The sequence below is a fragment of the Labeo rohita genome, chromosome 14 (genome assembly GCF_022985175.1).
Source record: "Labeo rohita strain BAU-BD-2019 chromosome 14, IGBB_LRoh.1.0, whole genome shotgun sequence".
NCBI lineage: Eukaryota > Metazoa > Chordata > Actinopteri > Cypriniformes > Cyprinidae > Labeo > Labeo rohita.
In genome coordinates, this window is record NC_066882.1 from 31,303,607 (window position 1) to 31,447,785 (window position 144,179).

At 38.3% G+C, this 144,179-nt stretch overlaps 4 protein-coding genes and 1 long non-coding RNA gene across 13 annotated transcripts in view; 3 read left to right on the top strand and 2 right to left on the bottom strand.

Moving 5' to 3' along the window:
• Positions 1-892: 892 nt before the first annotated feature.
• On the bottom strand, positions 893-22,753 carry LOC127176474 (E3 ubiquitin-protein ligase TRIM35). 5 transcript variants are annotated; one of them, XM_051128177.1, is made up of 6 exons: positions 22,134-22,753; positions 2,632-2,727; positions 2,314-2,517; positions 2,140-2,162; positions 1,938-2,056; positions 893-1,657 (listed from the first exon to the last, which is right to left on the bottom strand). In XM_051128177.1, the coding sequence occupies exons 1-6, from the start codon at positions 22,527-22,529 to the stop codon at positions 1,107-1,109; spliced, it is 1,389 nt and encodes a 462-aa protein (XP_050984134.1). In that variant the 5' UTR covers positions 22,530-22,753; the 3' UTR covers positions 893-1,106. The 5 variants fall into 5 exon arrangements, with proteins under 5 accessions (XP_050984134.1, XP_050984130.1, XP_050984132.1 ...); XM_051128173.1 differs by lacking the exons at positions 2,314-2,517; positions 2,632-2,727 and adding exons at positions 15,602-15,832; positions 15,925-16,020; XM_051128175.1 differs by lacking the exons at positions 2,140-2,162; positions 2,314-2,517; positions 2,632-2,727 and adding exons at positions 15,428-15,450; positions 15,602-15,832; positions 15,925-16,020.
• Positions 22,754-23,791: 1,038 nt separating this feature from the next.
• On the top strand, positions 23,792-34,689 carry nup62l (nucleoporin 62 like). 3 transcript variants are annotated; one of them, XM_051128168.1, is made up of 13 exons: positions 23,792-23,902; positions 24,774-25,061; positions 25,482-25,714; positions 26,537-26,611; positions 26,705-26,809; positions 29,351-29,455; positions 29,579-29,687; positions 29,776-29,920; positions 31,913-31,962; positions 32,982-33,116; positions 33,206-33,317; positions 33,414-33,480; positions 34,512-34,689. In XM_051128168.1, the coding sequence occupies exons 2-13, from the start codon at positions 24,778-24,780 to the stop codon at positions 34,601-34,603; spliced, it is 1,512 nt and encodes a 503-aa protein (XP_050984125.1). In that variant the 5' UTR covers positions 23,792-23,902; positions 24,774-24,777; the 3' UTR covers positions 34,604-34,689. The 3 variants fall into 3 exon arrangements, with proteins under 3 accessions (XP_050984125.1, XP_050984126.1, XP_050984127.1); XM_051128169.1 differs by lacking the exon at positions 23,792-23,902 and adding an exon at positions 23,927-23,978; XM_051128170.1 differs by lacking the exon at positions 23,792-23,902 and adding an exon at positions 24,048-24,066.
• An 859-nt stretch (positions 34,690-35,548) lies between these two features.
• atrx (ATRX chromatin remodeler) lies at positions 35,549-98,914 on the top strand. Of its 3 annotated transcripts, none has more exons than XM_051128153.1 (35): positions 35,550-35,756; positions 36,790-36,884; positions 37,947-37,993; positions 38,881-38,930; positions 39,614-39,738; positions 39,825-39,941; positions 41,017-41,126; positions 41,205-41,272; positions 43,546-45,428; positions 51,800-51,866; positions 52,026-52,162; positions 52,240-52,410; positions 52,500-52,626; positions 55,552-55,651; positions 55,744-55,929; positions 56,040-56,181; positions 57,985-58,094; positions 58,179-58,325; positions 59,390-59,567; positions 59,871-60,008; positions 68,275-68,450; positions 68,597-68,714; positions 72,019-72,149; positions 72,694-72,788; positions 72,877-73,016; positions 76,587-76,737; positions 76,847-76,947; positions 77,856-77,964; positions 78,050-78,227; positions 78,605-78,796; positions 90,288-90,437; positions 93,841-93,960; positions 94,165-94,260; positions 95,978-96,106; positions 98,491-98,914. In XM_051128153.1, exons 3-35 carry the CDS (start codon positions 37,952-37,954, stop codon positions 98,713-98,715), a joined length of 6,009 nt encoding a protein of 2,002 aa, XP_050984110.1. In that variant the 5' UTR covers positions 35,550-35,756; positions 36,790-36,884; positions 37,947-37,951; the 3' UTR covers positions 98,716-98,914. The 3 variants fall into 3 exon arrangements, with proteins under 3 accessions (XP_050984112.1, XP_050984110.1, XP_050984111.1); XM_051128154.1 differs by lacking the exon at positions 35,550-35,756 and adding an exon at positions 36,253-36,513; XM_051128155.1 differs by lacking the exon at positions 36,790-36,884 and having other exon boundaries at positions 35,549-35,756.
• Positions 98,915-102,344: 3,430 nt separating this feature from the next.
• Positions 102,345-109,588, bottom strand: fgf16 (fibroblast growth factor 16). Its single transcript, XM_051128186.1, has 3 exons — positions 109,037-109,588; positions 106,294-106,397; positions 102,345-103,892 (listed from the first exon to the last, which is right to left on the bottom strand). The coding sequence occupies exons 1-3, from the start codon at positions 109,296-109,298 to the stop codon at positions 103,647-103,649; spliced, it is 612 nt and encodes a 203-aa protein (XP_050984143.1). The 5' UTR covers positions 109,299-109,588; the 3' UTR covers positions 102,345-103,646.
• Positions 106,357-144,179, top strand: part of LOC127176486 (uncharacterized) — a 44,095-nt gene continuing 6,272 nt past the window's right edge. The window contains exons 1-2 of the long non-coding RNA XR_007829105.1: positions 106,357-106,483; positions 112,822-112,904. This is a non-coding gene — a long non-coding RNA (uncharacterized LOC127176486). The remainder of the gene's footprint in view (positions 106,484-112,821; positions 112,905-144,179) is intronic.

Here is a 144,179-nt window from a genome sequence, read left to right on the forward strand (position 1 = left end):
GGCGCGGCCGCCATTACACGGGCGGGTTGCGCGGCCGGCGCTGCCGTGATATCGCGTTGCTTCTCTGCAACATCCACAGTAAGTGAAGAACCGCTAATATGTAGTGCAATGTTTAGATATTGGCTTATAGTCCAATGGAGCTGATGCGTTGGCATTAAGGAGGCGAAAGGTTCAGAGAGCCCTCCACGGAAAAATATCATTAAACACAGATCACTCATAGAAGTCTGGTGTGTTAATGTATGAAAGTCCATAACGTACTCCTCAACTGATCGCTCACCTTGCTTGAGGAGCATGATCTGTATCGCAGGGTCCTGAGCTGCTGGATCCTTGTTGATGGATTGTTCTGTCACAGGGTGAACGAGACGAGAGGCGAGCGGATCCATTTGCAAGCTTTTATTACATTGGCGAGACAAAGACATGGTCATACAGGCAGGGTCGAGACGATAGCAAGCAGGTATATATGGGAGATGCACAATAGAAGTCTGTGAGTCAGGCGTGGGTCGAACAGGAGCGAACGGGAGCAATACAGAAAATCCAGAGAGGGTAAACTATAGTCCAGGCGAGAAGTCCAAAACACAGAAACACTGGGAACTAGGAACTCGGAGCAAGAACTAGGAAAACGCTAAGAATACAACAATACAACAACAATCCATGAAGTCCACTGGGAAGGACCGGCGCTTATATAGAACGCCTGATTGGTCACGGGGGAAGTGCAATGGCTGAAGGAGAATGTAGTCCGGGGTGTAGTACAACAGTCAGAGTGTGTAGGTGAGGTAAGAGTGACATCTGGTGGTGAGCGGACAACGGGACACCGACCAGATTCGTGACAACTGTATTTATTGTATAGTATTGAATTTACTATCTTTTTTAAATGACTCACACTATACTGTACTATACTGCTTTTACTTGTATATAATTCAAGTGTGATTGATAAATGAGACCCATTTCCTTTGATTTCAGTGTTGCTATTGGACCATCATTTGTAAAACAATAAACACAGTAAATTATTGTACCTTTACTGAATTTATCTAATAGCATAATGAGATTTAACTAAGATTTTCTGCTGTTACAAACATTTTTATTTATTTATTTATTTATTTATTTATTTATTGCCATAACAACCTTGTTTGGAATTTGCTTGCTTTAACTCTTAAGATCCTCAGAGGTGAAGTTGTGCAGTCATTATACAAGAATGGAAAGACAGTTTCTGTGAAGGTTGTTGTGAATGTACACAGACAGATGTTAGTTAGAGGATCAGAGAACGACACCTTTCCTCTGTCATAGTCCAGATGAACTCTCACACGCTGCAGCTTCACTTTAACAGTCAAGCGAGTCAAGGGTTGATCTGGAGATTGTGAGCAGTATTTAGTGTCCATGTACCGCACATGCCAGACATTAGACTTAAAGAAAACCTCTCCTTTCCTTTGGTTTGATGCTGTGGTTATTCCAACACTCCAGCACGTATTGTCTCCAACCTCCACATCCCAGCAGTGTGTTCCTGAGTTAAAGCCCTCAGAACCCAGAACACATGGATACATGTCAATCCTCTCTGGATTATCAGGAACATCTTGATATACATCACTGAACGACACACTGGTCAGATCAGTAGAGAGTGTGAGCCAACAAGCTGCTGTGTTTGGATCTAGAGTCAATGGAGCTGCAAAGAGAATAAAATCAGATTAGAGGATAAAATATGATGGAATTAGAAATGTAAACCTAAATACATAAAAATCTGCAATAGACTGTGTTCTATTCATTATATACAGTTTGATATTTGATCTGATGGTCTTATTAAATATAGTTCAAATTCGCTTAAACTCCATAGAACATTAAGTGATTATTACATGTATTTTTATCATGTATGGTAATCTGTCTCTCTTTGTTTGTATCTGAACTATTTAATCTTTGTACTGGTGTCAAATCTGCTGGAGACTCACTGTGTTGGACAGTTTCCTGCATCTTCTTCCAGACTCTGAACGGCAGGTTACTCAAGTAATGTGACACATGAATCAAAGCTCCAGAACTAATCTGTGGATCCGGCTGTGAGATCTGGACTCTGGAAGAACATTCAGGAGTCAGAACTGCAGTGGATTTGAGTTCAGATTCACTGAGAGAAAAAACACAAGCAGATCAACTTACCTTCCCATCATGAAGTTAATGTTCTGAAAAATAGAGTTTGAAAGACATTTGAATATTTTAGCAAATGCTTATAACTGTTCATTTCCTCTCTATTCAAATTAAGAGTTTGATCACTGGTTGAGTGATTGGTAAATTGTTTTATGCACAAACAATGAAGCCAAATTCAGTTGTCACCTTCAGAAAGCAGACGTCATTGGCTTTCATCATCTCCTCAGTGTCTTTGATTGTGTGTGAAAGAGCTGAGATGTGTCTGTTCATCTCCTCCAGCTTCTCCTTCATCATCCGGTTCTTCTGCTCCTCTTCCTCTCTCAGTGCAGTGATTGTAGCTTCTTCTTCATCTCTAAGAAACTGATGGAGCTTCTCAAACTCCTCTTTAATCTGATCACAGATTGTCACATCACATTCACTTCAGTCAGATCTGCATTATCACTCACTCCACTAATGTCCATCATAAACTCTGTGAATGTTTGACTCTTTACTCGATATCCTCACCTTGATGTGTTGAACTGTTTTATTACACTCTGCTTTCATTTCGTCTGCATGTTTGAGCTTGTTTTGTAGGGATGTCAGTGCTGTATTCAGTTCCTCCTGCAAGTTAGTTAAGAGCTTTAGTACATTTGAAAGTTTGTATTGTTAATTACAGTTATTGTTTATAGGTAATGTTAATTGTATGTTGTTTGATCATTCTAAGGAAACTACTATTTGTGACTGAAATTTGCAGGTTATGTATTTTTATTTTATTTATATTAATTATTTAACATAGAAAGGATGAACATTCTGTTATACGCACACATATTACTAGCAAAGCACCGTGATTATCATAATGAAATAAGAAATTTGTCTTACCTTGTGAGATGAAAGTACTTCACTGATGGGTCTGAATGTGTGATTGACGTGTTTCTCTGAGTCTCTGCACACTAAACACACAGACTGTTTGTCCTCCAGACAGAAGAGTTTGAGTTTCTCACTGTGTAAACTGCAGATCTCCTCAGATCCTGATGAACTTCCTGATCTTCCTGATCCTGATCTTCTCCTGCAGACAGGACACTCCTGAGTTTTCTTGATCTTCCAGAACTGTTGAAGACACTTTTTACAAATACTGTGACTACAGGACAGAAGAACAGGATCCTTGAAGATTTCACAGCACACGGGACAAGAAAGATCTTCCACAGATTTTGATTCAATTTCCTCTTCTTTTATTAGCTGCAGCAATCTAATTTTGGTTTGAAAAGTAAATAAGTCCAATCAAAATCTATTTTGTTCAATATATTTCACAAAAATACACATTTATAGTGTCCTCCTGTAATCTCCACAACACTGATTTTTTGTTTTTTAGCTTTCAGTATGATATGTAAGGGAGAAATAATAAGATTAGTCACTTCCTGGTAGGGTAAAGGTTGTGAGAGGGTGGAGTTTCTGATGATCTTTTGGATTTTCTGAACACAAACTGATAGTGTGGTTTATTTTAACTGTATCTGTGCTTATTTGGACTCAAACTGAAAATCAAATGATAGAAACTATGGATAAAAATTAAACATGTTAGTCATTAAATATTTCAATTTAAATGAAATATAAATGTTAAATAATTCTAAATATATATATATATTGATTATTTTGAGTGAGACTATGAATGTACGCATTTTTAATGCTGGGAAAGGGAAATATTCTGTCAGTGTAGTATTTAAACAACAACAAATATCAATTTTTATGTTTCCAGTATTCTTCTAGAATATTCAGTGAAACTCTAGGGGACCCCCAGATTCAAATGGGGGCAGTCCGGAACCCTCCTTCTGTGCAAATAGCCAGACAGCCAATCACATGCCTCGCAACAGAGCAGGTGTGATTTACTTCTCGCCAAAGAGCCAGTCAGAACCAGTGTTGGGGCTAGTTACTCAAAAAAGTAATATATTACATATTACATATTACTCTCAAAAATAGTAATGCCTTACTTTACTTTATTACTCCCTGGAGAAAGTAACTAGTTATATTACTAGTTATATTACTAGTTACATTTTTTTTCTTAATTACTCTATAATTGCCTGAGATGCATCAGATGGAGGGAGAACATACAAAGGAGGAGTGTTCTTTAGGGTCTTTATTACGCCAACAGACTGGCACTGTCTAGCACAAATAACTACAAACAACTGTACTTGTGCAATCAAGTACAAACAAGTATTAACTTCCTCAGTGTTTAACAAACACCGTCTGGTGCAAACAATCAATCAATTTGATTGTCAATTTATAACAAGTCCAAACATATATTAACTTCCTCAATGTTTAACAAACACTGTCTAGTGCAAACAATCAATTTGATTGTCAATTTATAACAAGTACAAGAACATATTAACTTCCTCAATGTTTAACAAAAACCATCTAGTGCAAAAAATCAATTTGATTTAAATCTGTAGAGAGTCTACTTTTATTTGTGTACACTTACAATATCAACAAAATATTATGCTTTTGCAAAACAAGGAAAATAAACAGGGTTTTTACTCCGTCTCCACACGTAAGTTTTTGAAATGCGTCAGTAAAATGAACTAAAACTCATCGAATATGTGACACACACGAGAGAGATACCTATAGAAAGCTTGATATTTTTACTTTTAGATGAAGCGCGTCTTGCCGAAAACAAATATTCTCTGATGAAGTAATCCGTATGAAACCAACACCATGTTCAGTCTCTCCCGTCTGCTTCATTATTTTTAATTAGATCACGCCCACGAGACGCTTTCGCTTTTCATAGTGTAATCGCCACGTGAGGGCGCGCGCCAAACGGAACCGCCCACATCACCGTAAACAAAGCGCCGAGACTTTTTCTTTTCCAAGTTCATCAGGGCTACTTGTCCTTTCTGAAAAAGATGCTCTGTGAGGAATAAGAATTCAGAGGAAGGACACGATGTGACACACGGCGCGATCCATCAGAGGAGATATTTACATGAGTAAGTCTTTCTTTTATTAGCCTGCTTGCATTAGTTGTTACTGTGTTACTGTGACAGAACTTGTACACATTTTACTAGTTAAGATTTTTTTTCAAACTATAATTCATGGCTACAGCAAGTGAAACATCATGAAGTATGTTTCATTTCATTGCATCAAAATGTCTCACGACGCCAGGATGTTTTTAACGTTCTATACAATAGAAAACGATGCGATATAAAGGTAATAGTGTTTACACTTACGTTTAACAATAATAATATAGTTTCCCAAATATAAAACAATTTGTGCCTTGTGTGTGATGAAGGTGCTACTGGCAAATGTAACGCAAGTAACTAGGTCGGGAAAACTGTAATAATATTACCATTTTCAGACGAGTAATGCCTTACACTACTAGTTACTGAAAAAAGTAATATTATTACAGTAACGCATTACACCCAACACTGGTCAGAACCAAAACTATTTTGCTATTTTACACTGAAGAAAATACTTGTCCATGAAAGATGGGAAATGTATTCACAAATTGTATTTAAAAAATATTAAACAAGAAATATTAAAAAAAGATTTGAAAAAGAATAATAATACATTTACATATAATTCCATTGGCCCAGGCAAATGTCTGTGCGGCCCACATGACTCAAAATTATTAAAGGGGCATATAATGGCATGAAAAATCAAAAATGCCTTGATCTTTTGACATATAAGAGGTCTTTGTACCAGTGGCGTAGCAAGTCAGCCCCGGGCCCATATACAAAAAACGTGTATGGGCCCCCCAATCATTATGGAGTTAACTTTTTTCTTGTACATAACACTACGTGAGTATTCACAAGGTGTTTTATTTACAGTATAAATTAATTCTTGGAAATAATATTTAACGTTTTCTAGTCCATTCATTATTGGTGGCACGTAAGTCTCAGCCTATAAATTCTGTCAATTTTATGATAAAATACAAACAATAAATGTGTTTTTACGCTGTTTAATTTATATTGAGATAACTATATTTGCCTCAGATCAAGTGGCATGTGAATCAATGATCTTTTCCTCTGCAGCACCAAATAAACATGAAAAAAAATATTTGAATGCATGTTAAAAAAAAATGCATAAAAACAATGTATCATGGAATCGATCAATCAGATTTTCAAAAAAAAAAAAAAAAAAAAAAAAAAAAGCGTCAGTAAAACATCTTGTGAATAGTCATAATAGTAGTAACAACATTAAGCCTACCTCAGAAAAGCCAACAAGCGGAGTTTAGAATCATTTTTGTGAAGCGTTTCTCCTCAAGAGATGACAGAAAGCACGTTTGTTTTCTTTTATTTACGAAAGTACAACGTTTTGTTGATATTTTGAGTGCACACATATAAAATAAGACCTTCTGCAGCTCCGAATGATGTATCACTCTTAGCTTTTTGAGCAAAAACGATGGCGGATTTTAGGTTTTCACTGTTCTTAACAAAAAAAAATGCAAGTGATCACGCTTTAGCTTTCACTCTCCACACAAACGACTGGATATGCCTCTCACAGCACACATTTATCTATAGGTTAAATGTTTAAATGAATATTGTGAAAAGTATTTTATGTCTATAGATTTTAGGCAAGTCGTGTTGATTTGAGGAGGCTAAATTGATCAAACATATGCTCAACTCATTGCTGCTGGCTGCTTGGTCGTTACTTTATAAAACATAAGCTTGAATTTAACAAATATAAAATGTTCCAAATGCATTTGTAAATTAACTTAATAAAGAAACAAAATGAAATCTTACCACTTTGCCATTAAAAACCAAAACTGAATTATTTTAATGGTTGCAACAGCAGGTGTGCAATAAACACGGGCTCTGTTCTGATAAGTTGTCGGACAAGGACATTTCCGGTTTGTTGCGGTTGCACGCCTAGAGTTTGAGCTCTGTCGAGTTAATTTCTTATTGTCTGTTTTTCAATTCAAAATCAATTTTATACACCATCATTCTCGTTTCTTATAACGTGTGAATATACCCCCTATTGTATTCTACAACTAAAACATCCGGATTGCTTTGTTATTACTAGTTTTGTTTTGATTTCCCGAGTTGCTAGCTTATAGCCCGTTAGCAGCACCAGCGTGGTTGCCGCTAATCCTGCTTGCATTGTTTACACACTGCTTACACACATTTCCATTGTTTACTCACTGTTACTTGCTTTAATGGCGAATTTGTGTCCACCTTTGAGTGCAGGTGAGGACACGTTCGAGCTGCACTCGTTGCAGCTCGAGCTGGAGGCCGTGGAGAAGCAGATCCAGGAGCTGTTGGTGAGGCAGACGGAGGTTCTGAAGAGGGACTTCAGCAGCCTGATCGAGACGGTTCGCAGCACGTCGCCCACAACGAGGATCATCGTGTCAGGACCGCTTCCCACGTATCGACGTGGGCACGAAAGGTTCAGTAGACTCTTTGCTCTAAATGAATGGTTATTGACATGGTGTAAAGAACAGAAACTGCTCTTTGTTAATAATTGGAATCTTTTCTGGGAGCGTCCTAGGCTTTTCCGTGCGGATGGCCTGCACCCCAGCAGAGTCGGAGCGGAGCTGCTGTCGGACAACATCTCCAGGACACTACGCTCCATTTGACTAGTAAGTACATTCTCAAATGATTGCTACGATGGCTTTTGTTCTGAACGCTTAAATGATAGTAGTTGCACTGTCCAATCTATAAAGACTATGTCTGTTCCTCGAATAGTGAGGTCAAAACATAAATTTAATGCAGGATCTAGAAAAAATCTGATCGTAATTAAACCAGAAAAAAGCAAAATACACAAACAGAAACCATTTTTAAAGCTTGGGCTCCTAAACATTAGATCACTTGCACCCAAAGCAGTTATTGTGAATGAAATGATCACAGATAATAGTTTTGATGTACTCTGCTTAACCGAAACCTGGCTAAAACCTAATGATTATATTGGTCTAAATGGGTCTACTCCACCAAACTACTACTATAAGCATGAGCCCCGTCAGAGTGGTCGTGGTGGTGGTGTTGCAACAATATATAGTGATATTTTCAGTGTTACTCAGAAAACAGGATACAGGTTTACTTCATTTGAAATACTTTTGCTTAATGTTACTCTGCCAGATATGCAAAAGAAATCTCTCCTATCTCTTGTTTTAGCTACTGTGTATAGACCGCCAGGACCATATACAGATTTCCTAAAAGAATTTGCAGAATTCTTTTCAGAACTATTGGTTAATTTTGATAAAGTGCTAATTGTCGGAGATTTTAACATTCACGTTGATAATACAAATGATGCGTTAGGACTTGTGTTTACTGACCTAATAAACTCTTTTGGAGTCAAGCAAAATGTCACCGGGCCCACTCATCGTTTTAATCATACGCTAGATTTAATTATATCGCATGGAGTTGATCTTACTGATATAGATATCGTACCTCAAAGTGATGATGTTTCTGACCATTTCCTTGTATCGTGCATGCTGCGTATCACTGATATTAACTGTATGGCTCCGCATTATCGTCTTGGCAGAACTATTGTTCCAGCCACCAAAAATAGATTTACAAATAACCTGCCTGATTTATCTCAACTGCTCTGTGTACCCCTTAATACACAGGATCTAGACAAAATGACTAGCAATATGGGCACCATCTTCTCCGATACGTTAGAAGCTGTTGCCCCCATCAAATTGAAAAAAAGTTAGAGAAAAACGTATTGCGCCATGGTACAACAGTAATACCCATTCCCTCAAAAAAAGAAACTCGCAATCTTGAGCGCAAATGGAGAAAAACTAACTTGGAAGTTTTTAGAATTGCATGGAAAAACTGTATGTCCAGATATAGACAGGCTTTAAAAGCTGCTAGGGCTGAGCATTTCCGCGAACTCATAGAAAATAACCAAAACAATCCAAGGTTTTTATTTAGCACAGTGGCTAGATTAACAAATAACCAGACGCCACCTGATCTAAATATTCCTTTACAGTTTAATAGCAATGACTTTATGAATTTCTTCACTGATAAAATAGATAACATCAGAAATGCAATAACCAATGTAGATTATACTGCATCTAATATGTCAACTTCTTTCGTCACACCCAAAGAAAAACTGCAGTACTTTACCGCTATAGGACAGGAAGAGTTAAATAAACTCATCACTGTGTCTAAACCAACAACATGCCTATTAGATCCCGTACCCACTAAATTACTAAAAGAATTGTTACCTGTGGCAGAAGAACCGCTTCTCAATATTATCAACTCATCGTTATCTTTAGGTCACGTCCCTAAACCATTCAAGCTGGCGGTTATTAAGCCTCTTATTAAGAAACCACAACTAGACCCTAGTGAACTGGCAAATTACAGACCCATTTCTAATCTTCCATTTATGTCTAAAATTTTAGAGAAAGTTATATCAGTTCAACTGTGCTCATTCTTGCAAAAAAATGATATCTGTGAAGAATTTCAGTCAGGATTCAGGCCCCATCACAGCACAGAAACTGCACTTGTTAAAATCACTAATGACTTGCTTCTTGCGTCAGACCAAGGCTGCATCTCACTGCTAGTTTTACTTGATCATAGTGCTGCGTTCGACACTATAGATCATGACATACTAATAGATCGACTACAAAATTATGCAGGTATCCAAGGGCAGGCTTTAAAATGGTTTAGATCCTACCTGTCTGATCGCTACCACTTTGTTTATTTAAATGGGGAGTCATCTCAGTTATCACCAGTAAAGTATGGAGTGCCACAAGGATCTGTTCTAGGTCCTCTACTATTTTCAATATACATGCTGCCCCTTGGTAATATTATTAGAAAACACGGGATTAGTTTCCATTGTTATGCTGATGATACTCAACTATATATCTCAACAAGACCAGATGAAACTTCTGAATTATCAAAGTTAACAGAGTGCGTTAAAAATGTAAAAGATTGGATGACCAACAATTTTCTGCTATTAAATTCAGATAAGACAGAGATATTACTTATTGGACCTAAAAACAATACACAGAATCTTTTGACTTACAATCTACAACTAGACGGATGTACTGTTACTTCCACCACAGTCAAAAGCCTGGGTGTTATATTAGACAGCAACTTGTCTTTTGAAAATCATATTTCTCATGTTACAAAAACAGCATTCTTCCATCTTAGAAACATTGCCAAGCTGCAAAACATGTTACCTGTTTCTGATGCAGAAAAGCTAGTTCACGCATTCATGACCTCTAGACTGGACTATTGTAATGCACTACTAGGTGGTTGTTCTGCATCTTCAATAAACAAGCTACAGATAGTCCAAAATGCAGCTGCTAGAGTCCTTACCAGGTCAAGAAAATATGATCATATTACCCCAATTTTAAAGTCTCTGCACTGGCTGCCTATTAGGTTCCGCATCAGCTACAAAATAGCACTTCTTACCTATAAGGCACTTAACGGTTTAGCTCCTGCGTACCTAACTAGTCTTCTACCACGCTACAATCCATCACGCTCCCTAAGGTCACAAAACTCTGGACTGTTGGTAGTACCTAGGATAGCAAAGTCCACTAAAGGAGGTAGAGCTTTTTCACATTTGGCACCCAAATTCTGGAACAGCCTTCCTGATAACGTTCGGGGTTCGGACACACTCTCTCTGTTTAAATCTAGATTAAAGACTCATCTTTTTAGCCAAGCATTCAAATAATGCATCTCATAAACTTTTTCTGCAGCTATATCTGATCAAATGTTCATTATCAATCTTTTAGCTTTGGTTAACAAACCTTCCTTTTCTTAGTTTGAACAGCAGCTACGCTAATTATGTTCCTATTTGTTCTCTGTTTTTGCCATGGGATTGACATCCCATGGTAACTAGGAATTCACAAGCTCCAGTCTGGATCCAGAACACTTAAGAAAAGATGATGCCAACCCCACAGAGGACTTCAGATGATGCCAACCCTGAAAACATACAGCACTACCGTATTCTGCTACTAATTTATAGTGTTCTTTGTCTGTTTGATTACGTCATTAATTGATCTTTACCACACATCTCTACCATATGTACATCAAGCTACTACTACATATATTGTAAAAATGTCAGTTTGGTGTAAAGCTGCTTTGCAACGATATGTATCGTGAAAAGCGCTATACAAATAAATTTGAATTGAATTGAATTGAACAAGGGCAGGGCTTGGCCCTGAGAGTCTCGGGTCAGGGCTGGCCCGTGTAGGGCTCTATCATTTCAATTAAAAGTTCCTCATCGGCTTGGCGGGCCACCAATCTGCCCGGGCCCATATGCAGCTGCGTACCCTACATACCCAGATGCTACGCCCCTGCTTTGTACCATTTAAACATCCTGCAAGGCTCATAGCTTAAAATGTCCTCCTCATTATAAACAAAGCATTTAATAAAGCTCCAAAAATTATTTGTTTCGATATTGTGGGACCTGTGACATCTCAAATACATCTGCCTATAACCACCTCCAGAGCAAGATACTGACAAATAGTTATGAGGCGACACGAGAGAAGTTGCGAATGGTGGGAAAGTTGTACAGTAGGTCACACGATAATGCAGATTGCACATACATAGGCTATTAAAAAGTACCTTTTAACAGTCACAAGTTCCCCAAAGAAACTTTCAGTCAACAGTTGTTAACTTTATGTGAAAAACCTTTTCTTCATTCTTCGGTCAACCATCAATGGCTATAAAGAAATCTTTATTTTCAAGAGTGCACATCATGAGCCTGTCCACTAGAGGGAGTTTGTGACACACAGAGTGCCTTTGTCTGAGAAAATTGGGCATCTAATGCAAAGTGTGACTCAACTATTTAAACAATAATAATAATCTAACCTAGATGTTTATATTTACTTAAAAATTACAGGCAGGTGTTGGAACAAGGTTTTTTTCCTGAACTCTGCAGAAAGGTATAGCTCTTCAGGAGCAGCCTGGTGAATACTCATTTTACTGTACATCAGACATTAGACTATACACTGTTCATACCTTGAACATATGCTAATGTATATTACAAGCATATGTTCAAGGTTGGTGCTCTGGAGTTGGTTAATGTATAAGCAACTAGATAACAGTGAAAATTGTTCCTTAAAAATAATGAATATTGTGGCCATTTATAAGTGAAAATAAAAAATGAAAAGGAAAAATTTCAAGCAGTCAAGTGACGTCTTTTGTTATAGTTGGCATTAATCCATGTGTATGTTTCATTTTTTGAACAGACATGTCACAGTATACTCTGGGCCTTTGCCAACGATCTAAATACTGCTTTTAATGAAGAGTTCAAAAAGCACCAGCACAGGTGCTATAAAAACAGATGACAGCAAAACCCACACACATACACAGTGCAGTACAGCACCCAATAATAAGTCAACAGAGTATAAATAGGGGAACTAACAAGGCTAATGACACACAGCTGAAACAATGAGACCTGATAGAGTGAGCAAGGGGTGATGGGAAATGAAGCAAAAGGCAATGATCCAGGAGGAGTGACCTCTGGTGGCTGCTATGGGCACTTCAGCAGAAAGCTGTGACAAAATGTTGGACATCTCTCTGGTTGTGTATGCAGGCCTTCTCCAGTCATTTAGTCCACTTAAATCCCATCCGTCCACAATCAGTTGCAAGATCACATTTATATTTGAATGTATCCACCTTATTTTTCAACGCGGAAGTAAGCTGTTTTCTGGTAATGTGTTAGACGTCCGGTTCATAATCCGCCATAAAGAAATAACGAGAAGAATATCAAAGTGTAGTAAACAGTAAAACAGTTTGCACTACAAACCAGTGTGTTCATAATTAAGATAATGCATTAAAATAATATGGTAAGACACACCAGTTTGCAATATCAAGCAGCAAAATGAGCTTTTGTGCAGCTAAAAATAGCTAGAAGTGGATGAGACTGGAAGCCAGACACAAAAAAATTGAAGATGAATAAAACCAAGACCTTTGATCATTTAATATGGAACAATACAGAAGAAAATATCTGTTGCTACTTCTGTTTCATTGTAACTTTAACTACACATTTGATCACATAAATAACAATATTTCATTTTTATCTGAATTAAATTAAATTTGACACAATCTGTATTGTTAAAAGCACTACATAAATAAAGGTGACTTGACTTAAACCCAGCATATGCTGCAGTGGTGCTGAAGACGGGTCCTGTTATATAATCATCACGGTTTTTCTTATAGCCTACATGGTATTTAACATTTGGTATTTACATTTGTTTCATATTAAGTTTAGCATTTTGCATCCAGTGGTGCTTTTTCCCTTTTTCTTAATGATCAATTTACAGAACATCCATAAGAAATGTCATTATTCAAGAATTTTGAATAATTCAGGAATAACAGTGTCTTAGAACCCTGACAGCATAGATACACTCCCCAATGAGGATGTAATTGACAATACGATTCTAATAAGATGACTAGAACACTTTATTTTGACTTATTGAATTTATAATAATAGTAGTATTTTTAAAAACGACTTAATGAAAGTGTGATTTTTGATTCGATTCTAAATGTATAATGTAGAATTAATTTAAATGTGACTGCTGAATGAATGTTTTTAAAGCATAAATTTAGATTTAGAATCAGAATGAGATTTAACTGTGGGTTTCTGCTGTTACAAACAGTTTAACAGGTAAGATCCTCAGAGGGAAAGTTGTGCAGCGATTATATAAGAATGGAAAGACAGTTTCTGTGAAGGTTGTTGTGAATGTACACAGACAGATGTTACTTAGAGGATCAGAGAACGACAACTTTCCTCTGTCATAGTCCAGATGAACTCTCACACGCTGCAGCTTCCCTTTAACTGTAACGTAAGTCGAGGTTTGCTCTTCGGATTGTGAGAAGTATTCACTGTTTATGTACCGAAAATACCAAACATTAGTGTTAAAGAAAACATCTCCCTTCCTTTGGTTTGATGCTGTGGTTATTCCAAGACTCCAGTATGGATTGTCTCCAACCTCCACATCCCAGCAGTGTGTTCCTGAGTTAAAGCCCTCAGAACCCAGAACACATGGAAAAAAGTCAAACCTCTCTGGATTATCAGGAACATCTTGACGTAAATCACCGTACGACACACTGGTCAGATCAGTAGAGAGTGTGAGCCAACAACCTGCTGTGTTTGGATCTAGAGTCAGTGAAGCTGCAAATAGAATAAAATCAGATTAGAGATATGAAATATGATGGTAATAGAAATGTAAACCTAAATACATAAACATACACCTAAGAATAAGACAGTTTTTTATATTTATTATGAGTTTACTGTATGATCTGATGATCTTAAGAAATATAGTAATATAGAAATATAGTTCATTTCAAAATATATTCATTTCAAATCTATAGTGATTATTAAATGTATTACTATTAGTGCTGTCAATCGAGGTGTTTGCAGATCTTCCCATTATGACAATAAAAAAGGTTTCTCACATAATCCATTTAAAATTTAAAGAGAAGTGTAGTTTGTCCACGTTTATTGTTTCAGGAATGATAAACGCAAGTGTAAAACATTGTTATAAAAATGGTTAATGGTAATGTCAATTTCATCTTAAAAGTCTTTGTTTTCCACCAGGAGACACATTTTTGGCACCATTCATCTTAATGAATGAATAGTGAATCTTTAAAGTTAATTTTACTGCACAACTGTAGATTTAAAAAAAAAAAAAAGTAATATAGGCTTTAAAATATTTTAAGTGTTTAAATGTGCACTATGGACGACTGGGTAAATGGCAGTGTGTGTGCGTGTGTGTGTGTGTGGGTGTGTGTGTGTTTCATAAACTTTGTATTTATAACAGCTTAACATTACTTACCATAGCCTACCTTTGGGGTCTTTGCTCTTATATTCCAATATCATTATGTTTCAGTTAGCTACTTATAGACTGAGATTTTTTTATGTACAAATGGCTTATTGCCGTGTATAATTTATGTCTTTAAAATAACATTTTGTTCCTGTCCTGACAGGACAGCAAAATTGGTTTTGACAGTCATATGGCCTGACAACATTTCATTTGATCATGGTTCACTGTTGTTCCACTAAAGCTCCCTCGTCACCTGTACCGTTTGACTAGCGCCTGTCACTGAGGCAAAGCTGGAGTGCACGTCCAGGTTCACATGTGTGTATGCGTTAATTTTGAGATTTGTCTCTCTTTGTTTGTATCTGAACTATTTAATCTTTGTACTGGTGTCAAATCTGCTGGGGACTCACTGTGTTGGACAGTTTCCTGCATCTTCTTCCAGACTCTGAACGGCAGGTTACTCAAGTAATGTGACACATGAATCAAAGCTCCAGAACTCATCTGTGGATCCGGCTGTGAGATCTGGACTCTGGAAGAACATTCAGGAGTCAGAACTGCAGTGGATTTGAGTTCAGATTCACTGAGAGAAAAAACACAAGCAGATCAACTTACCTTCCCATCGTGAAGTTAACGTTCTGGAAAATAGAGTTTGAAAGACATTTGAATATTTTAGCAAATGCTTATAACTGTTCATTTCCTCTCTATTCAAATTAAGAGTTTGATCACTGGTTGAGTGATTGGTAAATTGTTTTATGCACAAACAATGAAGACAAATTCAGTTGTCACCTTCAGAAAGCAGACGTCATTGGCTTTCATCATCTCCTCAGTGTCTTTGATTGTGTGTGAAAGAGCTGAGATGTGTCTGTTCATCTCCTCCAGCTTCTCCTTCATCATCCGGTTCTTCTGCTCCTCTTCTTCTCTCAGTGCAGTGATTGTAGCTTCTTCTTCATCTCTAAGAAACTGATGGAGCTTCTCAAACTCCTCTTTAATCTGACGCTCTGTGTGCTCAGCTTGAGACTGAAATCACATCACATTCACTTCAGTCAGATCTGCATTAACACTCACTCCACTAATGTCCATCATAAACTCTGTGTGAATGTTTGTCTCACCTTGATGTGTTGAACTGTTTCATCACACTCTGCTTTCATTTCTTCTGCATGTTTGAGCTTGTTTTGTAGGGATGTCAGTTCTGTATTCAGTTCCCCCTAAAAGTTAACAGGTGAAAATCTGTGATGCTTATGTAGCTATAGTATGTTCTCTTTCAAACATTCATTCGGTATCCTTGCCTTGGGTGTAACCAATCCTGGAAGCTCCAATTACACCAAGTCTGCCAGTTGACAGACCAATTACGACAGTGATGTGGGAGTCCCGCCTCCCCAATATAGATCACTGTACCTTACTCAATGTGTATAGGTCCTTACCTCATTCTTGTTCTCTTCCCCGTGTAGATCTGTTGGAAGCTATATTTTCTGTACCCCTTTTCAGGATTAGCTACTTACTTTTTCTTTGACGAGCCATCAAGGTACGTCACCAAATGCGGCTATTTCTGAAAGTAAATGTTTTTTTTCTTTTCAGTGTGAAAACTATTGCTAAGGGACAAGTGAGCGAATTAACGTGTTATGACAAATTCCCTTGTCTGTCTCTTTCTAAGCGACGATTGTGCTGAGCTTAGCGCCTTGATAAAAGAATGGTGAGTATTAGTTCTGCAAGCGTGGGCGCGAAGGGGAAAGAAGCCATGCGCCCTCGTGCTTGTTGATCTATGATATCAGACAAGGACTCTCATCCCCTGTGTATAGCATGCCTGAGGGTGAGACACGCTTAAGCCCCATTTGTTAAACAGATCATTTCTGGTGTCCCTCCATGCGTTCCTGTGAAAGGGTTTTCCACATTGGATGTGCACAACATGGAGGAGCTATGGATGTTAAATCCCCCTCATGTTAAGCTGTCAGTGGCATATCATCTTAACCCTAAATGCAGAGCAGCTTTTCCGGCTGCCTCAGTTTCACTGCCAGGCCGTACTGAGTGCCTAACCGCCTCAGTTTTTCAGAAGATTTTTTTATTCCTCCATTCTGGCAGTGAGCACTCTGAATGCCACCTCTCGCCTCACTGCTTATCAAGCAGAGCTCATGAAGGAGACGGGGAGACAAATGGATGCTGGGTCACCAAACCCAGCTCTCTGGGAAGAGATCTGCATTATTGTAGATCTCAACCTTAGAACCTCCAGAGGTGCAGTCTAGAGCTGTGGCTGCAGCATGGGCTTGGTAGTGGTTGGTGTGTGGGGATTTTCAGAGCTATCTAACAGAGAGAAAAGTCGATTTCTTGGATGCCCCGGTTGAGCCCAAAGCCCTTTTCAGAGCATCAGTCACTGCTATGTGTCAGTTGTCTGATCTGAAAAAGCAAGAGGAGGAAGCTTTCTAAGCTTACCTCCCATGAAAACCCATTACTAACTGTTCTCTGTCAACATGCCCTGGTTTTTGATGCCCCTCTGAAAAGTGGTCAGCCAACTTTTAGGAGCCCCAGAACTCCTCAGCCTCAGCAGACTGGGGAATAGCCTAAGCCAGCACAGGCAAGAGGAAAACCTCTTGCAGCAGCAGCAGCTAGACACAGACCAGGTAACCCTCAGGGTGGGAATAAACACTGGGCAACCTAACCCGTCCTCATGTTCTGGACAAGGGGACAAGCAATTATTGACCAGTTTAGCTGTGGAGTTGGCACCAGTTCCCCCAGTGCCCCACAAAGAAGTTCTCCCCACTCCACTCACGGTGTTGCCAGGAAAGGTGGAGTACAGTTCACAAGAAAATATCTGTGGTGTGAAAATAAACAATTTCCCTGTGCATTCAGGCAGTGGGCCGAGGGCAAGGCAAGGTTTAAAAATAAAACACACACACAAAACCAAAATTACTCAATTCAGAGCTGCAATTCCCAGCTCCCCCACTTGATGCCACCCTTTCCCATCCTCTCCACTCCATGCTGAACGTAATCGATTCGGAAAGATTTCAGTGTGCATAAGAAAGCGACTGCACGCTTTCACGAGTGGCAGCAATTCATGCAATCACAGATTGCACACTTCCCACCTGAAACACCCCGTTCTGCTCAATGTGATTTGTGCACCCCCTAGAAATTTTGGAGGTGCCCTGGCACCGGCTCTACGACGCAGCCACCGGAGCTGATCTCAGCAACTTTAGTCAATGCTTGTGTTTATACCAGCCATGTGCAGCAAGTTTCTGAAACACCCCAGAAGTAGCTCTCCGCACTGCACTGCTAAAGTTATGTGCCTAGTCTATTTTTGACGGATAATACTAATAATCGTCTTCCTATTGTCAAGGGCATCAGCAACAGGAAATATCTCTGACTATCGTTGATACACGATACTATCTATCGGCATGTCTATCGGCACAACCCCAGTGCCTGTGTTCAATATGATGGTGCCGGAGGAGTGTTTTCCAAGGTGGACATGTTAAGGTCTACTGGTGAGGAAGCTCAGTATCCAGTTACACAGTGCAGAAGGCCAGCCCAGGTTATACAGCTTATTTATGAGTTTGGAGGGAATGATAGTGTTGAATGCTGAGCTGTAATCAATGAAAAGCAGTCTGGCATAGCTCTCTTTATATTCCAGGTGAGTCAGGATTTTGTGAAGGGCACATGAAATGGCATCCAGGGTGGCTAGTACAATGCTTTTGAATGTGTTTCTTGATGAGACTCTCAAAACACTGAAAATTAATGAATGCGGGAGCAGATCTCCTGTCAAGGGAGAAATCCTCAGTACAGAGAGTGGACATTTTGCCTGAAGTAGCAGAAGGTAAAAAATCAGTTCACACTCAGTGTGAAAGCACAATTTGTCTGCGATTCACCCTGCTTTTTTTTTTAGCGTTGAGTAAGACCTTTAGTCATACTGATTGACCTAAACTGGCCAGGGAAATTGTGGCTGATGGAGATAATACAGCTCTTAGTCGACCAGCCCTGGGCTCTCCTGCCGCTCACAAGCACACGATGAGATATTCCACCTCGCCCCGGACAAAGTTGCTCTTTGGGCTTGGCCTGTGAGAGGTTAAACTTATATACTACTGGGTTGCCTCTGAAGGTGACAGAAACAATTCAGAACACGAGGACTGCCTCAACGTGCTCTGCTTACGATAGGAAATGGGATGTTTCCAAGCAATGGTGCATGCATAAGCACACTGTTCCTTTTCTCTATTCTGTCACAGATGTGTTATGTTTTCTGCAAGAACTTTTGGATAAAGGTGAAGCTTTTCATACTGCTAAGGTGTATCTCGTGGCAATTTCTGTGTGTCATGTGGGGATTGACAACAACACTATAGGTTGACACCTGCTTGTATGCAGGTTTATGAGGGGTGCACAGCGTTTAAACAGTGTGTCAAAATCATTGATTACACTGTGGGACCTGTCTGTGGGCCTTAATCTCGTACACCTTTTGAACCTATAGACAGCAGTGATCTGAATATCCTTTCGCTAAAGACTTTTGCATTATTATTGGCTCTTTCACCTGCAAAACGGTTAGTGAACTTCATGCTTTGTCAGTTCATAACTTCTGTATCCAGTTCGCTATGGATTACTTGAGAGGGTCCCAAAACTAATCCAGCATTCGTGCCTAAGGTGAGGGTGTCAGCTCTAGCCTGCAATCAATTGGATTTAATGGCTTTCCATCTGCTGCCCTTTTCGTCACCAGAAGAAGCATGGCTTCACTGTCTGTGCCCTGTCTGTGCATTGCTATGTAAACAGAATGCAAGCACTGCGTAAGAGGAATCAGTTATTTGTCTCATGGGCTGATTCTCATAGGGGTAAACCTATTTCTAATCAGCTCCTGTCCCACTGGGTAGTAGAAGCTATCCTCCAGAGGGGCTTAGGGCTCATAATACCCGAGGGTTGGCCACCTCGTGGGCGTTGTTTAAGGGCATGTCAATTCAAGACATTTGTGCGCCGGTGAGCTGGGCTTTGCCGCACACTTTTGTCGGATTTTATAGGCTGGATGTTACAGAGCCATCGTTGGCTTATTCCGTTCCAAGTGTGTAAAAAAAAATATTACAGATGTATTTGTTTTTCACATGTCTTAGTTCTATTCTGTGAATAGTGGAGGGCTTGCATTTTTATGTTATCACACATGTCGCCTGTGCTTCGGACAGCATATCTGCAATATGGGAGTTGTCTATATCCGTTGTCTATAAATGTTTTAATTCTCTGATGACATGAGTGAGGTATCTCACCACACTTCACTCCTTGCAGTAGCACAGGGAAGAGATATGCTGAGAATGAGGTAGGGATTGTTATGCAGTGATATATATTGGGGAGGTGGGACTCCCGCATCACTGTCGTGTTCTGTCAACTGACAGGCATGGTGTAATTGGTGCTTCCAGGTTGGTCACATCTGAGGTGATTCCCATAGTAAGATACCTCACTTGTTATCAGAGGGCCGGGGTTACGTGAGTAACCTAAGTTTGGATGTTTGTATTGTTAATTGTATATTTATATGCTGTATCTAAGGAAACAATTCCATTTGTCCCTGTGATTTGCACCTGTTATGCTTTTTGTACTTTTTGAACTTTAGTCAGTGTGGGGTGTGTATGTTTGGGCATAAAAAGATCTCAAGGCATACAAATCTCAAAGTCCACTCCAAAGGGAGATATTTAGTTTTTAAAATTCCCTTTTCAAGAACTACAATAAACAGCTCCTTTGGACTACAGCATTTTTTTACTAATGTTATAATGTCACAGCGTGGCCCATTAAAATATCATTAAAATAAATCCAATTCAAATGGTTGGAGGGTGGGTAGGGATCGTACTTCTATTTATATTTTAAGATGTTTTCTTGTAAGCATTATATATAGTTTGTGTTTCTGGCGTAGAACCAAACTTTATTTATCTTAAGTTAATGCTGTATATTGAACAGCGGACAAAGTTAAATCCATATACAAGATACATATCTAAGGAAAAATGCATTGTTGGTCAACGCCACCTAGTGTGCAGGCGTGAATTAGCTGAAGGCAAAAAATCGGTTCACGCTCAGTGTGAAAGCACAATTTGTCTGCGATTCGCCTTGAGTTTTAGCATTGAGTAAGACCTTTAGTCATACTGATTGACCTGAACTGGCCAGGGAAATTGTGGCTGACGGAGATAATACACTCCAAAGGGAGATATTTAGTTTTTAAAATTCCCTTTTCAAGAACTACAATAAACAGCTCCTTTGGACTACAGCATTTTTTTTACGGATGTTATAATGTCACAACGTGGCCCATTAAAATATCATTAAAATAAATCCCACCTACAGAAATTCAAATGGTTGGAGGGTGGGTAGGGATGAGGTAGGAATTAGCCTAATTTTAGCAATGCAGCGTGGAGAGCCACTTTTGGGATGCTTCAACGAGCCACTAGGCGGCTGATATAAACACAAGGAGTGGCCACGATCTGCTCTGGTGGCCGTGTCGGAGCCACGCCGTAGACATGTGCAGTATAGGGGGTCAAAACACATGTTGAGGCACAGCTCGTGTAAACACAAGCATTGACTTGAGTGACGATCAGCTCCGATGGCTGTGTTGGAGCCGTGCTGCAGACGTGTGCAGTATGTGGTAAGAGATTCATTCATCATACAGTGTAGATAGCTTCACTTATAACACGAGTGTTTTTTAAAATGCATAAACTTGCACTAGACTAGGCTAATCAGTGAGGATGTTAATGTTCTTTGCTCGTTTTCTGTAGCTGCTTTTTGAATAACTAAGAAAATGTAAGCATTATAATTAGTAACTTACAATATTTTTATTCAATTGTTGTCATCCTAAATACAAATAAAGTCATATTAAAAAAAAAAAAAACATTAGGCTGCTTTTAGCTTTATGCTGGAGCTGGTTTTAGGCAATAAAACTAAGTATGTAAATAATTAAATAAATTAGCACAATAATATCAAGTATCGGCAATCTGGCAGTACTGAAACACCATCTAAGCTGTTCGCCAATCGCAACGCAGTGGGACAGCTAACCAATCACATCACAGTTCGTTTTTCGGAGGGTGGGCCTTCATCAAACTCGGAACTAATCGAGTCATCTGTGCCAGGTTGGGGAGAACGGTATTGTAATAATGTAACAAAAAAATGTATGCGTTTTTCGAACCACCAAGCAAGAGAGCATGTTCTACCCCTAAAACAAAATCAAGACTTCCTAAAAGAGCGTAATAGAACTCCTTTAAATTATTTAACATGTAAAGGATGAACATTCAATTATATACTTAATACATTAATACATGATTTAATACATAAATATTATTAGCAAAGCACTGTGCTTAGCATGTGAAATGAAAGAAATTTGTCTCACCTTATGAGATGAAGCCACTTCACTGATGGGTCTGAATGTATGATTGACGTGTTTCTCTGAGTCTCTGCACACTAAACACACAGACTGTTTGTCCTCCAGACAGAAGAGTTTGAGTTTCTCACTGTGTAAACTGCAGATCTCCTCAGATCCTGATGAACGTCTCTCATTTCGCTCCTTTATCAGTGAATCACATAAGTTTTTTAATGCTAAATTACACAGAGGATCTTGTTTTGGGGATCTTCTCCTGCAGACAGGACACTCCTGAGTATCCCTGGTCTTCCAGAACTGTTGAAGACAATCTTTACAAATACTGTGACTACAGGACAGAATAACAGGATCCTTGAAGATTTCACAGCACACGGGACAAGAAAGCTCTTCCACAGATTTTGAATCCATTTCCTCTTCTTGTAAAAGCTACAACAATCTACAATTTACTTTCACTTTCAGAATTCTTTACTTATATTTACTTTGATAACTAAATAGTTACAGTCCAAATCAAAATCTATTCTGTTCAATACACTTCTCAAAAATCCTCATTTATGGTGTTTTTCTCTGATCTGTACGAAACTCTTTTTAGCTTTCTGTATGATATGTAAGGGAGAAACCATAAGACTAGTCACTTCCTGGTGTGTTTTGGAAGAGGGTGGAGCTTTTGGACCTTCTGAACACAGATTGAATGTGTAGTATATTTTAACTTTATTTGTGCATTCATTTCCTGGACTCAATGAACTGAATAATAATAATAAAAAAATTAAATCATATATAATAATTTAGCTAAAATGTAAAATTAAAATAATTAACAAACAATCATTATATTACAACAACACATAGCTTTTTGTTTCTATTGTACTACTAACTGTTTCAATTAAAGACTACAGGACCCCCAAATTACACTGATAATATCACTTTAATAATTTTTTTAATGCAACCCTGGCTTTAAAATGTTTCAAAAACAACAACATAGTATTCATAGATACATATCTATTATAATATTGTCATTGCTCTTTTAATCTAATCATTTTCTGAGCATGTTATCACATTAAAACATGCTGACGTTGGAATTTTAGATGTTTTGTTCGAGCTGCATATATGATCATGTGCAGCTGCCTTTTTTTTTTTTTTTTAATAATGCTTTATTATTCCAAATGCCATGAGAACACGAGGTATTACATATTCATGTCAAATTACAATAGCTGCCAGAGAAAAGGAAGACAAGATAAAAAAGAAAATTACATAAAATTCAATGCTTTCAGAGCATTACAGGTTTCCTGTTTTTTTTTTGTTTTTTTTTTGGATTGTTCCAAAAGATTTACATACAATGTAAAGTCATTAATTAATAATAAGAATAAGCAATTGTATAATATATCGTTCCCTACAATTCAAATATTCATTTTCTGTGTAAAACAGCACATCAAATATACAAATCTCTATCATATATTCCATCTTTCTATTAATATAGAATTTCACATCCTTCCAAAATAGTCTTAAGTAAATACAATGAAAAAATAAATGCAAAAAGTTTATTTTTTCTTGACCACAAAAATCACAGGTATATGAAATATTAAGCTAAAATCTTTCCAAAACGTACTTAACAGGATAAAACCTTTTTGTAAGACACTTGGACTATCTGACTGGCCTGCATAAACTGGTGGCGTGTCGCTTAAGAGCTGTAATTTTAATCAGGCAGTATTTTAGACAGTTGACGCAGAGGTCCTCACAGGGGTAGCGCATGTGACGCATATTACGCGCGGGAGCTGCTGTGAAGAGCTGTAAGTTTTAATTATGCGTCTTTTTTTCTCTCAGATAATGTTTTATTTCACATTGAAATTGTGTATTATTTAGTCGGTATGTTATAGTAATAACATGGGTGATGTAATTCGGTGAACTTGTGAGGAGCTGTCAGCTGTATCATCACTGAAGTTAAACCATAGCGGTTGTTTTATGATATTCATCGTCTTTAAAGAAGCGATAATACCAAATGATATTTTCTGAAGAAGCACATAAGCTGCTCTTCTGCTTTAGTTTGTTAACAGTTAATTTTAATATCGTTTTATGACTGAATATGTAAAAGAGGCTAACGTTAGTTCAGCAGCAAAACATTGGCTGTTATTAGCCTACACAATGTTAGTCAGTATGAGTCATCATATTCTTAAGTCTAAAGAACCTGCAAGACATTTTTGGACATTGTGGTCGCAAAACCTAGTAAACTGCTTACTTCAAAAGCATTTTTGGACGAGACATAGCAGGCTACCTAGATAGCATTTCTGGATCATGGTGTCAAAAATAATGAGCTGCGTACATGAATAACATTTTCTACACATAATAGTCTGAAATAAGGAGTTAAGGTTGACTGCACACATCTACAGTACTATGGTTTAGGTCTCTAGACACAACCTCAGTTTCTCTTGAACCTGTGTAATCGTGTTTATCTAACTAATAATATATTTTTACATTAATCTGTCTAAATGACATAAATAACATTTGTGCTATGTTAGCTGCTTGGCACAATAGTGTTTAACCAATAATTCTGAAATTTAGGTTTTTCAATTAAATAATATGTAAAAGTCATTTATACGGATCCACTGTCAGACAGGCCTGGTATATTAAGCCTAACACTGTTATTTCACTCATTATTTGCAGCACTATGGCGTTTAACTTCGGACAGGCTGGCACTGGAGGCTTCAGCTTTGGAACCCCTAAAACTACAGCTGCAGCCACTACAGGCTTCGGGCTGCAGACCAGCACTCCTGCAGGAGGGGGCTTCTCTTTCGGCGCCACTCAACCCCAGACTCAAACCTTTGGAAACCAACCGTCTCAAATCGCAGGACTTCTCGCACAGCCGACACAGAATAATGGAAGCGCGCAGGGTGGATTCAGCTTCGGGGCCCAGACTCAGAGCACCACCTCGAGTGGAGGCTTCTCTTTTGGGTGAGATTTTATTTGGGTTTAATCCATTTTTGTTGTGTTTTCTTTTCTTTCTTTTTTTTATAATGTTCATACTGTTGGTCTTAATAAAGCAATAATAAAAACAGTTTTTTCACAGAATTTGTGCTTTTTGACATTTGCTGTTTTCCTGCTTGATTTCGTAGTGAACTGGCTCTGTCTAGACACTAAAAATGCATGATATGCCTTTCTCTCTGTTTGGCTCTCTTTCAGTGCTCTCTCTAGTGTGTAAGTGTGTTTAATTGTAGAATTCAACAAGTGTTGAAAAATTCTGACTGGTTGTTGCACATCCGGAGTTGGAAAAATATCCATTGTATAACTGAAAGGTGACAGTGGATCAACAGGATTGGAAACCATTTACATGTCTGTTATATTTAAAAAGTCTGCTCCTGTCTTTGCATCCAGTGCCTCACTTCCAAAACTCAGCACACCTGCAGCACCTCAGCCTGCGACCACAAGTGTGACCCTGGGGGGTTCATCTGCTGGGACGGGCTTCAGTTTCGGAGGTCTCCCCACTCAGACAACTGCAGCCCAGCAGCCTCTGGGGGGATTCAGCTTTGGGGCACCTAAAGTTCAAGCATCCTCGGCTGCACCAGCACAGCCTACCCCTGTGCTCTCACTAGGGGCTCAACCCACAGGTAATACACTGGTACACATCTCCACATAGAAATGAGTGTTGGTCAGCGGCGATAGCCTTGTGTTCGAATCCCGACTCGAGGACCTTTCCCGATCCCGCCCCCATCTCTCTGTTCCATATCGCTTCCTGTCACTTCTGTCCTTTCATAATAATAAAAAAGGTAAAATGCAAAAATCATTCCAAACACAGCCACAGCACTGTTTTGCTTCTCTGAGCAACATGACAGTGTTTTGTTCCTGAATGAATCAACCGTTTAAATGATTCGGTTCAATCGCAATGACTTGCTGACATCTACTGGTGATTTAGTTTCACATTTAAAGTATCTTTTCATTTTTAAATCATTTCAAATATCAGTATTCAATGTGATCAAAACATTGTGTATTTGTAACTGCAGGTTAAAGTATTCCATGTCCCTCAGAGCTGCATTAAACATTGTGTAAATGCATCTAAATGCCACTTCAGATGCAGCAACTGTTTCCTCTGAATTGCAAAGATGAATTTTGTTGATACTGATTTCATTTGTTTGATTTTATTTGTCTGATTTCATTTGTACAACCCAAATGTAAGAATTTGACTCGAAAGATGATGCACACTTTAAAAAAATGGCTTTTAAGGGTAAAAATGCCCATTTAAACTTATTGGAAAGATTAATTTCTATCACTGCTCTGGACAAGGCCTGCCAGCCAAACTTCCTGTTTCAGTTGAATATGTCAGCACAGAGAATGAAAATTGTTTGAGTTTGTTATACACACTGTATCACACTTTTCCTTTATGATAGATGTATGCCTATTTTTGTCTAATTTGTTTTGCTGCTGATTAATAGGTCTGACTCTTGGAGCTTCTACTACTGCCTCTACAGCCCCAACAACTGCAATTAACTTTGGAATCAAAACTTCAGGTATGCAATATGTAGTGTGGCTATTCTAATAGGAGAAAAACTGGCAAAAGAGAAAAATGGTTGTATGATGCATCTTTTGTTGTTGTTGTTTAGCCACCCCAGCCCCCACCAGCGCTGCACCGAGTCAGTCCATGCCAGCTCCAGTATCCTCTCTGTTTGCTACTCCTATAGCCTCAGCACCAGCCACAGGATTCACATGTGAGTTCCTGTTCCATTGCAAATTCTCATATGAAGCTTTCTTCAGTATTACTGTATACACTCACAGTGGCAAAAAATAGTCTAGTTGAAAAGATCTAAATTTCTGCATTGATCACTAAAATGTGATCTGATTTTGTCTCTGTCACAATAGTACATATAACTGTTAGATCATGCCTCAATGCCAGAAATATCAGATCCAGCCCAGATGACAGATCCTGTCAGGAAATATCAGTTTTGTCTGATAACAGGATAGCTAGTCAGCAAAGTTGTTTAATACCCAAAACCTGTTAAAGGAGAAGTCCACTTCCAAAACAAAGATTCACAAATAATGTACTCACCCCCTTGTCATCCAAGATGTTCATGTCTTTCTTTCTACAGTCGTAAAGAAATTGTTTTTTGATGAAAACCTTTAAGCATCTTTCTCCATATAGTGGACTGACATGGTGCCCCGATTTTGAACTTCCAAAATGCAGTTTAAATGCAGCTTTAAACGATCCCAGATGTGGCTGTAAATGATCCCAGCCGATCAGTTATTTTCATAAAAAAATATATAATTTATATACTTTTTAACACTCATCTTGTCTTACTCTGCCTGGACGGTTTTTGTCCCCATTCATGACAGTTAGTGTATGTCGAAAAACTCATATAATCTCATGTTCACCCTCAACTTTGAAATCATCCTATATCGCTGTTTTACCTTTTTTGTTGAGGGTTTGATCTTCTTTGCATGTTCACTTTGCAAAGACTGTGTCGGTACTTCTGCAGCAATGTAGGATGATTTTGAAATGATTTTTGAAGTTGAGGGAGAAAATACGATTGGAGCTTTTCAATATACCCTAACTGTCTTGAGCCAGAATACACAGAGTTCAGGGAGAGAAAGGTAAGACGAGTGTTAAAGTATTTAAATTGTATTTTTTTTTTTTAATGAAAATAACTGGTCGTTTAGCTAGATAAGACCCTTCTTCCTCGGCTGGGATTGTTTGAAGCCACATTTAAACTGCATTTTGGAAGTTCAAAATCGGGGCACCATATCAGTCCATTATATGGAGAAAAATCCTGAAATTCCTCAAAAAACATAATTTCTTTATGACTGAAGAAAGAAAGACATGAACATCTTTGATGACAAGGTGGTGAGTACATTATATGTGAATTTTTGTTTTGGAAGTGGACTTCTCCTTTAACAGCAAGTCTTGTCTGGTACCCAAAACTATATTCTTGTTGACTGAGCAAAGCCAGAGAAGAGCAGAAGCAGGAGATGAAGTGATGATGATATAAAAAGGAGCAGAGTTTGTTGAATTATCTTAGTTTTGTATGTTTCAATGCTCAGACTTTTCTGATCAGCACAAATCCAACAAGTGTTATTATACCACAAGCCATAAATTACTGCACAACTTCGTCCTGTGATGATGATAACCTTGAAATGGAGACATTCTCTTATCTCTAACTCATAAACACAAATATCCCTTGAGACCACACAATCATAAGACTAAACAACTGATATAATATAAAAGAAATATAAAAGAAAATGACAAATCAGTTAATAAAGAAATGAAATGAGTATATAAATGGCTTAAATTGTTATTATAAATGATTAAATTGAATGATAAAATGATTACTGGTTGCGCAAAACCTCTTGGTTGTACCACAGTTCCTCTGGGAAAATGTGTATCTTGAATGTGCTTTTTTTTTATTTTTATTTTTTTTTTTTTTTTTAATTACAAACACAATGCATTACTCTATAATGATTAAACTTTGTAACTAATTCTTGAACCACGTGAGTGCCGAAACCATGTGGCCTGTTCCAAACAGATCAACTGTGATCCATTGAACCCCTAGTCTGGACATTTCCAATCATTGTAGTAACAATGAATTCTAAAATGTATCAAAACATTTTACAGGAGAATATCAGGACTTCAGTTCATGACTTTAAGCTTTAGAGTGACTAGGTGATGTAAGAAGACAATGACCCAAAGCACAAAAGTAATGCCAACTAAAGTACTGCTGGAAAAAAAAAAAAGTTTTTAATTTTAATCATTTCAGATTTAGGGTTTAGTTGGATTGGTTTTTAGTTAGATTGTTTATAAATGTGAGTAAAATAAAACTCAGACAACTTACTCTTGCCACTGGCTATGTATAGTTTCTGCTAGAAGTTAACATAGTCTAACTTAGGCAAGCCTGATTTCCTATTTCAGCATGTATCACATTTTCTACTTTGAATGTGAGTATTGTTCTAACAGCTGGCTCGGCTCACACCAAGCGAAAAGACACAAAAACGAAGGAAGGAGCAGCACACCTGCTTTTGCTACCTCTTTATGGATAGCCTTTTTTGCGTCTTACTGTCTAATGCAAATAAACACCACAATAATACAAAATATTCCTTATCTATTTTTGTAAGACAATGATAAAGTCCCCTTTTTATATCCACTAATTGCAAAGTAAAGGAAGTTAATTGGATAAAAGTGTGGAAACTCATTTGAATCATTTAGAACAGTTCTAGAGAAATCATCATGACATCACATGGGCTTTTCTCTCCTTTGTCAGTGGGCTCCTCGACGGCCTCAGTTGCTCCTGTGATGACCTCAGCATCCATTGCTCCCACAAGCCTGTCACTGAAACCTCTAGGAGCTGCTCCTGCTATAAGCACAGGTGCCTACACATATTCTCACACACTCGATTTGCTCATGAATACACACTGAACAAATAATTGAGGCCAATATATAATTTTCCTATCAGTTATTTGTATTATTTGTGCATGTGTTTGTTTTATAGCTGCTGCTAGTACAGGAGCCGCTACTGGCTTTTCTCTGGGACTGAAGACTGCAGCATCTACAGCACCAGCCACCATCACCTCCACCTCCACTGCAGTTGTCACAACCAGGTACAAAGCAACGTGAGGTGTTGAGTTTTTGTTTTTGTTTTTTTAGTGTCAAGTTGCATATCAAAATTCTTGTGTTGTGTTCTGTCAGCACTGCTCCAGTGATGTCATACGCTCAGCTGGAGGCTTTGATTAACAAGTGGAGCTCAGAACTGGAAGACCAAGAACGACACTTTCTTGATCAGGCCACTCAGGTCAATGCCTGGGACCGTATGCTGGTGGAGAATGGAGAGAAGGTAGAGGAATACACTGATTCTTTAGCACACTGTTTTCTCCCTGCTGCCACATACACTATCTTTGATCAAAAATAAACAGAGATGTGCATTTACCACATACAGTTGAGGTGAAATGTTTACATACACCTTGCAGAATCTGTGAAATGTTAGTTTTACCAAAATAAGAGGGATCATACAAAATGCATGTTTTTTTTTTTTTAGTACTGACCTGAATAAGATATTTCACATAAGAGATGTTCACATATAATCCACAAAACAAAATAGAGGTTGTGAATTTGTAAAAAAAAAAAAAAAAAAAAAAAAAAAATTACCCTGTTCAAAAGTTTACATACTTGATTTTTAATACTCTATTGCAGGGGTGGCGAACTCCGGTCCTGGAGAGCCGCAGCCCTGCAGAGTTCAGCTCCAACCCTAATTAAAACTCACCTGCCTGTTGCTTTCTACTAACCCTTCAGACCTTGATTAGCTTGTTCCGGTGTGTTTGATTAGGGTTGAAGCAAAACTATGCAGGGCTGCGGCTCTCCAGGACCGACATTCGCCACCCCTCCTCTATTGTTACTTAATGATCCACAACTGTGTTTTTTTGTTTAGTAATAGTTCATGAGTCCCTTGTTTGCCCTGAACAGTTAAACTGCCTGCTGTTCTTCAGAAAAATCTTTTAGGTCCTACAAATTCTTTGGTTTTCCGGGGTTTTGGTGTATTTGTACCCTTTCCAACAATGACTGTATGATTTTGAGATCCATCTTTTCACACTGAGGACAACTGAGGGACTCATGCAACTATTACAGAAGGTTCGAATGCTCACTAATGCTGCAGAATGAAAAAAAAGCATGCATTAAGACCCATGGGGTAAAATCTTTTGGAATTTAAAGATCAGGATAAATGTAACTTATTTTGTCTTCTGGGAAACATGTACAGTATCTTCTGTAGCCTCTGAAGAGCAGTAATAAATGAAAAAAAATATTATAATTAGGCAAAATAAGGAAAAATGTACACATCTCTATTCCGTTCAAAAGTTTTCACCCCCCGACTCTTAATGCACGTTTTTTTTCTTCTGGAGCATCAGTGCGTGTTTGAATCTTCTGTAATAATTGCAATATGAGTCCCTCAGTTGTCCTCAGTGTGAAAAGATGCATCTCAAAATTACAGAGTCATTGTTGGAAAGAGTTCAAATTCAAACACAAAAATGCTTGAAAACCAAAGAATTTGTGGAACCTGAAGGATTTTTCTGAAGAACAGCAGCAGTTTAACTGTTCAGGACAAACAAGGGACTCATGAACACCCATCACTAAACAAAAAAGCACAGATGTTTATCATTCAGGTAACAACACATAATCAAGCGTATGTAAACTTTTGAATGCAGTAATTTTTATAAATTCAAATATAATTTTTTTCTTGTGGACTATATTTAAAACATCTATGTCAAATATCTTATTCAGGTCAATACTAAATAAAAAAATAACATGCATTTTATATGATCCCTCTTAATTTGATAAAATAATTAACATTTAGTAGATTCTGCATGGTGTATGGAAACTTTTGTCCTTATCTGTATATATATTACGAATCCATTATGAATCATGATAATTTTTCAAATAGAGCAGGAGTCAAGGCTTTGTCATGACAGTATTCTTACAGTGCATCTGTTTTGGAGTAGAGCAAGTATATAGCTTTTAAAGTAAGATGCAGCTTTTTAAAGGAGTGCTTTTTGGATTTCGGATGTGACGCTACTGTGCTCACCCACAGAATCAGACACTGTTGCTTTTTATATAACACATTTCCCAATATGAATTATGGTTATAAAGCTTGGTTAGTTGGTCCATTGGGTTGGATCGTTTTTCGAGCACAAAGCCACCTAAGGAAATGCATAGTTAACTTACCAATCTGTAAACCTGAAGCTAGTGTTTAATGGCACAAATGCCTAAAACCATATTGCAGCAGGTTTCCAGTGACAATTGATCTTTTTTTTTTTTCTTTTCTTTTTTCTTTTAGATAACTGCTTTACACAAAGATATGGAAAAAGTGAAACTGGACCAAAGAAGGTAATGTTTTATTTTATTTAAAAAGTTGTATTATATAAAAAAAAATCTTGAAGTAATTCACAAAACATTGTGAAAGAGCATTAGCAAGCAAGAGATTCGTGTTCGAATCCCGACTTGAGAACCTTTTCCGATCCCGCCCCCCTATCTCTCTCCCTCTTCGCTTCCCATCCATACTGATCTGTCCTGTCACAATAAAGGCTAAAAATGGCAAAAATAAATCTAAAGAAAGGTGAACAGGACCACAACATAAAGCTGAAAGATCATGTATCACCCTGAAGATTTATTTCAGCTTAATAGTTTTAGTGGAGATTAAGAGCGGGGCTGCGCTGTGAACCGTATCATGAAGATGATTTCCTCTCTTTTTATTTATTTATTTATTTATTTATTTTTTTTTTCATTTGCTTGCTGGTTGTTTATCCTGAATCAGTGCGTTGTCTTGCATTGCAACAACCCTCCACAAGCATTCATGGTTGCAATTGCCAGATGTCAGGAATTTAGGTACCCCAATCAGGACTTTTTTTTTTCATAAGTTGATACAGTTTCTGCCCAGTGGTTTACTAAATCTTCAAAAACCTGGCAACCAAAGTTTAACAATCTCTTTTGAGGTCTTCTTCTCAAATAAAAGTATAATACCGCCACTCTGTTTTCATTCATGCTGTTGTTTGCACTGTTTGTTTTGACTAAATCTGTGAGGAAACTGTGCGAGTTGCCATTCTTGGTTCATGCTTATGTGAAACAGGAAGTGGGAGGAAAAAATTAAAATGGCAGTCCATAACCATTATTGTGCATCCCTAATTAAACATGATATAACAGAAACTGGCACAGCAGAAAACGTTGGTTGCCTGTGGCATCTGTCAGTTATAGAACATTATTTTGACTTCAGTGATTGACCAGCCACAATCAAGTAACTTCAGCATGAACTGACCAGTCTAAGATGTCAACAAGCATGCTTGTATACGGTCTACTGCCAAGTTTGATGTAAATGTTCTGTTACTTATATTTTGGTGCTTGTACCACAGGTTGGATCAAGAACTGGACTTCATCCTGTCCCAGCAGAAAGAGCTGGAGGATCTTCTTGGTCCATTAGAGGAGTCTGTGAAAGAGCAGAGCGGAACCATTTACATGCAGAACGCAGATGAAGAACGAGAAAGAACGTAAGAACTCAATCAGCCATCTAAGGAGCTCACATTTCCCCTCCTATACTGTGACGTCACTGAGTGTTTGAATGGTTTCTTTGATCCAGGTACAAGTTGGCAGAAAATGTGGATGCCCAACTCAAGAGAATGTCCCAAGATCTGAAAGAGATTATTGAACACCTCAACACATCCAGTGGGCCTGCTGACACCGCTGACCCGGTATGCAAAATATGTTCAATGGTCCAGATTTGTGACAGAAATGCTCTTTATAATTTGTTGTGTGATGTAGACTAAGATGATGTGTTGTTTTTTCAGCTTCAGCAGATCTGCAAAATCCTCAATGCACATATGGACTCCCTGCAGTGGGTAGAACAAAACTCTGGTTGGTATCTTTTTGGCTTTAAATTTAAATTTTTGATACTTAAAAATAAACTGTCATTCCCTTAAGTTCTTTATGAAATGTTAGTTTGTACACTACCAGTCAAAAGTATTTGAACAGTAAGGTTTTTGTGTTTTTAAAGAATGTTTTTTGCTCACCAAGCCTGCATTTGTTTGATCCAAAGTACAGCAAAAACAGTAGAATATTGAAATATTTTTGCTATTTTAAATTACTATGTTCTATTTGAATACATTTTAAAATGTACTTTATTTCTGTGATTTCAAAGCTGATTTTTTTTAGTATCATTACTCCAGTCACATGATTCTTCAGAAACCATTCTAATATTCTGATTTGCTGCTCAGAAACATTTATTATGTTGAAAACAGCTGAGTAGAATTTTTTTTTTTAGGTTTCTTTGAATATAAAGTTCAGAAGAACAGCATTTATCTGAAATGGAAATCTTTTGTACAGTTATGAATGCCTTTATCATCACTTCAATTTAAAGCATCCTTGCTAAGTAAAAGTATTAATTTCTATTATTACTTTCTCCCAAAAATAAAAACATTATACTGACTCCAAGCTCAAGTATAGTGTATCATGTTACAAAAGCTTTTTTTTTTTTTTCAGTTAAATTCTGATCTTTGGATCTTTCGATTCATCAAAGAATCCTGAAAAAAAAAATAATAATAATAAAAATAATTTTAAAAAAAGTTTCTTGAACAGCAAATCAGTATATGATAATGATTTTTGAAGGATCATGTGACACTGAAGACTGGAGTAATGATGCTGAAAATTCAGTTTTGACCACAGGAATAAGTTAAAGATTTAAGATATATTAGGATATATTCAATTAAAAAGGAGTTATTTTAAATGCTAAAAATATTAGAAAAATATAAAATGCTTTTGCTGTATTTTGGATCAGATAAATGCAAGCTTGGTGAGCAGAAGAGAATTCTTAAAAAAAAAAAAAAAAAAAAAAATTACAGATCTTATTGTTCAAATACTTTTACTTATTGTATACTTTTTGTCTGCAGTTTTACTCCAGAGGAGAGTGGAGGAGGTCTCAAAGTTGTGTGAAAGCCGCAGCAAGGAACAAGAGAAGAGCTTTCGTTTAAATTTCCAGTGATCATGCATAGTTTTTTCAATCAGTTGTACATGAATGTCATTGTTTTTGCTATTTGCTTCAAAATAAAATAATTTCTTTCTACCCAATTTCCTCCGATTTAGTTGTACTTTATCTTTTTTATTATTCATATTGATTGCAATTTGCAAAATGGTCATGGGTTTTTCTCACAGTTTAGTGATCACGAAATGAAGATGGAAAACCAGAGTAATTCTAAAAGATTTAAAATCAAGAATACATCAGCAAAGAAGGGAGTCTCTTCCTGGTTTACACTTAACGGGATAAAACGAGCCAATCAGGTGCATGGAGCTCCACCATAGCAACATGGATCCTGGCATTGTTTAATATCATGAAGCAACCCTAGCCTGCATCTAGGAAAAAAAAAAAATTCGAAAAGACAAAAATCTAAATATTTTAGAGGAGGCTGCAGATTTAGAAGGGGACGAAATGACCACAGACATCTGCAGGTATGTGCACCACTGAGAGTGCGGCTGCATGCGCCGGAGAACACAGCATCCTCCCCTTCACATGCATGTAGTTTGTATGTAACATGAACCACGAGTGATCACTAAAATGATTGTGCATTGTGATGCTTGAATAACAGAATGCAATGGCATGGAAGCTCGGCATATCGGGCTCAAAACATTATAAGAAAAAAAGTGCATGGCGTGATTTTGCACATTAACTACAGCACACGCCGGTACAACAAGCATGGGTCCAGAATGCATCATAAAACTCATGCCCTAATTTCTGCTTCTACGCTGCACGCACTTTGCATTAAGTGCATGCATGCATCCATGCATTATTTATTATTTTTCTGCGTGTTTCAAAAATGCATTCAGTGACCACGCAGAGAGGACGCGGACTGTGGTATTTAAAGTGAATCGCGCGTAGTGCATGTGTGTGTATTCGCGCTGAGTGCATTCAGAGCGCGCGCGCAGATGAGTGGAGTCTCGCGTGCGCCATTTTAGCGCGTCTCCAGCCATCCGGCAAGATGGCGCTCTCGCTTTGTCTGCCCTGATCGGCATAAAACACAATTTACTTTTAATACACACCTGAAAATTCACCGGATCGAATGAAAAAAAGCCTTTCCTCGCGGTGCCAAACCGGTGACGTCTCAAAGATCTGCGCGTCAATTAAGCACAGAGATCTTAAGGTAGGTGTAGGGATGTAGCCGGGTAATATGTGCATGCATTTGTGCACTTCGCATCTATGCTCAAGTATTGCAGATAGTTAGGGGGCGGCGTGAGGATATTTTATAGGGACTGAAATCCTGAGAGTGCCTTGCTTCTGTTTTTTTAGAAAGCATTTTCATTGTTCACCCTATTGTGCATCTGTAGGTGCATTGGTCATATGCTAGAACTAGGCCTTTCTCTACCAATTTTTTTTTGCACTTCATTAAAATGGGTGTTTTAGCTTACAGCGATTTAGATTTAAAAGATCCGAGTGCTGTTTTTGTATCTCTAGTATTTCCCTCCCAAATCAGCGTTAGTATTGAAAGGAAATCAGTGGATAACAATCTGTGTCAAACAAGTAGCCAAACGTCACGAACAGCAATCTGTAATGACATGTTTGGTTTTCCCCTCATCTCATTTATTGATGCACTTCGTTTCGTGGCATTTCCTTACTTTTATTGGCAGGCACGAGCTGATCGGTTTGTTTATGTTAGCTCTTATCAGTGTGCGTCTTCCGTCCTTTTACCGGCTGTTGTGTTACGCGCTAATAGGAGACGGGCTCAGTGATGACGCCACCTGTCAATCAACAGATACCGCGGCGCACGAAAGGACTCACACTACCTTCGGTTTAATTCATGTGACTGTTTATGTTGTACTGTACATTACTTCTGTTTGCCGAATTTGAAGCATGACCTCGAAGATGGGTTTTCATTAGACAGCTTTTAAATTGTGTTTGAGGTATTGTCATTTTGTTATTGTCGCATTACAACGTATCTTTATCCATTTAACAGTAGTAAACAGTACCGTAGCTCCTGACAGAATAGCTTATGCTAACTTGGTATTAGCCTCCAGTCTTACATACGTCTTTGTGTAATAAAAAAATATATTTTGAAAGCTTTTTACACTGAAACTCCATATTCAGTTCAGGTTTGCAGTAACAATACCAGTGGTATCTGTGGTAAATGTTGTTAAAGGTGGCCCATTGATAGGTACTCGATGTTGTGTTTATTTCAGGTCTAGTAAGTTGAATACATTGGTGACTAAACTTCATGAGTTCTTGGGTCATTCTCCGGAAGACGAAAGCATTGATTTTCAAGACATTTCCAATGGTGAGGATCCCTACAGACAAGCTTCTCGAAGGCTAAATACTTGTATTGACCCTAGTGAAAAATAAATAGTCTAAAATGTATTTAAAATAAATAAAAGTATACTGCAGCTACATTTACATATTTATGTACTAAATAAAAATACCCTGCAGTTGTACTTTTAGTGTACTAAAATTCTGATAAATTGGAACAGCTAATTTTGTACTTAATGCATTTTAATTGTGCGGAAGTAGTGCTGAAGGCCAACTAAAGATATACTTAAGCGCTAAAGTGGAACTGTTGCAAGTATACATTAGGTACACTTTAAACAGTATTGTTCTTTAAATGCAAAATATTTACAGATCATACAATCCACATCAATAGTGACATTAAAACATATTTGTGACCCTGGACCACAAAACCAGTCATAAGGGTCAATTTTTTGAAATTGAGATTTATACATAATCTGAAAACTGAATAAATAAGCTTTCCATTGGTGTATGGTTTGTTAGGATAGGACAATATTTGGCCGAGATACAACTATTTGAATATATGGAAACTGAGGGTGCAAAAAAATCTAAATATTGAGAAAATCACCTTTAAAGTTGTCAAAATGAAGTTCTTAGCAATGCATATTACTAATCCAAAATTCAGTTTTTATATATTTACAGTAGGAATTTTACAAAATATCTTCATGGAACATGATCTTTACTTAATTTCCTAATGATTTTTGGCATAAATCAACAATTTTGATCCATACAGTGTATTTTTGGCTATTGCTACAAATATACCCCAGCGACTTAAGACTGGTTTTGTGGTCCAGGCTCACATTTTAGGCCTAATATTAAGAAATATGCATTTTGCACAAGAAGTGCTCCACATTGCTCCAAAGTTTATTTACAATTTTGATGTCAGTAAGTCTCGAGTGATAAATCAGTAAATGCGTTAATAGAGTATAAAATAAATGCATTTTAAATCTATCATATAATTATATGTTTAGTTGCAAATAAATTATTGCTTTTTTAATTTCCAGTAAAGCTGAAAATGATACATTTCATATGCTTGTATGCTTTTCTCATATTGCAGGTAAAATGGCTACCAGTGACTCCAACCCTGATGAGAAAATGAATGAGGTATGTCAACAAATTCTGTTTTTTGCTGTTTATCTCTGTGGTTTACTGTAACACTGTGTCCTATCTGACTGTGTCGGGACAAGTTTACAGCATAAGGTCATTTTTCTGTACTCACTCAGTGCATTCACACACTCTTCGAAGGTCAGGCTAAGTTGAAATAAAGCAATATTTAGTCTTTTTAAAATGGCATGTAAACTAAAAGTATCTTTGTGTGACTCTAATTGCACTTGCACAGTTTTTGCAAAGTTTCCTTGAGATGAGTGCACATGAAGAGCACCACTATTAGGATTTAGGCAAATTTGTTAACAGATGACAGTAAGCTTGCCACTTAGCAACAGACTTTCCTGAAAAACAGCTTTTGCTAACATTCTCTGATATAGTGAGTGAATAAAGCATCAATTACACCGTTTGCATTAAAATGCTTTGATTTTTCACTTTGTTGAACTGGTGTTTCAAAAGCTTTGTTGTCTTCAGGGAGTTTATAAAAGAATGTAAATTGATACTTATTTCATAAATCTTAAGTCCGGAATCACCTGAAAGCTTATCACAGCAATAATTATGACGTCTGAATTTGTTTTAAAATGTATGGGTAGGTTGACCAGTAAGATGTTTCTGTGGGCATTGAGCCTGATTTGGACCCTATTATGCAACACTGATCTACAGTATAAAGGATAATGTTGTGTAAATGATTGCTCAGTAAATACAGTTTATTCAGATAATACATCTGTGATCAGCAAATCTATAAAAAAAAAAAAAAAAAAAATCAGATTCACTATGTGATGATTTACCAACTAGTTGTGAAACTCTTTGCATGTTGAGCTGGTAACATATGTGTTTATCATCACTGAAAATGAAATGAAATGTTTTTTTTTTTTTCTTTTCTTCAGCCTGGTTGCTCCTCAGAAATGACCAAACCCTCATCTTCGCGCTCAAAGAGGTGAGTCGGGTTGCAGTTATTGTTGAAGCTCTGGCTCTTGTCCAGTAAAATAGCTGAACTAAATGGATTACCTTGTAATTTGTCTTATGCTGCATTCCACTCAAAGTTAAAAAAAAAAAGTTTTATAATTTTGTAGTGTGTACATCTCCTTAGGGTTGTTGTACTCTAATCTTGCAGTTTTTGAATTTGCACATAAGTCTGACATTAGGTGTTGCTATTGCACTTTTACAAATAGGAAGTTGGAAATTCTGACTTCCTGCTTTTGAACGGAACACAGCATAAGTCAAAGACTACACTGCACTGATCTCTGAAATTGGCTTAATGTGTGCTGTTTTATAAAAATCCTAATGGAGATGTGTTAAGAATGATTTGTTTATCTGAAACAATTTCTGATATTTAGTTCAGATGTGTTGTTGTTGTATTTTTCTCTGTATTTTCTCTCAACTACCGTGGTTGCTTGTAGTTATGTATGCATTGCTCTTTGAAAGCGTTGAAATATTTGAGTAATACTGTAGTTTAACACACCGTGCTCTTTGACTTGTTCGTTGTTTTGGGAATTGTGCCAGTGGGAATGGAATGTTGGAATTCCGAGTTTAAAAGTGTTTGGGTGGGCAGAGGATGTAGTTTGTACATATTTGTTGGAGCAACCTGCTAACCTCTTTTCGCCCTATTTCCAATTAAAGAAAACCTTCATTTGTGACCAAGCACACTGCTGTAGATGAACCGGAAGCTGCAAATGAGAGTGGAGGTGAACACTGCATGGATGACAGCATGCAGAGCGGCCTGGATATTACCAAGCTACCACAAGGCTAGTCTTCTGCTAAAATGTTTTAAAGTCTTTTAAAGCGTGTCATTTAAGAGGCGTACTGAATGTCCTGGCTTCACGTTTCGCAGGCACAGTGGTGGTGAAGCCAGAGCCGGTTGCTAATGAAGCTAAAGATGAATTCCGTGGTCCGGAGTTCCGTAACAAAGAAAAAAAAGTGAAAGAGGATGGTACTCGGAAACGTCCCGGTGAGTGCAATTGTGTACTGTAAATGATCCCATGCCCCATTAAAGGGTATTGAATTATCTAAAATTGATTTATTTGTTACGTAACTGCTGCACTGGGGAAAATGGCTCTATGTAATGTATTTTTTTTTTTGTGGTCAAATAATTTATTCTTTCTAGGTTAATGTGCTGAGATTCCATTGAATCTTTCTTTTTTGTTTTGTTTTGTTTTTTCAAAAATGGCAATCAAAAAGCTACGTGTAATGTTTAGTCTCAGAAATCACCATTAGGTCAAATACTGTGGTTATCACAGTCTGTCAGCCTAATGCTGAATAAGCATTTTATTGAAAAATATAGGTTCTCTTCTCTCAGAGCAAACAAAAACTGTCCTGAAATATGCCCAAAAGTCACATTTTGGAGGCACACCTTGTATAACAGACCTAATTAAACTGACCTGATCATCAGTCGGCAATACCGAGTAGCAACCGAAGTAAGTTGGATTACGTAATCAGTTTCCAGAAGTTAAGATCATATTACAATTTAAAATACTTGCAATCAGACTACAGTTACTTTTTTTTTTTAATTAAATTTTTACTTATTATTTACCTGATCACATGAGATGCAGTTAAACAGTTATAATTAATATTTTCTGTTGTTTAATTTTGATTGTTGTCATTTTAAAAATATTTATTTTTATTTAACGTTTTATGATTTCATTTAATTATTAGCTTTTCAATAAACTCACAAACCCCTTGCATTTCCTTCATGAACCCCAGTTGTGAATTTTCTTTCTCTTTGTATTTTTATATCTAAAAGAAATTTTAAAAAACTGTGTGATTATGTTACCCGAAATGTGTAATGTAATCAATTGCATGACTAACTACAATTCTTTTAATGTAATTTGTAATCAGTATCAGTTTACAATTTGTATGTAATCTATTCAGCTCTGTCAGTCGAGTGCTCATGAGCTAAACCGGGTGTTTCAAGTGTTGAGGCTGCTCCCGGAGCACGATTGAGAAAAACTGCTCGAATATTAAAGAGTCTTAGCGCTGCAGTATGATTGTTTTATCATCTTCATTTATTTTTTAATCTCTTGCAGATGAGCAGCTCAAGGAGATATTTAATTGCACAGCATGTGGACAGCAAGTCAACCACTTTCAGAGAGACTCTGTCTTTCAGCATCCCGCACTGCATGTTCTTATCTGCAAGGTAGAAACCAGATTAACTTGTTACAGCCAATTATGCGCTTGTATCTCTGTCACTAACATTCGTGCCTTTTTCTTACAGTCATGTTTCAAATATTATATGAGTGATGATATCAGCAAGGATGAAGATGGAATGGATGAGCAGTGCAGGTTGGTGCAGAATATTTGTTTTTATTTATTTATAACAGTCTAGCTGTGACGATACCAACATATTGCAGGGTTCGTACAAGGTGCTTAAAGTGCTTGAAGTTCTTGAATTTGACTTTGAAATTTAAAGCATGGAAAACCCTTGAAAATAGCACTATTCCTGAAGAGGAGCTTGAATTATTGAAAGTGCTTGAATTTTTGAAAGACTATGTATCTGTGAAATTAGTGTTTAATTTTCTATATATCACATGGCTTTCCATGCAAAATTCATGCAATTTAAAAAACATACCTTTTTCACTTATTTCAGTTAATGTCAGAAAACTAGTGAGCTACGTCAGTAGTAGTACTGACAGTGTTGTGTAAACGGGTGAATAGATGAACCAAATCAATTGAGTGAGTCATTTACATGGGAACCTTTCTGACAGATTCAAACTCATGAATTGAATCATTCATTTCAAGCGATTCGCTAGCAAAAAACAGATCCAGTTAAAAGAGCCATTCATTTTTCGAATTTTGACATCAGCTTTTCGAAACACTAAATCAACCACAGCATCGCAAAAGGATTGACTGTTTTGAAGCACTCCAAACGGATCATGTATCGCAAATCATTTGTTTCATATCGAGACTTAAAAATGTGTATCATGAATCATTTGATTTAGATCGGAATAGTTTCGAGAATCATTCTGCGAATTGAATGATTCAAATCAATGATTTGCCATACACCAAGTTCTGATGTAACTCAAATGATTTGCGAATCATCAACAGTAGTGCTGTGACGGCCACAATGACAACCGTGCCACCGCGGTGATCGGCTGCCACCGGCAGTACTGCATGTGACGTCACACAATCTATAACAAGCATAAAATACAGTGTTTCTACAACAATTATTCTGCCGTGTTCAGTGTCCCCGCCGGCAGCAGCAGCAAGCGCAAGTGCCTTCGCAGCTGCTGGAAGAGATCTGCGTTCAAACGCACACAATAGGCTAAAGCTTGCAAAGCTCCGGGAAAAGTAATTACCATGAATGTGTCGGAGGGAAATAAGAAAATACTTGAATGAATTATTATTAAACTAGCGTTTTCTGAGCCAGTGTCGCAAAGATGATGATCCTGACTCGATCTGCCATCTGCTCATTGGTCGCGCCTTTAGAGAGAAATGCATCTCTACGTATTTTATAATGAAAGAGTTTTTGTTTTTGATTTTAATTTTTTTGTTTTAAAGTAGTAAAGTAATAATTTAAAGCTTTCTATAGATATATTTATCTGTAAGGCAAGTATTCGCTGAGTTTCATTTCATTTTTGTGCAGCGCTGCTGTTCAGCACCGAGCCTTCAGAAAGCGCATCTTGTTTGTTTTCTTTATTTTTACAAATGCACAACATTTTGTTGATATTGTTAGTGCGCACAAATAAAGTTAGACCCTTTACAGTTCCGGATGATATATTACGCTTACCTTTATGAGCAAAGATTATGGCGTATTTTATTTTTTCTGCATGTTCTGCAAAGCGTGTTTAGCTTCCACTCTCCAACAAACGATTGTATGCGCATAATAGCGTGCATTTATCTAAGTTAAATGTTTAAAATAACATTGTGATATGTTGTGAATTGTGAATCATTTAATTTAGATTGAACTTTCGCGTCTTGCGAATCATTTGATTAGATTGGAACAGGTTCATGAATCATTTCGCAAATTGAATGATTCAGATGAAAGATTCATAATGCGTGGCATTCTGATCTAAGTCAGATGATTCACTTGATGCAATGAGTCCTGATCTGAAATGGTAGTTTGCAAATCATTATTCAGATTGGGACTTCAGAGCATGGGTCATGAATCGTTTGATTTTTGGATTGGAACTTTGGAGTGCAAATCATTGGATTCAGATCAGGACTTTGGTGTGGGATCGCGAATCATTTGATTCAGTTTGGGACTTTTTCAGATCAGGGTTTCGGAGTGATTTTGCTAAATATTTTCCTGATACGTGTGTGTGTGTGTGTATATATATGTGTGTGTATATATATATATATATATATATATATATATATATATATATATATATATATATATATATATATATGATGATATTAGTTGTTGATACCAGTTTTAATGCCACCGCAAAGATTATTAACCTGATGAATGCATTGCTATATAAATTTTACAATTGAATGAAAACAGTGTTGTACACCTAGGAAGGTTTTTGTTTTTATTTAAATTTTATTTTATTTTAATTCCTATTTTACACAAATTAATTTAATGATGTAATGGATGTTGTGTTCTTTTCCAGGTGGTGTGCAGAGGGTGGTAATCTGATGTGCTGTGACTACTGCAGCAATGCCTTCTGCAAAAAGTGCATTTTGAGGAACCTTGGAAGGAAAGAGCTGTCTGAAATCATGAGCGAAGAAAGCAAGTGGCACTGCTATGTGTGCCGCCCAGAGCCACTGCAGGACTTTGTTAAAACCTGTGAGAAAGTTTTGCTCAACCTGGAATCGTCTTATAGAAAGCCCAGGGGAGACGGTGAGAAGACAAAGCGTGAAGAACGTAAACACAAGCATAAAAAACGAGAAAAGACTGCTGTAAATGGACAGGATTATGCCTCAGACGGAGCGGGAACGTTAAACTTTTCCTTTAAGACGTTGACCGTTCCGAAAGAGCTTGTCAAAAAGACCAAAAAGCTAATCGAGACCACAAACGGTTTGAATCGTACTTTTGTACAGTTTCTCCAGCACACGTCAAAAGGCCGTGAAGTTAGCGCGGTAAGTTACAGACACTTAAAGGCCTTCAAATCAGTTTTGGCTGATCTGAAAAAGGCCCATGCGGCTCTGGAGGAATCACTTGAAAATGAATTTGAATCGAAAGGAATCAAGTTTCAAAATGGAGACGAGCAAAGACCACCAAACAGTCAAACTGCAGATCATACAGTTGTCAACTCGCACCACGCTGACCCCGCTCCTGTCAAAGAAGATGGTTTGGAATCCACTACCAAGGATGAAAATCCTGTGGTAGAAGAGGATGAAAACCAACAGGACTCAGCTGATGTTGAAATGGAGGAGAGCCCTCCACCCTCTCCAGAAAAAGCTCAGGACCAGTCTGAAGAAAGTAGAGCTAAAGAGCAGGAAACGGCAGAAAATCCTGACTTTGAAGAAAACTCCATGCCAGCTGGTGAAGCGCCTCTTGATAAAGACATTGTGTCTGTTCCACCGTCTGTCCCAGAGGAGCTCTTTGAGATGGTTGAGAGTCTCGCGGTAAAGAAAGAAGATCATGGCGATGGCAACTCGACCGATTCCAGTGATGGGAAATCAGCGTCCAATGCTGAAGTTGTGGAATCCAATAAGAACCTTACAAAACTGGGTAAAAAACTTGTCGTCAAACTAACACCCGTTCCTCTTAAAATTACCATAAAACGAGATAAGAGCAAAGAACGGTCGCCTTCAGAAGACGTGGATGGTGACACGTTGCCAAAAGAGAGCCAAGATAGCAGACGCTCCCCCAGGATGAAAACCACACCACTACGCAAGTCACCGGAGGCGAAGAGCAAACGCAAACCGAGGTCGTCAACGGCAAAAGAAAAGCAGTGCAATGCAGTCGAAAAGCAGTGCGATTCAGATTCAGATGAAGTCCCTGAGGTCCTGCAGTCGGCTGCCTTGAAGGCCAGCTCTAATGAGAGTGAACCTGAAAGCGCTTCTAGCAAAGGTACCAAGAAGAAGAAGTCAGTTGCCCGCTCCACTGAGAAACCGAAGCCAAAGCGTAAACTTGATCTGGGCTCGTCAGATTCAGAACAGAGTGGGAAGTCATCAACGGCAAACAAAAGGAGGGCCAAAAAAAAGAAGGGCAGAGAATCGGACTCCTCAAACCACAACTCTGACCTTGAGAAAGAGATGAAAAACCTGTCCAAGCTCAGTAGTGGGAAAAAAACATCCAAAGCTGTCAAAAAGGAAGAGAACGAATCCAGTAAAGAGGGTAAGAAAGGCCCTAAAAGGTCATTCGAGAAAAAACGAAGGTCGCAGAAAGAAAAGCCTAAAATCAAGGAAGAAGAGCTTTCCTCCAGTGATGAAGAGCTGCAGGAGGAGGAGCAGGCCGCTAACTCGGACGAAGACAGTGATCAGCAGAAGATCAAACCAATACTTGAGTCCGTGATGGCTAGTATTGACGGTTTCCATCAGTCATCAGGTCAGTTGACAAAATGCTTAAATTAAGCTACATTGGTTGTTAGTGTTGACATGATACCAAAATTTTGACTTCAATACAATACCTGACTATAATATCTCAATGAACAGATACTATGACAAAAACAGAACAACTGGAAAAGTAACTAATTAATAGATGATCCAAATGGAGGTTATAGTTGTTTGCACCCTCAGATTCCAGATTTTCAAATAGTTGTATCTCTGCCAAATGTTGTCCTGTCCTAAAAAACCCTTCATCAATGGAAATCTTATTTATTGACCAGCTTTCAGATGATGTGTAAATCCCAAATTCATGAAATTGACCCTTATGACTGGTTTTGTGCTTACATTTAATCTGTTAAGAAAAATCATTTCATCCCCCTTTAAAAAAAAAAAAAAAAAAAAAAAAAAAAACTTTACATGTCGGACAGATGCCCTCACCTTTGACTGTAGAATACTTCGATATACAGAGGAGTTCATGGATAACTCAATGACTGTGAGGTGCCCAGGTCCTGTGGCTACAAAACAAGCCCAAAATGATCAGCTCTCCTCCAGCATGTTTGTCTTTTGGTATGAAGTGTTTGTGCTGATATGCTCTTGAGGTTTTCACCAAACTTGGCGCAGTGCATTATGGCCAAACTTCTTCACGTCGGTCTCGTCTGTTTAAAGGACATTATTTTAGAAGACTTGTGTTTTGTCCAGATGCAACTTTGCAGACCTAAACTGTGCTGCAGTTTTTTTTTTTTTTTTTTTTTTGTTTTTTTAGATAGAAGAGGCTTTCTTCTGCCAAGCCTTCCAAACATGCCATTTTTGTCCCATATTTTTATAATGGTATTGTCATGAACTTTATCATTTAACATGTGAACTGAGGCCTGTAGAGTCTGAGGTGTAGTTCTTGGGTCGTCTGCCATTTCTCTGAGCTTTACACGGTCTGATCTTGGGGTGAATTTTCTGGGACGTCCACTCCTGGAAGGAGAGGTGTCTATTGTAAACGTTTTCCACTTATGAATAAACTTAAATTGTTTGGAAATGGCCGTATTACTCTTCTCAGATTGATGGCAGCAACAGTTGCTTCTCTAAGATGATTGCTGATGTCTTACCTCCTTGGCATTGTGTTAGCACACACCTGAAGGCTCCAGACCAGCAAACTGCCAAAACTGCTTTTATAGAGGTGCTCAGACTCACTGATGATCAGTTAATCGAAGGTATTTAATTAGCAGTGCTTGACTGTTATTTACCCTCTTAATTCCGATGTTAACAGTAAGGGTGTCCTAACTTTGTCACACATGGCTTTTCCATTTTTATTTATTTTTGTTCAGTAAATAATGACACGGTGCAGTATGTCATGTATTGTTGTTCAGGGTTGAGGTTTTATTTTCAGAATTTTAAGACCATCCAAGGACCAGTTTTTTTAATGATGTCCTGATATGGAAAACCATGGAATTCAATAGGGTGTCCTAACTTTTTCACATGACTGTATTTATAAATCACATGGCAACTACTGAGCCTACAGGTATGTAGAGATCTTTGCCACTTTGATAAGTTAGTTAAAAGGATAAAGCCAAATCTTATTTCATGATATAGTTTTTACATTTCACAATAACAATGTATATCATGATGTAGTCATTTTTGTTATTTTAACTTTATGGATAATAAGAACATAGATGCAAGTAACAAACCAAAGGACAAATACAATAAAACAAAGACACAAAAACACAAAGGGTTTTAAGGCCCTATGAAATGTGTTTTATTTTTCTCAAATTCAGGTTTATTTTGATCAAATTCTGTGAATCTGTTGTCCATAACGTTTCTGGATTCCATTTTAATAGTTTCATCAAATTTTAATAATCAAAAGAGTGCCTAATAAAGATTAATTAGATTTTATAAAGAATTAATTTATGATGTTATTTCTTTTTTGTTTAGTTTTTTTGTCTGGTTTATTTACAATTTTCTGGTAAATAAATTCCTGTAAAAAAATTTTCTGGTAAATATTCCTCAAATATTGTTTTAATAATAGTTTTATTATTTACTAAATAAACAGTGTTATTATGGCTCTTATCAAAATGCATTCTTGAAGTACTGGTACTAGTAAAATGCGCAATTGCGCCGTTTTTAAAAGCAGGGTATCGCAAAACCTTTTTAGTACCAGTATATCATGCAACACTAGAGGAAGTATTAGCTGCCTATTGCTCACTGAATTCAAATTAGGGAAAAGAAAAAATTGACTAAATTAATCACTATCCCCATTAAATGCTGACTTTGATCTTGAACAACACCACCTGTCTGATACTTTTATTCGCAGGCTGACAAATTTAAGTGAGCTTTTCAAACTGGTGGCCACAAGGTGGCGCTAGGGGGGCCACATATAAGTTCTAAAATGCATCAAATACTACAAATTATTAAATGATGTCCGAAAACTACTACGAACTTGATAATTATGAAATAGCTGCGAAAAGGAAAGTTCAAAGACAAAATTCTTTTATATAAGTCACAGCGTGTTTCAGATAATAAAGAACTGGCTTCTATTCTGTAAAGTATGGTATGTATGATGACTAATTTTTGCATCACAATGGTAAATAATTCACATAGACCACCAACCTGCAGAGTGCTGCCTGCTTCAGTCATTTGCATTCAGAGCTCAGATGTTTTTGATCTGCTTTCGTGTTTTTTCTAGTCTCCTGATGTTTATTCTCCAGCTGATTTCAGCGTGAGCAATGCGCAAAAGTAGCCTCAGAGTCAAAACTTAGTACTCACTGCCTCTTCTGGAGTGCGACACCTTGTGGCTCTCCTTTTAAAAAGGGCGCCTGAATGAAAACTGCTCATGCCCTGCTCACACATTGTATGTGAAAACAGACCTCAGATGTCTCTGAACTGAGACACAAGTCCATATATTGCTACACGCTGATAGAACTTTAGAAAGCACTAAAGATGGATCCATTTTTGGATAGAAGACGTAGTCGCAGGTGGAATATAATGTAATTATATAATACACTGGACACTAAGATTGTCCTAGTTGACGTCAGAAGAGCAAATTTATCTTCTGCACATGCATGAAATGAAGGCTATATTTGTTATTGCACTTCCATAGTAAGCAAAATTACTGGGCAAGTGTAAAATGTGCTATAAAACTAAACTTAAAACCAATGTCCAACAAGCAGAAACTGTGGAAAATAGAAACTGACATGGAAGTAAAAGGGTGTCTGTCCTACAGTGATTTTCTGCTTTACCGCTGTAAAGGATGTTTATAATCCCGTGCATAGGGATGCTTACCAAAACCCAGTATTGTATCGGCCCTGGTGCTAAATTATGAAAGACCGGAGTTTCGATAAGCTCCTATATTAATGGTTCTGCTATCGGTACTGGAGAGTTTAAGAAAATAAACATACATTTATTGTTGCTATATATACATTATGTTGCCAATTCTTACCAGAGTCGCCAGCTGTTTTTATATCCAGTAATATTAGGACATTTGTCTATGATGCATTTTTGCTATTCACGATTCAGAGGAGAGATCACGCTCACATAGAGGAGCTACAGAGTGCTCCTCTGAGAAGGCCTTGTTTAACTGTGATGACAGAGGACAGAACTAAACAATCAAACGTCTGCTTACACTTTAGGCCTGTGGCTGTGATTTTAAGCAAATTTTATTGTTGATTTCAAAGTTAGCTTCCAAGGATCATAAAAAAGAAGATGAGGTAAAACTATTCTTTCAACTTTTTTACCTTCACAGCAGGGCGCATTCGTTCCTACATAAAGTCCAAACTTAACCACAAACATAAAACGTTGAAATACCAGTAATCCATGTTAGAGACGCTGTTTCCTCAGCTGAACTGTGTGTGCACACTCCAAACCGGACAAGCAAATTACACTTTGGGCTTCGAGCGTGCGCCACGAGTTTCTGTTTCTATTTGGCGTTATATTTATACACAAAAATGGACTTTGCGTGCATATGATACGCAGTGGTTAGGATTAGGAGTGTGGGGTAAGTGTGTATTATATGCGGTGTTGGGGAAGGTTACTTTTAAAAGTAATGCATTACAAAATAATTTTATGTTACTCCCTGAAAAAGTAACTAATTTTGTTACTTAGTTACTTTTTATGGAAAGTAATGCCTTGCGTTACTTTTGCAGTACTTTTTAAATCTGGGCAGGGCTTGCTTCTTTGTTTTTAATTTAAAACAGTTCTAATGTAAAAGCCCTTTTACACCAGAATTCCAAGAGACGCTGTCATGTATATGAATGAAACAGTTTCACAGTCTTTTCAACCACACAGTTCATTATTTCTGTGTGACAAACATTTAAATAATCACTTAAATAATCAAGTACTGGGATAAAAGTTCATAATCTGGATATCTCTGATATGTACGGTAGAGATCAAAATAGAGTAAATCATCCTTTTGAAAGTTAATTTGACATTCCAAATAATGTTAAGATTTATTGATTATGTCGGCGCCAATAGCCTCGCGGTTTGTGCGCTGACATACAGTGCAATTGCGCTCATGGCAACCCGAGTTCGAATCCCGGCTCCTGGTCCTTTGCCGATCCCACTCCCCTCTCTCTTCACCCAATGCTTTCCTGTCTTATCTACACTGTCCTGTCCAAATAAAGGCATTAAAAAGCCCAAAAATAAATCTTAAAAAAAAAAAATAAACATTTATCGATTACGTTGTTATGCCAGTAACACCAGGGAAAGGGGGCTGTTAATGATGTATTTGTCTTTGATCATTCGTTCAAAAACACTGATTCATCCAGTAATGAACCCAGTAAATAACATTAGGCCTACATGTGATTTTGTTTAGTTGTCTGTTTTTTTTTCTTCAGAATCGTAAGAGAACCACAACTTCCATTTAAAACAACAACAGCAACAGCCCAATTTATCCAGAATGACGCAGCTCTGTTTTGCAAACTCTTAAGTGAATCTTGTTTTTATGTAGCCTGTTGATTTTTGTTCATGGTATTCAGCTGCAACTAAATGTTTAGCAAAAAAAGAAACAGAATAAATGTGCTTGATATCATCTTTTATTCACATTGGAATCAAAACTGGGAATCGAAAAGAATTGGAATCGATAAGCGGAATCGTAACTGATAATATTCTAACGACCCTACTTATTAGTATGGTTGAAATGCATCATCGAAGGTCAGCAGCAGAGACACTGGTTAATAAAATGGGATTAAATACATAAAGGTTATTTGTGTTATTTAACATATTTAATTATTGCAGGGTTGCATCATATTCTGAGTTTGCATTTCACTGTTTTTATTCATTTTGAGGAATACTCAATCTGTTTTTTGTGAGTGAGATGAAATAATGCATGTTCACATTTAGTCTAGTAACATCATGTTTACTCCCAATTTCCTGACAGGAGACTTGTCAATCAATAAATGGGGAAAAAAAAGTAACTGGCGTTACTTATTTGAAAAAGTAACTCAGATATTTTCTTAGAAATTCAAAAGTAATGCGTTACTTTACTAGTTACTTATAAAAAAGTAATATTATTACGTAACACGCGTTACTTGTAAAGCGTTACCCCCAACGCTGATCATGTGTATGCCAAAACTGTGTATCATATAAATGCCCAAAATTGGCAAACACGTGCACATCCTATGCATGCCGAAATCAAGTTCTGTGTGTAAAAAAAAAAAAAAAAAAAAAAAACCTGCACACTGGTGCATTTACAAACTGTTGTTTTATATACATTTCATTAAATTATATTTATTTTACATAATATGAAGCAGTGTTAAATAAGCTCTTCATTTATTTTGTTTATATATAGCCTGTATAAACCTAAAACAAAAAGTACCGATAAGAATACCGTTAAAGTATCGGGGGCGATAAGCAGTATCGGTAAGAGTAGTAATATCATTAAAACCTTAATGATACCCGTCCCTACCCGTGCACCAGTGAGAGATGTGAGTAAAGATTTGGGATGAAAGAAATTATTCCATGTCTAGTGGAATAGGACCTGGAATAAATTTGTGGACAGTAGGGTTGCCAGATTGCAAAACAGAATACAATGCCCACATATGGCTTACATTTATGGGCTCATGTACCATTCTCATTCAACACGAATCCAGATGTTTCCATGGTTGTGATGTAACATTTAATCAAATTTGATCAAATGTTAGCCCAGTCAAAATGAGTGGTTTCACTTCAACCCATGTACTAAAAATATAACCCGCCGGCAGTAATATGAAAGTAGCCCAATTCCATGGGAAAACCGCGCACTTGGCAACACTGGTTATAGACTGTGTGAATTTTCCTGTATCCACTGTGTGAATTTCTTCCTATATCCTGTTGAGCTTTTTATTTTGTGACTGTCTGAAAATTTTAAATTCATTGAGTTTATGCTTTTTTTTGTTGTTGTTGTTTATGAAGGTGATGAAATGGATTTGAAGGCTGAATCCTCCCAGGTGGCGGATGATGACGACGATCCAGAGAATAGGTATGGTTTTACAAGTCACATGCTGTGAATTGTTTTTATGTCTGTTTAATCGCAACAAAATTTCACCTGGCTGTGGGTTTTACAAATATTTAACCAGTGAATTAACCAATGTATTACTCTGGACTTTTGGCCTAATGTTGATTCCGTCTCTTCTAAAAGAATTGCCAAGAGGATGCTTCTGGCGCAGATCAAAGCCAACTATTCATCTGGAGCTGACAGTTCATCTGAAGATGAAAACGCAGATGGTGATTCACCAAAGAAAGGAAAAAATGGCGCTAAGAAGCGAGACGAAAGTGGTGAGTTAAGAGTTCAGATTTAATTCAGGTTTAATGCAGATGTGTTTGTGTCATCTATAATGCATTGTTACCTGCAGAAAATGATGAAGAGGAAGAAACGTCAGACTCGGGCTCAGATGTTGACGTGAAGAAAGGTGGACGCAGGCACCGTTTGTTGAGTAAGAAGTTGACTCTAAGCGAGGGAGACTCCGATGACGAAACCCCAGTCAAAAACAAGAAAGAAGCCAAAAAGAGAGGCAGGCGGAAAGGTCAGTGTCAAAACTAACCAAAACCGCACATGTGAGAATACAGAATGAGCTCAAGTATTTATTGGGTTTATTGATGTGTGTTTGTGTAGTGGGCAGCGACGATTCGGCAGACTCTGATTTTGAGCAGTCGCGCTCGGGCTCCAGTGACGCATCAGCGCTCAGTGAGGCCGTGAGTGAAGACGACGATGAAGAAAAGAGCAATAAACGCAAAACACGGTAAGGATAGCAGCAGTTTGTGTTTTTCCAACTCATTTTATATTATTTGTAAACAAATCGATTCTCTGATTCTCACCTCAAAATTCTGAGCATTTCAGAGTCGATCTGAGCTTAATTTTTTTCACATATGGCACGTGTGCGCACTAGAGACAAAACTTGCATCTCCGAATACTTTTATACGAAATTGATTTTCAGAGCAGGACAAAAAAATCTGATTTGTCAAAATAAATCTGTGCATTAGTGTGAATGCAGCCTGTTAAATTTGCAACGGTCTATGAACTAATCAGTAATAATTGAAGCAATTAGAGTAGTCAATGTGCAGTTTGTATAGCAGTGTATATTTACTGTCCCCTGAAAGTAACTCAACATACAGCCATTATTGTCAAAACAGCTGGCAACAAAAGTGAGTACACCCTAAGTAATAACAGCACTATGTCATTTAACCATGCAAAGCCACATGTCCTATTCATCATGTTCATGTTTTTGTTTGCTTGACAGGACCATACAAAGTTGTGTATCTTGTATTAGAGCAGTTAAAATGTGGTGCTTTGAGTACAATTCTCTCATACTGACCACTGGATGTTCAACAAGGCACCTCATGGCAAAGAACTCGCTGAAGATTTGAGAATTAGAATTGTTGCTCTCCACAATGATGGCCTAGGCTATAAGAGGTTCAGTAACAACCTGAAACTGAGTTACAGTACTGTGGCCAGGGTCATACAGAGGTTTTTTCAAGATGGGTTCCATTCAGAATAGGCCTCGCAAGGGTCGGTCAGTGAAGTTGAGTGCTCGTTCTGTGCGGCTTCAAAAAACAGATGCATGAGTGCTGCCAGCATTGCTTTAGAGGTTGCAGAAGTAGAAGGTCCACTTGTCAGTGCTCAGACCATACGCTGCACACTGCAACAAGTCGGTTTGCATTGGCATCATCCGAGAAGGAAGCCTCTTCTGAAGCTGGCTTACAAGAAAGCCTGCAAACAGTTTGCTAAAGACAACCTGTCCAAGAGCATGAATTACTGGAACCATCTCCTATGGTCTGATGAGACTAAGATAAACTTGTTTGGCTCAGATGGTGTCCAGCATGTGTGGTGATGCCCTGGTGAGGAGTACCAAGACAATTGTGTCTCTCCTACAGTCAAGCGTGGTGGTGGTAGCATCATAGTCTGGGGCTGCATGAGTGCTGCTGGTACTGGGGAGCCGCGCTTCATTGAGGGAAACATGGATTCCATTATGTACTGTACATTTCTGAAGCAGAACATGATGCCTTCCCTTCAGAAACTGGGCTGAACGGCAGTTTTCCAACATGTTTTCAAACACACCACCAAGATGACAATTGCCTTGCTGAGGAAGGTGCAGGTGAAGGTGATCTGACCTGAACCCTACTGAGCACCTATGGGGCATCCTCAAGCAGAAGGTGGAGAAAACACCATGTGTAACATCCAGCAGCTCCATGATGTCATTATAGAGGATTAGAAGAGGATCCCAGCAACAACCTGTGCAGCTGAATTACATGCGCAGAATGATTAAGGCAGTGCTAGATAACAATGGTTTGGCACAAAATAGACAGTTTTGACAAGTTCAAAAGGGTGTACTCACTTTTGTTGCCAGCTGTTTTGACAATAATGGCTGTATGTCGAGTAAATTTTAGGGGACAGTAAATATACACTGCTATACAAGCTGCAGATTGACTACTCTAACATATATCCAAGTTTAATTTCTAAAGTATTGTCCCTTGAGAAGATATACTAAAATTATTGCTGAAATGCTTGAGGGGTGCAAAAAGTTTTTTGCTTTTTGTTAATTGTATAATAAATAAAAAGAAAACGGACAGAATACAAAAAGAACAGAGAAGCTAGTGAGCTGGATTATTATTATTATTATTATTATTATTAAAAATATGTAGATCAAGAATCGTTTTAAAAACTGATCATGACTCCTAGAATCGGATCGGATCGTGAAGTGCTGAAGTGCCACCCCTAACATTTATACTGCATTTGCCTTCATATTTGATGCATCTAATCTGTAAAGATATTTAATAAGTGAATTTGTTTTACACCATGTTGTCATCTTCATGTTTGCTGCACTTGGAATAGAGTTAGTTTTTTCAAGTTTTTTTGAGAACGTTGCTTGAATTATGTTGGTTACTTTTTTCAGTTATCTTGTTACACATTACAAAAGCTAAATCATTATCTCAAAAGTCGTTCTGACGAAAAAAAAAGTTAAAAGGTTTAATTTTTTGCTGTATAGCTCCTCCCATGTTACACTGCAGCAGGACAACACACTTGTGACCATCTGGAATGTTAAAGTCAGTCACCTGATTCAAATTCAGCTGAAACAAAGGGGAACTCAGTGTTTCTGCAGAGCATCATGAGGGAAATCTGTGTTACAGTCACCAGACAGTTAATCAGTTAATGGATAAGACCTCCAACCCAAACCTAGATACAGACTATACATGTATTATTGTGTATAGTTTGCCCTATTCTATAATAATCACCTCATTGACATATATATATATATATATATATATATATATATATAAAGAAATTAATTCAGCAAGGACTCAGTGAACACATAATAGTGTTAGAAAATATTTATATTATAAATGCTGTGCTTTTGAACTTTATTTAAAAAAATCCTTAAAGAGTTTCAGCCAAAAATATGAAGCAGAACAACTGTTTTGTAACAGTGATCATAATCAGACATGTTTCTTGAGCAGCAAATCCGCATATTAGAATGATATTCACTGCAGACTGGAGTAATGATCGCAGCAGTAAATTACATTTTATTGTATAGTCACAGAAAACAGTTATTTAAAATTGTAATAATATTTCAGACTCTTACTGTTTTTACTATATTTTTGATCAAATAAGTGTGGCCTTGGTAAGCAGAAGAGACTTCTTGTGGTAAATGTTGTGGTAACACTTGCAGGTCGTCCAACAAAGCTGGCAAGGATGGTGAGAGAAGTTACCAGAAAGAGAAGAAGAAACGGCGCCGCATTAAAGTTCAAGACTCCTCGTCCAGTGGCAAGGTACTGTACAGTACAGATCTGTTTCAGCACAATGAATACAATAACCGTTGATGCCTCATGTTAAGTGTGTATGTTTTTTTTCTGTGCTACAGAGCGGAGGGGAAGAGGATGAAGAAGATGAAGGGGATGATAAAGGAACACCCAAAGGTCGCAAGAAGATCCGCAAGATCATTAAAGATGACAAACTGCGGACAGAGACCCGGGATGCCCTGAAGGAGGAAGAGGAGAGGAGAAAACGCATTGCTGAGAGGGAGCGATTGAGGGAAAAACTACGAGAGGTACAAAACTGAGATGCAGATATTTAGGGCTCAGTGTAGTGAAACTGTTCTGCTCTATCATAGTTGTTATTTTGTAGAGAAAACTCAAAACTGGTACTCTTTGGTTTCAGACTATTGTGGTGGAGGAGTCATCGCAGGTCACGTGTCCCATCACCACAAAGCTGGTGCTCGACGAGGACGAGGAGACCAAGGAACCGTTAGTGCAGGTTCACAGGAACCTGGTGACCAAACTCAAACCCCATCAGGTGGATGGTAAGTCAGCAGTCGCTACTCGTCACGGCTCTACGCTTGCGTTTCTTTTTAGGAGCACTTGTTTTTTCAGGAGCACCTTCAAATCAATAGTCAAAATATCTGGTCAAAAATTTGCTTCCCAATTCAAAGGTGATATTTGACTCCTGAAAGTGATTTACAGGGATGTAATGGCATTTTTCAATTTTTTTTTTTAAAGTATACTGTCTTTTATGGCAAATAAGAAAAAATGTTTATAAGTTTTTAAAATTTTTTAATTAAAGCAATAGAATAAGAAGAATAAGTTACTAATCAAATTAAATCAGTATTTATTTATTATTTATTATATTTATACTACAGAGGTGACACAGAAGAACTCAAAAGTGGCTAGAAGTGTATTTTTTTGATGTTTAATGAGGGTCAGAGGTGGCGTGAGTGCAATTAAATGAATAAATTCATGTTGACAATAATGTTTTAAATACAAAATTTGAATATAGAAATATTAAATGATTTAAATAACTGAAAAGATACTTTAAAAATGAAACCAAATCTGCCAGTAGGTGGTGGCAAGTCACTGATTTAATTACTGAATCATTCATTCATTTGATTCATTCGAACGGCTGATTCATTCAAGAATAAAGCAAGTGACTTTATGAATGGGAAGTTGAATCATTGACTCGCTAGATTGATTTAAAAGCGCACTTTCGTTAATAAACAAAACACCGCTGTGTTTGAATGGAGATACGCAGCGGGCTTAGCTGGGACTTTGTTTCAACCTATTTTCGTCTACGAAATAGAGCAGAATCAGGCAGTAGTGTTTTAGTCAGTCAAAGTAAGTCGTTTAATATTAACTTCTTGCTTGTTAAATGGTTGTTTTAAATCAATGGCACATGTACAAACTCCCTTAAAAATCAATAAAAGCGGTCATCAGAGTTCATCGCAATCACACAGTTCCATTACAATCAGCGAAGCTCTCTACGCTGCAATCAGTCTCTTATTTACACTCTCACTACACTTTATGTAAGGATTGGTGAGATCTGTCTGTGATACATTACTCAATGTTGCAAAAACACGTAGAAACCTTTGAAGCTCCCCTCAGCGCAAACACATACTGATCGCACTGTTGGTCCTGAATATATTTTTTCATAGTCGCGCACAGTAGTTTTCAGTCACAAATGCCACTGAAATGGTCTAACTGTAAAGCCCTGCTCGTTATATGGCTCGCTTTTTTTCCCAGTACCAGAAAAAAAATTATGCGTCACATTTATTCTTTTAATGCTTTATATCAGGGGTGCCCAACCCTGTTCCTGGAGATCGACCTTCCTGCAGAGTTTAGTTCCAACCCAAATCAAACACACCTGTCACACCTGTGTGTTCTGCAGGAAAGTTGATCTCCAGGACCAGGGTTGAGCACCCCTGCTTTAGATAGAGCAACAGTTTAGTATTTCTGGCTGATTTCATATCAGTGAAAAGGCCTGCCTAAAAATCTAAATTGGCCCCATTTCTTTCCTATTCTACTGTGTTTATCAGTGTAGAATGTATTTGAAGACCTCCATGTTTGTTTAAAATACATATATATTCTGTTAATAATACATTTATATGCAGTTGTTTTTAAATAATCTTTCATCCAAAAATAATCTGTAGAATGTCTTTTCTTGTATGTAATTAAGGCGTCAGTAGCCAAAAAATGTCAATAAAATAAATGTATTCATTTATTTGTTTAATTTTTCATGTTTTTTTTTTCATGTCCTTTTCTAAATGAAGGACACGTAAAAACACTAAATTATGGTTTTGTGTTTATTTTTTTTTATTTTTTTCTGTTTGCAGGTGTGCAGTTCATGTGGGACTGCTGCTGTGAGTCAGTGAAGAAGGTGGAGAAGTCCTGTGGCTCTGGCTGTATTCTGGCCCACTGCATGGGGCTGGGAAAAACTCTCCAGGTAACTGAAATAAATGATGATAATAAAATGTATAGATGGAAATATAGTATTGTTTGAGTCTGCTGTTCTCTTGTCATCCTGCAGGTGGTGACGTTTCTCCACACTGTGCTGCTGTGTGAGAAGCTGAACTTCACCACAGCTCTGGTGGTGTGTCCTCTCAACACTGTGCTCAACTGGCTCAATGAGTTTGAAAAGTGGCAAGAAGGCCTGAAGGACGAGGAGAGTTTAGAGGTAGAGATTTGGTATTGTATCACGTAGATCTTCCCATTACTCATTACTATTATTTTTTATTCACAAGGGTCCATTTGAAACTGTTGAAGTTTTGCATCTCGAGCATGGCAAATAAATACAAATCTATTTTGAAGTGGCCATATTGAATTAAAATGAAGGAAGGAGTGGCAATCAAATATGGTGTTTTAGCTGCTACGTCTTTAAGATGATCATACACTACCAGTCTAAAGTGTTGGGACAGTAAGATTTTTAATGTGTTTTTTAAATGAGTCTCTTCTGCTCACCAAGCCTGCATTTATTTGATCCAAAGTACAGCAAAGACAGTAATATTCTGAAATATTTTTACTATTTAAAATAACTGCTTTCTATTTGAATATATATTAAAAAGTAAATGTATTTCTGTGATTTCAAAGCTGGCATCATTACTCCAGTCACATGATCCTTCAGAAATCATTGTAATATTCTGATTTGCTGCTAAAAACATTTATTATTATTGTTGAAAACAGCTGAGTAGAATTTTGTTTTAGATTTTTTTTTTTTTGATGAATAGACTTATTAATAAATATACTTTTGATCAATTTAAAGCATTTTTGAAGAAAAGTATCAATTACATAAATGCTGATCTTTGGAACTTTCTGTTTATCAAAGAATCCTGAGAAAAATGTACACAGCAATAAATTACAATTTAAAATGCATTCAAAATGAAAGCAGTTTTTTTTAAATAGTACAAATATTTCACAATATTACTGCTTTTGCTATATTTGGGATCAAATAAATGCAGGTTTGGTAAGCAGAAGAGACTGCTTAAAAAAAAAAAAAAACATTAAGAATCTATCTGGCAGTGTATGTAAACATACTTGCAGCATTATAATTCATCGGTTTCATTTGATTATATATTAAACCTGTTCAACAAATGCAGGTGTTGGTACTTTCCTCTTAATACATATTTCAACACTTGTCATATGTTTGAGAGCCATTGTTTGAGTGATCACAGGAGCACATTCTTTTTCAGTTGTTGACATTTAATCTCGCTGTATGTCGTTGTGTTTTCCCTTGTGTTTCAGGTAACAGAGCTGGCCACAGTCAAGAGACCTCAGGAGAGAGCGTACGCTTTACAGCGCTGGCAGGAGGATGGCGGCATCATGATCATAGGCTATGAGATGTACCGCAACCTCACGCAAGGACGAAACATCAAGAGCAAAAAGCTGAAAGAAGCCTTTCAGAAAACTCTAGTTGATCCAGGTGAAAATACTGCATTAGCAAAGTGCTTCCACTCATGTGATATCAGCTGGTGAAAATGTTTAGATTTGCGATTTCCAGCCCTGGAACAAACATTAAAATGAATAAAACTGTATTGGGGAACTTTGGTGAATGTACATTTTTGTACAGTAAACATTTTGTTTACTAGAAAATTCTCTTTATGGAGGAAGTCTTATAATCAAAAAACTATTGTACGTGTTGGTCAGAATCTGTGGGAGCAGCGAATATCAGAATATTCAGATGATGGATAAAAATTAACAGAATGGGTGATGTTTCGTTGTACAGGTCCAGATTTTGTCATCTGTGATGAAGGTCACATTCTGAAGAATGAAGCATCAGCTGTCTCCAAAGCCATGAACTCCATCAAGACTCGTCGGCGAGTAGTGCTGACAGGAACTCCTCTGCAGAACAACCTGATTGAGTGTGAGTGGCATTAATGCTAGTGTTTAACCGATGTTTTTTATTTATCAATATATGTATTTTTTAGTGGCCGGCAACTTGAGAATCGAGCAGCCAGTTTAAAAATAATCTAGTGGACATCAGCTAGGGCTGTCACGATATTAGATTTTTCACAAAAATTCACGATATCACGATACAGAAACCTTGGTGGAAAAAAGATATCAGTCAAATTAATTTTTTGCTTTTAGTTGTTTAGTTGTTTAGTTGTTTTTTACCCAATGAACATAGGGATACTGATAGATACAGGGCACAAGACTGGATTGCTCTGTCTTCTTTGAAGCTCCATAAGAAACAACAAGAGAGAAAATACTGTTAAGTTCAACAGTATGATGAATAAATATTAACATCAAAACTGATACTTTAACCTGTTAACTTGCGTACCCCCTTTTTAAGCTCTTTAACCTATAGTTGCGCCAGCACCAAAGACGTCATGCAGTAAACAAACTGCTAATTCAGTTTTAATGTGCACCTAGAACAGCTGCAGATGAGGAATTAAGTGAATGGCACTGCGACCAACTGAACATTTTACAGAGCTTAATGTAGTAGTTGTAATGTAGTTGTATGTGGATGCTCAGTTTGTCTAGATCAGTTTTAATCGTGTAATAGATTTGAACAAAGAAATCAAGTGCTATGCACAGGCCACAAAACTGGGACGAATAAAGAAAACGTGGTACTTATTAAAAGAATCACCCTTTCAGTGTTGGGGGTAAGGCGTTACAAGTAACGCAAGTTACATAATATTATTACGTTTTCCAAGTAACTAATAAAGTAACGCATTACTTTTTAATTGACAAGGAAATATCTGAGTTACTTTTTCTATACAAGTTACTTTTCCCCCCCATTTATTGATTAAAAGCTCTTCTTTCACCATGTTGAGAGAAATCGGGAGTAAGATGTTAGTTCTAACATAAATGTGAACATGCATTAATTCATATGTTAAATAATACAAATATCCTTTATGCATTTAATGCCATTTTATTAACCGATGTCTTTGCTACCGACCTTTGATGATCCAATTCAACCATACTAACAAGCAAAAATTACTCAATATAATCTAACATTTGTTTTTCCTTTTTTTTGTTGCTGAAGAGTTGATGTTTTTTCTTCTGCGGTCTACTGTATAGACATGAATTTACTTTTCTCAAAGCCTGAGGCTTTTGGTGTGAAAAGGCTTTTGTATTTGCCAAAAATATAACTTTTTATATTAAAAACAAACAAGCAAGTCCTGCCCAGTTTTAAAAAGTAACACAAAAGTAAAGTAACACATTACTTTCCATAAAAAGTAACTAAGTAACGTAATTAGTTACTTTTTTAGGGAGTAACTCAATATTGTAATGCATTACTTTTAAAAGTAACTTTCCCCAACACTGCACCCTTTATTTAAATATATGAACACAGAAAAGTTTAGGTTGCTTTCGTAACCCCAGTTCTCTGATAGTAAGGTATCTCACTATGGAAATCGCCTCGGGCGTGACCAATCCTGGAAGCACCAATTACACCACGTCTGTCGGTTGACAGACCAATCACGACAGTGATGCGGGAGTCCCGCCTCCCCAATATATACTATTGCATAACAGTCCCAACTTCATTCTCAGTACATTTCTTTTCTGTGCTGCTGCGAGGAGGGATATGTGGTGAGATAACTCATGTTATCAGAGAACCATGGTTTACGAAAGTAACCTAAAGATCTCTTTAAAACATTAGTTTGGTATCTCACTATGGGATATAGACTGAGTCTGGAATTTTCGTATACGTTTTTTCGTATTCGTCATTCTAAAAATTTGTCACGGACAGAAACCTTGCACACTGAGTCCAATGTGTATTAATTCATCCGTTGTGAAAAAAATTTGCAAAACAATACAGAATGGAATCTTCAAGCAGAGCACTTAAAAAACGCCCACGAGGTGGTTAACCCATGGGCGCTATGAGCCCTAAACCCCTTTGGGGGGGACATAGACCCATGGTATTATAACCCAATATAATAGCTTCCACCACCCAGTAGGACAGGTGCTGACAAAAAAAATAGGTTTACCCTTATGAAAATCAGCCCACGAAACAAATAACTGATTACTCCTTCTCAATCCCTTCGTCTTGTCCACATAGTGACGCAGCACACAGACAGGGCACAAACAATGAAGCCGCTCTTCTTCCGACGAGGAAAAAGGCGGGGGATGAAAAGCCAGTAAATCTACCTGTCTACAGGTGAAAGCGGACTTGCTCAATTTAGGCACAAATGCTGGATTAGTCTTGAGAGATACTCACGAGAAATCTGCAGTGAACAGCATACAAGAGTTATGAACCGACAAAGCCTGAAGTTCACCAACTCGTTTTGTGGTCGAAAGAGCCAATAACAAAGCAATTATTGCAATATGCAATATTATACATCGATATTATCAAATTGCGCTGCGATAATAAGGTTGCTTGCATAGCTTCTCAGTGAACTACAGCTGTGTAGTAACGTAAATACTGCTACATATGAAAGCATGTGAAAACAACAAATTTAATAAAACGTTTTTACTTCAAACTCACTTCCTAATTTCAGTCGAGTGATTGAAATAAATCCTTCTGTGAGATGATGTGGCGTCTTACACAGAATAAGGCATTCAAAGCAGTAGTAAAAGCCATGTCGAATAGCATTGCATTATTATATACTGTATTATAATGAAAATTATAATAAGTCAGATAAACCATATATTGTCATAGTCGTGTGTTTATTAGTCACGTTAAATCAATGAAAGCAGTTAAGTTCTTTGTTTATTCAGCTGCAGCGATCGTTATTTCCTGGATTTCAGATTCAGGGCGTATTTGGAGTTTCTGCTTGAGAGCGCCCTCTGGCCTTCGGATGGTGATTTACTGCTGATCACAGAACACTGACAAGATGTGCACATGCATATCGCAGATTTTCTTAATATCGATTAAGAAAAGCTACAGATGGCATGCACATGGCATGCAGAAATTGCAGCAAGATAAACCTTAATGGTAGAGAAGGCTCTGCCCTTATCTAAAAGTTCTTGCAGAAAACACAACACCTCTGCCACCGAACAATGAAAGGGAACAATTTGCCTTTGCGCATACCATAACTCAAATACGTTCCATTTCCTATCATATGCAGAGCGCGTCGAAGCTGCTCTCGCGTTTTGAATAGTTTCAACCATCCTCGAAGGTAAGCCCATAGCACTTAAATTCAACCTCTCGTGGGCCAGGCCCAAAGAGCCACTTTGTCTGGTGCCGGGTGAAACTGTCAGCCACAACTTCCCTGGCCAGTTCAGAGCAACCAGTATTACTGAGTGGCTGCATTCTCTTACTCTTTTTAGAGTTGGCACGATCAGACTCATTGGATGAAAATGCATAAAGCAGTATGTTTGGCCATGGGTGAGCCAGAGCATCCACACCCATAGGCGCACCTTATCTCACCAGAGAAAAGAATAGAGGGCAATGAGTATTTTCGTGCAAAGCGAAGAGATCTACGGCAGCTCGCCCGAACCTCTTCTACAACTGGTTAACTACCTGAGAGTCCATTGCCCTTACAGAGGATTCCCCCTGGACAGGAGATCTGCCCCCACATTCATTATTCCGAGGACGTGAGTCGCCCATAACAAATGAAAATGCTTCGTGCCCCACACTAAGAGTTTTCGTGCTAGACTGTGAAGCTGAGAGGATGGATTTATGTATGCCACACCGTAGGAACTGCATGAAATGTTTCAATGCTAGAAACACTGTTAACAGTTCAAGGAAATTTATATGTGCGTTCTGCCCGCTTAGACTGCACCCAACCTGTAAACAACGCATCCGTCATTACTACTTTCTCAGAGAGACAGCTCCCAGTGGAGTCCCCGATTCTAGGGCCCTAGGGTTTCTGTACCCTGACTGCCCCACTGGAAGCAGAGACAAAACCTGGATGCATAGGTTGGGAGGGGCGAGCAGTCGGCTTCCTGGGAAGGCAAGTTTCAAAAGCTTCCCTATTTTTCTTGCTTAAGTTGCACTGCTGATGCATATTGGTCACTGCAGCCACAAAAAGCACAAAAAGGCTTTCGGCTCCACTGGGGCATCGAGGAACTCTGCCTTCTCCCTCTCTGACAAGCCCGCCAGACCCAAACACAGGGCTTTTTCACCAACCAAGGCCAGGTCCATGCTGCGGCCGCAGCTCTGGACTGCTCCCCTCGATGAGTGCAGGTTGAGATCTGTAATGACGCAAAACTATTCCCACAAGGCTGAATCAGGTGACCCAAAATCAATCTGCCTCCCCATCTCCTCCATGAGCTCAGCCTGGTATGCTGTGAGCAGTGAGGTGGCATTTAGGGCTCTGACAGCTAGGGCAACTCCCCCAACTCCTTCGTATTATGAACATCCAGCCTAGAAAAACCTTTAACAGGAACCCTATGTGAGAAGGGTTTGTCCCAGAAGTGCTGCATCTTTGCGACACATGCTGGGACGGCTGGTATCAGCTGCTTGACTGGGAAAGTGTGTGGTGGCAGCCTCTTTCCATCATATAAATCCTTCTCTACACCCTGGCTCTCTTGCTGAGATGGCCAGTCGATAGGGAGTTTAGCAGCTGCTCGTTTACACATTTCAATAAGGTCCAGTTCCCCTGGCATGGGGGAGGGGGACTCACCCATAGCACTGCAGGCCTGAAAGAAAGATTAGGAGGGAGGATAGCATCCTCTTCATCTTCATCCAAATCCTTCTCTAAAAGACAAGCAGTCGTCTCATCATCCTTCTCCTCCTCCTCTTTGTCCCCTGCAAAAGGGTCTGATTTGAAGAGGGGAGGAAGTTCAGGAGAAATCTCATCCATCAACTCTCCCCAGCTGCACCGAACCTGAAAAGAAACTTCGTCCTTCTTCGTGGGAGGTGCAGAAAGATTCGGGTCCCCTTCATTCGTGGCCGCACCTCGTACTTGGCACTCGAAGACCCTAAACGGGAACTGAGAGCAGTGTGGGCAGCACACGGGATTAGTGAGCATAGCCTGTGCGTGTCTAACACGCTATGCACAGAGGGTGAGAATCTTTAGACGAGATCATCGACCCACATGCTCACGGACGAGAGGGATCTTTCCCTTTTGCTGTGCTGCTGGATGGGCTCGCAGTCACAATAACAAAGATGCGAACACCATGAGATTAGCAAGGTCACCACAACGTGCCTCTCGAAATCAGCTCTTACAGCAGTAGAAAGCAGCCGTACCTTAAAAAAAAAAAAAAAAGGCTCTTCCGTAAAAAGTTTAGCAGCTACTCCACGAGGATCTGCTGAAGACAGCTTCCAATAAGATCTTCACGGGGAAGAGAATGAGAATGAGGTAGGGACCGTTATGCAGTGGTATATATTGGGGAAGCGGGACTCCCGCATCAGTGTCGTGATTGGTCTGTAATTGGTGCTTTCAGGATTGATCACGCCCAAGGCAATTCCAATAGTGAGATACCAAACGAATGTTTGAAAGAGAACCGCTTACTTTTTTTGAAGTGTGAAAAGAGCCTTTCACTCTCCTGCTCAGATAACATGACTCTTCTTGGAGTAGCTGCGCACACTGTTTGACATCATCTTGTTTGACAGGCGTCAGCGTTAAGGCACAATACTGCCACCTGTGAGGTCAACCAGGTACTGGCACTGGAGTATTTTCTTATACTGTTAACCTAAGAGTCTTATTCATATTGTGGTTATCGCCAATAGCGGTATATTGTTCATGCTTTGAATATCACGTTTATTATCAATATCTGAATATTGCAACACCCTACTTTCAGCCATCCAATTGCCAAGTATCAACTAACATATTAGTTGTTTTTAGATTAAACTCCAACTAAGCATTCAGTGCTCCTTGAAAACAAAATTCCCCTGTAAATCACTTTAACGAGTCAAATATCACTTCGTAATGGGAAGGAAAATTTTTTTTTTATCAGATTTTTTGATTATTAATTAGAAAGAAGGTGCTCCAAAAATGTTGACTGTGCTCCTAAAAATAAAAGTAAATGTAGAGCCCTGGGCTAAATGGCATGTTATAGTCAGATATGACAGCGCTAATGCAACGTGCATCACTGCGGATGAGTAGCTTAGTATCTCTTCAGCAAGCCGACATGCAAACTGCCACAAATGAAAAACTGAAAGTCAGTCGCAGATTTACAACACGCACTCATCTTCACTGAAAGAGATGAGACTAACCTATCTTTTCAGTGCTGTGTTGCCCTGCTCTCTCCTGTTGCAGTCTTTGATCTTGAAATTGGCTGATAATGAATAAAATGCAGCGCTTATCTGTTGCTTTCGTTGATGTGAACTCTGTTAAATTTGCATATAGCGCAGGAATTAAAGACTGGAATGATATCTGTTTTGCGAAGACACATTTATGTGGCCAAGTGTAAATGGGAACGTTTTAACAAAGGTGTAACCAGGTGTAAATAGGCCCTTTGGTCAGTTCAAGGTGGAAAGTATGTTGTTCTGAATGCGGAAAGTAGGGATGCTAATTTCAGTTAAATTTCCTGACTGACAACTACTAACATTAACCGTCAACTGATGAAATCAGAATAATAAATTAGGATGAAATAAAAACCGAATCTATAATACATAAAAAATACAAACACATATTTTATTTTAATGTGCAAACAGCAGCATGCAGAGCAACAGAGCACCAACAAAAACTGGATTCACACATTTTCAAATTATCATGCATCTTCTGAGAACAGAGAAAATCTGAATAAAATAAATAAAAAAGAATAAAATAAATAGGCCTAGGCTAAATATATATAAATTATTTAATTATCTAATTAAAGGAGGAGTCCACTTCCAGAACAAAAATTTACATATAATGTACTCACCCTTCATCTCTTTCTTTTTTCAGTCGTAAAGAAATTGTTTTTTGAGGGAAACATTTCAGGGTTTTTCTCCATATAATGGACTGATGTAGTGCCCTGAGTTTGAACTTCCAAAATGAAGTTTAAATGCGGCTTCAAATGCGGTTGTAAACAATCCCAGCCGAGGAAGAAGGGTCTTATCTAGCGAAATGATTGGTTGTTTTCATTAAAAAAAAATACAGTTTAAATACTTTTTAATGTCAAACGCTCATCTCGTCTTTCTCTCCCTGAACTCTGTGTATTCTGACTCAAGACAGTTAGGGTATGTCGAAAAACTCCAATCGTATTTTCTCCCTCAACTTCAAAAATCATTTCAAAATCATCCTACATCGCAGCAGAAGTACCGACACAGTCTTTGCAGTGAACATGCAAAGAAGATCAAACACCCTTAAAAAAGGTAAAACAGCGATATAGGATGATTTTGAAGTTGAGTGAGAACTTGAGATGGGAGTTTTTCGATATACACTAACCGTCATGAACTGGAAAAAAAAAACTCTCAGGCAGAGTAAGACAAGACGAGCGTTTGATGTTAAAAAGTATATAAATCATAAAAATATTTTTATGAAAATAACCGATCTTTAACAACTGCATTTGGGATTGTTTGATGCTGCATTTAAACTGCATTTTAAAAGTTTAAACTTGGGACATCATATAAGTCCACTATATGGAAAAAAATCCTGAAATGTTTTCCTCAAAAAACATAATTTATTTTATAGTTTAGTTTTTGTTTGTTTGTTTAAGTAACATTTCGACATGCTGTACGGATAGACTGAAGCGCTGCCTGTTAACAGTTAGAACCGTGGCAACACCATCAGAAAATCTCGTTAATTTGTGGTTTGGGACTTCTCATCCACTGGTCATATGTTTCTACTCTATATGTTTTTGCAGCGTTGGGCTATATAGCTAATCACAGACACATCTGTTAATTTCATTAACACAGTGGCCGCTCAGTTACAATCCACTCACCAGCCAAAATGCAGTGTTCTGTTCAGTTCTACACGTTTACAAACTCTCTCAATAAAACAAGTGTAGACGTTATGGAAATAAGAGATTAATTGATTATAGAGGAAGCACCCTTAGTGCACTTTCTAGGCTAAATCCATTCAGAATCTGAATAGGCTACAATCACTCACGGATTAACTCTCTGATAACCATTTTATCCAATATTGCCACTTGCCATTGTGTTGCGTATACTACATCTGTTAACTTAGTTATGCAGCAAACGTAAAAAAAGAAGAATTGTAGAAAAATATCCTTTTAATGTTTAACTGGTGGTATTAAGCAGTTAAAATTCTTAAACGTTCAATTTGAGCATCCCTACTGGAAAGACATCTTTAAACACTTGAAATATAACCGGAATCATTTCTGCAAGTGAAAGTCTTCTTTTCTCCCCTCAGATCACTGTATGGTGAACTTCATCAAGGAGAACCTGCTGGGATCAGTGAAGGAGTTCAGAAACCGCTTCATCAACCCCATCCAGAACGGCCAGTGCGCCGACTCCACGCTCGCTGATGTCCGTGTCATGAAGAAACGCGCACATATTCTCTATGAGATGCTGGCAGGATGCGTCCAAGTAAGCACACAGCCAATGAAAGCTTGAACGTTGTAGATATGCGTCAGAAGTCATGTGATATTTGCATAAAACATGTCTATAAATGAGTGAAATATTCAGTGTTTGTTTATGATGAACAGACTTGTAAAAATAGTTGTTTTCCACAGAGAAGAGACTACACTGCCCTCACCAAATTCTTGCCACCAAAACACGAGTATGTGTTGGCAGTACGGTTAACACCCATTCAGTGCAAGCTTTATAGATACTATCTGGATCACTTCACAGGTACGACTGTGCATCACACTGCATTCACTTCAGCTTGTTTCACATTTGCTCTTGGTTAAAGAGCTTGAAATCAAAAATTTCTCTAATTGTTTTCATAATAAATGTCTCTGGATTTACCAGGACAAATAGTCATAACAGAGACCATGTGAACAGTAAAAAAAAAATGATCTCAGCACAAGTTTTACAAGGTTTAATGAATAAAATCCATCTCATCTTGCATTTATTTTCTGCCTAATACTCAGTTTCACTCAGGAATATGTCACATTAAATTAAATGCTTTGTCATGTCAAGTTTTAATTGTCAAATATGCAGTACATGTCATACAGTCTGTTAGCTTAAACCCTGAAATAGGAGTTTGGAGATTTGAGTCTCCTGAGGTGAAACCAGCCTCCCCCCCCAGCTCTCATTTTTTCAATTAAGTGGTTTAGCGGTGTTATAGCTCAGGCTGCGATTGTTCTGAAGCAGCTTCGCAGCTGGGAGAGGAAGAATGGCAGCTGGCACCAGGCCGCGGGGCGATCTGAACCAATTCCCACGTCCTTATCTAATGAAGAGCTTTGGGAGATTTTTCCAGCCGGAGGCTCATTAGGCCGGCTTTCCTCTGAGCCCGCTGCTATGTTACTGCGCTGCTGTTGTGACTGTAGGTGCAGACCCCCAGAGACCACCAACCAGACACTGTCTTTGCCTTAATGCTTGTGCTTTTGTCCTGGTGGCCTGCTTTACCCAAACCCTGATCCAATTTCATGCCGCTTTTAGGTGAACTCGCATTCAGCTTTTTAGACAGTGTTAAAGCTGCTTGTGACTTCTTTTTTTTTTTTTTTCTACAAATATTATCTTATACTAATTCTATTTCAGCTTTGTATGCAACGATGACTATACCCTGGCCCTGTTTCTACCTGGTTTTAGAATTTGTATTAGGAAACAATTAAATGGCTAGATTATTAATATCATATCATAGATGTTTTTGAAAATGAGACATTTGAAAGGCATGATTTTTCTCCAGTCATACACCATAGCTTCACTTTAGTACTTTAGTCCTTCAGTCTGGATGGCATACTGTTCCGATGGTAACCAAACAGACCTCAAAATAAATGACACCATGATTGACCAGAAAATTTATTATAAAGCACCAATAGGATTTTTTTTGGGGTCAGTTGCATAATGTAGGAAAAAAAATGTATTGGTTCACTCTGAGCAGAATCAGTATTTGAACTTTTTTGTTCCTCTGTATTTTTACCATTCCAAAACTGGTTTCCGGTTAATAAAGCTTTTTTTTCGTCTTTTCCAATAATAATAAATACAGTGTTTTCTTTACTTAAAAAGAAAAAAAAACATGAAGAGAGACTTGGTCTGGTAGCACTTATAGTCATAGCTAATACAGCATTATCTTTTCTAGATTTTGACCAAATGTATTAACAGAAAAAACTGTCAACGCTTAAAAGACATTAAGTATTTTTTCAGGATATTTAAAAATGTTTGCAGCATGGATAAAAAAAAATAAAAAATGCTGTTCGTTTTGAGAGGAAAAAAACAACATAAATTAGTAGGCTGTACGTCACATTTTATTATTACATGCGGAAATAACGTAGACTAAAATACTGGTAAATAAAGCAACATTTTTACAAACACAATTAGGCTATTTAAGTTCCCTTCTCTCCACAACAAATTCTCTAAAGTTAACAGTATTTAGGCTAAATATAAACGTCAAGCCAAAACGAACGGCTAAGGTAAAGTCCTTTTATGCAAAATCATATCAGAATGATATCAGAATCATATCACACAGAATGATCTTGGAGAGAGCTAATGATTGACTGCCACAGCGGAGAGAAGAGTTTGTGTTAACTTTAATGTAATGACTTAAATATTCATATGTACCTCGTATTAAGCTATGGTATGGCTTCAGAAGACTTTGAATATAGTGCACAAAAATGTTATTGTGCTTTATAATGCTTTTATGCAGCTTGACGGTAACACAGAATAATGCGCACAATATCGGATTTGGATCGGCCCTCTCTGACCGATACCTGATCCAACAGAGAATAGCAGTATCGGAGCCAATACCCAATATGAGTATCGGATCGGTGCATCCCTACGTAAAACATCATACTTTACATAGGCTGTATCAGCAGTGAGGCGTTGGTCACGCTGAATGACAGACTGTACTATGGACTATTTAAATTGAGCAGCGTTGCTATTTAAATTGATTTACATTGTAAATTAAACAGGCTGCGATGTCAAGTTAGCAAAAATATGTGCGTGAGGCACAGACGCGATCATTACATTTGTTTTCCCAACTTTTACTCCATAATTTATGGTCATACCAACACTGGTTGGTCATACAGATAGAAGCAAAACATCATTCAAAACTTTAAAGCATTTGCAGAATAAAGAAAACGGCTTTCTGCCATCTGTGTTACCTTTCTGTGAACTTCAGAGCAAACTCAGCACAGTTCTGTTTCGTATTGTTAATCTGTTAATGATTTAAGTGAAATATATTTTGTGTATATATTCCTTTTTATGTAGCCTATATAGTTTTATTTTGTTTTCTCCATTCACTAATCCTGCCATCTTTGCTGGTTTCAAACACACAAAAGCTGCATATTACCTGCCGTTCATTTTCACTTAAATGTAGGCCTAATGCTTGGTGGTTCGTTATTCGTTATCGTTAACTTATTTGGGTTTGGCAAGTATTTCAATATTTTGCCCAGAAAAAAACGTTGGATTGTGCAACAGACATTGTCTCCATGCAGTTAATTAATAAGCCACTGGCATTGGCCCTTTTCATGCTATTTCCAATATGCTGTTGTCTTTAAATTAACCAAAAATCGGCAACCGATACATCAATGCATCCCTGTTTTAAAGTCATACAATCATCGCTTTTATGCTGGATCACTCAGGTACTCTAGTAGACAGGGTTCAGGTCTTGTGCTATGTTCAGTATGCCGTTTTTTTTTTTAATATAGCCAGTCATTTGTTCAGAAAATCTGCTTGGTGAATTGCAAAAATGACATGCAGCAGTTTTAAGATGTTTGTAGGAAGCTTTTCTTGCAAAGGCATGTTTTTTTTTTTTTTGTTTGTTTTTTCTTGTGGTTTTTGAGTAGAGGATTTTGTTGCTTTGCTTTTCTAAGTATCAGTGTGAAAACAGGCAACGTGAGCCTCTCACAGTCCTAAGAGCTTGTTTACCTGCTCAGTTAATCCTCTGGGCTAATCTGAATTCAGGATTTAGGGCGCTGCGGTGCGTCGTGCTCTGGCACGCCGGGCTAGAAACCGTGCCAGCGCCGGGCGCTAAAAGTCTCCCTTTGAACAGGTGTCGGTTCTGCCTTGGAGAGTGGAAGAGGCCGTGCGGGGACCAAACTCTTCCAGGATTTCCAGATGCTCAGCAGAATCTGGACCCATCCGTGGTGCCTCCAGCTGGACTATATCAGTAAAGAAAACAAGGTGAGCGAATAAAGACAGCGGACTGCAGACTTCTCTGAAAACACAGCCCCGGGGGAATTTACTTGAGGGGGAACTTTCCCTGAAGTCATCGCTTTCTGTGCACATACAGGACGCCAGACCCAAAAAAATCACTAGGGTGCCAAATGATGTTCTTGACTTGCCAAAGAAGCACTTTTGTACATGCTCAGGGTTCACATTATCTACCACGTTTATTATGTTAAGCCCTAGAAAGCTAGACAATCCATTAGATTTACCACATTTAAAGGGATTCTTCACCCAAACATGAAAATTCTGTCATCTACTCTCCGTCCAAAGATGGTCTATAAAACTGGTTAATCTTTGAAATAAAATATAATGAAACCTAGAATCTTTCTGTCCCTCCGTTCAAATATCAGGTAACCAAAAAGATCCAAAATGGCTGTAAATCCAATCAATTCTTCTAAATAATGATTGACAAATGTACGCATTTGGTAAAAACACAGAAGTTGAAACATGCATGTGTGATGTGTGGTAAAATTAAATCTTTTTCCCTCCAAACTAACAGGGATATTTTGACGAGGACAGTATGGAGGAGTTCATAGCCTCTGAGACAGAGGAGTCCTCCATGAGTTTGACCTCTGAAGATGAGAAGCCCAAAAGGTTTGAGATGAGTCCTTGCTAATCCTTGGTAACTGTTCTGTTTGCTACCTGTATTATGACTGATGTGGTTCTCTAAACCCCCGTACAGAAAGAAGAAACGAGGCAAAGGGAAAGAGCAGAGCTCAGACAAGTCTGACAGCGATGACCTGGAAGTGATTAAGGAGTGGAACACCAGCTCTCGTGGAGGAAACCCTGAGGGACGGAACAGAGCAGAGCCTGTGGAAGAGGGTATGAGTGAGCTCTTCAGATAGGGGATAAAGGAGAAGTCCACTTCCAGAACAAAGATTTACAGATAATGTACTCACCCCCTTGTCATCCAAGATGTTCATGTCTTTCTTTTTTCAGTCATGAAGAAATTGTTTTTTGAGGAAAACATTTTAGCATTTTTTTTCTCCATGTGATGGACTGATATGGTGCCCCGATTTTGAACTTCCAAAATGCAGTTTAAATGCACCTTCAAACGATCCTAAATGTGGTTGAAAACGATCGCAGCCAAGAAAGAAGGGTCTTATCTAGCTAAACGATTGCTATTTTCATAAAACATAATACAATTTATATACTTTTAATGTCAAATGCTCGTCTTGTCTTACTCTGCCTGAACTGTTTTTTTTTCCGGTTCATGACAGTTAGGGTATGTCAAAAAACTCCCATCACATGTTCTCCCTCAGCTTCAACATCGTCCTATATCACTGTTTTACCTATTTTGTTAAGTGTGTTTGATCTTCTTTGCATGTTCACTTTGCAAAGACTGTGTCGGTACTTCTGCAGCAATGTAGGATGATTTTGAAATTATTGAGGAAGAAAATACAATCGTTTTTTTTTCGGCATACCCTAACTGTCTTGAGCCAGAATACACAGAGTTCAATGAGAGCAAGACAAGACGAGTGTTTGAGATTAAAAAGTATTTAAATTGTATTATTTTTATGAAAATAACCGATCGTTTTGCTAGATAAGACCCTTCTTTCTTGGCTGGGATCATTTACAACTGCATTTGTGGTCGTTGGAAGCCGCATTTAAACTTTTTACATTTTGGAACATTTTGGAAGTTCAAAATCGGGGCACCATATCAGTCCATTATATGGAGAAAAATGCTGAAATGTTTTCCTTTAAAAAATATATATTCTTTATGACTGAAGAAAGAAAGACATGAACATTTTGGATGACGAGGGGGTGAGTATATTATCGGTCCATTTTTGTTCTGGAAGTGGACTTCTCCTTTAAGCAGTGCTGTTGTTACTAATAGTGGTTACGGGGATAGTCCACCTAAAAATGAAAATTCTGTCATCTTTTACCCACCCGCAAGTTATTGAATTGAATGCTTTATTACCATTGCACAGTTGCACAGTGAGATTCAAAAATGCAACTCCTTGTAATTTAAAAAAAAATACGAATTCTAAACCTTCCTGAGTTTCTTTCTTCTGCTGAACACAAAAGAAGTTCTTTTAAAGAATGTTGAAAAAAACAAACTGCTGATGGCAGCCATTGACCTTCATAATATTTTTCCATACTGTAGAAGTCAATGGGAATCAACTGTTCGGTTACCAATATTCTTTAAAAAATCTTCTTTCATGTTCCACAGAAAAAAGAAACTCAAACAGGTTTACAACGATTTGAGGGTGAGTAATGACTTTGTTGTGTGGACTGTCCTTTTAAATTGCTTTTTCATTGACTGATATTGATATTTTAAAATAACACTTTAAATATTATATAAATAAGTTACTTATTAAAGAGCAGGGTGTATGGTATTTTAAAGTGTCCTAATATTGTGTTGGAGTCCCCTACATCAGGTTTAAATGCATCTAAGATCAGAAAACGTGGTCATTTTCTCAGAATATATGTTTAATAATACACTCATTTGTCAATGATTTCGAAATGATTCGTTCTGATGCAGTTCTGAGCAAATCACTTCCTTTCATAAGCCTACTCTGCTCTGATTGGTCAGCTGGCCAAGCCTGTTGGTCTTTCCTTATACAATGCAAACGAATCATGTCCACAGCTAAAGTTAAGCTGCTAAAATGTAAACACTTCACAAAACAGTAACAGTAGATACGTTAGCCAAGTGCTGACGAGACTAACTGATGAAACAACACAGTATGTAAACCATAATATGTCTACTGTAATGTCTGAAGAACTACAGATAAAAGAAGCTCTGTGTCTTAACTTTTAATTAGAATGTAGAACAGCTGTATCACAGGTGTACCAGCCTAACTAATTCACTCGTCTCTCTTTACCGGGTCTTTTACTCCCCGCATTAACCCTATAACTGCCGGTGCAGCAAAATAAACAGCAATTTCACAATGATGATAAGGTCTGTGCTCTACACTGTGTTCTTTATATTAAACAAATTTGAACAACGACAGTCGACATTAATCAACACATTTTTAGGAAATTGTGGGTTCACAGCAAATTATCAGAACAGTTTCGGTAAGAGTAATATTGTAGTTTACCTGTAAACCTAAAGCTGAACTCACATTTTAGCACAAAATATAGATATTTTGAGCACTCAGTTGAAAATGTACACATAACGTATTATTTGTACTTACAAGTTGTGGTTCAGAGACGCTTGTTGCGCCTAGTAGATCGGTAACAGGCAGAAGATTTGAAAATGTAACAACTCATTAAGGTGATTCTGAATTGGCTCCTTCTTTTGGTAGGTAGCTACGTTACAAACTGCAAAAAAGTTATTTTTCAAGAACCCATATGACCTGCTCTTTAAAATGATGTTGGTAGATTTTCGGGCCTGACACTAGATGCAGTGAAACATTGGTAACACTATGGATTAGGGAATGTGTATCCACTGTTAAGAAGTTTACTTCCCCCTAAGTAAACTCTTAATTTGCTGCTTCGTAATAGTTAGTAATGTAGTTAAGTTTAGGTATGGGGTAGGATTAAGGGATCTAGAATATGGTCTTCAAAGAAGAATAAGACATTAATATGTGTGTTGTAAGGGCCTAAAACTTTTCGCCACATTTTTACTACTACAAGCACTAAACATATTTACAATGAATGTTTTTAATTTGTCCTGCTACTGGTGTCTCTATTAAATGTATTTCCCTTTATTTTACCTATTAATTGTAGCCATTCAACATTACAATATAATTAAAAGCTATTGTTTCTTATATTTAGGCTCTGAAATATCAAATTTACTTTAAAAGCTGCGCGGGCTCTTTAAAACCCAGTGCACGTGAGGCGAATCTATACTTCACTGCACCGTCTAGGCGGCGTAACCCCAAGTATGTGTTGCCACATTCTTGGGTTATAAAGAATAAATAAGGAAAAAGTTATTCTTCTGAAATAAAGCAGCAATATCTTCTCAGGTAAAGGTTATTAGAACTGTGTCTAGGGACAGGCTGGTCATCACACTACTCTGACATTATCAGCCATTTGTATTCCATTATTTGATTCACTCTTGTCGCTTATGACAGAACATCTAATCACGATGATCTTGTGTTCGGAAAAGATTATTTTATTTGCTTAGAAACAGCGAATCTCTTTTAAACCTGACTGTTGTTTTCACTACATTGCATTGTTACATTTCGTAAAAGTTTTACCCGCCATCTGCCGACTGACGCTCTTACATATACTTGGCAACTCTGATTTTTACTCGCATTTGACGCTTGGCGAGTGTTAATTTTAGGCCCTGTTTGTTGCAAGTACTAATAAACAGACAATATGCTAGTAATATGCATGCTAATGAGCAACTAGTTAATGGGGGGAATTGGTCCTGCTGAGTTTCCTACAATGCTTGTCTTCTGCAAATATGGCCACAACAGTGTGTATCTTTGATGTTTTCCTCAGTTCGGCCGTCAAATTCAGGTCCTGGCAGCCCGTCGCCTGACTGGTATAAAGAGTTTGTGACCGAGCCAGATTCTGAAGTGCTGGAGCATTCTGGGAAAATGGTGCTTCTTTTTGAGATCCTCCGCATGGCTGAGGAAGTGGAAGATAAAGTGTGAGTTAAGTTTTGTCTGAGTAGCAAACAGTTGTCTCTCGGCTCAGAGATCATTGTCTTCCATGTCGTGCGGTCATATGTTTGACGGTCACGTGTCCTGTGTGCTCAGGTTGGTGTTCAGCCAGTCTCTCATTTCATTGGACCTCATTGAAGATTTCCTGGAGTTGGCAGGCAGAGCCAAAGAGGAAGGGAAGCTTTCGCCGTACAAAGGTGAGGCACTTTTTGACTTTTTTTTTTTTTTTTTTCCCCTCAGGCTTAATCATGGTGTTTTGTAATTTGTTTGGTTTTCTGTGCTAGACATTTCTGCCACTTTAAGTATATTCTCTTACAAGTAATAAGAGCATATTATATTCATTGTTTTGTGCAGTGCATCAATTTAAATTGTTTTTACATTAGCATAAAATCATGTTAGTACATGTTCCTTGTCTTGTTGTACACAATGAATCAGTCCATACTTCAAAAGAAAAAAAAAGTTTGAAAACTATTGAAATGTAACAGTTTGCTCCACATCTCCACATATGGTTTGCACGGTGGCCCATGTTTGTATTATGTTTGTTTTGTTGTATGTTTATGGCCAGCCCAGCCGTTTTTATTTAAATTATATTTGCTGTAAATTTAACATTGATCTCAGTAAATAAGTGTGCACTGGTCCGGTAAGTGCAAACTGTGGTTACATGCGGAAACTCATCTTGAATTTGCACAGACATCTGACACAGATCTGGGTTAAGTGCCCGCAGAAACACACAAATATGCGCATGTAAACATAAAGCCTGTGGAATAAGGTCACGGTCCTAATTAAACCCTTGCAGCTGTTTTTACTTTCATTTTGAAAATGATTAGGCCTTTTTTATTTTGCAAAAAAATGTTTGCTTAAGGCTTAGCAATTTGTAATGAAAAGATCACAGAGGAATAATTGGAAACATATTGAAATGTTAGTTATGAACATGAGTGTGGGAGGCCACAATATTAATTGCTGAACACAAGTTCTTTGGGCTTTGCCACCTATGTCGGGTACATACTTTCCCCTGAGCTCCCCTTATACACCAGGGCTGACAGCTGCATAAAATGTTTGCTAGAAACTGATCAGTGACTGGCTCTGCTGATGCTCTTTCCTCAAGGTGAGGGCAAGTGGTTCAGAAACATTGACTACTATCGTCTAGATGGTTCAACGAACGCCACGACCAGGAAGAAATGGGCAGAGGAGTTCAATGACACCAGTAATGTTCGGTAAAGACACTTTTCCTTTTGGAGCAACAAACCGAGAAACCATTTTTCCAAGATTGTCAAGCACTTGTGTTGTTGTTCTCCACAGGGGTCGACTGTTCCTCATCTCAACCAGAGCTGGTTCTCTTGGGATCAACTTGGTAGCTGCAAACAGGGTCATCATTTTCGATGCCTCATGGAACCCATCCTACGACATTCAGAGTATTTTCAGAGTCTATCGCTTCGGCCAAGTGAAGACAGTGTTTGTCTACAGGTTTTTGGCTCAGGTGAGAAATTTAGTTCTGATATTTGGATTCATTTATTTGTTGTATTCATTCTGTGTAGAAATACACCTTTATTCACAAGCAAGCTGACATGTGCGAGAGACTCAACTAACGCTTACAGAGTTGGATAATAGCACATGTTGCCAAGCTAATTCACCTAATATTTGCTCTTTTTGTTCATATCAAGCAAATTAAATGTAATAATTTATTTAATATTTTCATCCAAAACCGTGCACATCATTCTGGGATTGCTTTATCTGCAGAGCATATGCTTTACAGACTATGGCTGCTTAATTGGGCCACTTACTAGGCTGTGGATCAGATTTATGTTTTTAGTGTGTTTTTATTTTTTTTTTTTTTTTTTTTTTTTTTTTCTATAGGGAACCATGGAGGAAAAGATCTATGACCGGCAGGTCACCAAACAGTCGCTGTCCTTCAGAGTTGTAGACCAACAGCAGATTGAACGTCACTTTACCATGAACGAACTGACGGAGCTCTACACGTTTGAGCCCGACCAGCTGGACGATCCTTCTGAGAAGAAGAGCAAGCGGGCCACACCCATGCTGCCCAAGGTGAAAAACACTTCATACCACCTGTGTTTGTCTCTTTTGTCAGTCATCAGAAAACATTTCGGTGTTTTGTCTCAATTTGTCAAGCGAAATCAAATGTATTTGTTTCGCACTGTTCAAAATGCACATGGTTTCAAAGCATCTTTACAGTGTCTATTTCATGGACAAATAATTTTCATCAGTTTTCGTCAATGACATTTTTTTTCACCAATGAAAACGAGACAACGAAATAAAACTAGTTTTGAATGACAAAAACTATGATGAAAAACTATTGCCATTTTCGTCACCGAATAAAAACGAGACAAAAATGTCAATTTCGGAAGATATCCAGTCAAAACTAATTAACTAGAACTAACATCCTGTGTGGTTAGGGAGTTAGATGCACACATCTGGACTATAATAGCCCGTTGATCTATACAGCAGGACATAAGCTAGCATACACTTTCTGCACGTCTCATAAAACATTAAAAAATGTCAATATCTGGAAGTAAGAGAAGTGCAGACATGAATGAATTTGAAAAGCATGACAACGCAATAGAGAACTCAATTTAAAGGGGCAGCAGCCTAATTTAGTTGCTATTGTCTGTCATTAATGTTAATCAAGCAAGAAAAGAAAAACAGAAAACCACTCACTGCTCTTGACTGAATTAAAACTAATCATTAACTAAATCCATTCGATTTTTAGTTAACTAAACCTACTGTAGATTTAGCCGACTAAAACTAAACTAAAAAAAAAGTCTCAAACTAAATGTGACCCTGGACCAAAAAACCCGTCAAAAGGGTAAATTTTTTTTTTTTAATGAAGATTTATCATCTGAAAGCTGAATAAATACGCTTTCCATTTATGTATATTTTGTTAGGGCAGGACAGTATTTGGCCAAGATACAACTATTTGAAAATCTGGAATCTGAGGGTGAAAATCTAAATATTGAGCAAATCACCATTACAGTTGTCCAAAGTAGTTCTTAGCAGTGCATATTACTAATCAAAAAGTAAGTTTTGATATATTTATGGTAGTAATTTTACAAAATATCTTCATGGAAAATGATCTTTACTTAATATCCTAATGAATTTTGGCATAGAAGAAAAATCGATCATTTTGACCCATACAGTGTTTAGTTGAGTATAAATATACCCGTGTTACTTATGACTGGTTTTGTGATCCAGGGTCACAAATGCTATTTCAGTCAAAAGACTGTGACTAAGACTAAATAAAAATGAACACAGACAGAAAATCATGATATTAATATAAACAAGATTTTAATATCCTTATGCCCTAGTCACATTAAGCAGATTAGGGCTGGGCAAGAATATAGTTCAATTTTGTATTGATACAGTTGTGGTTTTGCTATATAGTATCGGCCTGCACATGTATGCTTATATATCTATAAGTATACTAAAAGCATAAATCTAGGCTATACACTGCCAGTTTCACAGCAAAATGCAAAACTGACATTTCATTCGCTGATGATGGCAGCACATATACTTACACTTACACGTACACTTATACAGAGTGTGTATAGAAAATCATTGAAAAGGTGATTGATCAGCCATCATGAGCTAAAGTGACCCTAAGTGACCCAAGATTGCCCGTGATTAAAGAAATCTCTCTACAATTCCCAAAATCTGCCCCAGACTGCAGAATCGTGTGCACTGCTAAAGTTAAATGCTCCTGGCCTGTTTTGTGTACATGTTACCTTTTGATGTTCACAAGGTTTGAGACACTGTTATTTACTTGTGCGCCTGGTTTCCAAAGCATTCAGTTGGGGAAACAGTGCTCAGCTCTCGTCTTAATAGTTCTGTCCTCTTAATCTCTGAGCCTATCTAAGCACAGGTGCGTGGTCACAGGAGAGAGAACCCCTGAAGATTTTACAAGACCACATTGGCCTTCGATTGTGCATCCAGTCTTTCACAACAGCACACAGCTGCAGACTGCTACCTCCGTGACCCTTGTTTACTGAAGAGTTTTATTCTGCATAACCGATGATGCTGGGATCCTTTAATTGGAGGCAAAGGCATCCAGTACACATGTCCAAATCACACAGCTGCGCAGATATTTGTCTTGTGTACCACAGAAGGTTTATATTGGGGAAGATAGAGCCCCCCACACCTCTCTGCTGAAGTCCTCAATGTTGTATCACGAGCTGCTCGCTTTCGAGCTGGTGTTTGAGAAGCTTGTTGTTCTTTATCAAGCTTTTAATCGGAGATGAAGCCCAACCTTTGCAGGCGGCAGATGACCACATTTGGCCATGTGTGCACCAGAATGTATCAAGTCAGCTGTTATGGATGGAATCTGCTGCCTGTAATCGTCTGAAGATGAGTCAGTCATCCCTCAAAGCCTGTAGTCATATCTCTATTTCTCACAATACCCTCGCCAAGTTTATGGAACACAGGAAATATTTCTGAACCTGGCAGACCTCGGCCCATCGCTCTTTTCCTTACCTTGTGTAATGTGTCTGCATCTTGATCTTTTTTTTTTTTTTTAATAAGCCAAAAGAAAATGACACTTGCACTTGTTTTTTTTTTGTTGTTGTTTGTTTGTTTTAGCAAGGGCAAATCTCATGTTCATTGGAGAGAGAACTTGGATGTGCTGAACTGTTAGCTAACATAATTAAAATAATAATTTTACAATGCCTTAAATTTACGTATTCCCCCTAACCCCACACTTTTTTTTGTAGAAAAACATATTTAATTACCCCCTACCCCCAGTTAAATGGGAATGAATAGAATTGTGACTTCTAGAAATAGACATTTATCACAATGTTAACACATTTGTAAAACTCAACCATTCAACCTCACTATATGACGACATGAACACATGTACTTAATCTCCAGAGCTGCTGTGAGAGTCACTTTACGAGGAAGAAAAAAAAGTCACTTAGAGAATTTTACCATTTCATTTGGGGAAAAAACTTGCATCATGTCATACTGTAAACACACAGAAACTTCATGACAACCTATCAAAATAAAAGTACGCTGAACATGTAACAGAGATAGCTTTCGTATCTATATATTTTGCATTTTCGGTCAAATTTAAATAAAACAATTTAATTATATATATATATATAAATAATACAACCAGATTAACCACTTAATTGTAGAAAAAATATTATAAACAATACAATTAGTATTAAAACTTTTTAAAGCAATATTCACACACTTTTTCTTCCATGTATGAATTTTAACAGTAATCCTCTGTTTGTTTGCCAAAAAATAAAATGATTTTATTTTCATTTGTTAAAAAATAAATAAATGTTTAATGGCAGAAAAATTAAAACACACAAGATTTCTGGAAGGAAAAAAAAAAAGTAGGGCCCTGTTGTTCAGACTTATTTTTTCACTGGAATAAATGATTTTGTTATTACACAGAAAGTAAAGATACCGATACCTGTATCCATGTGTGAAGGGTACCCAACCCTAGTATTCAGGCTCATTCTAAATTTTGGTAAAAGGGTCAAACAAATTACAAACCTCATTAAATAATGTAAAACAAAACACCACACATGTTTATTTGCCTGCTGTGGATAAGACATTTACAGGATGTTAAGTCCTATTTTTGTACCCCATTTGTGCAAAGCGTGCCCTGTTAATGCAGTCTTGTTTGTGTATATAAATATTATATATATTAAAATTCAAATGAAACCTGATAGTTAAGTTAACGTCTCCTTAAAAGCCTCCAAGATATAAGCGATTCCCTTTGTAATAATACACTATAAACATACTCTGATCTGGCGATAGCAACTATTCCCACCAGTCCCTTTTTTCCCCCCTGTTACTTTCCCTAGTGTTTCTGGGAAGACTCCCCCACCCCCTCTCTGTCTAAAGCACACATCCTGCTTCTGAACCTGTGTGCCGCTGCAGCTCACCCAAACATCATGCCATCATGAAGGCCATCTGTTAGGCTGATTCACTGCTTCGTCTCTGAAGTTTTCAAAGGAACACTGTAAACCTCCCCCGACCTGATGAACAGTCATTATTCCAAAACCCTTTTAGGATGTTCTTGTGCTTTTCAGAGAAACTAATTGGAGACAAAGGAAGCTAGCGGACTTCCACTCTAATGACAAAGAAGAACGCTGCGGCCCAGACACGAGAGCCACCCAGCTTGGGGTCTGGCCCTGCCTCGGGCTCTTCGGAGGCCCATTATAGAGCTGAGACCCGTGGGCAGACTTGAGTGACACGGTCGGGTCGGTGTGTACACTTCCTGACAGTGGTCCGTCGGTGGGAAAGTGGTAATTTGCTTTCGCTCAGGCTCCCCCGCCGACTGGCTCTTGTTGAGCAGACTTTAGTTGGGGTAATTAGGCACAGGAACTGGTCTTAATAAGTCCCCCAGATGTTCCTTAAATGAGTGGTTGCCTTCAACCCTCCATTTTTAGATATTTGCCCCCACTTGGATGAAAGAGCTGAAGGTGTGAACTGCAGTGCGTCGTAGAAGTTCTCACCTAACGGCCTCCATTTAGTAAACGGTAGAAAAGTTCGAATGATAGTTGAGGCAGGCCTGATGGACACCTGACATCCGGCCCCGTGCCAAACATCAAGAGCTCTGCAGACGCAGACTGTTTATATCAGGGCACTGAGGTTATGCGTATAATTTGCGTGCAGCTGTAGAGTACGTTTTGCCTGGCTAAGGTTAGGTATTACAAATATCTCAATCCTTCACATTCCTCGAGTCTCTTGCCCCGGACCCCTTGGTTTCTTTGGTTTGTGCACCTGCATGTCAAACGTAGTGTCTTGTGAAATCTGAGGCAAGCATTAGACTCTTCGTTTTAAAGCAGGGGATGAAATTTGAAGGTGAAGTTGCACTTCTTTATCAGAACAAGGCATTTAAACTTTGTCTTTTGAAAAACAAACATTCTTCCACACTTTTCTGAAGCTTCTGTATCTTAAGCTTCTTTTTATGGCTGTAGTCACGCTTCCATTCTCCCACTCTCCGCATCCTGTGTTCTAAAGAATGTACGGCAGATGTTTATGGTTGTGGTAATGAGTGAAATAAAATAGTTTGTGAATATGGATCGCATTTAATATGAGGTGGCGTGATCAAAAACCTTAGGAAGCAGCTGGGCTGAAATAGCTGTAAATGTGCTTAAAATGATTCAGTAGGAAGCCAAATGGCAAGGAAAAAAAAAGTCCTTGTACCTTTGAACCTGATTGCGTTTTTCACACCAGCAGCGTTCGTCTGGGACCGTGTCTTAAGTAAATTGGCTTTGTTTGCCAAGTCGTAAATGTATGTAGTTGAGCAGAGCTCTTAAAGTTTATTTGAATGTTCTGTTTCACCAGCAATGATGTGTGTCGCTGTTTGCAGGAACTTGCAAGACGAATTCTTATTGCTGTCAGCTTTTAATTGATAGCTATGCAAGGCAATATCATGCAGAGAGAGATCAAGCAGTAAATAATGTGTTATGAGAGCCACTGTTCAGGCAAAACTTGAAGGCAAAAGATGTCTGAAAAGTTATGGCATAACAGATTACAAGTAGGGATGGTCAGCGTGTGCCTAATAGACCAATTTGGAGTAGATGTCACTTGCAGCTGCACGCGCATAGTGGTTGCAGAAAAACACTGGTAACAAGTGGAGATAATTAGGTAAAATCCATGAAATAAGAAAAGTATTTTTGTGCCTTTTGATTTCAAAATTGGAATGCAAATCATTTTTAAAGAATACTGTTGTCAAAGACGCCATGTGAAGCTAACCGCAGACGTTTAAACGGATGTACTATGGATGAAAACCGTCATTTTCAGACAGAAGATAGGCTCCTCCCACAAAAAAAGTCATCCCTGTTTTGGATCTTTAATCAATATAACCTATAATCTGTTTTAATCTCACTATTTTGTACCATGTCCGTGTCATTTTCTAGCCATAAGGGCTATCTCTCCCGGGTTTTCTGCAACCATGATGTGTGCGCATCCTGAATGTTTACAAACATATAATTGGTCTATTGTGCACCATTTCAATGGTGCATGTTGCATTCTCAGTATTGCTGTACGTGTGACCCTACTTGCCACTTTTACAGGACACATTTCAAATCCAAATACAGAATTTGTGGCCATGACGTGTCCCGTAAAAATGGCACGTACAGTATGGCCACCTTATGTAAGCGGCACTTTCTGAAACAATTACTTTCCAATTGTTTTTGCTTTTCTTTACAAAACTGGCAAGAAACAACCCATTGACAGTGTTACTGATGTGCATGTCTTAGGGAATGTTACTGGGAATGTCTGATTTCAGTGATTGGTGCACCACCTAACATTTGCTAGTGTAAATACTTAAATTGTTTTGTTTTTTTTGTCACTGGAAACTTGACACATCATACCTGGGAAGGGCACAGTGTATCATTCCCATCATAAACACATTTTCCAGCTAGTGGAGGAATGCACATAAAAGTTCAAAACTGAAGGAAAATGGATGTAATTTTACTCAAGCTTAACAGAGATGTTTATGAAGGTCTACAGTCTGTTTTCAGAAACATACATGGGGAAACTGCAAAGACTCACAAGGAATTGATTTCTGTGGTTGGGATATTTGTGAAAGAGTGTGGTGTTCAGACATGGGCAGATAGACTGTTCCTCACCTGGGGCAGTATTTATCCTTGCAGCAGTCTGGCTCATGCACCTCCATGCTTTGATCAAAAGCAAAATGCTTCCTCCCCCGTTTGACTTCCTGTGGGATCCTCACTCCCCATTTCCCTGGGAAAAGAAGAAAAAATCTGCAGGCTGCTGATTCCCCCGTTCCCCCACCCAGCCTATTCCACATCCATGCATGGAGTAAAACGATATCCTTTTCCTAAGCCGTCATTATGCGTGGGGTTAGCTCACAGGATGACAATGCAGCAGTTCTTGTTACCGTCATTAGTGCCTTCGGTCGAGATGCACATGTAGGGCAGGTTACGGAGACAGACGAGACCACCCAGCCTGGAGATTAATCAGGAATCCCGGCATTCCCTGCTCCCCCGGACGGCTTCACTGTCATTTGACCCAGCGGCTCTGTGACCCATTTACCCGGCTCTAAATTGGACAACGTTCAGATAAGCTCAGGTCGGCCCTCTCGTGATGGCGAGTGTTTGAAATGTGCTCAAACAACAGCTTCATCACCGAACTGTCTTTTGCTCCGGAGACGCGGCCCGCGCTTCGGTTCCCCCTCGTCTTCTGCGCGCTTTCGCCGAAAGATCATCTTTTCCGCGGAGTCTTTTTCACGGTCGTGATGTAGAAGGGGTTCCTCACATGGCAGCATCCAGCCATGTTTAATTTAGCCACTTAGCCAGAAATTACCATCACTCATCCAGTCGGGTTTGTGGAGGGTATAGGCCAGGCCTGGCGTGATTGTGCTTGCTTTCGCCACATGTTTTTATTTTCCAGCTATCGAAGCCACTTACTGAGAAGCCTTGATGTGGACGGATCTGTAGCTGCGCTCTCCATTACGCTCTGGTGTAATGCAGAAGGCATGGCTTTGTTTTTGGTACCTGTCTTACTGCTGTTATCTTTATTTCTTGAAATAAACCTTGATCTGGTTAATCAGGATAGACTCTCTGCAGGACGATTGAGGTTTGCTCACGTTGTTCCTCAGATTCTGTTTATCCAAACCTTTTCTGTAGCAATTTAGGAAGCAGTCCTAAATTTAGAAACGTCTTTTTGAACGTTACGGCGATCGTGATTAATTTGTTTTGGTTTTATTTTGTTTGTTGTCGCTGCTAAATCGGGTGATGACGTAGCCATCACGCGTTTATGTTCACGTGCTTGGGATCCAGCAGATGTTTCTAGATCTTGAAGGCATTTTAATGTAAAGTGCGGGCAAGACAAAGAAAAGCAAACAATAGCCGTAGAGTAATTTTAAACCGTGTTTGCATGAGGCCTGGATGTGAATTGCGCACCGCTCAGGTGTTGTTTTCAATAACAGTGTAGTCATGGATACTGGAGTTGCATGAAAGCCTCTGAAGTTATTTTAAATGTGTCCTCTTATGAACACTTGGTTGGAGGCTGTTTCTTTTTTATTTTAAGCTTTACAGCATAAACTAACTGCTAATTGGCTATTTATTTATTTATTCATTGTGAGATAAAAGAGCTTGTACTATGAAAACATACTTTAACTTTTGGAACTCCAGAACTAGACCCTAGTCCAAAAACACCATTTGTTGAAACTAAACTGCAAAAAAAAATCGAACCTGTTTAACTTTTTGACATCAAGTGCGTGAGTACATCCACACGTGACTGTCCATGTGAGCTCATCAGTGACTCGTAAAAGATCAGAATCTTAGGCCATCTATTCAAAGAGAAGATGGAAAAAATATATTGTGTTTTAAAGTCATAATGAAATAAGATGTTTCCCTACCTCTTTTTTTTTTTGTGATGTACATTAGAATGGATTATAAAAAGGCAGATGAAGTTTGCAGGGGCAGGTTTAATCAGGCTAAGTGATAGAAGAAATTGTTCTGCATGACCATATGTAAGATCCCTTAATGTGACCCCATACCTAATCTTAACATCTACCTTGCCATGGGCGACATTTGACTCTTGAGTCGGGGGGGCAAGAAAAAAAAAAGGGGGGGGTGGGAGAGAAGCAAAAGGAAAATCTTTTTCAGAGTTAAGCATTACAACAATGCCCTTACCGCAGGGGTCTCCAACCTTTTTTACTCCACAGACCGGTTACGGTTTGAAAATATTCTCGTGGACCGGGGGGAATTGGGGGGCTCTGAGTCATACACCATTATCAGCATATGCTGAATTACATTCATCTCTTGTCATCTCTGAGAGAATATGCACCGTTAATGCAACATTAGAACATTAGAAATCTTTGTCAGTTTTCTTACTTTCACTTAAATAACTGTTGCGCAAAGTTTGCAAGTTGCTTGTTTGATATCCATTGGCTCGCCTTTGTGGTTTAAAACTGAAATATTTCCAATATTGCGACGTAATCCCCAAGCATAGCTGTGTATCTTAAAGACGAAAAAGAGGGATCAACTCGGTATGCCGCACTGTCTGAAACACGTCTCAATGCTTGTGCGCACTTCGGGTGTGTGCAAGAACAGCGCGTAAGTAACAAATTAAGTTCTGTTTCGTTTCTTCTTCTTGTGGTTTTAAATAGCTTGAATGTGTAAATTGGCATATTAATCTGCGAATCACATGCCGAACGGTGGGGTCTGGATCTGGTCCGTACGTATCATGGATCAACTGTGATCCGTTTGAGCCCTAATAGGCTATATATGACAGATCAGAGCAATCTTTTAATTACTAATTTAACATGGTCACATTGCTACTCCATATCAATCGCATACAACGAAAGTACAGAATAATTAAAACGATTAATTACCCACAATAAATAACAGAGAGCATCATATCTATACAAATTATCACCAGAACGATCTCACGACCCAGTAGAAATTCTTCGGCCCGGTAGTGGGTCGCGACCCGGTGGTTGGGGATCTCTGCCTTAACGTATTGCAATGCAGTCAATACAGCGCAGTCAAGAAAGAGGTTGCCAACGTTTACTAAACTGTGGACAAGCTTTTGATTCTTGCTACTGGTTTGAATCTGGCAGTGCTTCCCGTTTTAAGTGTCAGTTGATCCCCTCTCATTTTTAACCAGAAATGTGCACGCTGCTTTTCTGATTTTCATTGATGTTTTCCATGTCTTTTTCCTGTTTCACTTGAAATGTATCCGTTTTTATTCGTTGTTACTAAAGGTGAGACACGTGAGGGGAAAAAATAAATGATCAGTTGTGGGACTATTCTGTCATAAATGGCATACCATTCATTCCTGAACTTTCTACCGTCCGTTACTGGAAATGAAATTCGGCTGCTGGTTGGTGTCTCGATCTCAAGTTTACACACGCTTTTGGTCCGTGAGCTAGATCTTGCTCAGGACACGTGCTGTTTGTGAAAGTTTGGCCAGGATTGGTTTCAGAATTAAATTGTCTGGTCCATTGCTTTGGTTATCACTGTGTTCACTGTTTCCAGTGTCACTACAAAGCGTCACTCATCTTAGTTCATTGCGATTTCACAAAGTTCTTTTAATCAGTGAAGCTCTCTAAACTACACAATGAATCTCATACTTGCATCACGTCTGCACTTAGTAATGAAATGATTCACAAGCACGCAAAACTGCACTACTAAACCAGCGCTTTCTGATTGGCCATTGCGTTCAAGAAATCAACAAATATGCATGTGATTGGCTACATTGCTTAACGCTGCAAAAACATGTTGGATAGTTTGCTTTCAGTTGAGGGTATTTAGCACCGTCTAATACCCCCCTACAACCGGGCCTGGGCTTGGCAGCGGGGCTGACATCAAGGATTCCATGACTAACCATGGCAGGGCAACTGGCCCTTTTGCCCACCCTAATTTCGCCAGTGTACCTTACTATTAATAAGCAGCAAATGAGGAGTTTATTGAGGTAAAAGTCATAGTTAATAGTAGGGCTGAGTGATTTTTCTGATTTTATCGATTAATTTGAATTTAAATTTTTTAGAAATTGAGAAACTTCAATTTTGAATAGAAATATCACCAAATGTCAGAATTAGACAGTTTGACAATAAGCCAATGAAAACAGTAAAGAGAAAAGAACGATCCAACCACATGTCAGTGCGCATGATTAACCAGATAAACTGTGACGTGCACATATCGCTAGGTGCCATTCACACAGAATACGCTTTTGTTTTGACAAAGATGCAACACGGGCAGTGAAATATGAAAAACATGCAAGATGATGGGAGTGAACTACCTTTAACTTGAGCGTCGCATTTTTAGAATACCGCTACATGCAGGAGACGCTGCAAGAGACTCGAGTGTGCATCCATGTTTACATAGAAAAAACAATGGAAAAGCAGCACAATCGAATAAAAACCTGTAAAGAACTACTATTGTATGTCTGATATTTCATGTTTGCATCATGATGACAGGCTGAAACCTGCTGTTCATTGTTTTTACAGAACATTTATAGTTAATAATAGTCTACTGGTGTTGTAACTTTGTATTTGTTGTAATTTTGAATTTGAATTATCTTGACTTTTGAGATAAAGACAAGTTTGTACAAGATGTAGTTGTAGTTCATGCATCTTTTCTGCAAAGATATTTATCAAGTGATTTGTTTAACATTTACTTCGTGTTGACAACTTGAGGTTCAATAAAGAATAAGTTACTTGAATCATGTTGTAGTTACATTTTCAAGTTGACTAGTTAAAAATCGTAAAAAAAATAAAAATCGAGAATTGGTCAAACGTTCTGAAAAAAACTTGAGATTTTTTAAAATGTTTTGCCATATCACCCAGCCCTGGTTAAAAGTACGTAGCAAGATTTGGTCCCCAAACTAAAGTGTGAGTAAACTAAAAAGTAAATTGCAAAACGTTTATGACTCCTTTGTAATCAGCATTTTTGAATAGTTTAACTAAGCCAGAGCAGCATTTTTATTTTTTATGAATTATGTTGGTAATGCTGATTATTAGAGGATTACATATGTGTGTGTATTCATGTGGGATGTTAACCCATCTTTCTTTGACCCTTTCTCCTCCAAGGATCCTTTCCTGGCAGAACTCCTTCACAGTTACAAAGATCATATCGTCGGCTATCACGAGCATGACTCTTTGCTGGACCACAAGGAGGAAGAGGCACTGAGTGAGGAAGATCGCAAGGCAGCCTGGGCTGAATACGAGGCTGAAAAGAAGGTGTGTGGCCACACAAGCCCTTTACTATTGTATACATGTATTGATACAAAATATTATCTAACACCTGCATTCAGTATTTCAGGTGTGTTTTTAGTCTTTCATTAAGAAACAGTCTGTTTATATCTGGCCTTTGTTGATAGCTTTTTTAGAATTTCTTTATTTCTTTAGTGATGGACCACACCTGACAAATAATACTGTGTAGTGATTATATCATAAGAAATTCACAAATGCTTTAAGAAACACCATGGGAGAGGTCTAACTGTATGCATATGTGCTTACATAAATTCCTCGAAAGCTTCAAAGAATAGCTCCTTGTAAAACATAGTGCTTTATTTAGACCTACGTAAAACCAGTGGGAGCTTTGTTGCTTGAAAAGGGTTCTTTAGGTGGTAATGGACGCACTGAAGCGCACCTCTTCTGAAGAGTCTAGTTGTTCAGAGGGTCCAATCATCCCCTTACATAAATGCAGTGAAACGTGCGTGTCTGTGGGTACAGATGATGGCAGAGGACTGTGTCCTTTTATATCCAATCCTGAAATCCTTTGTAGTCTTCAAACAATCTGAGTCATTGTTTTCAGATTAGAGAGTCTTCAACCTCAGGTCAGCGGCTCATTAGTGGAGTATTTTTGGGAGAAAAGTGACTTGTTGCCATGTGGGACTCTGACTCTGCAGTAAATTATGTTATTAATGCCTTCTCTCCATTCAGATTCACTAATTATTCCTTTTTTTAATCACAACAATATTTGCACTGATTCCATGTGAAACAATTCCATAGGGCCCTATGATTTCCACGATACGTAAAAAGCAGACGAAATTGTGGAATCCAGTCAAAAAAACAGAATTCACTGTATTAAATAATAAGCAGAAAGACTATTTAAATATGAATCATCTATATTCTGCGTGTCTCTGTGTGTGAACCTGAGAACCTAAATATATGAACAACATTTCCAGAACTGCTGTGAAGTTTCTTCATGAGCATTTTACCATTTCCTTTGAGAGAAACTATCGTCATATCATATACACACAGAAATGTAAAGGTATTCACGGCCAGTGTTGGGGAAACTTACTTTAAAAGTAATGCATTACAGTATTGTGTTACTCCCTAAAAAATAACTAATTACATTACTTTTTATGGAGAGTAATGCGTTACTTTTATGTTACTTTTTAAATCTGGACAGGGCTTGCTTGTTTGTTTTTAATATAAAAAGTTACATTTTTAAAAAAGCACTTTCACACCAAAAAGTTGAAATAAATAAGCCTAAGGCTGAAGGAAAGGTAAATTCACGTCTGTACAGTAGGACTGTATGAGAAGGAAGTTCAACACTCTTCAGCAATGAGAAAAATGAAGCACAAATGTTAGTTAATCTAAAGTAAGTTTTGCTTATTAGTATGGTTGAATTTGATCAGCAAAGTTCAGAAGCAAAGACATTGGTTAATAAAATGGGATTAATTACATAAAGGAAACAAAAAGTAACTGGCTTTTTTGTAAATTAAAAAGTAATGTGTTACTTTACTAGTTACTTGAAAAAGTAATCTTATTACGTAACTTGTGCTACTTGTAATGCGTTACCCCCAACACTGTTCACGGCAGCCCGTCAAAATAAAAGTTTGGTTTAACTTGAAGACATATATTACTATTGGTTAGTAGAATGTATGTACTCCTACTACTACTACTACTACTACTACTAAAATTAAAACTTTATTTTATTAAGGAATAATCACACAATATTTCTTTCATGTTTTAATTTGAATAGAAGTTTTGTTTTTGTTTGCCAAAGATTTTCATTAAAGGATTAAAAGATTAATTAAAATATTTTATGCCTTTATTTGATAACCAGAAACATTTAAATATTGTAAAAATAAAACTTTAATAAATTAAGTTGTTTTTATGCATTCAAATAATTAGACATGCTTAAACATGCTTTATTTTGGTAAAAAATAAATAAATAAATAAATAAATAAACACATTTCATAGGGCCCTAAACATGTAATTTTTGTTAAACTTTTAATAAATTGATGTTAAATTATATAGGTGTCATAATTTTAATTAACTACACTTGCTTTTTAATTAATACAATTTTATTAAAAAAAAAAAAAAAAGAGCCCAGAACAATTAAAATGGGAAAAAAACGGAATTTGGGAAAAAATAAAACGGATTTCATAGGGCCCTAATTCTGCTACTTCAAAGATAAATCTTTTTTTTGGGGTTGAACTACTTCAAACTGAAAAAACTTTTTTTTTTTTTTTAACTTCTGCTGACAAAAGTGAGAAGTAATGTAATCACAAAAATTACCAAAGTGAACACCACATGGAACATGGAAAATATCACTAAAACTTTAGTGCCCAATACAGGAGCTGTATTTGTAGGCAGGAGTTCTACCTGCTGTTATACTGAGCTTTGAGACGTGACTTCTGATTTATGTGTGTGTGTAATTCATACCATATTGACATACAGTTTCTGCACTACGTGTAATCTGTCTCCTAAATTTCATGTTATTTTTTGGCAAGACGTTTTAAATATTATGCTTAAATCAAAGTAATTTCATCAGTGAATCACTTGGCCGTAGCTATTATATGCAACGAAAAGAATTCACCTGCTTTTGATCATCCCGCTACAGTCATTTGTGTACGTTAAGACTGAAGAGCTTTGTCTAATTTGGTTGCTTAAAATCATTACCTATGTCAAAGCCATTAAAGTGGATTTTAAGCAGTCACTCGCAGTGATTAGAGAGCCCTATCGAGTTCTGCTTGCAAAAACAGCCATACGCTGAGCGTCACATTTTGAAGCCAGATTAAAAGAGCGTCCGTTTAGATTGTCCCACGGCTGCGGTCTGCGGCGCAGCTGCGATCCGCGCCGGCGTCTCTGCCGCACACCTGCTCGTGCCAGGTCTGAACACCGGACACTCAGCTGTGGAGTGTGTTTACGAGCTGCATGCACCAAAGACCCAATTAGAGGGTGGGATCGGCCGCATCTGCCTCGGTAGCTCATTTACACACAAACACAGCCATCCTGCTGACCTTCAACGGGGGAACGTTATGTTTAGAGCCGTAAGACAAACACAGCTTGGGCAGGACCCTAACAGAGGTTCACATGGGTGCACGTCAGGATTTTTTGGATCCTCCAGCGATCCGTTGGCTGGGAATTACAGCTCGCCGCGCGCCTTTGCCAGATCGCAGACAAATCCTGTCAAAGTCGCAAATCGAGTGGAAAATAAAGTCCGAAAAGCAATGCTTTGATTAGCCCGCAGCAAGTGCTAGTGTGATGGAAGGCTGACTCATCTGTCAGGCCCAACCTGATTTGAAGATTATTTATAATTGGGATCTTTCTGTGTGACCTCATCTCGTAAAATGAAGTTTCTCCCTTTCATTTCGACTGACGGACCCGCTCTCTTCTGTTGTGTCAGGGTCTGTCCATGCGCTTCAACCAGCCGTCCTATTCTCAAATGGGCGTGGGAGCAGGACCAAACTCCTACTTCCCCTTCAACGTGGCTGCTTTGGCCTCCATGAGCAACCAGCAGTTAGAGGTAGGTAATGAGCTCCACATGCTCTTTTCACATTCCTTCGGCCGGCAGCTAATTGTGACATGCGTTCTCGGGCACCGGCGGCGTTTGGCTTGTGCTCTGCCGGCTGCTATTTACCAATGCTGGCCGTCTCAAATTCAGAGGTTTGTTTCATCCAGTTCTTTCTGTGTTTATTCTCACACTTTGTTCTCTCCCTCTGTGTTCAAGGATTTGATTAACCAGGGCAGACAGAAAGTGATGGAAGCCACTAATGCTCTGAAATCAGTGCCCAGGGAACCACTGGAGGACATCGTCGCGCAGGTGGTGAGTGACTGGAGAGAGGGCGATTCCTTACGTCAAAAGGCCCTCACGGCACACTTGTGAAAAAAGATGTTTAAAATGCTTGATCAGCAATTTACTGTCAGTCAACATCCTGACACACCTACATTTAGGTAAATATATTTGTTGCGTGCTTTCCTCTCAAAAACAAAATAAATGCACAACAAACTCACAGCGGTGAGAAAACAACGGATAAGAAAGCCTCTAATGATAGCGATTTGGATATGTTTACACCAGCTTTGCAGTTTTCCACTCTAGTCAGACCATGTCATGTTTATTTATATGGGCCATTCTACAGAATTGGTCAAAGTCAAAGTTAGAAACGTCTTGGAAAAAAAAATTTTTTTTTTTTTTTTTTTTTTTTTTTTCAAAAAAAAAAAATGTATGTATGCAAATTGTTTAATATCCAGGGTACACATTTCTAGTAATTGTGCAGTTAATTCTCATATTGTATTTTCAGAAAGTTTTGTAATATTTGTCCTCTCCCCAAATTTTTCACTACCAAAACAGAAATAAGAATTTAATTAGAGGGGTTATACTGACCTATTAAGACTTTGCTTTCATCTAGATTAAAATATATATATATATATATATATATTATATGTATGTATGTATGTATGTATGTATGTGTATGTGTGTATATATATGTGTGTGTATATATACATCCATAATTCATTATTTAACAATATTTCAAGTGTAATTTATGAGGCTTTTTTTGTATTTTGAATCCAATTTTTCTTTGAAATCAGTATGATCAACTTTTTGCCTTTTACAAAGTTAAGGATTGAATTAGGGATAATTCAGTATACTTTATTTACGACAAAACATCCCATGTTCTGGTAGTGACTGCACATTTTCGGTAGTGACAGTAATGCTTTGGTAGCAACCACATCACATTACAGAATTGTAACTCGCATACTAAAACACTTACTAGAGCACATGGTTAGCTAGCACAGTTATAAAAAGTGGTACACATATAAAAACTAAATGTTATGGAATAACTCCAAAAAAGCTGTGCAGAAATTGCAGGAATTAGTGTTGATGTTCCTTAGTTACACACAGATTTTTCAGGCTTTTGACCTATCTACTCATACCTTGAGAGAGGGGGACGCAGAAATATTTCCTGATGATAAATTTATGAGTTTAGTTATAATCAATCTTGGCCAATAGACTAAAACATACACTGTTTTAGTAGTGACATGAATACTTAAATGCTTTTTAAATGTGTTTTGTTGGTTGTGGGACAGCACCAGTTTGCACCAATTTCTGTAGAATGGCCCATAAATCACTTCATAGAATAGGTTGCTTCAAAGCAAGCAGCTTTACATTATTAAACATGGAAAAACATGTTAGTGTAGCTTTTGTTATTAGAATTAGAATTTTGGTTTCTGCTATAAAGCAGTGCTCCAGTGTATTCACATTTTTGCTGTTATATATTTGCCATGTACCAATAGTAGTGAGAAGGTGTTTAACACTTGGGTTATATTGACTTGAAAACCTTACAACTTACAATACCCTCGTGTCAAAGTCTACGTTGAGGCTGTCGTTTTTTGCCTATAGCTTGCTGTGTCATCAGTATTGAGCTTGAGATGTTGGACTGTGCTCTGAACAACTGCTGGATGTGTTTGCGTGAGTGTGATGAGTGTGTAAGTGTTTGTTTGTTGAGGTCTACAGGATGTAACAGGTGTGTTGTTTTTGGCAGTGGAAGGAGAATCCCAGTTTACCCGAGAATCAGGTTCAGTCCATGGCTCTTGGGAGGCAGGCCGGCTACGAACTGGAAATCAAACACAGGGAGGCTGTTTACCGTGATGTCCTCAGCAAGCAACAAACTGTACGTTTGCTCATCTCTCACTATTTTTCTGACATCTTATTTTCCACGTTTGTTTAAGTGACTTTAACATTTTAAACTAAATAGAATGAAAGGGTTTTTACATCTGGGACCCTCCCGCACCCCTTAGCCAACTTATTTTATCCAATCTGCAAAAATAGTTAAATGTGATGTGGGAATTAATTCAGGAGCCCTGCAGGTCCTTAAAAAGTCCTAAAATTCAGTTTGATCATATTTTAGGCCATAAAAGTTAAATATCTTACATTGTATAACACAAGTCTTAATGATCATTTTAGAAGGTCTTAAATTTAGGAATGAAAAAACAGGAATTGTAAAAAGGCCTAATGTGACAATCAAACTTGAAAACGCTATGATAAATAAATAAATGTGAGTGTTGCATGCTTCAGTGTAAAAATGCGGCACTGTTTTTATGTTCTACAGATTTGCGGTTTCAGAGCAGTTTGCTGTCAGTGAAAACCATGCATTAGTGCTGATGAATTATGGCATGTTTGCTTCATGGTGCTTATATTGAAATAAGGACTGTCAGTTACACCGTGTTAATTAATTAGTTACGAAAAAATAACGCAATTAAAATATTGTAACACAGTTAATGCACCGGCCCCGCCCCCAGACCTGTACGTCATCTTGTATTTCATATAGTTGACTGTTGACAAATATGATGCAGGGCAACATCTCCATAAATGCAGTTGTGTGTTGTGTCTCATATATCTATGTGTCTTCTATATATCACATATCATACAAGATCACACGGGCAGCAAGAGCGATATGACACGAGTGCTAATTTTGTCCTGATCTATCACAAGCTTAAATGTGATTTTTATACAGCAGTTCAGTAAATAAGAAGTTGATATTGTGTTAGATTTTAAACACGATATTATGTGTTTTTGCTCAATTTTGCAGAGAACATATTACCTTTGAAGCCATAACAGAATTGTTGCACGTCTCCGTTTAGTTTCTGAATGAATCCGCGTTTTGAATGAGCCATTTACTTCATTCCTGAATGAATCAGCCATTTAAATGAATCAAATGAATAAATGAATGACTCGTAAAGACATTTACTGCTGGCAGATTTAGTTTCTTATTTGGAGTATAATTTCATAAATAAATAAATAATAAAAATAAAAACATTAAAGGGATAGTTCACAAAAAAAACCTGTCTTTTGTGGAACATAAGAGAAGGTATTTTGAAGACTGCTGGTAACAAAGCTGTTTTGGTTATCAATGGCTTTCATTGTATGAACAAAAAATGAAGATGTTTTTCAAATTATCTTCTTCTATGTTCCATAGTTTACGTTAGGCCGTTGCAGCCTAAATGTTTATGCATAATAAATTTTATGCTAATCAAAAAAAAAAAATTCTTTCTAAAGCTACAATTTGTAATGTCTACTTGATAGTTTCTCATTGAACACAAAAATAGCTTTAAATAATGTTTTGTGGGTATTTTAACAGTCAAACTTATCAAATTTATATTGCCATTTAATTAGATTAATTAATCATCATGTAATTGATTAGATTAAAAATTTTCATCGACTGACAGCCCCAACTGAAATATGTTCTAGCAGGGTTTACGCGGGTCCTTAAAGTATTAAATTTAGTTGTATTAAATTTAAGGTCATAAAAAGTCTTAAATTGTCTTAATTATGGTTTCAAGTGGTCTTGAATTTGGGGATGGATGGACCAGAACTGCGATATGACTTAATGTGACAGTTAAACTGTTAAAGATGAGCGCTGCACGTCAGGTGCTGTGCTACTTTGTGTTCTGTGTTACCGGTTATATTTCAGCCGTTCCAAAAGCGCCACCTGCTGGCAGAGAATGAATGTTAATTTTCAATAAGTCTGTTGTTTTTGTTCAGACCCATGCAAAAAATCGACCCATGTTTTTTACCCTGCAAACACGCAGAGCTGTAAATGTGAACTGGTGGATCGATAGGAAGATAAAGCATTATAAAAATCTAAACTTAATCTAAATGTAATTAATAATTTATTAACAATATTTTGTCACCTTAGGATTATAAGGTTCTATCTGACATTTTTGTCAAAATTAAGTTATTCACATATTCTTATTCGGTGACAACTTATTTACATTATGTGATGTTTCTTTTGTAAGCTGTGTACATTTTGGGCCTTTTTTTAGAAAATGAAAATGGCTCTATCTACAGAAGTCTATGGAATGCAAAAATTTTGAAGCTCAATATCTCAAAAGTGCTCAGAATGTGCTCAGACTTCATCCAAATGTGATTTTTAGGCTTGTGATTTCATAAAGTAGTCACAGCTCTGTTTAGAGGGTTAGCAGAGACCCTGCTATAGCATCGCTTTCTGAGGCCACATGAGAAAAAATTAACCTGCACTCTCCGTCTGTTCTCCAGCTGATGATGTACGTGCAGAAGGTGATCGCCAACCGTAAGGTGCAGGAGCAGCAGCTGGCCATGGCGAGACAGGGTCTGCTGCTCAACCAGCTGGCCATGCAGAACGGTCTTACGGCCCCCATGAATCAGATGGATCTGCTGGGGTTGTACCAGCAGCTCGGGGCGCTCCAGGGCCTCCCCTCCTCGCAGCTGGGCAAGAACCCAGGCCCGTCTAAGGGCCTGTAGACGCCTCCGCCCAGCCTATCGCCCCTCGGCGTACACGCAGCTGGACTGATGCAGCCAGGACACCTACTTAAGCTCCCCGGTAACGAGAGGGGATCCCGGGACTTTGTTATTAGGGGTTTTTGGCAGTGCAGTTTGTCATTTTGTGTATATAGCCTTAATGTTATTCAAGTTCTTTTTTTTTTTTTTTTTTTTTTTTTTTCTCTCTCACGTATTTAAGATTGAAGAAGATATTCTCCCCAAATGCTTTTTAGGCATTGCAGGTTTCTTTCCCCTTGAATAAGGGCTGTGCATATATAAATAATTATATTGCAAGGAAAACAGCGTGATTGAGGAGGGACCATAGCGTTTCTGTTTTAGAGCCCCCGTAAACACTATCTGCGCTAATATCTTCCTAGTAGTGGATTGTCATCGGTACTGTGCTAGCCAGTGCTCCAGAGACACTGCAGCGGACACCTTAAATGTAACGTCAAGTCAAATGGCCTTATATCAAGCAGCTAGATCTCTTCTAATGTTTTGAAACCCCCTTTTCTAATCTGCTTTTAGGTATTTAAACTTGTTGTTGCTAATCATGCTATGGAATGTCTGTGTTGTTAAAACTGCTTGCTGAATTCCTCCGGACTTTTGTAACATCAGACTTCTCGTTGTAGTGTTGCCTAGCATATTGTTGTGAGTACTGTTCATAATTTCTTTTTCTGTTGTTTATTTTTTTCGTTTCTGTTTCTCTTCCCCACTTGCGTTGGGATCGCGCCCGTGGCGGCGCGCGGCGGCGAGAGTTAGATACATGTTTGTGTGGTTTAACTGATCTTCGAACCTGTTCTGATGACATAATAATGCTAACACTTTCCTTATCAGGTTAGTGCTCAGGCTGTATTGTTCTCTTCTTGGGCACATCTCCACTTCGGATGCTAAACTAGATGTTTTTCATTGGCGACCATAAGCCCTTTGATATCCACAGGGTGTCATTCAGAAATGTAGAGGAACTTTTTCCCCTCCTGAAAATGTTCTAATGTTAGCATATACACCAACAACTTCTGCCATTAATATGATCTGCTACTTAGTATTTAATATCACATTTAAATAAAGTGACCAAAAGGATGAGTTACATGCAGGTCTTGCTTGCTTTGTTTCCTTTTGGGCAAATGTTATGGTATGTGCAAATCCATTTCCTAATTTCCATGATTTTTTTTTTTAAAGGTTCAGTCTAAATTATTCTATTTGTGCTTAGTTTTCAGATGTTTTGTCAAGAAGAAATTGCTCTTTGCAATTGCAAATGTATCCAGTGAACAAAAGCTAAATATTTAAACATTTGTATTCCGATTTGTCAATTTTGAGAATTGTCAAAGAATTCCATTTTGCTCTCGGATGGTTCTGTGAGATGCGTTGCTTATAGTCGCAACTGTCACGGGTTCTTAAATTGAGTTCTTGGGTGATGCTTCAAGTTTCAATGCTGTATGGGAACTCATTTAATATACTTACGGGTCAGAAGGCGTATATGTGACCCTGAAACACAAACCATCCATAAGGGTCAATTTTTGGAGATTTATAGATCTATAGATCTATGATACATCATCTGAAAGCTGAACATATAAGCTTTCCATTGATGTATGGTTTGTTAGTATTGGAATATTTGGCTGAGATACAACTATTTGAAAATCTGGAATCTGAGGGTGCAAAATGAATAAATAAATAAATAATAATAATAACAATAAAAAATTAGAAAATCGCCTTTAAAGTTGTCCAAATCAAGTTCTCTAATCTAAAGTTTTGATAAATTTACGGTAAGAAATTTACAAAGTATCTTCATGGAACATGATCTTTACTTAAAATCCTAATGATTTTTGGCCTAAAAGAAAAATAATACACATTGTTGAAACAACACATTGTTGGCATAAAAACAACACATTGTTGGCTATTGCTTCTAATGCTACTTATGACTTCTATCCATGCTACTTATTACTTATAATTTAAACTTAAAAATGAACACACATACAGTATGTAACTATTTGCTGCATTCTTGAACTTTAGACAGTGGTTTTACTTGCTCATTTTTAGGACCGATACATCCACTAGTTTTTTCTTATGCATGTTTAAAAAGTGCCACTCCCTTCCCATGATGCAGCAGTGCAGTTGACAGTCAGATGAGGTCACCAGAAGACAAGAGAACTTGTGCCCCCGATTTAAGCCTGGGAAGTTCTGGTGTTTGAGAACTAGTGATTACTCAAACAATCACTAATTATTTTCAGTAAATGTAAATGAGTGAGACTGTATGTGAGATCCATGACGGCAATGCCAAATTTCAGATGCATTTTCTCTAGACGGCTCTTAGCGTTCACACCCTGAGACTCTATCTCCTCCCGTACACCCCATTCTTCCCCTTCGGTCTTTCATCTGCTGTGTCTTTTCTACTGCTTGCTATTATTTTCATTTCTTTAGCTGCCAGGGTTTTTCTCCCCCTCTTTTCCATTCGCCCCCTCAAGCCCACGTCTCCCTCCCGAGGGGAGCTTGCATTCACAGCTTGCAGAAAGCTGCCAAAAGAGAAACATTACAACTATTGCAGATGTTGAAATGTTGATCCCATCCCTGGTATGCCCAGATTACCACTCAGCTAGCTTTGCAGCACCAGGCAGCTGTTGCCCCATCTATCCTCCGACGTTAAAACCTGCTTCCGTTCACATGAACATGCACTATACGCTGCTTATCTGAAAGCCTTCGAGCGTCCTGGCTGCAGTGCTAACTATTGATCATCCAAGCGCAGACGAGCCAAGCATGTTGTCAGGCATCGATGGTGGGTGGGGTTGTGAATGTTTGTGAATCTGGATTGTTCTGTTCGTTTCTGATGATGTAAGTTGACTGAAACCCTATAGAGTCCATTCAGGGCAACATCAGTGCCGGTCCAAATCCTCATTCAATCGCCAAGGGAGTTTTGCGTTGCTGTGATTTACAATGCATCGGATTCACAGAAATGCTCATTAATAATAGTTCTACGTATGTTATCACTGTTATATAGGTAATTAATGTTGCTGCGCTGCAGACTTTTCAACAGGTTTGACGCCCACCAGCACAACGCGCTCTCTCGTATTGTTTCGCTTTCTGTGGGGCGTTGATTTATGCCTCTGCAGACTGCTTAGGGAGAACTTTCCCACAGGTTCCCCGAGCCAAGAGCTGTCTTTTTACATCATCAGCTAACATCCACATCTCTGGAGAGCTGGATTATTCTGTGAATGCTGCTGTGATGTTCTGGAATTTACGCTGTGCTAGATAAACATTTCATAGATTGATTGACCCCTTGCATGAAGATTTTCTGAAAGAGGGTGTCAAATGTGCTCTCCTTTTTAGTCAGAAAGTCAGAATTTGTTCTTTGACCCGACTATTCCAAAGACAAAAATGTTTGTTTTTGTAATCAGTCGTCAAATCGCAATAACATTGCTCTGCCTCCGAACAAGTCCCACACTAGATTTTCATTGAATACCCTGTTTTACTTGCAAGTACAGTAGTTTATAGATAAAAGTTTGCTATATCAGGCTGACTTAAATAACTAGTGCTCTCACAGCATTCTGTGTTGTTCAACCCATGACAGTACCTTAACATTTGTGTGTGCAGTCAAACTCAATCAGCTCAGTGTTTCTCAGATTTTAATTGGTACAGAGAATCCTTGCAAATATGGTCACCAACAATAAACAATAGCAGGACAATTTTATTGTCAGTCATTCAGGTCAAATGGTTTAGCCCTTCTGTATAATTTCAGTAGAATCTACAGTTCCAATAACTTCAAGTTCATTACAAAATAGAGCCTTTGAAATAAATAAATATATTTATATATAGATTTATAATTATTCTTTATATGTAGAAAATAAATATATTGTACATCTTTTAAATAGGTTTGTCCATATTTACACGTCTTTCACTTACATTTTAATAATGTTCCTGACAACCTGAACATTATAAGTCACTCTTAGTCAAATGACCAAAGCCTCTACCGAACCCTTCAGCAAGCACCGTGCGTTTCCCCCGCTTGCTTTAAAAGTGATTTATCTACTCATCACTTTGCTACCGCTGTTTTGCTTTTTCTACCAGATTTGTATGGTTTGAACTCTCCTGAACCTGAACTACAGAAGATCATCTGTGTGAGCCCTTCTAGAAAAAGGGTGCTTGTTTCCATTATTATATTATATTATAAAGACTTGTTACTTTTTCAGCAATTCGCAATTAGTACTTTTTCCCATTCAAAATTGGTACTGTTTCAGTAGAAGCTGGTCATTGTTCTTCAAAGCATCTTTCTCCTTTTAAGTGCCCTTAAAGGTATATTTAATTTGAAAAGCTCTTGCTTTGCATTTGTCCTACAGGAACGTCGGGGAACACCCCCATGTCCATCTTCTTGGTAAGTGCCGCATCATGACCTTTCAACACAAGTTTGGCCCCAGGGTCACCAGACTGGGCATGTTGAGTTTTATCTCAACGGTCAAAGGCAGTTTTACTTCCTATGCTCAGGTGAAAAGTTACTCAATAAATTTAGCTTTAGACCCTTTTTTTTTTTTTTTTTTCCAGTGAGAACATGCCCAAAATGTGGTCCGCTTTACAAAACGTGTCTGCAGAAAGGGTGATTGCATGACACGCGTCATGAGGCCCTGAAGTCAACACCTTTTCCTCAAGACATCTTTTGGCACCAGCTTTGGATGCAGGAATGTTCCCTCTTCTCTGTGGTTTAAAACCCATTAAGGAGAGGAAACGGAGCCATCCAGGACACACACGTACTGTTTATCTCAATCACCATTGGAGAGGGCCTCCTCATTTTGGACCAGAACCCAAATATAAACAGCTGTGAGGCGAGAGAAGTAGGGTCTTGTGTTTCTTAATGTTCTTCAGCGTCCGTCTTTCCCATCCAGCACCTCTACTGCACCTCTCCAACACAGCAACTCTGACGGATGCTTTGGTCACCTATGTTGGAACAAGTCTCTGTAAGCTTGGGGTATCTTCTCTATCTCGACAGGTCTGGGCAGGAAGTGTGTCAACTTCTGATGCTTTTTAGTCCTGCCGCCTTCTCGAGGCGAGCCGTCCTTGTTCAGAGCCACGTAATAGTATCTTCCAGTGTCCGCATGCTTGTAAAGCGTGGATGCATATGTGTTGTACCAGTTCTCCTCGAATTGCTCACGGAAAACACACTCTGCTGTCAGCTTCTTCTGCAAGGCAGCCAGAAAGAGAAAAAAACATTGTTTTGGTTATCTGGAGACGTTATGTGCACTACATTATAATGGTCAGTTATAGTAGAGTTATTGGAAAGATCTTGTGTCCTGTGGTTTTCAATCCTGGTCCTGGGGACATTCTGCTCTGCACATTTCGTATGTTTCCCTTATCTCAGTTCAGTACATGGATCTCTCTCCTAATGAGCTGATGATTTGAATCAGGTGTGATTAATAAGGGAAACACACAAATGTGCAGAGCAGTGGGTCCCAAGGACCAGGATTGTAAACCACTGTCCTAGCATGATAAATAAGCTAACACCAGGGGTGTCTAGTCCTGCTCCTAGAGGGCCACCTGCCTACAGAGTTTAGCTTCAACCCCAATTAAACACACTTGAACCAACTAATGAAGGTCTTCAGGATTACTAGAAACTTCCAGACAGGTGTGTTGGCGCAAGTTTAAGTTAAACTCTGCAAGAAGGTGGCCCTCCAGGAGCAAGATTTGGCTCACCTGATCTAAACAAACAGTTAAAGTCTAGATTAAATATGTTTAAAGGTGTCCTGCAGAATTTAGCTCCAACCTGCCTCAACACACTTGCCTGGAAGTTTCTAGTATGTCTAGTACGAGACTTTGATGAGCTGGATTAAGTGTGTTTAATTCTGCGGGACAGTAATCCTCCAGGAACAGGATTGGACACCCCTGATTTGTGTAAAAATGGGAAACTGCCCTTACCCTGAAATGACCTAACCAAAAAATCTTGCTAGTAACCTATGCTTTGCCCATCAGTAGTCCAGTTTAAGTGCATTTGACCACATGTTTAAGAACTAACATGCGCCTCCCATTTCCAGACCTCCAGATGGGCTGGAAAGCATGAGGGTGTGAAGACGTGGTACTGTTTCTTTCTCACAGTGCACAGTTTACCCTTGTCACCATCGCGAAATGTGTGGAGTGGAAACTATCTTGAGGCCAGACAGCAGGTGCTCGCTGCACCAGAGAAGGGAAAGTCATTACGGGCAAGCTTTGCAGTTTACACCCAAAATCATTCTTCAAAACTGTTAACCTTTTTGTCCGCTTCCCCCATGATGCAACAAGCTCTCTCACACAAACACGGCAGCTTGAGAGAGTCTGTGTGGGCTGCTACTACTACACCACTGACAGACCTTCATGAGCGATGACTTCGGGTTAAGCAGGTGAACATTCGCTGGCTGACTACACTGCTGAGAACAATAGAAGACACTGGGGCTACATCATGTTTCCTGCCAAAGAACAGTCATGCAGTGGGCCAGGTTCAAGACTTGGTGTCAAGATGATACATTTAAAATTAGTGTTTAAGATAAAGTCAACTTTTAAAGTTCTGTTAAATCGCTTAAACAGTTGGCCAAGCAAACAGAATAAGATAGGGGAATAAAAGCTATCAACTAAAACAGATTCACTTAAAACAACTGGAATACCTTCCCAGCAGCTGCAAAATTACTGATGGTTTCTGTGCCCTTTCAGTAAGGTAGTGTGCTGTTTGGACTAAATACTGCTCCATGCACGAGATTTACGTAAAGTATTAATGTTAACCACCAGTTAACCACTGCGCAGCGGACCCAAGCCAGAGTCTTCAGGTCATTCGCAGTGCCGACCTGCGTTTGCAGTCTGATTTAATGGGATGTTATCGCATTGCACGTGAAGTCATCTCTTCTTGCTTTAAATAGGTTTGTTTTAACTCAGGATCCACAGAAACTTACTGGGGCCCCCGCTTATTGTCTGTGGAAATCTGATAGCTTGTTTCTCCGGCAAGCATGGCAAAGTCTGCAGAGGGGGAGGCCAGGCGCATTTTCCTATATATGGTTCTCTGGGCTAGCATGCAAAAAGTCAAATCCCGCCACATGCTTTTATCTCCTGGTCTGCGTTACAATTAGCACTCCAGCGGAGAAAAGCGCGGTCCTCACGCAGCACACAGATATGCGAGAAAGCGAGAGCACTCAGCTCGTATATCCACGATATGTGGGTGTGTATACGTTACACGCTTCATGTGTCCCTGGAAAATATGTAAATATTTTAAGTATGGAGCGAAATGAAGAGGCAGTTTTTCTTCTCCGAGATTGAACGCTCTGTCTCAGAGGTTGTGCTCATGTGGAAAGTTACGAAGACAAAAACAAGGTGAGCCACACGGGCTGCGCTGATCAGAGGTCAGGGCTTGCAGCAGTGGAAACACTGCTTGTTTTGTCTGGTTAAGTGTTTTTTTGAACATCTACATCATATGGGGAACAGACTACGAGCTGGTGGGTGGGTTGTCGTTTGCTCCTCATTCCAGCTCAGACTGCATTCCTATTGGAACACTTCATAGAGCAGAACCTTCTGTTGGTGGATGTTATTTGGAGTGTGTGTGAGCACTACAGGGGTTTGACTTACCGACCCATAGAGTTCACCTTTCTCATTCATCCCCAGATAAAGACCAGCGTCCACGCCTCGTATGCTCACCAGCCCGACGGCCAGACTGATAAACTCCAGAATACCTGCCACACAACAGCACTCGTCAGACAATGACCAGACACCTTTACAACTGCAGCGCAGCTGCACATCAACAATGCCGCATAGTCAAGTAAGATGTTTTATCTTAGCCCCTTCCCAGCTGAAAGAAACAACTTAAACCAGCCTAAGGTGGTTCACTGGTTGTAGCTATACTTTGATCGGATCTAGTTGGTATTCCAGTCTGTCCAAGCTGGTGTTTAGCCAGTTGGCTAACTTCTTTCAGTCTGACAAGGTGACAAGCACCCAAAACCCCACCAAATCACACCAGACTAGCAGCTACGCTTCCACCTTTGGCTGGTTTATGTTTTTGTTGTTTCCCACCAGGAATGACTGTTGCTTAAACAGTGCATTTCTTAACATGAAAGACTCTGGCAGTAGCCATCATACCTGTATTCTGTTGTCTTTGTTCTATGCAAGATGTATGCGTTGATAATTTAGTATTAGCCCTTACAAGTAATGTGCCACAGTATATAAATAACCTAAACGGACAGGGCGTTTTGTTACTAACACAAAAGTCAAAAATCTCTGAAATGTTTGGTTAAGCCTCTTGTTGCTACACTTGCACTCTCTTTTGAAACGCCTTTCGATACATATACGAATCAATATTGTGTCGAGGTATCTGCATCGCGGCGCACTCGTGTCAATTTTCAGGGTACGAGCCCGATCTTGGCCGAAACCAGCTGTTCACACGCTCTTGATTAAAGACTAAAGCAGAAAGTACACCTTTGTGGCCTTTTACCACCACCTGGACCGAGTATGTTGTGATTTGGATGCCAAACGACGACACAGAAAACTCTCTGAAGCTGGGTTAAGCAGAAGCACATTTCATATGCGTTTAATCAAAGACACTGCCAGCTTGCAACATTACCGACAAACGGCTCGCATTTGCCAGAAGGATGCCAGAAACATGACCGCGGACCACCCAATCCAGTAAAGCAGCTTGTCTCGGCCTAAAAACAAGCATTACCGCTGGATTCCACAGTGGTCATGCTTTAATTTAGAGCTATTCCTGTTTTCTGAGCGAGGGCTGCACCTGCACAATGATTACGGATCAGAGCAATGCAAAAAATTCTCATGTCTGGGCTCTGCTATCATTTGTTTATCATTGTAATACCAAGCACTCCTTGACTGATTTATTAGCGCTGTAATTAGTAGTGTCTGTGGCTGCGTCGGCTGGGGTCCTTTGAACATGTTTTCAGAGAAAAACAGCCTCATGCTGTGAGCTTGTTTTCCACTGCAGAGAAGCACCTGCGTCCCTTGACCCTGCGCTGGAGTTCGCCGAGGGCAATTCCAGTGTAAGACGGAGAGATATGCTGCTCTTGCCTAATAGGTGGATTGATATACAGTGGTACCAAAAAGTACCTGGACGCCTAAATCACTCCTAAAAATGTCTGAATGTTATCACATTAAACAAAGTATCGAAGCAAGTGTCTCAAACGCTCCTGGAACTTTTTAAGTCATTATGCTGTGATTTTGAGCTTCCAAACTAGAACTATTGTATTTTCAGTACTTTATCTGTTTTATTTCAAATCTAACAAACATTTTACATCTTGTGCCAAAAGGGTTATTGTGCTGTAGTTCTTTAGTGTACATGGTTATTTTATTATGAAATGCAAAAAGTGTGGCTTAACTGTCCAAATACTTGGGACTCAACAAGAGACGGGAGGCACGACCCCCAAAGCGTAATGAAAATTTTGAAGGAAGGCTCCTGCTTCTTGTACCCCCTAAATGCAGATCTGCTTGACTTGAAATCTAAGCTGAGATCTACACCCCTGAATTCTGCCCAAGTTATGCATACAAGTTATGTCTTGTGCATGCAATTGCAAAACAAAAGAGAGCTCATGACAACTTGATCTGGCAATTTGAACATTTTAAAATGTTTGGGCTTTTTTTTTTTTTTTTTTTTACTTTGTAGTGAAGAAGCAGTTGTTTTCATATTATGGACTTCCCTGGAGTTTTTCAAGTGAACAGATTTAACCAGCGTGCCACATGCATTCACACTGACTCAGAGCAAACTGATTGATGGGCTGATGGTGCATTTATTCAGTCTGCGTTTTGAACACCATAAACAGGTGCATTTTACATATTTGTGTATATACTGTGTCTCTTCATAGCCATATACATTTAGGGAGCAGTTTTTTTATCTAGAAGTGAGCTAAACCTGACAAAATCGTCCCAAACCTCCTTATGGGAGGTTTTTGTAAAAATGTAAAGTTTTAGGTAAGTTAGTATTTATTACTAGTTGTATACAAAAGCAATGCAGGTCTATGCAATGTTCAGGTCAGCATGGGTTTTTGTGCAGTAAACACGCTGAAGTGTCCTGACCTTGAGTTTTTGTGTTATATTTAAATTTCCCAACTGTGTAATTTTTATGAACACGTTAATATGCCCCATTGTAAACACGTTTTAAAGTATGTTTATGTAGCTCGAGCGAGCACAGTGCAGTTCACAAATATCTGAAGACGGTTTGTCTGGCATAACGCCCAAAAGAGTTTCCCTAAAAAACACCTATTTGAAATGGAAAAGGCAGCAGTTTCGCACAACGGTCCAGGTGATGCCCAAAACCGCTGACTGACGGACGGCTGGAATGACGAATGAATGAAAGGGAGGATAGAGCTCTCACCGAATCTGCTGTGGTCCTGCCTGGTTCCGTGCACCGTCCCGTTGGGAAATATCTCCAGCTGGAAGCCGGTGCGGCAGTAGAGCTGTCTCCTGCGCAGGATGCCCTTCAGGTGGCCAAAATCCGTGAGCGACCCGCGCTGCAGTCTGCCCTCAATCAGACCCAATCTCTCATTCAAACCATCCGTCAGAGGCACATTCCCTAATGCTGGAAAAGCCTGCAAATCCAGATCGATGCTCCCGAGAAATCCAGCCACCTCTGCCATGACGAGCAAACTTCGGGTGTTTAGAGAGCGGAGAGGAGAGAGACGCTCTTTTCATCCGTGATCAGACTGAACGAGTCATTTATATAGACATCCATATCCTCCCCGAGCCACGCCTGGATGACATCCCTGCTGCTTCACCTTCAGCATGTCAACGGAGAGCTTCTGCTCCAACTTTCACAACTGATGCTGCTGTCTGTGGCGGATCGTTCTGTGTGTCGCTCGGAGCACAAGTGCGTCTGAAGTCTGCGTGTGCGTAAAACGGCACTCAAGCGGCGGTCGCTGACAAAATACCAAAGCCACGCAGTGCGTAAACTTCTCCTGACTGTGTGTGTGTGTGCGCGCGCGTGTCTGTGTTTTATTGCTGTAATCGCGAGGATCGGTCTCTCTCACCGCACACCGCTGCGAGTCACTAGAGGAGTTTCAGGCTGCGTCTCAAACTCTAATGAGCTGCCTGCCTCCCTAGACTGCATTTCTTGTGGGTATCACGGGCATTTGCAGCAACTTGTAACTTGGTGAACGGCGCACCTAGACATCATTTTGCGTATCACAAGTGCGTGCAATAACCTGCAACAGTGAGATTGTGAGATTTGGGGAATGGCAGGTGCTTGCAACAGTTTGGGGCTTCATAACATTCAAAACCTGGTTAACTGCCTATCTTTTTAACATAATTGGTAACCCTTTACAATTAGGTTCACACTTCTACAGCATTTATAAATCTTATTTAATGTTAATTTCAGCAATTACTTATGTATTATTAAAATCACAAGGTGTGTTTAACATTAGTTAATGCACTGTGAACTAACATGAACAATACATGACTGTATATTTATTAACTAACATTACCGAAGACTAATAGTGTAATAAATGTACTGTTCATTGTTCATGTTAGTTAATACATAATGTTAACAAATGACAGTATTGTAAAGTGTTACCACATAATTAAGCCTTATTGCACAACTTTAGGCACTTTTTTTTTGAGTTAGCAGCATTTGATCCAAAAATTACGCTGTAAAGACTGATAAGAAATGATGATAAAAAATCTTTTTTTTTTTTAATAATGGAACATGTTATTGAACCTTACAGATAAAAATAGATATAAAATGTCTTTTAATCATATTTGATACATTTGTGGCTCATATGTGAGAATATGGATCAATGAGGAAAGTTTTATTCAGAGGCGTTGCTGATATTTATATGGCCAAAAGATATTTTGTAATGTAAATTTTGATAAATGAAATCTGTATAACAATATAGCAGACTACTGTAATTACATAAAACAGAGTTAATATCTGTTATCCATTTATATCTCCCAATATTGTCTAATTTTAGATATTTAAATGTTTAGTTATATGATATATTTTACATGTAATGCAATGCGATGCAATACAGTGAGGATTGAGATTAAAAAATAAATGTTCCTCCAAGTCTTGATCATTGAACTAAAAGGCTTTTTACTTGCTAAAAAGTCTAAACTATAAATCAGGCAACAGACGGCATGCAGTAGATTGTGTGCAAGTTTTTCAGCAAAGTTTTGATCATCTTGATCATTTAGATGGCATCATAGGCATTTGCAGCATTTTTTGGGTAAATCATAGATTTAGATTTGTCAGTATAGCTGCATGAACACCTAAATCTAATTTTTTAGGCATCACATTTGTGTGCTTTAGAAGGATGTTCTGAGTCTGCTGAATTTTGGAGGTCATCCAAAAACAGCACACACATTCAAAATCGCTGTCTAATTAGGCGCTTCACTGGATTTTGAAGTTGTGATGCCCAAAGATGCTGTCTAGGTAGGCAGCTCTGTAGCTACTGAGACACAGCCTCAGTCTGAGGTTTTCATAGTTTTCCTTTCTCCACCTCCCCTGTGTAAGCAGGTGTTTCCTCCTCCTCTCCAGACCAGCTGTTGGATATCTACTGCAGAAATTAAAGGAGCAAAGAAATACAAAAGGTTGATGATGTATTTTATTAAAGCTGAGCGGTACAGGGAATGCATGGCAGACGGAATTTCATAAAATGTGCAATGTATGCGTCACATGAAATAGGAATGAGAAATACACCAGATGACCACAAACTTCATATGGGCTCCTCTGTAGGAAATGATGCATGCTGAGTGCTGCCAGAGGCGACCGGCAAACCATGTGCACCTCACAAATCAAGGGCTGCGTCGCATCTATAAAACACATCTCTGATGTGTCCAACACACTCATAAAGATATGTGCTTGTGTTTAATGTCTGAATAGTTAAATGTCAGTGGTTTTCTTATATGTAGCTCGGTTTTTCCTTCACAATAGGTAAACTTATTGCCGTAGAATGTTCATCAGCCAGTCAAAATCATGTGATGCACGTGCATTATTTGTATGGAGCCCAGATTCCTTATTCAGTTGCCAACTGAATCAAAACATTCTTTTCCCTCAGGTATCCTGAGTGAAAGTGTAATAGAGATTGCCTTTTGAAGTTCAAGTATTAGCTCATCAAAAAGTGGTTCTCAGATGTGGTGCCAGTCTCACACACAGTAAAAGAACCCCATCACCATACTAGTGAATGAACCCTGTGAGAGAGCCATAGTTGATCTCCGGTCCAGAGTGCGTGATAACCGAAGGTGGTCTGTGTAGTGCCGCCTCATGCTTTGAGCATTCACATGCACACCTATTCCAGTCATTTGCACAGGAACCGCTTGCGAGAACTCAGCAGGTTGCATTCTCTCTGCTAGCTGTAAAATTTTGAATTTAGTGAAAATTGGATGAGTTCTTTTTCTTTTTTTAAAGAATCTATAAGGACATCTGTTGCTGGTCAGCGATATTTTATAGTTGACATGGCTGATTTATGAGTGAGTGTAGAAAATGTTCCCATATGCTCCGGGGACATATAGTGAAGATAATGACCTCAAGATCGTGCCTCATGCTCCAGCGCCTCTCTCGCTCTTCACGGAGAATAAAATCTCACAAGTTAATCAAATCTGGGCCATGAATTGGGCTCTTACCTGTTTATTTGGGATTTCAGATCATTTCAGTTCAACAGATGCTTGCTATCACTCTGAAAGTTTGCACCGTGATGCTCTTGTTAATAAAAACACCAGCTTGTGTTAATCTTTTAGATATAAATGTTAGATATAAATCACTAGCTTGTCTTTTCAACACCTTTTAGAAGTGTCCAAGATCTGTCGGGAATGATCCAGAAGATCAGTCCAACAGGTTTAAAAAAAAAAAAAAAAAAAAAAAAAAAACTAACTAAGGGTTTGGTCAGGAGTTTGGGTTTAAGCAGGTCTTGCTCTGGTTGTTAGAAGATCTGGTTAGGGTTTTGGTCCGGATCGTGACGCCACATCGGGCTCTTCGTATAGCGCTGAAATCAGACAAAGCGAAAGCACCTCTGTTCCCGCGTATGATATCATCTGTTCTTATTTTACTCTCGTGTCCAGTGCGGCGCAGAAAAATGATCCGTGCAGCGAGCTGTTTGCAGAGCTGGATTCTGTGTTATTTTTTTCCATCACTGAGACATAACAGGCTGGGTCTCTTCTTTCATGCAGGTGGTCCTCAAACTTCAGTCAAGGGCGAGAGGCACGTAGAGCCGGAGCTGAGAGAAGACATGGACAGATGCATGCGAATTTAGGTAATGGTGTTGTGTTTCAGCGTTTGCTTGGCTTGGCCATCCCTGGTAAAGATAGTGTTAATTAATTTGTTTGCTTTGCCTTAAGCTCTAACGAATGGGGCTCTCCAGGCCTTGAGGAACCATCAGTGGGTGAGGAATGCCGTCTAAAACCAACATTTGTTATACAAATTAGTTTCATATGCTCCAGGTACAGGGCTGGGAAGAAAAAAAAATCACCACCCCCATATTGCTGCCCCTCGACCACTGTTACCACCAGTGCTCCTTTATCCGCTTGAGCTTTTTATATGCTTTGGCCACTATGCAATTTGGGTTTGCATGTTCATTTTTCTGTTCCTAACTTGCGGTTTACCACATTTCCTTTGATGTCAAGACAAATGTAGGTGAATTAACTTCCAGTGAACCAGACGGTGAAGTGATTTTCCTTTGATTGGCAGATTTAAGTGATCATCAGACTCTCAAACTGATGACTTCACAATCACAGTGTGTTTCAGTCAGCTAGTTACGGGGCAGATGAATTGTAAGGTCTGCATTTTCCATGGCGTACGAACACCTCGCATCACGGAATGTTTGATATTCATGGAATGACTGCTAAAACAGATAAATTGACAGCTGCGAGAAACAATCGGCTGGATCGCCTTCAAAGTTTTCCTCCACAGCGTTCCTGGAAACGCCAAACGTGTCCTTTAAAATAATGCGGCCTGCGTGTGACTGTGTAACTCCAGAGCTGCTTATTTTTTTGCTGCGACCGTCTCTATGCATGATCATGTGCAATCGACTCATTCCAAGCAAGAGTGTTTTTCTTGCTCAAACACAGAGCAGAAATGTGCCGTCAAACAGATGTTAGGAGCCCTTTGTAGAGTCCTGGCACACATCCAGACTCTACCTATCTTCACAACTATTTACATGGTAATCCAGCTGGTCACTCCCTCTGTTTCTCTCTCTCTCTCTCTTGCTCTCTCTCTCTATCTGTTCAGGGTCTTGCATCAATCCGAATGCATTTCTGTTTTAAAACTGTCAAATATCACATCAAACCCCATCAAACAATCCGTATGTTTTACACTAATCAGTACTAGGCCCAGACAGAGCCTGTGTTTAGTCTCACGTGATTCCAAACCTATATGCTACCACTTTTTGTGAGGAACACAAAAGGAGAATTTTTCAAGAATCTTCAAACTTGGTGAGACTAAACTTGCGAAGTGAAAATTGTCATCATTTACTCACTCTCATGTCGTTCCAAACCCATTAGACTTTCAGTCATCTTTGAAAAGCCAATGAAGATTTTAGAAATGAAATTGAGAGATTTCTGTCCCTCCATTGAAAGTTCAATTCACCAAAACAACAAAAAACAAGATAAAAGTTGCGCATATATAGAGCACATTACATGTAAGAACCTCATTTGTTCTTACGTATCAAGCAAGCACCTTTCGTTTATCATATTTCATGTTTTCTATGTATGTGCACTGATTAATGTTTAATGTTAATAAAAGCCTAAATTCAATCTGTAAGCGATCATGTCTCTTTTGAAGACTCGGATTAAACTGCTCAGTTCATATGGTTTTTGAATATAATCATCGTGTTGGATTTGGAATGACATGAGGTGGAGTAAATGATGACAAAATTCTCATTTTGGGCTGAACTCACTAGTCACTAGTTGCTGAAAATCTTGCCCTCTAAATCAAATGTGTTGCAAATTGAACATTTAATGAAATCAAACACTCTGTATCTTGTATTTCTAGTGACCAAACACCACTGACACCAGATCTGATGGGATACATTTGATTTGAGAGCTGCATTTGATCAACAGATTTTTGGTTCTGTTCTTAGAAAACTACCATTTAACACAAGGACTACTTTTGACTTTTTTTATGTAAACACAAATGCAAACAAAAGATACAGAATGACATTCTGACAGAATTTTTTAAGCTGGATGACAAAATATTCCAGTTACAAGCAAAAGTTGATAGGTAGTACATTAGCACAGATTCCATGTAGGCCTGATAATAATGATCTTTATAACAATATTCATCGACATAATCAGGAATATTTGGCACCTTTTTGGTGCAAAAAAAAAGGTTTTATGTACGTATAAAGTGACTGAAACTGCCCAGGAAATACTTCATATATACCTGTTTGAAACAATATAATAATCTGAGACATTTAAAATAAACAAATAAATCCACTTTTTGAACCAGCATTTATTTTTTTATTGTAATGTGAACTAGATTATGCTGCAAAGCCGTGTACTTCTCTGTGCATTTCGCATGTCGCTATAGCATTCATATAAAATGCAGTTTTTGTGAGTGATTGTCTTCAATCAAAGTAATCCTGACATAGTGAAATCCCATCTGTAGGGTAATACCATCTGTTCTGAGCACTCAGTCTACCTTGTATGGGCTCAACCTGCCTGACACTTGACTCTCAAACACTAGAGGGTGCAAATTATCTCAGGACTTGTACAAAAATAAATCAAATTCCCAAGCTGCCCAAAAAACATGAACTGTCAATGTTTGACAAATAGAGACGCATTAGTTAATTCCACTTGAGTGTTCAGTGTGATTCAGGGTGATGTAAGTCTGTTTTTTCATGTTGCCTTTTATTTTTAGAGATTTTAAAGTTCCACAATACTGACACAGAGCCAAGGTCAATCTGCGGCCTCCTGCCTCTGCTTGGATGACTTCTCTTTCAGCATTTTTAACCACTGCCTACAACCTGACTTGGGCAGCTGTTTCTTCATCTCTTGTTGATCCAAGTAGATGCCTCAACGAGATGTTGGCTCCTTATCTGAGGAGATATCGAATGCACATTTCTCTTTTGTGAGTACAATCACTTGATATAAAAGTTTATTAGTGTTTCTTGCTATGGCAAGCATCCCTAATGCTAATTCTCATCATTCTAATTCTTTTGTTTCTTTCCTAAGCAATCAGACTTCAAACTGGGGATAGCAAGTGCCTACAATGCCCTTAACCATGTATCAACATGCTAAAAAAGTCAAACCCCCTTAGCAACAGCATCAGAGGCCAAGGCTGTGTGAGAGACAAAAAGCATAATGCTTTTGGAAAACACAGCCCTGAACCAGTCGTATATTCTCCTGAAAATGTAAAAATCATGTTAGAGTTTGAATTTTTGTTGAAAGTATTGTGGTGGCCTCTAGTGAGTGCTGAAGTACTGTTTATGAATGACAGATCGTTCTTCTATCTAGCTAAAAAAGCACAAATCGTTAAGTACGATAAAGTATGATAGAAGTAAAATAAGATATTCACAGCTTCCTGGTTGACTGTTGAACACTACAAGTGTGTGTAATGTCTTGTTCAGACTGTGAGCAAAAATCCGATTTTTTTGCCTATCCAGATATTATCCAGAAAAACAAATCTGATATTTTCAAATCTGATGTAAACCACATACACTCTTAAAAATAAAGGTGCTTCATGATGCCATAGAAGAACGTTTTTTTGTTTTGTTTTGTTTTGTTTTGTTTTTGTTTAAATGGTTCCATAAAGAACATCTGAAGAAACTTTCTGTTTCACAAAAGGTTCTTTGTGGTGAAAAAAGGTTCTTCAGATTATAAAAAGGTAAGAAAGAGATGGTTCTTTAAAGAACTTTTGACTGAATGGTTCTTTGTGGAACCAAAAATGGTTCTTCTATGGCATCGCTGTGAAGAACCTTTTCAAGTACCTTTATTTTAAGAGTGTATGGAGGTGGTTTGAAATGCAACTCCAAATGGATTTTTACTGATTCATCTCAGTCTGGATGCCCTGTCTGCTCAACTTGGATTTTAAAATGTATTTAATGTCATTCTTAAAGCAGTAGTCCACTTCCAAAACAAAGATTCACATATAATGTACTCACCCCCTTGTCTTTCAAGATGTTCATGTCTTTCTTTCTTCAGTTGTAAAGTAATTGTTTTTTGAGGAAAACATTTCAGCATTTTTCTCCATATAATGGACTGATATGGTTCCCCGATTTTGAACTTCCAAAATGCAGTTTAAATGCGGCTTCAAACAATCCCAAATGCGGTTGTAAACAATCCCACCCAAGGAAGAAGGGTCTTATCTAGTGAAACGATCAGTTATTTTCATTAAAAAAAAAATACAATTTAAAAAACTTTTTATTCTCAAACACTCATCTTGCCTTGCTCTCGTTGAACTCTGTGTAAGACAGTTAGGGTATGTCAAAAAAAAAAAAAATTACAAAATCATCCTACATCGCTGCAGAAGTACCGACCCAGTCTTTGCAAAGTGAACATGCAAAGAAGATCAAACACCCTCAACAAAAAGGTAAAACAGCGATATAGGATGATTTTGAGGTTGAGGGAGAACATGAGATGGGAGTTTTTTGACATATTCTAACTGTCGTGAACCGGAAAAAAACAGTCCAGGCAGAGTAAGACAAGACGAGCGTTTGGCATTAAAAAGTATAGAAATTGTATTCATTTTTTATGGAAATAACCGATCGTTTCGCTAGATAAGACCCTTCTTCCTCGGCTGGGATCGTTTACAACCACATTTGGGATCGTCTGAAGCCGTATTTAAACTGCATTTTGGAAGTTAAAAATCGGGGCACCATATCAGTCCATTATAAGGAGAGATATGCTGAAATTTTTTACTAAAAAAAACATAATTTCTTTATGACTGAAGAAAGAAAGACTTGAACATCTTGGTTGACAAGGGGTGAGTACATTATATGTGAATCCTTGTTTTGAAAGTGGACTTCATCTTTAATGCGACACAAAATGATAACATTAAAACAGGTGATTCATACAGTACTCATACAATGTTCGAACTACACAGTGTTGCGGAACATCACAATTTATATCACTGAATTTTCTTGTGCGTCAGAGGAGTTCTGCACCGCAACTCAACAGGGTGGTTATTTAGAGCCTGAGATGATGCATCTTCATTTTTCTGCATCAAAAATGTGTGTACAGCTGCGTTAAACCACGCAAATAAGTTGGTTATGTCTGGTTAAATAGTGTGGATAGTCTGCTTAAAAGATCTGATTTGATTAGCCAGCAGTCTGGATATAGCCTATGAAATGTGACACATTCACATGAATGTCTTTTTGCCTGATGGTTAGGTAGGGTTATACAGTAACAATATTCAACAAGAACAAAACTTTCCCAACTGTAGTGCTGTACCGATGCATTACGATAACACTCAGCATCAAAAATGGCATAGTTTGCCGTGGCATACCGTTGTTCCGTGTTATGAGATTTTACAAGTGTGGCTCTTATGTAAGTCTGAACATTTTCCTGTTTTGTACTTTTTCTAATTGAGAGGTATTAAAATGAAGTGTTAATACATCGCTATGTAGATGAGAAGGTTTCACGCTTTTAAAGGCAGGTGGTGGATATTAAAGGTTGCTCCTTATGTAACGGATGCCACGGATCATTGCAGCAGGTGTCGGGATGTCAGATGGTGAGCAGAAAGGAGGTGGTCTTAACATTGTTAACATTGTGCTGGTAGTTTTTGCTAACAGATGCAAGAGAGAACGGAATACTCATACTCCGTTGTGTTAAATAAGAAGAAAAAAATCTTGTAATTGCAAAAGATTTCTTTGTTTTTATGAGGCAGGATATTAGTGGGGGATTTGTTTAAAAAATGTCTGGAATCAGTGCTTTATGAATCCCATGCTTCCACATAAAAATCTGAGCATGGCAGGGTAACCACAGGTGTAGTTCATCACATTGACTATGAACATGAACCACTAATGTTTCAAAACCACAAGATGTCACAACATATTTTGTCTTCATTTTCAGCTTGAGGTCTATTATATAATTTCAAATGTGTTCAAAATGTTTTGCTTAAATTCTTTCGCATGCAGACATACTTTGAACGCTGTTTCGGTTTGAAGTCATTTTACGTTATCTGATGTTACACGTTACCGTTGATTCTTCGCAGCATGTTCGAGTGCATTACACACGAGTCTTATATAAGGTCAAACAGTCACAGCTGGCATCCATGTGATGGTTTCATCATGAGAAATGCTGCAATAATAAGGTTAATCGGGTGAAAGGATAATGGAAACAGATTTGCTGAAGATTCAGAGTCTTCAGTTTGCTGGATTACCATCTTTAGGACATAACCTTGTTCCTCTGACTTGTTGTCTAACAAGGGCTGTGATGTAATCATGCATTGTAGTCCTTTCTGGCAGATCTTTTACCTTCCTCTCCCTGTTCAGTGGAATAAAATGACTCTTTAAAAAACTTTTTATAAAAGCCAGAGAAACCTGTCAGCCAGATGTTTTTTTGCTGTAAGAAACAAAGTATATGGTGAGGTAAGCGATTTGACCAAAAAATTAATCACGGACATGACTTTCCATGACAAAAGCTATTGTTTTTCATGCCAGTGATTAATGTCCCAGTTTATTCCCTTGTGTCCTTTCAGAAGTGCCGTATTAATGAAATTTCTGTTTTCACCTAATTTGTGATCTAAAGCAAGCGCCTCATAGTTATTCAAAGCCACTTTAATTCAAATTCACATCATGTCTTCATCTCTTCGTCAGTGAATACCACATATATACCCAGTGATGCTTGGAAAACACAAACCTCTGCAGATTAAAATACATTTGGAAAATAAATATGTGCAGTACATAATGAGTTTGCTAGCAAATCCTCTACAATATCATAAAATGAAATATTTTGTCTTGTAATTATCCATAGCTCCCAAAAAGGTAAAAAAAAAAAAAAAAAAAAAAAAAAGAAAAGAAAAGAAAAGAAAAGAAAGAAAGAAAGAAAAAAATTGCATGTAAATGGCCCTGTAACTCATTGTGGAGAAGTGACCCAATTACAATAATTTGCTTTACTTTTTATTGCAATAGGTTTAAAATAAAACTTAAAATAAGTTTAGTCAACTTGAAATGTTAAGTTGTACTAAGTAACAACTTAGATATTTGTGTTTGCTAAACTTAACAGATGGGTAAGTAACCCAGCTGCCTTAAAATTTTAAGTTGATTCAACTCAAATATCTAAGTTGTCACTTGGTATAATTTAACATTTCAAATTGAATAAACTTTTTTTTGAGTTGACTGAACTTGAAATTTTAAGGCAGCCAGGTTACAATTTTTTTTTAAGTTGACTCAACAAATTGTTTTTTACAGTGTAGGCATACTAGAAACTTCCTGGCAGGTGTGTTGAGGCAAGTTGGATCTAAACTCTTCAGAACACAGGCCCTCCAGGACCGAGTTTGGGCACACCTGATCTACACACACTGTATATCTTATTGTAAAATGTTAGGATATATAATAAGAAGAATATACCAATAATAATGGTGCTGGTTTGTGCAGTCACTGGCCTTAGTCAATACAGTGTTACAATTGCATTAAAAAAAAAACACACACATTACAGGTACAGTTATGACATGAAATGGTCACACTTTAGTTTGGGGACAAATTCTGTCTGTTAACTAATTAACTATGACTTCTGTCTCCATAAACTCCTAATTTGCTGCGTATTAATAGTTAGTAAGGTTTAAGCTGTTTAGGTGTGGTTTTGGAATAAGTGATCCAAAATATGGCCATACAGAATAAGGCATTAATATGTGACATAAGTAATAATATACAGCAAATGTGGTAGTAACGTGGATGCTGATAAGCAACTAGTTACTAGTGAGAACTGGTCAACTTCTCATGTTAATGCCTCCTTAAGATGGATCGCTTTTAAAATTCCTCAAGACTTTGGATAAAAGTGTCTGCTGAATTAATAAATGTAAATGTAATGGATAATGTAACAGACTGTCGTCCAGTGGAAGGATGCCATTTTTACATATTTTTCCACACAAAATCAAGTTTTTAAAACTGGGTTTCCCAAAAGACTGCTGCGCCCAGTAGTTGATAAAACATGCACATGCATAGTTGACAGCATTAGTGATGGGAAGTTTGGAATATTTTACCGACTCGGACCTTTGAATGAATCTTTTTTCAAGTCATTTCTTTCATTTTAGCAAAATATAATTAAAATGTTACGTATTACTTCCCTAACACATCTACTGGTTACACAAATGTTGATCACACTACAAACAAGACAAAACTATAATGCTATAAGAAACAGAAAAGATTAATTCATTGTTTACCTGGGTCTTAAGTCTATGATTAGCTCACCTCACCTCTTATCTGACAAGTTTTCAGATTTTAAGTCGTTCATTCATTGCATGACAGCCCCATAAGCTCAACCAATGGAGTCTGAGCCGGAAAGAGAATTGATTAGTTCATCTCTTGAGTCATCTTTGAGTCATTTGTTTATCACATGACAGCCCCATAAGATGAACGAACAATTTGAAAAACCTGAAGACTCGAAACAGGTGAACTAATTCCAGTACAGAACCTAATACGATGTTGCGCATGCACGACTGAACTAATCGTTCAAGAACGACCCATCACTAAACAGCATTGCAGAAATTGTATTCAATTACATGCTTTTTAGATCAAGAGTGTTCCCTTCCACCTAAATTATACATGCCACCTGCATCTGACTTGGCAAGTGAATTCTGGTTTCACAACAATGTCATGCAAACCCTGTAGTGCACTCCAGTGTTGTCGCTCCAGAGAACAGGGTACTGGAATAGGTAGTCTGTGACCATGTTCTGTCTGCCAGGTGGATGCTGTACCTTGAAATCATAGGGTTGGAGGGCTCCCAGTGCTTTGAGGTGTTACATGTGAAGCAAATTAGCTCAAAAGTAAAATGTATATAAATAATTACAATTAACTATAATTAATTATAATTATCTATTTAGCTGCCAGTAGTAACTGCAGCAGAATTAAAATTACAATCAACTAATCTGTTCGTTCAGCGAACATTCAGTGTAATTTCAGCGCCTGTTTCGTTTAAATGTACAATACTTGCAATGCCTTGGCTGTTGAACAAGCGTTTGGATCGGGGGCAGGCAAGTTCGGAGAACTGCAGTCCTGCAGAGTTCAATTCCAACTATGAAAACTGGGTGCAACCATTTGTAAATTGTATGGGTCAGGCTTCCGGTCTCATCTGTGTCCAGCTATTTTTAGCTGTACAAGACACCTTGTTTTGCTGTTTAATATTGCAAACTGGTGTGTCTTATCATAATATTTTAATGTGTTTTCTTAATTATGGACACACTGCTTTGTAGTGCAAATAGTTTTACTGTTTACTACACATTGTTATTCTTCTAGTTTTTCGCTATAGTGGCTAATGAACCTGAAGTCTCACCCATAGGCTTACTTCTGTGTTGAAGAAAAAGGTGGATAGTCGTAGTAATCCTAAAGACAAAGCTTGTTCAGGTGTGTTTGATTAGGGTTGGAGCTGAACTTTGCACGACCGCAGCTCTCTAGGACCGAACTTACCTACTACTGGTCTGGATGCCATCTCGGATGAAAGTCTTGATGGTTTGATGGTTCAATGGTGTTGAAGTTGAAGTTGAATAACAATTTCAGAGATGTTGTTCTGAATCAGTTGTGGTCAGGAAAGTTTTCTCCCAGGTGGAAATTTGCAACATGGCTGGTCACATCTTTGGGATGGGAGGCCCCGTTTTGTTGTGGTCGGACTGTATGTCTGAGAGGCAAAGAGTAAGAGCAGTGCAGAAGAAAAGAGAAGAGCTAGGTCTTTTAACTTTTGGCAAGGTCACACCTCTAGGGGGTCAATAAGCCAATGATGACTTAAACTTTTAGAGGGAATGTTTACGACTCTTTGTATTCAAAAATGGTATTTTGCATATGTAACTAGATCGGGTGTTAATGCAAAAACTATTAAAGATTCTTAGAACATTAGTACAGTATATCCTTTTGGAGATATTTGGATTTTGTGGGAAGGGTCCATAGATCCTCAAAGTTGGCTTGTTTGGGTAAGAGGTGTTAGGAATTACTTGTTAAATATTACAAATAATTGTGTGTCTGATTTGTCCAGGCATTACAAATGCGATTTTACAGTCCTCTGCCCACATATTTGGGCTTTTCATTGCTTTACTGGGTAGGTTTGTCTCTGCAAAGGAGCTAAAGTTTGGAACAAATCTCCTGAACCAGTCTACATGCCCCAGAATGGACCTTACCTCCTTCTTCATCTTGTGTCTCAGGCTCCACCGATTTGCCTCCATTTTGTCCACATGCGGTCATAACTTGCCATTGCCCAGGTGGTGCCTGAGGTAGCTAGTTTCCTGTTAAGCTCCTTTACACTTCGCCATGTTCAGTGTCAGCCCTGACATGTTCAAAGGGCAACTGCCAGCACTTCTTACACAGATCCAGGGTGGTACACTGTGCCTGTCAAATGAGTTGTACACTCGCAACCTTAACCGTGCATTCAGCTTACAGACACATAGTGTCGTATCCTTTCTTTGGGACGTTGACCAAGGGGCTGCTCCACTCACTCATGGGGGGGATCTATTACTCCCAGTACCTTAATTGTCCTTATCTCTTCCTTTAAAGGCTTCATGAATGTCTCAGGTACATGATAAGGTCATTGCCTTGATGGTGTTGGGTCGGTCATGGGGATGGTGTGTTGGGTCAGCTCAGTCTGCTCAGGCCTCTGGAGGAACAAAGCAAGAAAGTGTTCCAGGTGTGTCGCAGTTCTTCCATTTTGGTGTCCCACAGGTGATTTAGGTTCACTGCTGATGGCTGCATATGCACTCTCACCTCTGGTTCTGGTCTCTCATCCTAAACATCCTCCATCTTCTGTACCAGGAGTGATGTTTCATCATCTTACAGGGTGGCTCTTTTCACTCCTTCAGCAGGTTTACATAGTAAGTCTGCTTAGCTTTTTATTTGTCAGGGTGCTGAACCTTGTAGGTTAACGGCCCTTTCTTCCATACCACAGTCTATAGCCCCTGCCACTTGGCCAATAGTTTGATAGTTTGTTTGTTGTTGTTGGTAACAGGAGTAACACCTTTTGTCCCAGCTGAAAATGTCAAAATCTTGCATTCTAGTCCTACCACATTTTTTTTAACTTTCTGTGCCTCTTGCAGGTTTTCCCTCGCCTGCTCCCAGCTCCTTCCAGCAGGTCTGGTGGTCATTTGGCACATGCCAGCCATACAAGAGTTCAAATGGTGAGAAACTGGTTAAGGCTTAAGGTGCTTGAGTCCTGGAGTAACACTTGCTCAGAGTGCATGCTCTGCTGCGACACACATTCTGTACCCTCTCATGAGTCAAGTTTGTGATAAGTCACCAGTCCGCATTTGTCAAGTTTTTCTATGTCTTGATGTGTGAGTCTATAAATTACCATCATGGCAAATATGACCTACATTGGAAAAATGTTGGTGATTATAGTGACCTTTTTACTGATCATCTGCAATCTCAGGAGTGCAGCATTTCACCTGGATGTGTATAGCAACAATAAACTTATCTACTCCTGCCAAGACCTCCTTTTTCTTGGGGGTTCTGTCACTTTCGGGCTAAAACCATTGGATGTAATTCCAGCTGACACCTCATGGGGAGGGGTACGCATGAGGTTACAAAAGTGCCCCCCCCCTTTAGTTGTGTTGGCTAATGTGCAATCTCTCTGCAACAAGATGGCCATTCTACATGCCAGATGCTGAGTTGCTGAGTGGGGAAATCCTATCGGGAGGCTGCATCATCATGCTGTCCAAGACGTGACTGAACAATTCTGTTCCAGATGAGGAAGAGTGGACCGGATAAGGGATGCAGTAAGGAGAGGGGTGGAGGGCTCTGTGTTTATATTTACAAATGGTAGTTGTTAGTGCAGCAACATCAAGATCCATGATAAGGTCTGCACACCAGACATTCAAATGCTGACTCCTTTGCTTCACCCCTACTACCTCCCTTGGGAATTTCCCACAGTGATCGTCAACTGTGTTTACATCCGCCTGGCGTTAATGCCTACATGTTAGCTAAGTTACAGCCCACAGTGCCAATGTTATGTTGAGCAAGTATCCTGATGCACCGGTGCTTATTATGGGAGATTTTAATAGCTCTAGGCTGGATAGTGTCCTCTTATTCCTTAAACAGTATGTGGATATTCCCACAAGGAAGGAAAAGGTGTTTGACTTGTGTTATGGTAATATAAACAATGCTTATACTGTTCGTGTACAGGCCCAGCTAGGCTCTGCAGACCACCAGCCACCAATGCTGAAGAGGGAAAAAACCTAGAGCATCATCCAGTGGTCAGAGGATGCAACTGTGCAACTCTAGGGGTCCCTTGCATGCACAGACTGGAGTATTTTCGATGGCGTTTTTGATACAAAAACTGAGACAATAACTGATTATAGAAAGTTATGTTTGAAAACTACCATCCCAGTAAAAACTGTAAGAAAACATCCCAATTTCAGGCCATGGATGACCTAAAAAAGCACATACCTCCATAATAGCAAAATGCCTTGAGAAACTTGTACTGAACGTCATCCTTCCCATCATCCGCCCACAGCTGAATCCCTACCAGTTTGCCAACAAGGCTGAAAGAGGAGCAGAGGATGCTGTTGCATGCCTTCTTCACACTCTTCTTCAACATCTGGACTGTCCTGGCTTATGCCTGGATTCTTTTTATAGACTTCAGTTCCACCTTCAACTTCATGTGCCACCTCTTTTCATTCGCTGGATTCATAATTCCCTCAGTGACAGACTACAGGCAGTAACAGTGGGTAGCACTACATCCACCACCATTACTGTCAACACTGGAGCCCCCCAAGGCTGCATCTTTAGTCCGTTTCTCTACACATTGTATACTAATGACTGACTAAGCCCCTCTCTTACTACAAAATACTTGAAATACTCTGATGACACAGCTATACTCATCCTCTTCACTGGTATAGAGTCAGTTACAGCATATCACTAATCTGTTGCTCACCTCACTCAGCGGTGCACAGTCACCTCCTCCTTAACATCACCAAAACAAAGGAACTCATTTTGGACACACGCCATAAACTCCCCACCCCCTGCTGCCATATCTCCATCAATGGACATACAGTTGAAATTGTTGACAACTTCAGGTATAATGGCATTATCTTGGATAAAAAAATATTCAGAGACACTGCCAAAAAAGACTTTTTGTCATATGTAAACTCAGGATTCTCTGTCAAACCACACATCCTGCTTCTCCTGTACCATAGCATTATTGAACCTATCCTCTTGTACTATGCTACATGCTTCACCAAGCTCTCTCTAACCAATAAAAACAAGCTCCTTAAAATCACTAACACTTCCTCAAAAATAATTGGTCTTCCCATTCCCAACTTGTCAAGCTCATTGACACTGTAATTACTTGCAGAGCAAGTATTGTAATACAAAATCCTAGCCGCCCTATTAATTTGTGCTTTACCCTTCCTCTTTCAGGCCACAGAAACAGACAGCTACTCCACACAAAAAAAACACGCCTTGGGGAGAGTTTTGAGCCTCAACTATAAGGGCGTTAAATTTACAACATTTGTAATTTCAGATTTACATAGTTTTGAGGTTGCAGCCACCTTTAAGTAAAATGTGTATATATGTGCACAGTATGTGTGTAGTATGTGTGTTTTACTGTTTTACTGTGTGCTGAATATTGCTCCTGGTACAGTCTGTGAAAACAAATTTCCTCCATCAAGGACAATAAAGAACTTATCTGAATCTAGATGTCTCCCTAATCAAACACATCTGATTCAAGTCATCAGCTCATTGGTAAAGACTCCAAGACCTCAAATGTGTGTCAGATTACTGAGGCATTAAAAACTCCAGGACTAGGACTGGGAACCACTGATATAAGCAAAAAACACAAAGGCTAGCCATTTGTCCCAGTCTCGTCTCGTGTCTGCAACAAACGTCCGCAGCATGTTCTTCAATGTCTGATTAAGTCTTTCCACCAGGCCATCTGTGGATGGTATGGACTTGTCCTGTTGGCAGTGATGCCTAAATGCCACTGTAGTTGTTCCATTACCTGTGAGGTGAAGTTTGTTCTGTGGTCTGTTAAAATCTTCTACCCTGGAGAGCAGCTGGTTGAGGGCGTGGATGATCTTGGGTGTGGTGATGAATCAGAGTGGGAAGGCCTTAGGGTATCTCGTAGTAGAATCACAGATCACCAGGATGTACTAATGTTCCACACTACTTCTTTCAAGTGTCCCAACAATGTTCATGGTAATGCACTGTCGGTGTGGCTTTCTAGGGCCCTGCTACAGTCAAGTGTCCATCTCTGGCAAGGGCTGTAGACCTGTCTTGGCTTGTGCTTGAGTAACAGAAGGACATGATATATTTACAGTGTCAGTGGCAGAAACAGGTTCTGAAATTCATGTCTCCAAATAGGTTGTCAACTATTGCAACATCCACCAAGTAAGAGTGGTCTTGTACACACAGATTACTTCAGCTCTACTTTTGCGCACAGGACACACTGATGCTTTGTGCCCTGGGTGCTATTCCAGTTATCTGTACCTCCATGATGGGAGCACATGTAGAAGCTGTTCAAGGCTGATGACCTAACCAATCTTCTCCCTTGAGTGCACCTCAAGTCTTACCCATCCTTGATACACATTCCTTAAGCAATGGTAGGTCTCTGTTAGTGATTCTCCAGCAGGAAGCGCTGAAAGCATGGTAGATTTCTGGTTAGATGTTCTCCAGCAGTTCCTCCTTCAAGTCAGTATAAACCTCTGCTTGCTCCATGTCCATTGCTATGTAAGCCACCAATGCCTGTCCTATCAGCAATGGAACAAGCCAATAGCTCGAATCCTCTTCAGGCCTCCTCCAAGACCCGTCCCGACGCTCAAACATGCAAAGATTGCTTCACTTGCTGGAAGGTGGGCATCTTTGGTTCAAACCATTGCATTGGCTGACTTGGAGCAAGAACCACTGGGGGGCTGGTAAGTCATGTGTAAATATACTCTGTGTGTGCACAGATTATTATTAATTAAAATAATAGTTTTGTTAATATATGTAAAAATGTCTAAGTCATAATTCACAATGTAATTAAATAATAATACAAAAAAATCAGAGGAACCAGTGTTTTTGTGAGATGTTTTCTCACTGTAGAACACAAGATCCAGTGGGCAAGGTTGGACTTAGATCCAACTCTTCCCACCTTACATATCCCTAAACCTACCTGTCTCCACCCTCTGATCCCTAAACCCACCCGTCTCCACCCCCTACATGTGGATCCAACCTCGCCCCTGGATCTTGTGTTCGGCAGTGAGGGGCTACTGGTTTTTGTCTTGTGCTGAGTTAACCAATCATAATCAAGGACTGGAACTATCTGTTTTATAAAACAATATTAATAATGAATATTAATATTCAGAGATGTCAAATTTGATTTGACAAGAAATTTCATGCACATGTCATTTGCTCTTGCGTGTTTTATAACAGCAACATTCAGCTGCTGTTGCTGGGATATGCTACTTATTCAGGAGAAATAATTATATATATATATATATATATATATATATATATATATTGAAAGACTTTCTTTTTGCTATCAGAAATCTTGGTGTACCCTGACTACTAAAACAAATTGATCCATGCAACTGAAAACAAAACAAACAAACAAAAATTTTAGGTTTCAATTGCGTCAATGAAGAGCTTACAGTTAAGTAGTGTGGCTTTAAAAAAGAAAAATGAAAATGAAAAAAAAATGTGTTGTCTTAAGAGTTTTGTAATGTATTGAAAAATGTTCAGTTATTTTGTCTTACATTACAGGCACATCATACTGCACTTACTCATATTCTTTTTCTTTATTAAACAGTCAATTTCCCCTAAATTGTTGCTTCTAGCACACTACTTTTTTATTAGCAGCATTCTGTTCAGACATGTTCAGTATATACAGTTGTCACATAGTGACTTGAATACATATGGAAAATGCTGGACATAAATGGGAGCTCTCTAATGTGCAGTGTTTTTGGTGGAGCTACATAATGGGTTTCTGCCCTGTGCACGGTTCACTGTAAATGGTGTAAAGGTTCCCCTAGGAGCCTCTAGGGCCAGAGTTGAAAATGCCACAGTCATTCGTCACCAATGGAAGTTCACTTTACAAGCCAGTGGAATGAGAGCATCTTGGCCGACTGCAGAATCAGGCTGGGACAATAGACTCACACCCTTCAGTTCACCACAGTCCCTCTAGCGCACGTCTCAGACGAACCCGGCGAACGTTCACCAAAAACATCTTCCATGCCAGTGGTTGAGGGTAGATTCTCCACCGTTGCCCAAATCACCATAAAAATTAGATTTAAAGAGCCCATGCTGATACGTGCATTTACAGTGATTTGTTCTGTGTTGGATGCGTGTATTTTTATTTCTCCAGCTCAAGAGGGGAGTATGTCATGTGCAAATGAATGACTTCCTAAGAGTGGGGTCATGATGTGAGGGAGTAAGTATTGTGAAAGGCCGTCTACTCCCGCTTTAAGTGCTGAGAGTTGGGTGGTCTGTCCTTCAGCACTACATTCAGAGGGGGAGACGTACGGCCCGTATCACTTTCAAAGAGTGAAACTCTAAGCCCCGCTGCCTCTTTCTATCCCTTAGATTTTGACAAAGGCACCTGTTGTTTGACTCTGATGGATTGACTGGCCTGTTTCAAGACCGCTAACAAAAAGATTAGGATATTTTTCCATAAACGCTTGTGATAACAAGGATGGTGGTGCATGCGTTGTCAATAGTGTCTTAATAAGCTTCAGATTTACTAGGCCAAGACTAAGGCTGCATTCCTCAGTGTCAATCAGTGGATGGTGAACATCACAGGAAAGAAGCTATTTGACACTTGAATTTTTTTAACTATAATATTACCTCAGGGCTTTTCAAAGCTGTCTGCACTCAAGCACATCACAGTATTGAATATATAGCATAGGGTGGCCTTTTAACAACAACAGTAATCAAAATGTTTGATAACTTCAACTCATAACTGGACTGGTGCAGTTTAATACTGAAATTTAAGAGATATTTAAAAAGGTTTATTCTCAGAACTGGGCCATGCTGTATTAAACAATGCCACTGTGACATTCTGGCTCACAGTCTTAAGAAAGATGTACAAAAGTGCCAGTATACAGATTAATAGGTTTTACATTGACCCAGTAGCAGACAGGACTCAAAAGGATAAGGCAGTTATTGATAATACAGCTAGTATTATCAATGTCAAATTTACCTTCCACTGTCATGTAAAAAAAATATATATATAAACTAAATAAAATAGAATAATCAACAATATGAACCAGACTTCGTGAGTGCCAAAGAGACTAACTAGATTGCCACTTTCAACATCATCTCAGAGTCTGTCCTAAAAATGACAAACCAATGATCAACCGAACAGACACAGAAAAGCATAGATAAATAGAAAGCAAACACTGTCACCTGCTATGATAAATTCAGTTTTCATTGGGGTCATCTGACATCAAGGGCACTGAGTTATGTAAGAGCTCTCCCTCACACTCCTGCTATAAAACACTGCACAATTAAGAGTGACTATCTCAGCCGAAGATAGACAGGATTCTCTTTTGGCTCTGTCCATCCAGTAACTGTGGGTAACATGATCGGCCGCAGCCTCCCCTCACTACGGATGATTTGGAAATAACAGAGAATGGCCTTTGTTTAACTGCCAAAGTGATTTATAGAATCCTGGAGAAACTTTCATTCCCATGTTTGAGGTGATGTTTATAAAATTCAGATAAAGATGCAATAAGAGATAAGATGCCTCTGGTGAAACAGGGAACTGCAAGGAATGTTGCCTCAGTTTTCTCGGACACACGTTAAATGCAGTCTGCTCTCACAAAATGCAAAATCTAGACACTAAGTATGCTTACTAATTTTGTTCAGTCTGCATGAATGCAGTCTGATTTTAGATTCTGAAAGTTCTGTTTACAGTATATGAAGTTGCAATTCAATTCACACTTTCATTTACATGTGCATCACATGTATTCTAAACAAAACACCCAAACACCCTGTTGCTGTGTTCAGAAGTGGAGAAAGCAACCACTGTAATGTCATCAGAGATAAATGTCACTTTTATAAATGTACATGATGAAAATAAACTAGGGCTGTCAGTTTAACGCGTTAACTTAATTAACTTGTTATGAAAAAATACAGTGATCAAATGCATTAAACGCAATAAACGATCTTACTTTTCATACAGTTCACTGCTGACAAATATGATGCAAGGCAACAACTCCATAAATGCAGTTATGCCCTAAAATTCAAGATATTGGGGCAAAAAAATACCCCTTGTATGAGTTTTTGTCTCATATTTTTATCATATGATAAGCGATATCACACAAGTTCTGTTTGTCCAGAGTATAACCCCTGATAGCATCTCGGAGACGTCTATTTGACGTCTGCATTTACATCTGCAAGACATCTGCAAGACGTAGTTTGCTCATCTGCAATACGTCTATTGGACGTTTCCTATCAGATGTCAAATAGACGTCTATTAGATGTCTTCAAGATGTTTATGATTTAGAATGTATGTAAAACTGACATCTTACAGATGTCTGCCAGACGTTTGTACGCAGCAGATGCTTTCCAGATCAAGAGATCTTTAACAGGCATCTTGCAGACGTACATGTGCTATCTGGGACCAGTGCAAATGTGATTTTATACAACAGTTCAGTAAATAAGAAGCTAATATTGTGTTATATTTTAAACACAATATTGTCTGTTTTTGCTCAGTTTTGCCAACAAAAATATTATCTTTAAAGCCAGTCACAGCAGAATTGTTGTGCTTCTCCGCACAAAACTGAATGAATCCGCGTTTTGAACGAATTGGGTAGATCAATGATTCAAAGGACAATTCATACCATTTATACTGAATTCCTGAATGAATCAGCTGTTTGAAGGAATCCAATACATGAATAAAGGCATAAAGACATTTACCGCCACCTGCTGGCAGTTTTAATTTCTTATTTAGAGTATTATTTAATTTAAAAAAATATGGGGGGAAAAAAGGATAGGAGAAAAGGATAGTTCACCCATCATTTACTCAAACCTGAATGACTTTCTTTTGTGGAACATTAAAGAAGGTATTTTGTAGGCTGTTGGTAACAAAGCTGTATTGGTTACCAATGACTTCCAGTGCATGAACCAAAAAAAAAAGTTTCTTAAACTATCTTCTTTTATGTTCCATAGTTTATGTTAGGCCGTTGTAGCCTAGACATTTATGTGTAATAAATTTTTATGTTGAATCAAATAAAATATTACGATTTGTAATGTCTACTTGATACTTTCTCATTTAACACAAAAATAGGTTAAATAATCTTTTGGGGGTATTTTCACAGCCAAATGTAATTTGCGATTAATTAAATTAATTAATCGACCCATCATGTAATTAATTAGATTAAAAAAAAGTAACCGACTGACAGCCCTAAAATAAACATGCACATTCGTATGATGTAATTTTTGAATCCCATTGAGAAAGTAGTTGTATTCAAGCAGTTACATTCTTAATTTTTTCAGTCTGATTGAGCACAGCTGAGACTTTCAGGAGGCACTGATTTCTCTTCAGCACGAATCCAGTGTTATTACAAGTTCAAACACGCATTAGTGTTACTTATTTGCGCCTTCATTTGTCATTTTGTCAGATTGCGTGTAAAATGAAATACGTGGAGATCTCCACATCAAAAATGTGCTTTCTTTCCGATGTTGACTGTTGAAACATCACATGATGTCTGTTGACTGTTGAGTTTGTCTATTTTTAAACCAAAAAACATGCAGTGATTAATCAACTATGATGAAAGGTTAATTTTCCACAATGTGCCAAGCAATGATGTGTTCTATAATTAATATTCCATTTGCTTTGTGTCTGGTTTATTATTGTGTGAATGCAGCATATTCCAGTCTGCTCTCTATTAATATCTCTTTCCATGTGCGTAAGGAGCGCTCATCAGTGTTTATATGCCAGCAGCAGGCTTTCATGTGGCCGTACCAGCAGTTTTTAAATGTTGTCATCTATTATATGAGTCATGTTCAGTTGAACCTACCCCCTCCTCCTTTCTGTGGAACCGTTGTCATTTTTCCACCTGTTACTAGTTTTTTTTTTTTTTTTTTTTCATCTGTTCATTCCATTTCATTTTGTTCTCAGAAACCCAGACCTGTTTTCTGAAGATGTTGGAATGGGGACCGAGTAAAGTTCACCTATTTAATTCACTCCAGGTTCATACAGGGTAAGCAGAAACCCTTCGCATCTAGTTTGCTACGCAACAATTTGTCAAATACTCTCATGTCAAAGCCACAGGAAAGTGCAACACAAATAAGAAAACACAAAGCAGGATTCTCTTCTGCTTTCACCCTTCCAAAGTTCAGCAGCTCCGCCAAAATGTGCTGAAAATCATCCACTCCTGCTGCTCATAACTGCGGCTTCACAGCTGTTTCAGAAAGGTGCTATAAATTAATAGGCCTGCGTTACAAAGTACACAATGGGAGCTGCCAGCCACCCCTGCGAGAACGTCGACAGCCAGCTCTAACTCTCGCTTGTCAAAGCTCGCTGACCTGATGGATGAAAAAGAGGAATGTTTATCATGGCCACACATGTATTTTTAGTAGGAGTGCGCTCTTGTCAGCTCGCGAGTTTCGCGTGAAGTTATTAATGATGTCCCTGTCTTCGCTGAAAGAGCAGCAGATTTAGTGCGCTGCAGACGGTCACCACAAAGCATCAGCCAAGAATGGCAGTGGCTCTTCTCAGCGAAGCGCTGCTCACCAGGAGTACGGTGCTGTAAGTGGCTCTGACAGTGTGCTTAGTACAGACATTTATATCAGCCTCAGATTTAGTGCTTTCATTTTCTTTCTGATATTTAATAGCTGGGTTTAGGATCAGCAACAAGACATTTCTACTGCTGTACATATTATCATTATTTTATTATTATTTTTTTTTCCATAAATGCAATGACTGGAAGCGCTTGTTGAATATACTTTTAATTGTTGAATTGAAGTTAAATTGTTCATCATTTCTAGGGGATGATGCACTTGTAAGGATGCAGTTCAGTTCATATATAGGGTACAACAGGGCTAAAGGCACACCTTAAGAAAAAATGTGCCTTTCATGTATAATTGTGCCTAAAATGTATATATACATACACTGCCCTCCAAAAGTTTGGAAACACCCATGGCAAAGTGTGGTTTTGGACGATATCAGTATAAATCCTTATCATTTTTTGGTGCAAATACATTAAAGTAACTTGACATTATCATTGAGAGCAGCAATAATAATTTTCATTTTGATTACATAATAATGGCTATATATACATGTCAAAGTCAGACATGTCCCTTTGCCAGCTGTGATGCCTGATTACTGGTTTAAACTTGGCCCAGGTTTTTAAATGATTTTTGGGTCAGCACACCTTAATAGCTTCAACAATTGATTGCCAGTTAAGATTAGAATACAATGAATTTATGCCCAGATTATGCAGAGCTGTGATAGCTGCTAATGCTGGATATTTTGATGACGTTTTTTCTATGTATAAACTGTTAATGCATTAAAATATGTTTTCGTAGTTTGTGTTGTCCCTTATCAGTGCAAAATTATCACAAATTAAAAAGGATTCATGCCAATATTGTCCAAAACCCCACTTTTCTAGAGGTGTTTCCAAACATTTGGAGGGCAGTGTACAAATATATACATTTGTATCGAACATTTATAACAGATTTTGTGTGACAATAAATCATACAAGTCGTTTATTTTGTTTTAAAATCTTATTAATGTATGAGGTGGCATAGGGGCCTTTTACCCCACACATGGGGTAAAAGACTTACAGTACTGATTTAAATACTTTAGCTAAACTAATGTTTTTTGGTTTTTTAATAATGTTACATTATGTTAATACTTGTTCAAAACAACCATTTTAGCAAAGTTTGTTCTGTTCTATTTTCTGTTTATTTTGAAAAATAAAATAATTAATTTTTGTTCAATAAATGTATTGTCATTAAAACAGGTTAATATAAAAATATATTTTAAAGTACACAAACAAAATCATTTTAAAACATAAAGATTCTGAAAGCATTGAAGGAGATCCCATAGTAATTTAATATAGATTTACAGTAGTAACAATAAATGATATTTTATTAGATGATTAATAGCATGTTTTTAAATTTGATGGTTTCATTCTAAAAATTTGATTATCTCTAAGATGGACACCCAACATAATATATGATGTTTACCATCTGAATCTAACAATGTCATGTCAACAAGTGGAAAAGTCAGCCTTCAGTTAATTATCAAGTTAATTATTGTCCCTTTTAGCCCCAAATACCATGCTTTTACATATTCTTTCATTATTTAAAAACTGTTGCTTTAATTATCTTAAAAGGGTCATAAGATCTCAATGAAAAGTCTATAACATACTTTGGTTAAAACAACACCTTTTTACCCTGTCAAAATCAGCTCTGCAGAAATCAACCCATTCTGTTGGATGTTCCTTTAAATGCAAATGAGCTCTGCTCACCCCGCCCCTCTCTTGGAGTGATTAGCCATGCTGTTTACTTTAGCCGCATTTAGCCGCGAAAATTGCTAACTGGCACATTATTAGGAAAGATGATTGCAAAGATTCATAAAAAAAAAACCCTTATACTCTGCTGTAAGTGAAGCTGGATCACGAATGATTTGCGCGAACATAGATGGATATATGTAGATCGGGAGGCGCATTCACTTCACAAACAAACTTAATCCACTGCATCTTCAGCGGCTCAGATGTCGGGAGTAAATGACGACCACTATGTTCATTATTACATCCAGCAACACAACACCTCAATCACTTAGGAGCCATTCTTGCGTCTAACAAACTCACCAACGAATGCTGTTTCCGGGTCCAAACCCCAACTCATTTCACTTGAGAATACTGTCTCAGCAGCCGTTTATGAGCACTGTTTATTCATATTAAACATTTAAGCTAAACGTTTTCAAATTTAAGGTGTGCACTACAGTCTCCGTGCTCACAACGTCCTAAACACAAATACATTTTATTTATTTATAATTATATTTTCTTTGTCTGGCTATCTGGAATTTCGGTATGGAGTTAAAGTCCCCATGAAATCGTTTTTTTTGGCTTTTAGTATAAATATGTTAGCCTTATGGATATCTAAGGTATAAAACAATGACAAAATTAGCGTTTACAAGATATAAGCATTCAAAACTTACAGTCTCCCACTTCCGCCAATATGGATCAACGATTTTGATGACATCACACTGCACTTCAGCTTCACATCAAACGTTCTGTCCAATTAAATGCGCTCTAGAATCCGAAATGTCCCGCCCCCTACACTATACATAGAAGTTGAAGCTGCGGCTGGGATCGGTCACTTGTTCACTTGTGTTAGTATTTTCTGTACGGTGAATGGCTTGTAGTGCTCAATGTAGGCGACAGGGAATGATTCAGACAGTGTAAATATGCTTTTGATTGGGGCAAATGAGGTCTGGTTTCGCACTGTGTCGGGCGTACCACAGTAGCGTGCACAGTCTACTCCGGACCAGAGACGCGATCACGGGGAGCGGATGATACGCGCGAGTCAAAACTACACAGCCACAGCACGATTATGATCACGGTTTTGTTTTAGTAAGGGTTTGAAATTGAATCTAGAGGGTAATCTATTAAACTGTGGCTGTCAAATGCGGCTTTTTAAACGCTATTGGCTTTTTTAAAAAAGAGGGGGGGGCTGATCGATATGTCCCACCCTGTTTTCCTGTTTCAGTTGAAATTACGTCACCACATAGAATAACACTGTGTGTTTCAAGGTACTTCAGTGGACCTTTAAAGGGTAGGATTATAATTTTTGGTAGTATTATATCACATTGTTAGTGTGTAATTAGTACCGTTTGTTGTTTTCTCATGTCATCTGACCCAGAAGTCATGGAAGAGGTTACGCTTGACATCAGACTTAACAAACGAATGACTTGATTTGAAAAAGGGGAAATTGTTTTTACAGATTAATTAAAAACCAGTGGGTGGATTTTTGTCATTATAGTGTAGATGTATACAGGCACTGCCAACACACATTTGTTTAAACAGCATGTAAAAGTGAACGCTGCACCTGATGACCCCTTTAAACAAAACTGAAAATCATTAAGAAGACATTTGTCTCAAAATATATGCATCAATTTTAGCGATTCTCATTTGCTACTTAAACGTTACAATCAAGTAACCACAGAATCAACTTTGCGCTGCAGACCACGATTGTGTCAAGGATCAGACAAATTTGCATGTGCATCTTGAAAAGCGAATGTTTTGGCGTAGCCATGATTTTGTGCCATCTAGTGGTTTAGAGGAAAATAATACCCCAGGGTGTACTCTATATAAATGAATTAACCTCCATCTGTTCTTTTATCCCAGAAGAAAAGTTCCTAACTGTTCAGGTTTCCAGCACTGAGCGTGAGCCACGACACCACACCACTCCCGTTTTCTAAGTAACATTTCTTATTTAACACTATGGCTGTCTGTCTTATTTTCTTCTTTCTGAAGCGTATTGCAAACGTACAAGACTAATGAGTGACTAACTGGAGTGAGCTGGATTGTCCTCAGTGCTCTGGGAAACAAGTGTGTTTCTACAGATCCACGAATGAGCTCACTTTTCCCAGCTGTATCATCTGCGAATGGTCTGGTGCAGCTTTGCAGGGGAAAATTTCCTTGAGTGCCCATAGCAGGTGTCCGTCTGAACTGTTCACCTTGAGCTAACATCAGTCAGTTTGACTAGGCTCCTCTCTAACGGAGCCAGCGCTATCATGGTTACTTCAGTTGTTGACTGTTGATGCAAGAGTTTTCCTTTCAATCTGCATCCATGTCGTTAATGGATTCAAGGAGCAGAGTTCGAAAACACTGTTCTGTGTCATTCCACTAAATCACATCAGCCTAATCAACAGCGTCTAACATCTGATAGGAATATCCTCCAGGTCTTGTCTATGGATGAGTGACACCAGGAGTTTGTGGTTTGTGGTCTGTCAGAAGTCTAGAACTTCCCAAGCCAAAATATTTCTCGAAATGTTCCCGGGCCCACACATGTGCAAGGCGCTCTGCGTTGTATTTGTGCATACCTTGTCTACACATCTGTCAGTGGTCTGGAGTAGTGTGAAACAGGCGGCTGTCCGCTGCTCTTACTGCTCGTGTCAGCTGACACTGCGGTGGGCGTACGACGTCTTAGTACGCGGTGATGAGTGACTGACTCTTCTGCAATATACCCGAAATCATGTTTATCAGATTAACAGTGTGTAACAACTAAAGGCTGGCATGTACGTAAAGAACTTGGAACTTTTAAACAATTCTCAGTTTGTTTTATGATTCAACCTTTGGTGCAAATTTGGGGAGGGATCAGTTGTTTTACTTAAGATGGCAGATGAAGGTGCAGTCATTTCAGTCAGTCATTATTTTGCAATTACATTTGGTGCAGCATTATATTTTCTAAAGCTGTAACAATAAATACATACGCTACCAGTCAAAAGTTTTTGAACAGTAAGATCAGTAATGTTTTTTAAAGAAGTGTCTTCTGCTAACCAAGCCTGCATTTATTTGACCCAAAGTACAGCAAAAACAGTAACATTTTGAAATATTTTTCTATTTGAATATATTTTAAAATGTGATTTACTCCTGTGATAAAAGCTACATTTTCAGCATCTTTATGCCAGTCTTCAGTCACATGATCCTCCAGAAATCACTCTAATATGCTGATTTGCTATTCAAGAAACATTATTATTGTTATTATCATTATTATCAATATTTAAAACAGTTCAGTACATATTTTATTCAGGATTCTTTGATGAATAGAAAGATCCAAAGATCAGCATTTATCTAAAATAAAAAGCTTTTGTAACATTATACACTATATTGTTCAAAAGTTTGGAGCTGGAATATTTTTTTTTTATATATTTTTTTTAGTATTATTTTAATTATTAATTATTTATTATAAAGTAGTATAGAAATTAATACTTTTATTCAGCAAGGATGCTTTAAATTGATCAAAAGTGATCATAAAGACATTTATAACTTTACAAAAGATTTCTATTCATGAAAGAAACCTGAAAAAATGCTAAAAAATCAGCTTTGACATCACAGGAATAAATTAAATTTTAAAATTTATTTTAAATAGAAAAAGTATTTCAAAATTGTACTGTTTTTGCTGTACTTTGGATCAAATAAATACAGGCGTGGTGAGCAAAAGAGACTTCTTTTAAAAACATTACAAATCTTGTAACTGGTAGTATTAGTATTAGAATGTTTTATGACTTTTATTACAATTACTACAATAATTCTGTTACAATTATTCATAGGATCATACAATGCATTATAAGACATAATTAATGCATTAAACTACTTTTATAATGCATTATATCTAATGGCTTTAAGTAAAGTGTTACCATAACTTTGCAACTATATGTCAACTCAGTATCAGCAGACTGTTAGGTTAGGGTAAGGTTTAGGGTTAGTAGAATAAGTCGGCCTGTAAGTGCAAAATTACTCCCAGTCAGTTGCTGGAGCATCAGAATAAAGGGTTAGCAGATATTAAGCAGACAGTCTACTAATACTGTAATGACTGCTAGTTGACATGGAGTTGTTACTTGGCATGTTGTAAAGTTACTTATAGTTAGTAGAGTGTCTAAAGTGTTACCCACTTCACCTTAACCACTGCTTTAAACTTTATGAGGTCTACACATTTTTAGCACTATAATGAACTATAATCCACCATGAGATGGCTCTGACTTTTTTTTTTCTGGTCTAAAAGGCAGATTTTCTCCTTGTCTTCCACTTCCAGATCTGCTGAATCCATCACCATTAGCACTTTGTCCAATATGATGATCTTTTGCTGAAGCACTTCATTCAGCTCATGAAGTATCTTCATTATCAAGCTCTGAAAGATTTCTGGTGTACTCCTCCAGCTGAAACAGTATCTCCTGAATGACTGTATAAATATGGTTAATTTTGCTCTCTCTTTACACAACGGGATTTGTTAGAAACCACCGGCCAGATCTATTGATGTGAACGTCATAACTCTTTAGAAAGAATCTCCTCGGTTGTGGGAAAAACTAACTTCTCATGTCTTACAGCCTGGTGTTATTTTTTTAGGTCAACCTTTGTTGTAATTCTGGAGTGGCCTGATGTCACTTTTATTAAAACAACCTGAACAGAAAAAGCAGCCATGTGAGCTTAATAGCCATCATCTGTAACCTTTCCATGCTTTAAGCTCATGTCTGCTCTCTCTCTCGCTGTTCTGGTCAGAATCGCACATACGGCTTTGTTTTTATTCCCAGGTTCAGTTATTCATTTACTTACTCATTTCTCAGACCTTAGCTTTGTTGTATTTAGAAGCTGCATATGATTTAAGACAAACTGTCTATCTTTAGACAGCAAAACACTGCAAATTTTATGATGCCACTAATTTGAAGTAATGTACGTTGTGCTGTACTAGTGCTCACATCAATTTAACGTCAACGTTTCTTATGTAAAAAAAAAAGAGAATTTTTTAACATTTGCTAACATTGTCCTTTGGCTCTGCTCGGGTGGCTTTATAATCACATGAGCTCTGCTTTCCCATGAGATATTGCCATAATTACTGAGGTCATTTACATCATGTTCCAGATTAACCTTGTGCCACTGAATTAAGACAAATTTCTTGTCATTATAAAATGTACATCTACATTACACATTATAAATAGGACAGTTCTGACATAAATGCACATCTGTGATGCACATTCTATAGCAATGCACCAAGCTGCTATACCACTTAGCAACCAAAAACAAACAAACAAACAAACAAACAAAAAAGTATTTGCCTTTCTTTTTTTCATAACAGTCCACCACTTCTGGGGGAAATTTAAATATTGTGCATTAAAAAAAAAGTTCTACCACCCTGTCTATCAGGGCTTTTTGCAGTTATTGAAAAGCTTTTTTCTTTCTTTTTAATGATTTTCTTTGTCATTTTCAGGTTGCAATCTGTGCAGGTTTGTCTTATGCATCTGCAAGTTGTCAGCTTTTTGAGAAAAATGTTGCTTTAATATATTGTTAACGCAGACTGAACTTCATAAAGTCATTTCCACCCTGATGTATATTCGAATTGTACAAGCGAAGTACTTGACATACCATTTGACCAACCTAAGATAACTATAAAATCAACCGTAGCTGGGTCTTTGCGTAACTGGTTATTGTTTGGAACGGGTCCACACGTCTATTAACATCACAATGAGTCTGCAGTTTTGCTCAAGGATGATTAAGCTTCATACTGGCGTGCAAGATCACATAAATTCAGACTCAAGGTTCATGTTTAGAAACAGTGTTGAGTGAAGCGTGAGGTGCATGTCTGCGGCGCTGTCTGTTGGCTTGAATGGCAGATAAGGCATGAAAGACAGAGCAGATGTTGAGAGCTGTTTCTTAGCGAGCACTCAATAGATTGTGCAGGTCTGGGCTTTACATGAACCCTCCCTAAACACTTCCTGCAATATTAGACTGTGGGGATACTAGTGAAATGTGGCCCGTAGCAGCGTATGTCCAGGATCGAGAGGGCTGGGTACGGGTGTGAATTTATCATTTGTCTGTGAGTCAGCCTCTGGAATGACATTTGCCATTTGATTTTAAGTCACTGGACACGGATGTCCCATAGATTCTTGTACGTTTTCTGTTATATTGGTGCTCAGTTGACAATGATATCCTGTTTCCTGTGAACATGTGCTCTACTGAATCCATGGTCTGTTCTTTTCCAAAACACCTGCTATATCATAATCATACAGTAGATCCCATAAGAAAAGAACATTTATTTAATATCTATTGTTTCTTCTTGGTGGTATGCTACATTGAGACCAAATGCAGTTTAAATTCAGTCTTTTCAGATTTTTCCAGAAGGTTTCTGTGTTTCACACAAAGTCTGTAATAAAAAAAAAGAGATTTCTCATTTTCTTTTAAAATGTTTCAAAGAGCTATGAGATTCATGTTAATTTTATAGAATTTTAAGAGAACCATTTGAAAAATTTGATATACAGTCATGGCCAAAAATATCGGCACCCTTGCAATTCTGTCAGAAAATGCAACACCTCTCACAGAAAATTGTTCCAATTGCAAACGTTTTAGTATTCACATGCTTATTGTTTTTGTTTGCAGTGCAACAACACACACACACACAAAAAAAACAAAACAAAAAAAAAACAGAGAAGTAAAGTCAAACTTGTTAAATTTTCACACAGAACTCAAAAATGGACTGGACAAAATTATTGACACCTTGTCAAAATTGTACGAAATAATTGCTTTTCAAGCATGTGATGCTCCTGTAATTTGCATTTAGACACACCTGTGGCAAGTAACAGGTGTGGGCAATATAGTAACCACACTGGCAACCAGTTAAAATGGAGAAAAGTTGAGAAAAGAAAGAAGTGTAAAGAGTTCTCTGTGGATTTGAGAGAAAAATTGTGGAAAAACATGGACAATCTCAAGGCTACAAGTCCATCTCCAGAGATTTTAATGTTCCTGTGTCCACTGTGTGCAATATCTTTAAGAGGTTTACAGGCAATGGCACTGTAAAAATTACAACAAAGGATTGTTTGAATGGTGGGTAAAGAACCCAGATTAACTTCCAAACAAATTCAAGCTGATCTGCAGACACAGGGTCAGCTCATACTATTTGTCAAAAAGGGACACTATGGTAGGAGACCCAGGAGGACACCACTGCTGACACAAAGGCATAAAAAAGCAAGACTGGAGTTTGCCAAAACTTATGTGACAAAACCACAATCCTTCTGGGAGAACGTACTGTGGACAGATGAGACAAAAGTAGAGCTTTTTGGTAAAGGATATCATGACACTGTTTAAAGAAAAAGAAATGAGGCCTTCAAAGAAAAGAGCACAGTCCCTACAGTCAAACATGGTGGAGGTTCAAAGATGTTTTGGGGTTTCTTTGCTGCTTCTGGCACTGGATGCCTTGACTGTGTGAACAGTATCATGAAAACTGATGATTACCAAAAAATTTTGGGGCACAACATACTGGCCAGTGTCAGAAAGCTGTGTCTTCACCAGAGGTCATGGGTCTTCAAAAAGCACTCAGAAATGGTTACAAACAAAGCGCTGGAGAGTTCAGAAATGGCCAGCAATGAGTCCAGATCTGAATCCCATAGAACACCTGTGGAGAGATCTCAAAACAGCAGTTGGGAGAAGACATCCTTCAAATCTGAATGACCTGGAGCAGTTTGCAAAAGAAGAGTGGTCCAAAATTATGGTAGAGAGGTGTAAGAAACTCATTCATGGTACAGGAAACAATTGATTTCAGTTATTTTTTTCCAGAGGGGATGCTACCAAATATATTAAGTTAAGGGTGCCAGTAATTTTGTTCAGTGCATTTTTCTGGTTATGGGTGGAAATGTATCAGATATGACTTTTCTTCTGTTTTGTTTTTTTTTTTGTTTTTGTTGTTCCAATGCAAACAAAAAATATATAATCAACAGTTTTCTGAGAGAAGGGTTGCATTGACAGAATTGCAAGGGTGCCGATATTTTTGGCCATGACTGTATAGCTTACAAAATCCCAGTGCAATCCCATCTAGAAATTTTTCATGTTTTGGGTATGTTTTCAGCTGCAAGTTTTGTTTTTGTTTCCAGAATGTTCTGCTAAAAGGTAGGATAACATTCTCCAAAACATTCTAAAAAATGTTTATTGATAACATAGTTATCAGGTTTTGGTTGAAAGTGAAAACCCAACATTTGTTTGATGTCAAGCTCCAACGTTATTAATTAACTTCAAAAAACAGCATTAACATCTTCACTTATTATGAACCAGATTGGCTTTTTTTTTCTGTCATACATTCACAAAAGTTCTTATTGAGATTAACAGAGGATTAGATGTTGACAGAAATTGTTTGGTTTGTAGTCACCATTATGGTGATCAGTAGTTGGGCAGTTTGACATGACTTTTCAGTGTTAGTTTTTATTTGACTGCTGTAACTATGCTGGTTATAGGGAAAACATTCACATTATCACATTATGCTGGCTACTTGTTGATGTTAAATATATTATTGTCATGCAGCTGATCAACTGATCTCATTCAGTCTAATCTATGCTATTAATTTTACATTAGTGAGTGTAGCAATGTGCTTCAACAGCATGAGATCCAGCAGTGTTTCAATCAGATAATCTGTTTTACTATCAATTTAAAAACACATTGTTCATGAATCACTTTGAACTACTGAATACTTGGACACACACAGACCTCAAGAATCAGTGTATAAATCTCAACAGTGGTGACATGCTTTATGCCACATTGCATTCTGTGAGCCATGAATGAGTTTTGTACAATGCATTGCAACATGAAGCATGTCACCATTGCTGAGATTCATTCACTGATTCTTGAGTCCTAATGACAAAGATTATTTTTATTATTATTTAATTTTTGAAATGGTCTGCTTAAAACATTGCTGAATAATATATATAATATAATAACGTGCAACAAATACCATAGATTCAATTGGTTGGAGACTGCTACATGA

What these genes read in the sequence shown, in the direction of transcription:
- LOC127176474 (XM_051128173.1), bottom strand. Translation starts at nt 22,529, where the DNA reads ATGGATTCAAAATCTGTGGAAGAGCTTTCTTGTCCCGTGTGCTGTGAA. An exon ending in AAACAGTTCAACACATCAAG is followed by an intron (nt 15,833 to 15,924) that starts GTGAGACAAACA and finishes ATGTGATTTCAG; the next exon opens with TCTCAAGCTGAGCACACAGA. An exon ending in ATTAACTTCATGATGGGAAG is followed by an intron (nt 2,057 to 2,139) that starts GTAAGTTGATCT and finishes ATGTTCTTCCAG; the next exon opens with AGTCCAGATCTCACAGCCGG.
- nup62l (XM_051128168.1), top strand. Translation starts at nt 24,778, where the DNA reads ATGGCGTTTAACTTCGGACAGGCTGGCACTGGAGGCTTCAGCTTTGGA. An exon ending in AGTGGAGGCTTCTCTTTTGG is followed by an intron (nt 25,062 to 25,481) that starts GTGAGATTTTAT and finishes CTTTGCATCCAG; the next exon opens with TGCCTCACTTCCAAAACTCA. An exon ending in CTTTGGAATCAAAACTTCAG is followed by an intron (nt 26,612 to 26,704) that starts GTATGCAATATG and finishes GTTGTTGTTTAG; the next exon opens with CCACCCCAGCCCCCACCAGC.
- atrx (XM_051128155.1), top strand. Translation starts at nt 37,952, where the DNA reads ATGGCTACCAGTGACTCCAACCCTGATGAGAAAATGAATGAG. An exon ending in CAAACCCCATCAGGTGGATG is followed by an intron (nt 56,182 to 57,984) that starts GTAAGTCAGCAG and finishes TTCTGTTTGCAG; the next exon opens with GTGTGCAGTTCATGTGGGAC. An exon ending in TGCTGGCAGGATGCGTCCAA is followed by an intron (nt 68,451 to 68,596) that starts GTAAGCACACAG and finishes TGTTTTCCACAG; the next exon opens with AGAAGAGACTACACTGCCCT.
- fgf16 (XM_051128186.1), bottom strand. Translation starts at nt 109,298, where the DNA reads ATGGCAGAGGTGGCTGGATTTCTCGGGAGCATCGATCTGGATTTGCAG. An exon ending in GCAGGACCACAGCAGATTCG is followed by an intron (nt 106,398 to 109,036) that starts GTGAGAGCTCTA and finishes GTTGTGTGGCAG; the next exon opens with GTATTCTGGAGTTTATCAGT. An exon ending in AAGGTGAACTCTATGGGTCG is followed by an intron (nt 103,893 to 106,293) that starts GTAAGTCAAACC and finishes GCTGCCTTGCAG; the next exon opens with AAGAAGCTGACAGCAGAGTG.